The 120,264-nt window shown below is 38.6% G+C and overlaps 2 protein-coding genes across 2 annotated transcripts; both read left to right on the forward strand.

Moving 5' to 3' along the window:
- Positions 1 to 25,325: 25,325 nt before the first annotated feature.
- Positions 25,326 to 90,407, forward strand: LVRN (laeverin). Its single transcript, XM_030823444.1, has 20 exons — positions 25,326 to 26,198; positions 46,185 to 46,327; positions 47,468 to 47,607; positions 50,710 to 50,836; positions 54,998 to 55,152; positions 56,614 to 56,727; positions 62,681 to 62,821; positions 63,352 to 63,417; positions 63,512 to 63,577; positions 63,986 to 64,158; positions 65,756 to 65,832; positions 66,153 to 66,292; positions 68,814 to 68,869; positions 73,634 to 73,787; positions 75,228 to 75,322; positions 77,233 to 77,340; positions 78,053 to 78,220; positions 78,427 to 78,564; positions 85,194 to 85,269; positions 88,787 to 90,407. Exons 1-20 carry the CDS (start codon positions 25,504 to 25,506, stop codon positions 88,925 to 88,927), a joined length of 2,973 nt encoding a protein of 990 aa, XP_030679304.1. The 5' UTR covers positions 25,326 to 25,503; the 3' UTR covers positions 88,928 to 90,407.
- Positions 90,408 to 112,059: 21,652 nt separating this feature from the next.
- On the forward strand, positions 112,060 to 119,292 carry ARL14EPL (ADP ribosylation factor like GTPase 14 effector protein like). The gene is made up of 3 exons (XM_003259861.4): positions 112,060 to 112,155; positions 114,081 to 114,220; positions 118,815 to 119,292. The coding sequence occupies exons 1-3, from the start codon at positions 112,060 to 112,062 to the stop codon at positions 119,035 to 119,037; spliced, it is 459 nt and encodes a 152-aa protein (XP_003259909.2). The 3' UTR covers positions 119,038 to 119,292.
- Positions 119,293 to 120,264: the final 972 nt, after the last annotated feature.

Consider the following 120,264-nt stretch of genomic DNA (forward strand, 5'->3'; position numbering starts at 1 on the left):
CAGGGAGCTGTTCTAACTAAGAACCTATGAGGGTTGAAGAAAAATTTATTTTTCTTCTCCTACACCTCAAAGCAGCAAAGTTGGCCAGATCTCTCACCTTTCAAAATTTTATGTTAATTGGAGTTAGATTTTTAAACTGCGGAATTTTAGTACTGGTACAAATAATCAAGATCAATCCAAGAGTCTAAGCCCTTCATGTTGCAGATGAGTAACAAAGGATTTTCATAGTCACTTTTTGTTTTTGTTTTTTGAGACAGTCTGCCTCTGTCGCCCAGGCCGGAGTACAGTAGAGCAATCGTGGCTTATTGCAACTTCTGCCTCCCGGGTTCAAGGGATTCTTTTGCCTCAGCCACCTCAGTAGCTGGGATACAGTCGTGCACCACCACACCTGGCTAATTTTTGTATTTTCAGTAGAGACGTGGTTTCACCATGTTGGCCAGGCTGGTCTCTATCTCCTGGCCTCAAGAGATCCACCCACCTCAGACTCCCAAAATGCTAGGATTACAGGTGTGAGCCACTGCACGCATCCTTCAGCTCAGTTTTAAGGAAAACTGGTAAACCTAATTCTGCTGGCAAAATACATAAATTGAGGTAGATACTCATTTTACAAAATGATCCAATGCGGTATTCTTTTAAACATGCCCCCCCATATGTTCTAAAAGTATTATTCAACTTATAAAAATGGAATTCACACACAACTTTCAGGAATTCACCTACATTTAGCAAATACACATTTCTGTAATGTCTCCTGTGTACAAAGCTCTGTGTTAGGCACCACAGGGATTGCAGAACCCCAGCTCCACTATGAAGTAACATATGACCTTGAAGAAAACTTTGTTCGTCCCATAAACTGACAATGCTCTCAAAACAAGATGTAATGGTTTTCAGAAATCATCAGAGTCCAGGGACAAGCAACAAAACCATTTCCTGAGTCTCACTGCCATTTCCTGGTGGCTTCGTCCTCCTCCACATCTCCCTCTCTGTCAATGCTTTCCTTGTGCACCAGGCCAAAAGCCTGCAAACATCTGAGTAAGAGGTCACATATGCAAATTTCCAGGAAAAAAAAAAAACAACGAACCCAAATAGAAATGAACTAGAAAGGAGACAAATATAATATAAATCTTTTACTCTTCAACTGGCCTTCCTTTTGGATTTCTACTGTATGGTGGGAATGTGTCTTAACATTTTAATTAACTCACATGACTGGCTTGTAATTTTCAGGAAATCATACATTCTGGGATTCAATGTTATTCTGCTGTTGGTCTTCCTGAAAGGAGTGTTTTAAGATTTTACTAGCAGGGGGAATGTGAAAGCCAATGTAAGTATCAGGGCACTCTCTTGAAGGTTTCACCTTGTTAGAAGTTATTTGCCTGTAGATAATCATAGACTGTCAAAATTCTATGATTATAAATTTATAAAACGAATAGATCCAATCAAATTTGATAAAATGAATTATCTATGATTACATATTTATAAAACCAATAGATCAAATCTAGGACTAGGTATAAAGATGAAAATGAAACACAATTTAATTTTTAATTTACAGAAGCAAAGCAGCTGTGTGTAAGTCAAGGTGTGATTATTCATAAAGGATCAATAATTGGGGTAGAAATGATAAAATTAAAGTGTTACTGATCACACCATTGTTACCACTAAGGCACTTTTTTTTTCTTTTTGAGAGGGAGTCTCAATCTGTCATCCAGGCTGGAGTGGAGTGGTGTGATCTCTGCTCGCTGCAACCTCTACCTTTCAGGTTCAAGCGATTCTCCTGCCTTAGCCTCCAGAGTAGCTGGGACTATGGGTGCCCGCCACCACACCTGGCAATTTGTATTTTTAGTAGAGACAGGGTTTCACCGTATTAGCTAGGATGATCTCACTCTCCTGACCTCATGATCCACCCACCTCGACCTCCCAAAGTGCTGGGATTACAGGCGTGAGCCAATGCACCTGGCCCAACCACTAAGGCGCTTTTACCGTAGTGGAAAGATCCAGGCAGATCCTATAGGAGTTTCATGAGATGAAATTCAAGTGTATATAACACATCTAGATCCATTTCTAAATAATAGTAGAATGATCAGAATTTATCTGATCATTCTTGATTCTCTTCCCTGCTTCCCAAAGCTACCGTCTTCCAGGCTCACAAAATCTGTGGTGGCAGCATTTTTCTTTTTGAGGTGTGTCCAAGGTCAAGGTTTGAAGTAGTTAGGAAGAAAATCTGACAAGAAGAAAAACAAAACCCAACAATGAAAACAACATACGGAATAGGGAGAAAAGTCAAGGAGAATTTACATTTCTAAAGATGCTATGCTTCTGGCCAGGGGAAATAACATATTTTGCCAGTTGGCTTCATGATGTCCCAGTCTGAGCCCAGACAAAGATGGAACAGATGTTGGAGCTTCTTCCTGGAACTGTATGGCCTGACTCTTATCCCTTAGGATTCTCTAACTTAATCCTTGAAGAGATTGGAACTTCCTGGCCTCTGAATTCATGCACGTTCTTATCCAGAGGTAACAATGCTGAGGCTGTGCTCTGCTCCTATGGGACTAGCAAGTGCACCATGTTCTTGGCAGTCCCTCTTTCTTATTTTTTTTTTTTGAAACGGAGTCTCGCTGTGTCGCCTAGGGTGGAGTGCAGTGGCGCAGTCTCGGCTCACTGCAACCTCCGTCTCCTGGGTTCGAGCAATTCCCCTGCCTCAGCCTCCTGAGTAGCTGGGATTACAGGCGCCCGCCACCATGCCCAGCTAATTTTTGTATTTTTAGTAGAGACGGGGTTTCACAATTTTGGTCAGGCTGGTCTCTAACCCCTGACCTCGTGATCCACCCGCCTCAGCCTCCCAAACTGCTGGGATTACAGGCATGAGCCACCACGCCCGGCTGGCAGTCCCTCTTTCTTAATGCATTCCTTAGACACTGCTGCTCCTGGGAAGTTGCTTATGTTTCAGCTTCACCTTTCCCTCCCTCTTCCTGTCAGTAGGACGTGCCTTTCTCACCACACTGGGAATTCCCCTTGAATTTTGTTAGAAAGAGTCAGTGCACAGCCAACATTTGTGGGCCTGGCCATATCCACATGTCCTTAGCAAACTAAACATCTCCATAGGCTTGAGGGGAAGTTAATGAAACATGAACTGACCACATTAACATTTCACAACCAGGAAAGTCTTACAGGAATGAAATGGAAAATGAATTAAAATATCAAGATCGAGGCTTAAAAAAATGTGAGAAAAGCACTGACATCCCATGTGGAAAACATAGGGGACGGTTCTAGTTGTTTTAGGAAGAGTCAGCTCACAGCTGAGAGATGCTCACAGCTGAGCATTCTGAGCAACTTACACACTGGGGCAGGGGGAGGAAGGGCAGAAGGAGAAGATGTGAACTGACGGCCCGAGCGTTTCATGGACATTCCTCTCATAGCAGAGCTCCTGAGCTGCTAGGAATATTTACTTCAAGTTGAGTCATCTGAGCTCATACTTAAAATAATAATGATAATAATAATAGCAACCTATATGAATCATACTGTACTTAAGTTTCAATTTCTTTTTTTTTCTTTTTATTATACTTTAAGTTCTAGGGTACATGTGCACAACTTGCAGCTTTGATACATATGCATACATGTGCCATGTTGGTTTGCTGCACCCATCAATTTGTCATTTACATTAGGTATTTCTCCTAATGCTATCCCTCCCCCATCCCCCCACCCCACGACAATCCCCAGTGTGTGATGTTCCCTGCCCTGTGTCCACATGTTCTCATTGTTCAGTTCCCACCTATGAGTGAGAACATGCAGTGTTTGGTTTTCTGTCCTTGCAATAGTTTGCTGAGAATGATGGTTTCCAGCTTCATCCATGTCCCTAAAAAGGACATGAACTCATCCTTTTTTATGGCTACATAGTATTCCACGGTGGATATATGCCACATTTTTGTAATCTACTCTATCATTGATGGACATTTGGGTTGGTTCCAGGTCTTTGCTATTGTGAATAGTGCCGCAATAAACATACATATGCATGTGTCTTTATAGCAGCATGATTTATAATCTCTTGGGTACATACCTAGTAATGGGATGGCTGGGTCAATTGGTATTTCTAGTTCTAGATCCTTGAGGAATCACCACACTATGTTCCATAATGGTTGCACTAGTTTACAGTTCCACCAACAGTGTAAAAATGTTCCTATTTCTCCACATCCTCTCCAGCACCTGTTGTTTCCTGACTTATTAATGATCGCCATTCTAACTGGCCTGAGATGGTATCTCACTGAGGTTTTGATTTGCATTTCTCTGATGGCCAGTGATGATGAGCATTTTTTCATGTGTCTGTTGGCTGCATAAAGGTCTTCTTTTGAAGAGTGTCTGTTCATATCCTTTGCCCACTTTTTGATAGGGTTGTTTGATTTTTTCTTGTAAATTTGTTTAAGTTCTTTGTAGATTCTGGATATTAGCCCGTTGTCACTTGGGTAGATTGTAAAAATTTTCTCCCATTCTGTAGGTTCCCTGTTCACTCTGATGATAGTTTCTTTTGCTCTGCAGAAGCTCTTTAGTTTCATTAGATCCCATTTGTCTATTTTGGCTTTTGTTGCCATTGCTTTTGGTGTTTTAGTCATGAAGTCCTTGCCCATGCCTATGTCCTAAATGGTATTGCCTAGGTTTTCTTCTAGGGTTTTTATGGTTTTAGGTCTTACATTTAAGTCTTTAATCCATCTTGAATTAATTTTTGTATAAGGTGTAAGGAAGGGATCCAGTTTCAGCTTTCTACATATGGTTAGCCAGCTTTCCCAGAACCATTTATTAAATAGGGAATCCTTTCCCCATTTCTGGTTTTTGTCAGGTTTGTCAAAGATCAGATGGTTGTAGATGTGTGGTGTTATTTCTGAGGCCTCTGTTCTGTTCCATTGGTCTAAGTATCTGTATGGTACCAGTACCATGCTGTTTTGGTTACTGTAGCCTTGTAGTATAGTTTGAAGTCAGGTAGCATGATGTCTCCAGCTTTTTTCTTTTGGCTTAGGATTGTCTTGGCAATGCGGGCTCTTTTTTGGTTCCATATGAACTTTAAAGTAGTTTTTTCCAATTCTGTGAAGAAAGTCATTGGTAGCTTGATGGGGAAGTCATTGGTAGCTTGATGTCCACTTACGTTGGACAGTATGGCCATTTTCATGATATTGATTCTTCCTATCCATGAGCATGGACTGTTCTTCCATTTGTTTGTGTCCTCTTTTATTTCTCTGAGTAGTGGTTTATAGTTCTCCTTGAAGAGGTCCTTCACATCCCTTGTAAGTTGGATTCCTAGGTATTTTATTCTCTTTGTAGCAATTGTGAATAGGTGTTCACTCATGATTTAGATCTCCGTTTGTCTGTTATTGGTGTATAAGAATGCTTGTGATTTTTGCATATTGATTTTGTATCCTGAGACTTTGCTGAATTTGCTTACCTGCGTAAGGAGATTTTGGGCTGAGACAATGGGGTTTTCTAGATATACAATCATGTCATCTGCAAACAGGGACAATTTGACTTCCTCTTTTCCTAATTGAATACCCTTTATATCTTTCTCTTGCCTAATTGCCCTGGCCAGAACTTCCAACACTATGTTGAATAGGAGCGGTGAGAGAGGGCATCCCTGTCTTGTGCCAATTTTCAAAGCGAATGCTTCCAGTTTTTGCCTATTCAATATGATATTGGCTGTGGGTTTGCCATAAATAGCTCTTATTATTTTGAGATACATTCCATCAATACCTAGTTTATTTAGAGTTTTTAGCACGAAACGCAGTTGAATTTTGTCGAAGGCCTTTTGCATCTATTGAGATAATCATGTGGTTTTTGTCTTTGGTTCTGTTTATGTGATGGATTACAATTATTGATTTGCGTATGTTGAACCAGCCTTGCATTCCAGGGATGAAGCCAACTTGGTCGTGGTGGATAAACTTTTTGATGTGCTGCTGGATTCGGTTTGCCAGTATTTTCTTGAGGATTTTTGCATCGACATTCATCAGGGATATTGGTCTAAAATTATCTTTTTTTTGTTGTGTCTCTGTCAGACTTTGGTATCAGGATAATGCTGGCCTCATATGTTCGTTGCAGAAGATCCAGAGGATGAGAAAATATTTTAAGAAGAAAGTGAAACACAGGCTTAATTTCTATACTCCAGTGATAAGCAGATATTTTATATGTGTTGAATCTTTCCATTTTAACATATTTAAATGCTGCTTTTTAAAATAACATTTTATGGATATATACCACAGAAATAAATAGAGCTTATCATTATAATTTTAGTGGCTGTATATATTCTACTATATGGCTGCATGACCAGTTACTTAATCTTCCATTAATGGGTATGTGAGTTATTTTCAGTGTTTTGGTATTAAAACAATGATATGTGGTGTGCATGAACCTTCTCTCCAGGGCCCTGCCATTAATGCCTCTCTGCTTCGACACTCCCCATTCACAAGTGTTTCCACTACAATTTACACATTCCAGAGTAGGAAATTGGATTGCATCAGCTTGGGTTGAGTGTCAACACTGGATCAATTGGGTTTGATGAAAGGGTCCCACTGTGCATCAAAGCTATTCCCACATTAAAAGGAATCCATGTGACTGGGAAGCCCATCCGTGAGGTGTCTCCTCAGCTGGCTGTAGCCCTTGAGGTCAATCATTAATGTCTCAATCTCCAGCACTTAACACAGTGCCTGGCACAGAACAGATGCTCCATAAATGCTTACTTGCTGGATGGAAGGATAAATGTTAGTGGCAAGCTCAGGCTTGCTGCCTAACTTGTAAAGGCACTCGTGTCTGCAATTCTGACTTCCTTTTCAAGAGACGAGAAGATTAAAAGACTTGAATGGGATGAGGAATAAAGCAGCATACCTCCCTCCTTGGTTTGGACTAACCCATCAGTGTGGTAGACACAGGTATGAACCGTTGAGATCCCTCTTCAAGGAAGGATTTGCTGACAAGTGGTGGGTAGTACAATCAGTTAGTTTTGCCTCAGCTGCAGAGACTCACTTTGCCCAAAGTCATGCCCATCCTGGGCACTGTGCATCTGGTGACTGAACAAGGCCTGGCCATTTGTTTCAGGAATATAAAGCCCAGGATATTTGTTTTGGGACAACTCTGAAGGACAATACCCACTCTAGAGCTCCCTGCTGGGTTGACCTACATTGCTGTTGACTTCTCCCTCTACCTTATCCTGCTTTAACCCCCTCCCATCATAGGTATTGATGCCTAATAAACATCTTGCAACCCAAACTCCATCTCAGTATCTGTTTCTGGAGAACCAACCCTACAACATTTAGCTTACTGTACTGCATGCCCTGCATTTATCAAATATGTATAATAAATTGGAAACGTTGGGCCATTCAAGAATGTACAACTTCTGCAGCTAGCCCTGGCCCTCACTAGCCTCAAGGAGCCTATTCCAGAATCATTTTAGAAGGAATAGCGTTAGTGATGGCAGTAAATTTCTTTTTTCTTTTTTTTTGAAAGGGAGCCTCGCTCTGTCGCCCAGGCTGGAGTGCAGTGGAGCGATGTCAGCTCACTGCAAGCTCTGCCTGCCAGGTTCATGCCATTCTCCTGCCTCAGACCCCTGAGTAGCTGGGACTATAGGTGCCCACCACCACACCCCGCTAATTTTTTGTATTTTTTAGTAGAGACGGGGTTTCATCATGTTAGCCAGGACGGTCTCCATCTCCTGACCTCATGATCCGCCCATCTTGGCCTCCCAAAGTGCTGGGATTACAGGCGTGAGCCACCACGTCTGGCTCAGTAAATTTCTAATTCATGTTGACAACATCACTGGGAAGATATCTAAGGCCAGAGAACCCCTGGACAGTAAACACTGGAATTTCTGCTAGTACGTGCGTAAAGTGGTATCTTTGGGGCATTACCCATACATGTGACCTCATTCATGTACAAAACCTGGATATATTCAAAGGCCAGTACACATAGATAGCTTGAAGGTCAACATTTGGTGGTAGCAGAATTCCTGAGCCTTCAGACTTCCACTCTGGGTTACTTGCCACTGCTCTTGGCTTCCATGTTTTTTAGGCCAGATAGAAAGCACAGAGCCTCATTGTCCTTGCTTCTGGCCCACTCTCTGCTCTTTCAGGGTGGCCTCATCTGGCATTACAGTAGCAGTAGGGAGTTTTCGTGGTACAGGCTGAGGTGACAGGGAGTGATGGGATAATTTTCCTGCTGATCTTTAACTCTGTTTGCTCACAACGTTGGACAATGTGAGGTAGCATCATAGGGGTATACCCTGTGCAGCATTGCAGCCCAACTTCTTGCATGAATGAGGCATACAGAATATGTGGCACATGCTTACGTACTCTTGCATCCACACATTCCTGCACCCATCCTCAAGGGGCTCATTTTTCCTTCCATTAAGTTGCACCTGAAATCTCTTTGCCAGGCTTCTCTTCCAGTAAAAAGAATATATCCTTCTTTAAAGGAAAATGGAAAAGGTGATTGAGAATTGAGCATCTGTTGGAACCATTTTTCTCAATTTCCATGTTACCTGATCCAGAGATGGCATAAATGATGCAGACACTGACAGGAAGCTCTCTGTTTGCTCCACGTCATTACAGCTCTAGCCTGAGGTGGTGTGTATTGTGTGGTGGACTTCTAGTACTGCAATCCTTCCATGACCTCCCTCAGTTGTTGACTCATTTTGTGGAGTTGGGAACTGTTGAGACATACCAGACCTAATTCAATGAATAGCAGGAAATGACACCAAGGAGACCTAAAGAAAGTCAAAGTACAGGCACAGATAGGTAGGTGCTTATGGCAGAACCAGCCAGGGATCACCAATTGTCCATGAACTTGTCTACATTTCCCAGTCTCCTTTGCAGTTAAGATGGGACATGTGACTAGTTCTGGCCCATAGACTATGAGCAGAAGTCATGTATGGCACCTCTGGACTGAGGAACTTAAGAGCTGTGGGCTTCCTCCACAATCTCCCTTCTCCTATTCCAATGTACTTGAGGACAACGGGTTCAAAGTGATGAAGCAACAAAATGGATAAACACCATTCAAGCTGCATTAAATATCTTTTCTCTTCCTGCCTTCCTCGGTTCCTAGAGCCTCCTTGAGCTTTCTCTTCTTCGTGCACCCCAACTCCCTCTTCCTCAGAATACATCTTTCCTTGGTAAAGAGGCCAGGAGTAGCACTTTACAGAACAATATATGTGAGTAATATAAGACTCAGAGGCATACCGCCCCATGTAGAATTTGTCTACGCCACAATAATTTCATGTTCGCCTATGTTGCCTGTGTCTCTGTGAGGCTCATGACATCACAGCAGAACCCCATCATGCATGTTTTTATTGTTACTTCCACAACTAATGCTTTAACATGATTCTTTTAACAAGGACTCATCTAATTTTAACTTTTCTCCAGGAGAATGCCCACTTGGTCGGATTTCTTACATACTTAGTCTTTATTCTTTATTATTTGCAATTAATGATAGGATATATTTACATGTCAATGATTTTAAGAACAACTTATTTACTCTTGTTTTTTTCAAGCTAATGAAATTTTATTTCCATTTGATGATGTTTACTGTAACTGAGCAAATCCTCAGTCTTTTCTAAATCAGGATAAAAATAAACATATTAAGTTACTATGTTATATAGGTATCATCAAAAGAGTTACTGTTTAATCCACTGACTATGAAAAATCAGCTTTTCATACTCTTTTATCTATATTCCAGATTGAAATTCTGTCACAGGCTAGCAAAAGTAGAGAGCTTTATATATGACATCTGAAAAAGTAAGAGCCTCAGGGCCCAGCTGCAGATTTTCAGTGTTATATGAAATATGGATCTAAGTCTTAACTCTGTTTCCAACATGAATTCCCTCATGGCGCCTGGTGTGTTCTCCCGGCTGCTACTGCCCCTGCTGACTCCACAACAAGAACATCAGGACTCCAAGGACACCATGCCTCCTGGGTTCGACAAAGGACCCTGCACATCCTGGTTTCCCCGTGGTGTCCACATCAGTCATTGTGCTCTTCTCTCATTCCACCCCACCCCCTTTTCCAGCTGTCATGTATGAATACTTGCCAGCTCCTTGTTATTATTGCTTTCTGGAGTCTTTTCAGTTTAAGGATTGGGCAAGTTTGCAATTTAAACCTTATGGGTTTGAATTTTCAAGTTGTGAACTTCAGTGATTACTCTTGTCCAAATGCAGCTTCCTGCCCTCGTGGAAAAAAAAAAGTCTCCAGAGACATTTGGACATCTATTGCAAAAGATATTTGGACACCGACTGCAAAAGAACATATTGCTGATGATCTAAGTATAAAGGAACCAGAAGTATATGGATTATATTTCCTCTTAAAAGAGCATGATTTTCAAAATGAAGGAAGTGAGTAAATTATTTGTCAATATTGAGTTTGGACATGGTCAATATTCAAGTACTGGAAAAGTGAGACAGAAAAAACCAGGCCTGCTTTTAGGATTCTTCGTCCTTGGGTGGCAGGGAGTTACTATATTTGGTTCTGTTGTGGCCACTCCCCAGTTGTGAGAACTGTTGCACAGCCATCTCCTAGCATGGATTGGAGACTGCCGCCATTCAAGGGCATTATTAAGTGATGGCCCATCACTCAAATGCATTTAACACTTGTAAATAAGTGGTTCATAAATGTAGGATATAACACTAATGGGAGTATTAAGCAGTTGAAGCCATTGTAACAGATCAGCTACCAGCCTAGTCTTTATTTTTTTTTAAATAGATTTTATTTTTTGGAACAATTTTTGGTTCACAGCAAAATTCATTGGAAAGTGTGGAGATTTCTTATATACCCCCTACCTCCATACATTTGTAGCTTCTATCATTATGAACCTAACATTGACACACCACGATCATCCAAAGTTCATAGTTTATATCAGGGTTCACACATTGTATGATCTGTTCCATGGGTTTCGACAAATGTATAATGCTTTGCGTCCACCAATATAGTATCATACAGAGTTGTTTCACTGCCCTAAAAATTTTCTGTCCTCCACCTATTCATCTCTCCCTCCCCACATACCCTAGAAACCACTGATCTTTTTACTGTCTCCATGGTTTTGCCCTTTCCAGGATGTCATCAAATTGGAATGACAGTATGTAGCCTTTTCAGATTTAGTCACGTCTTTGTAAACAGGAAGGTCTGGTTTCAAATCCTGGCTAAGCGACCTTGGACAAGTTCTTTTGCTTTTCTGGGACTGTTTCCTCCTCTCTGAGAGTTAAATAAGACAATGTTTATCAAGTGCCAGGTTCAGACCTTGAAACATTCATCACTGTGCAGATTTACTTGATTCCTCAATAGAGAGAGAGGTGATTTTTTTGGTCAAGGAGCACAGCTATAGTAGGAACAATCATTATAGCACTCCTTATGTCAGACCCAATATGACATAGATGTGTTTCCAAAGTTTACACAATATGTAGAGATTTGTCAGTGCCCTGATTTAACAAGCATCTTCAGATCACCAAGTGGGGCTTCCCGCCTTTCTCTTTAGGCACCATTAGTTATTGGCTTCCCTTGGAATTTTGTCATAAAGAAGGAAAACCAGACAGAAGAAGGCCAGAAATGCCACAAACACACAGGATGAAGTCATCCAATATGTGTGATATTGTTCCACAAATATAAATATCTTATAATTAGCAAGAACAATTATACAGATCATGCAAAGTCACAAAAAAGCAAGCTAAATGTCTGTGCAGAGTTACAGGGTGAGGCTGATGGGGCTGGGCAGGCGTGAGCTGATGGTATAACTCTTTGTATTTCAAACATTTGGTAAAATAGTAAAAGTGAAAATCTACGCTTGAAATTACTATAAGAATTATTGAGCAGAACTTAAGTGCAACACAGGGAGTTAAGTCGGTGGGAATGCAGATATTGAGGTGAGCCAGCCAGGACCTGCATTCAACAGACAGAAGTCAAGAAAGTCCTGCAGCAAAAAAAAACATCATATTATAAATCAACTGCCATTTAGCCCTCTGAGGAAAGTGGAAACTTTCCTTCTACTTCTAAATTTCTGTGGAGTTGTAGCAGCCTCTGAAATCTAGTCCCTGATGTGTTCTGTCATTCTAAAACAAGCTCAGGTGCCCAAGAAGCAGGGACCCCACCTGGCCTTCTGTGGGAAGAGCAGTATCACAGCACTGTTTTCTGGTCACTTCACTAAACATGTGTCTCCTTCACTGTCACGAAAGAGAAAACACATTTAAAGCTGCCTTCTCCCATTGGCCCAAATAGATTGCCTTGGAAATATCTTGCAGTCATTCCTTTACTTCATTTCCCATTGCGCCAAGCTGCCACCCCTTGTTAACTTTTTTTTTCTTTTGAGACAGAGTCTTGCTCCCATCCATGTTGGAATGCAGTGGTGTGATTATAGCTCACTGTAATCACGTGATCACAGCTCAAGTGGTCCTCCCACCTCAGCCTCCCAAGAAGCTGAGATTACAGGCACATGCCACCATGCCCAGCTAATTTTTAAATGTTTTGCCGAGACAGCATCTCATTATGTTGCCCATGCTGGTCTCAAACTCCTGTGCTGAAGAGATTCTCCTGCCTTGCCCTCCCAAAATGCTCGGATTATAGATGTGAACCACTGCGCCCAGCCCTGTTGACTTAAAAAAAAAAAAAAAAAAACTTTATTGAGATATAATTTCTATATCCTACAACTCACCCATTTAAGGTATACAATTTAACAGTCTTTAGTATAATCACAGATATGTGCAATCATCACCATAGTTAATTTTACAACATTTTCATCACCTCAAAAAAAAAAACCTCTGTATTTTTAGCTCCATGCTCTCCCGTCCCCTATACCACAGCCCTAAGCAACAGCTAACCTATATGCTGTATCTATAATCTGCCTATTCTGAATTTTCACATGAATATAATTATGCAATGTGTGGTCTTTCATGACTTGGCTTCTTTCACTTGGCCTAATGTTTTTGAGGTTCGTCCATGTTATAGAACATATCAGTACTCATTTCTTTCTATGGCCAAATAATATTCCATTGTATGGATACACAACATTTTGTTTATCCATGCATCAGTTGATGGGCATTTGGGTTGTTTCCAACATTTGGCTATCATAAATAATGCTGCTATAAACACTAGTGTACAAATTTGTGCGTGGATATATGTTTTTATTTTTCTTGCGCATATACCTAGGGGTGGAATTGCTGGGTCATATAGTAACTCTAAGTTTAATCATTTGAGGAACTACCTGTTTTCCAAGGCAGCTGCACCATTTTACATTCCCATGAATAGTGTATGTGAGTTCCAATTTCTCCATATCTTCTTCAACTCTTGTTATTTTTTGATATTTTGATTCTATCTATGCTGTTGCCTTTTATAAAATTATTTTCCTCTGAAAAAAGGCAACATCTCTCTTACCTAGATAGTTTTCTCCTTTCCTAATGTCGTCACCTCAGTCTAGCTCTTCATCATCTCACACAGAATTCTGAAGTCAAATCTGCTTTTTATTTTTCCCCTTTCCAGGTCACCTTGCAGCCCTGCCAAACTCTACATGAGAAATATATTTTCATCACCATTTAGTCTTCCTCAGATCTCTTCAGTGGCTTCTAACTTGTTATCACTCCATCACTGAACAACTCTTGTTAGCTTTCCAGGTACCCCTGGAAAATTTGCCGCTACTCGTCCCACTCAGCGCAGATCCTCCTCCCTGACGAATCTTCCAGATGGCTCTCACCCTCCTCACTTTTTCCTGCTCACTTTTGCAGTGATGCTGCCTGTTTACTTTTGCCTCCTCAGCATTAGACTCCTCAACGATGAATGTCCCCTTTTCTGTATCCCTTGATCAGAAAACACCACAGCTTTCAAGATTTCTCTGAGTTTTTGCTCCTTCCTTTCCATGTCCAAGGGGTGGGTATAGCCAATCATGTGTTAAAGGTGTAGGCCAATCTTGTACTTTTTCCCTGGATTGTAAATCTGAGACAAGTGATACAGGATTGAAAAATGGTGACAGTGATCTCCCAAAGAGACTCCCCATTAATTTTATATATATCTACAAGGACATCTGCCCAGCAACTGCCTGTCCAACCTCAGACTGGCATCACCCTTGTTATTGATCTTCGTAGACAAGGATAATTATTTTAAAACAATTGTGTAATCCTTCTCATTTTTTCCTTTAAAAATCTTTGTCTTCCTTTACCTTCCTAAATATGCACATGGTTTCTTATGGCATGCATGTTCCCATTACAATGTTCTATTCCCAAATAAATATCTTTTCTATTGGAAAGCCCCTCTCTGTTATTTGGCTGACAGTACCAATTCCTTTTTATTTGTTTGTTTGCTTTTATTAGCCAAAGTCAGTCTCTATTGATTAAACCAGATAATTGTAACAGATGCATCGAACTCAATAATACTAGTAGAACTATTTCTTTAGCACTGCTATGGACAAGGCACCATCTAGATTATTTTAATTAGTCTTCATAAGCATCCTGTGAAGTAAGCAGCATTTTGTCTCCCTTTTATGCATGAGGCAATTATATCTTTGAGAAGGCAATAAACTTGTCACAGACAACACAACCGATTAATGGCAAAGACAGGTTGAATCCAGGTTCCCAAGTCTATGTGCTTAGCTATTATGCAGTTAGACCTCCCCTGGCATCTGTCTGACAGCCAGTGAAGGTTCCTTTCTAGAGAGTGCCTTGTACTTCTTGGTATTGTAATTCAATGCCAAGAGCTATATTCTCGGTATTGAATATATCTCACAGTCTTCTGATCACAATTGCATTTCATCAGGTATTATAATTATTTGTGTACATGTCTCGACTTCCCTAGCCCAGAATCTGGCATATATATAACAAATATTTCTGAATAGATAATTGTGTCTAAAGAAAACCAAATGAAATTCCAATTATAATTGAAGTAAATTGCTTTGATGGAGCAAGTAGAGGGAACTCACTGTGGCAAATACGGCAGCAGATACCCTTTTCCCATGAATGTATTTATTGTTTCTTTTTTTAAAAGCTTGTCATGGTTATTAGAAAATACGGATCTCATTTCCAGTGCTTTTCACACAAACATTTAATAGGGGATTGTGGTTTTGGTCAACAATGCTACTTTAATTAAATTCAGTAGTTAGCAAATACTTGTGGCAAAATTTTCCCCAAGCTACATCATTGGCCAGTGTAGCAAACTGCTTTTCACCAGCATCTCTCTGCTGGGAGGTTTTCCTCCTTTGTTTTGTCATTTAATTTTCTTTCTTTTCGTCTTGCTTCTCCTGGACTTTTATGATGACCTAGCTGAACTAGCTGCTTCTGTCTTCATAACTTTAATGTGGAACCCTGGAGGGGTTGAAGGAGAAACAGTTCCCCAAGTGACTATTGGTAAACATACTAATAAATGAAGGGGAGTGGCCCTGTCGGAATGAGTGATGCCAGGCTAGCTGGCTAGTCCTAGGTGGAATTAAGCAAGGTGGCACAGGCCAGCACAGATGATGTCAGCAATAACACTGTAATGTTTCCACAAAGTGCATGAGTTGTCTAATTGAGGTGATTTTTTAAAACTTCCATGGAAAACATGCAAAATCTAACTTTTGCTTTTACATATCCCCAGCTGCTACCATTTATTCTCCAGGCTTTGGTGGTTTAAGGATTTATGTCTCTCTTATTAGGGCCATGAAACACAACATTTGTGTTTCATAACCCCTTTGGTAATACAGAATGCTTTAAACTGCTCCATCAGATTAACTGTGTGATACGAAACCAACCTAGAATGCTGCCGTTATGAGAAAGTGGAACTGATAGTGTAACTGGAGATGGAGAATGGCTGAGGCAGAGCCTGGAATCAGGTAACTTCAAGGAAAAAGGAAGTCAGTCAAAGAAGGTCAATAAGAATAATGAAACTTGAAGATACCAAAAATTTTCCTTTATTTTTTAAAAAATATATTCTACACATTTTAAATGTTTCTTTTTGCTTCATTTAAATGCCATTTTCAAATATTAGTGAATAAACGGAAAGATTCTTAAGAGACACATGCTGAGTGATGGAAGTAGCGTGGACTTCAGGCAGGGCTCGGAGACCTGGGTTTAAATCCTGACTCTTCCTGTTACCAGCTCTGTATTTTTGAGCAAATTGCTGAAGCTCATTGAGCCCCAGTTTCCATTCTTGTTCAATGGAGATAAAAACAAAGACCTGTAGAACTGTTATAAGGAGTAAATGAAATGCATATACATTAAAGTGCTTGCTAGAGTGAGTAGCACATAAGAGCTCCACATGAGATAGCAATATATATGCCCTTCTGCTACATATATTGGTAGAACCAGCACATTGGTTACAATTTGTCAAGCTGATCACCAGCCTCTTTTTCCGTGATTAATGAAGTGGGCATGATAGATTTAGCATTTCTTTTTTTTTTTATACTTTAAGTTTTAGGGTACATGTGCACAATGTGCAGGTTTGTTACATATGTATCCATGTGCCATGTTGGTGCGCTGCACCCTTTAACTCGTCATTCAGCATTAGGTATATCTCCTAATGTATTTCTTATGCAAAGAAAGGAAGAAAGTTAAAAGATTAGGTAGAAACGCTTCTGTAACGAAGAACATTTTTAAAAACATATTTTTCTAGTTTATAATGTTCATGGCACTATAGAAGTGTCCAAACATCTCTTATGTAGCAATGATGCAATTGCACCTTTCGAGCAGAACTGCAGACTAAGTAGATCAAGTACAGTGGAGCTGCCTAGTTTGTAGGGACTTTATGACCTCAATATAGTTGTAACAATTTTAATTCTTGCTAATTCAAGCCTGTGTGTACACTTAGAAAAGCTAACCTGAATCCTAGGAAGAAAAAAATGTATGAAGCAACGGTGTTGTGCTGAAAATAAAAACAGTGGGGTAAAATTAGCCATATATACATGGGTATATATATATTAATATACATGCTTAGTAGCCCGTGATATAAATCAACAATCAGCCTTATGAGTTATAAAGCCATTGGATAATAATTGGAAAATGGGTTGCATAATCATAGCCAAAAAGCACAGGAAATCATAAACGTTTTGATTTTATCTTCAAAGATAGATTTAATTTGGATTTAAACATTTTAATTATATGTGATAATCTTATCTTCTCCAGTCCTCTAGTTTTTGAAAATGATTCTTGGCCTTAGTAATAACATTCTTGAAGCTGAATCTATGCTAGTAGATATAACTTCCATGGTAATAAATAGAGTTGGAGCAAAGAGGAGAAAGTGGACTGTCAAAACTTGTTCATTGAATTTGTAACTTTTTCCATTAAACAATAACTTGTAGTTTATCACGTATTCCTAGGAAAAATGAACTGCTCTACCTAAATAAATTTTGTAGGCAAGAACCCTACCCCCCCTCCAATTCTTTATATTAACTATTTCTGTGAGAAAATCTTACATTTTCAGTCTCCTAAAACAGGGTAGGCAGAATATAACCAAATACCTCTTTTGATTTTATCCTGGACAACTCAGGGTAATCTCATTACTACTCGGTGTGCTAGTTTCTACTCCGACTTCTACCTGTTTATAGCCTGCTGCTCCTGGTGAATGATAGTTATAACCTAGGCAGAATTCCAGGATTTTCAGGGGAAGCTAAATAAAGTTCTTAGGACAGTAAGATTAATTTTGTGTATATTGCTGCATTAATAGGTCCTACCTATGACAATGAGGGAAAAAGGGCCTGGAATGGAAGCCAGAAGCCTGGAGTTCTAGATACTACTCTTCCACCAACCAGCTGTGTGATAGGGGCAAGTAACATGATTTCCCCATCCATATCCCTCCTGTGCTCCAAGGTTCTGAAGACATCTTCATAGGACTGTAGTAATGCAAAGTACATAAATTTGTGACGTCTTGTGCTCTCATTATTGGGAAGATTTTTTTCTTGCTTTTGGATTTGGGGCTAAGTAAAAGATGTGTTTGCTTAAAGTGAAATCGTAGTTAATTGGAATTCAGGAATCTTATATTCTTTCCCAAATTTTATAAAAGATTTATTAGGCATATACTATGCCAAGCAGTGTAACAGGAATAGTAAATAAAGTGATGAATAGGACAGCTCTTATCTTTGCCTTCATGGAGTAAATGGTCCTGTGGATAAGATGGGCCTCGAAATTAGCAATCCTATATCAGGAGAAAAGTTAAGAGGCTTTTGCAGGGCATGAGGTCAGGGGTGATGTTAGCCTGGCAGGGGAGTGTGTTGAGGCACTGAGGAGAGAGAATATTAAAGAGATATCTTGGAGGTAAAACTGATAAACTTGGCAATTGATTCCATGTGACGAGTGAAGGAGAGGGAGGAAACGTGGCTAACTCCCAACTTTCTGGCTTGAGCAATTGGGGGTGGGAAGGGAGATACCATTTCCCAAGAGAGAAAACATTGGAGGAATTGGAAGAGCAGCAGATATTGTGGGGTGAGAGGTTGAGAGAAAGAACTGAGTCCAGTTCAGACCGAGGAGCCTGTGACACAGCCAGCACCAGTGCCAAGGAGTCAGTGGATACGGGGCTTGAGGCTGCAGACATAAATGAAGGGTTCATCACTCAGGGAAAGAGCACAGAGTCAGAAGAAAATATGACCCAAGACCAGGCCTTGAAGAACTCCGATATTTAATGTTTGGGTAGAACAAAAGGCAAACAAAGGTACCTGAAAGGATGGGCCAGAGAAGAGAGAATCAACCAAGGGGAGATGGTCCCAGAAGTCAAACAGAAGGGAGTGATTCGCTGTGATGAATGCTGCAGAGGCCAACTAAGGTGGGAACTTTGGCTTTAGCCATGTGGACATTATAGTGATCTTACAGTGAGAAGTTTCAAGAGATGATAGGGTTGGAATTTCATTGGGAATAATTTGAAGAGTAACAGGTGAGAAAATAGAGACAACAAAAGCGCATACTCTTTAAAGAAGTTTTGCTATACAGGAGATAGAATAATGGATGGACAGGCATAGGAGATCAAGGAAGCATCCTTTTAAAAACTACAGACGTCAGCATGTTTAAACGAGAAGAGAGAGTGTGACAGAGAGGGAGAGGAAAGAAAGTCGGAGTAAGAGTGAGAAAGAGTAAGATTAATAGATAGCAAAATATAGCTGGGCGAGGTGGCTCATGCCTGTAATCTCAGCACTTTGGGAGGCCAGAGGGGGGTGGTGTATCATGAGGTCAGGAGTTCGAGACCACCCTGGCCAACATGATGAAACCCCGTCTGTACTGAAAATACAAAAATTAGCTGGGTGTGGTGGCTTATGCCTGTAATGTCAGCCACTTGGGTGGCTGAGGCAGAAGAAGAATCCCTTGAACCTAGCAGGCAGAGGTTGTAGTGAGCCAAGATTGCACCACTGCACTCCAGCCTGGGTGACAGAGGGAGACTCCGTCTCAAAAAAAAAAAAAAAAAAAAAAAAAGGATAAGATTTCCAAGAAAATGTGAGAGAATAAGATTCAGAGCCTAAGTGAATGAACTGACCTTAGACCAGAAGCACAAGTTATTTGTTGTGTCCAGAGAGAAGAAAAGAAGGGTGTGGATGAAGATAGGTCTGGTATGGAAAGTTGAAGTGGTTCCCAATTACTGACTTCTGTGTTCTCTGTGAAGTAGGAGGCAAGGGGGAAAGAGGAGGAAATTATAAGTGAGGAAGGTGGTGAAGGTGTGAAAACAGTGGCAGATAGTGAAAAAGCAAGACATTAGAGAACAGTGATAGGACTGCAGGCACAGCAGGGGCTGTTCACTGGTCACTATGAATCCATAGCGTTACCAACCCGCCTTCTCCTGGAGCCCTGGGCAGGTGTGGAGACAGGTAGCCGTTGGATTCTCGGTGCGTTGTGGCCTTGCCCAGTGGTAGGAGGCATCCACAGGTGAAGAGTGTGGGGCAGTATGCAGAGGATGGTAAGCAACTGAGGAAACACTGAAATATTATGGCTGATTTTTGTTTCTTCATACTTCTCGATTTGAATTTTACAATAAAACACTTTGAATCCATCAGTAAACAAAATAGGGAAGGATCCCTGTACTCATGAAGCTTAGTGTCTAGCAAACTGGAGACATACAATAAGCAGTATATACAAGAAATAAGCAAATGAAATAGTGTTCTAGTGGGTCATAAATTTTATAGAAAAGGAAAAATAATAGTGCAGAATAAGGGACATTAGGAGTGTTACATGGTTGCAATTTTAAATAAGGTGGTCAGGATAGACCTTATTAAGAAACTAATTTTTGAACAAAAAGACTTGACAAAAGCAAGAGAGTTAGAGCAGTTGAGTCAGAGTAACAGGAATGGCAAGTGCAAAGGCCCTGAGGTGGAAGCAGATTTGTTATGTAGGAGGAAAAGCAAAAAAAAAAGATTGATATAATAGTTGGAGAGTAATTGAGGAGGAAAAAGGGAGAGGAAGATGGAGAAGTGAAAGGAAGACCTTGTAAGTGATGGGAAGGCTTTTACTGAAGGTAGCATGATGCTATTATATGCTTCAAAGTGGAAGCATGACAGGCTCTGACCTCAGATTTCAAAGAATCACTTGGCACCCATGTTGAGAATAGACTTTAGGGCGCAACATTAGAATCAGGGAGACCAACCAGTTAGGAGGCTGTTCTTGTAATCCAGGAGAAAACCAGAGAGTGGCTTGCACCAGGGTGGCTGAAATAGAGGTGGTGAGAAGTAGTCAGATTCTGGATTTATTTTATCAAGATTTCCTGATAAAATAGGTATGAAGTATAGGAGAAAGACAGGCGTCAAGGAGGACTCCCAGGTTTGTGGATTGTGCACCTGGAAGGAAGAAATTGCCATCTGCTAAAATGAGACGAGGGTCCAGAGTTCAGTTTGTGTATGTTGAGTCTTCCTATTTCCCTTCCCATGGCCTACCCTTGCCCTTTGCTGGGTGCAGTGTCTTGAGATCAGAGCCATTTCCGTTCAATTCTGCCAAAGAACAAATCTCTAGTTTATGTGTATGTGTGGAGGTGGGTGGGGCGGTAATGTGAAGTCTTTGGGCCATAAAAAATGAATAAAATGTTGAGTGGGGAGTCAAGCTGCTCCATTTGTGTTCAGGCAAGCCCCCTGTTTCTATTCCCACAGCATATTGCCACCTTCCATAGAAACAGATATGTCCAAATCCTAAGCCTTTCTAGGGTTCTCTGGAGTGGAGCCCCCTGCTTCTCATTGCTCTTCTCCTCAGTAGAGTTTTAACATCCTGAGCTTTTTGAAGTGTTCAAAAAATGTGTTGAAATTTCCTATGCACTCTTGGCTTTAATCGTCCTTGTGCAATTATCTTTTAAAATTCATTTTCTGTGTTTTGGGTTTGGAGAACAAGAGGTTATAATGTGTGGGGGCGGTCTGCATTGTTGAACTGGATTCTTGCATTAGGGGAAGAAAACTCGTTTTTTTAAAATTGTTATTATTTATTTATTTATTTATTTTTGAGATGGAGTCTCCTTCTGTTGCCCATACTGGAGTGCAGTGGCGCCATCTCGGCTCACTGCAACCTCCGCCTCCTGGATTCAAGCTATTCTCCTGCCTCAGCCTGCTGAGTAGCTGGGAATACAGGCGCCTGCCACCATGCCTGGCTAATTTTTGTATTTTTACTAGAGACAGGGTTTCACCATATTGGCCAGGCTGGTCTCGAACTCCTGACCTTGTGATCCACCCGCCTCGGCCTCCCAAAGTGCTGGGATTATAGGCATGAGCCATTGCACCCGGCCCAGAGAACTCCTTTTAAAAAGCCTATTTGATTTTTATACCATCTCACTTTTTTCCTTATTAAAGGATTTTTTAAATCCCACATTGAGATTTTAATTATTATTGTTGATAAATTACTTGCAAGATACCTCACAGCTCATTGAGATTTTGCAGTTCAGCTCCAGCTTTGAGCATAGAACAGAATATCATGAAACCACAATTTTAGGACTTCTCTCATTCCCAAGAAAACTCTCATTGAGAGGCTAAACTCTGGTTTGGAGTTCGAAAATGAAACGTGGTATTGTTAAGGAGGTGGTTATCATATTAAGTTCTGAGAATGCATTGTTCAGAGTGGATAACCTAAAATAACATATTCAAATGTATTCCATTCCAGCAAAAGGAAGCTGAGCTATATTCCTGTGGTTTGGAACATAAATAATGAAGTATTAAAAATTGAAAGTGTCTTCCGATTTTTGATATTTCAACTTTTGTTTTTCATGAATTAAATTATTATGAAAAGACATCTTTGCAGATGCTCGTAACTTTTCTGTTTTTCACCTTAGTATCTACTACTTGACCTCTCTAATCAATTGATACAAACATCTCTCAGTTCCGTCCACAAAATATTTATTCTGAGCACCTTTGAAGATTGCTTGTTTTACCCCAGTTTGCCAAAGTAAACACAATCTCTAGTTTTGCTAGAATAATTTAATCTTCCAAAAGGAACAGTTGTAACTTCATCTGACAACGAACTTCTATTTTGCAGGAAAAAGTGCAAAGTTTATTTTAATATTTTCTCAGTGGAAGAGAAGCTTATCACAGGACTTATATTCAAGTAAAAGCATTTTTGATCCACATAGAGTAAATGGATTATATTAATTTATTATAGTTAATTGATAAGTTGAAAAACATTTGGATTTAGGATGTTTTTAAAATTTTTGTTTATATTTTGAACGCATCTGATAGTGAGACACATTTGTTTATTAGGATTATGTTTGTATATTCTGTTTTAATACCAAGAAGTAAAAATTGATCTCTCTCCTTCATAGTAAAGATTTTTCTCAAATGTCTGGTGGCCGTTAGCCTATGCTTGGTGCTAGACGGTTTTCACTGTCCAGTGACACAAGGAGCTAAGCTGCCGTTTTTGAAGACAGGGTCTCCCAGAGTCGGTTTCTGGAGATGTGTTCTCTGTAGCTATTCAGTTTCTCCAGAGAAATATCCTTCAGTCTCCTTCTTGCTTAAGACGAATGTGCCTAAGTGACAGGATAGTATGAAAGGAAAAAAGAACCTTTGTTTCCTATCCACTCTTTTCAGTAAATTTGCAGCCTGAGATTGTATGGGTTGGGGGAATGGAGGTGGGACAAAGTGAGGGTAAGGCAAAACAAACAGAAGCGTTGTCAACTTCTCTTTGATGTGAATACCTACATGTTGGCCCATCAACGAATTCCACCATGTCAAACCTTCAGCTTTTCTCGTACTATGTTTATTCCAGAAAGAACCAATTTATTTAGCATTGCAAACTGAAGAATCACAAGGTTGATAAATTTGGAAAGGAGACGTCTATTTTTCATAAACGGTTTCAGGCTGGCCAGCCTGAAGGCTGGGAAGTGTAGCCTCTGGCAGAAGCCAAGAGCAAGCACTTTGAGGGAACGGTAGAAGGAATAGGAATTGTTGCTGAGCAAGGTGGCCAATTATACCTATTTAATAAGCTATAGGAAGAGTCATAAGTATTTATGAAAGGAGAAGCATGCACATGCACAATTGAGCTTCATGCCTCTTTGTGGGTTGCATGTTCAAAAAATAGCAGTCTTAGCATTATATGAGGGTAGAATTTTCATCCCTCTGGTGTCAGAGGGATGTATATGTGGATATACATATATATCCACCATATATGTACTTGAGGGGAGGAATACCTTTAATATGTTTGAAATAATCATGTTACTGACTTCCTTTCTTTTTTACCTTTCCTTGAGTGTCTGGAAATCCTTCGAAATCCTTCAAGAAATTGCCCATGGGTTAAGGCCAGTAATTAGTTAATTAGTGCCACAGCTGTCCCAATCCCAATCTGAACATGACCTAAACTGAGATGCCCCTGCTAGCGCAGTAGCTCAAATTCTGGCAGCTTGTGGTAGGTATATGGAAATAGACAGAGCTTCTCCCTCAGCTCTACCCATGATCTTCTGAAAGTGATGGATGTGGTCATAATTATTTTTAAATATAATCCTTAAGTTTCTGAAGAAAGCAAATCCAAAAAAATAAGTCATATAGTCTTAATGTGGACTGGTTCACAGATTATAGCACAACTATCTGCGCGAGCTTGACGTCAAATCTCCTTCCACTTTCCTGTCTTATTCCAGAGGGTGACGGTGGTGGTGTTCATGTGATTCACTTCAGTTCGAGGAAGAAGAAAGCACGCATTTCCCAGGAGAATCACCGTGGTCTACCCCATCTCTGAACCCAGGCGAACGGGTTTCCTCATTGGGAGTGAGATACAGTCGAAGTAGTAGTAAAGCAAACACCGTTTTATAGCTGCTATGGAAAAATTATTATATTTTCGCTGTAACACACACACACACACACAGACACACACACACGAGTCTCAAGACGGGATAGTTTAAAATCTTCAGCCTGCAGTGGGATCTAACTACCTTCCCTTCCGTCCCCAGTTCCTCCTGATGCTTTCAATCTCATTCCCAATTCCCCAGCGTGCGCGAATGCAGACTCCTGATCCAGCGCAGAGGCCAAGAATTCGCTCAGGGGCACCAGCCAAATAGCAAACAGATGCCATGTCAAACATGTGAAAGCCTCAGCGACTAGGGTACCGCCGGGAAAACCAGTTCCAGCCTAGGAATTTCTGGGTGGAAACACTGGCCGCCGAGTTGTTTTATTATCTTTGCTTGATAATATCTTTGAGTCGGTGCTGAAAGCAGGTGTCGCCTCTCCGCCGGCTTCAGGAAGGGAAACCCCGGCCCCCGGCAGTTGCAGAGCTAAGAAAAACCATCCCGCCAGGCTCCTTCCTGTGGTAACGCGGTCCTAACCCTGCTCTGCCCCAGAACCCCACTTCACCCGGGAGACGCAGACGCCAGGCTCCCTAGCACTTTTGTCGCTTCTTCCTCCAGCCTGGCTTCCTAAGCTCTGGGAAAGTTCTGGGCCTCCGGACGTTGTTTCCATCTTCGCCTTCGCTGCCTGGGCCGCATGCCTCCTGGGCTTATTTAGGAAGCGAAGTTAGAGCCACACATTTGGCTCCAGAAATTTGTTCTGACGGCGCGGCCGACGCCCTACAGGGTCGTTTCCGAACGCATTCCCAAATATCCTGGTCCTCAAGCCCTCACCACCCCCTAGCACAGGAAGCCCCAGCTGGCGGTGGAGCAGGTGTGTTGCTGGTAGCTTATCGCTGGCTTGGAGATAGAGGTGCTGCTGGTAGCTTATCGCTGGCTTGGAGATAGAGGTGCTAGGTACCTGTCCCCTTTCCGACAACACCTGAAACCGTGCCGGGGCACATCCCTCATCCAAATATCCACGTTTAAGGTGTCCGGATTCGTTTGGCTTGACCGCCCCCTCCCCGCGCCAACCCTGGAGGCGTCTTCCGTGGGGTCTTTCTCTTCGAACCCAAAGGGGTACGCGCCTGGGTGCGCCAGGTCCGCCTCTTCCCTGGCGCTGGCCGGGGGCGGGGGTGGGTAGGCTGGGACCTGTGTCTGATTAGCTGGGAGGGGGAAGCCATGGTCCAAACCGCTGTCTGCTGAGCTCCATTCCGTCCAGGCTCTTCCAGGAGGAAGAGGCACGATACAAGAGAGGAGGGGCAGGGGTCCCAGCACTGAATACCCTGGCCGGGGTTTTGACAGCTGCTACAGTCTCTGAGCTCCCGCCTCGCGCCCGAACCCGGTCCCTGCCATGGGGCCCCCTTCCAGCTCAGGCTTCTATGTGAGCCGCGCGGTGGCCCTGCTGCTGGCTGGGCTGGTAGCCGCCCTCCTGCTGGCGCTAGCCGTACTCGCCGCCTTGTACGGCCACTGCGAGCGCGTCCCACCGTCGGAGTTGCCTGGACTCGGAGACTCGGAAGCCGAGTCTTCCCCTCCCCTCAGGCAGAAACCGACGCCGACCCCGAAACCCAGCAGTGCACGCGAGCTAGCGGTGACGACCACCCCGAGCGACTGGCGACCCCCGGGGCCCTGGGACCAGCTACGCCTGCCGCCCTGGCTCATGCCGCTGCACTACGATCTGGAGCTGTGGCCGCGGCTGAGGCCCGACGAGCTTCCGGCCGGGTCTTTGCACTTCACTGGCCGCGTGAACATCACGGTGCGCTGCACGATGGCCACCTCTCGACTGCTGCTGCATAGCCTCTTCCAGGACTGCGAGCGCGCCGAGGTGAGGGGCCCCCTTTTCCCGGGCACTGGGAACGCCACAGTGGGCCGCGTGCCCGTGGACGACGTGTGGTTCGCGCTGGACACGGAATACATGGTGTTGGAGCTCAGTGAGCCCCTGAAACCTGGTAGCAGCTACGAGCTGCAGCTCAGCTTCTCCGGCCTCGTGAATGAAGACCTCAGGCAGGGACTCTTCCTCAACGTCTACACCGACCAGGGCGAGCGCAGGTAAGGGCTGTACAGCCCGGGGCCCCTCTCGGCCCCCGCCCCTGCGTCCGGGTGCAGGCTGCGGGTCCAACTGACTACCGTGTCCGGGTGCGCGTCTGCTGCCCTTTCCAAAGAATCCCCTTGCGACGTTTTCTTTTTTTCTTTTCATTTATTTATTTAATTATACTTTAAGTTCTAGGGTACATGTGCAGAACGTGCAGGTTTGTTACATATGTATACATGTGCCATGTTGGTGTGCTGCACCCATTAAGAGATATACCCATTAGGTGTATCTCCTAATGCAAACTATGGCAAGGACAAAAAACCAAACACCACATGTTCTCACTCAGGTGGGAATTGAACAATGAGAACACTTGGACACAGGAAGGGGAACATCACACACCGCGACGTTTTCTTTCAAAGCCAGACAGAGTGCGAGCGCCTCCTTTCTCCCTTTTGCTATGACCTTGCTCCGAATAAAGAGACGGCGGAGACCGCGGTCCTTCCCTTGGCCAGTTTTCAACCCTATATCTCCTCATCCCGTTTGTTTCTATTGCTGTGCCTTTTTAGGTCGCTGGTACCCCTGAAGTTTATCGTTTTCTTCAGAAAGCACCTTTCCTCTCTAGCCGGAAGTTTCTTCACCCCATTCAACAAACCCCTTGCCTCTCAAATGTTGGTCCTTGGACCAGCAGCAGCTGTAACCTAGGAGCTTGTTAGAAATGCAGACATGTGTTCTTTTTACACTCATTTGAGATAATATCTCCTACACGGAATGTTTCCTGCCCCTGCACAAGAAGAATTGTCTCTTTCCACCCTCTGAGATCACAATACTGTCCTCCGGCGAACGCCAGGGAAATAGCTTAAGTGGGAGATATCAAAATTTATTTTTTTTCCAACCGGCGATCTCTTTGTCCACTCACACTGGTGGAGCATTTGAGCCGTACACAACTGTATGTACTTTGCCCTTTATTATTAGAGAAAATGTTCTCAGATGTTCTCTGAGGGAAAGAATCCCACTAAATTACACCCTACACCATCTCCTGCACTACTTTCAAAATTTCAAAGGTTTTTAAATAAGTTTAAAGAGTTGCTCTAGTGGATGTATAATAACTTTTGTTTTTAAGGGCAGCATGCTTGGTTTTTCTTTAAAAAATACATCAATGCTTGAAAAAATAGTTTTGAAATTTTCTTGTTTAGATGGTGTGTTACTCAACTTGTGAAGGAATCTTTTGAAATTACTGTGTAGGTCAGGGTGCAAAATATTTCAGAGGAAAAAATAGAAACATTTTACCTACATATCTGACTTTTTTTTTTCTTCTTACTGTAGGTCAGTAAATCCTCCTCTGTTCACCTACCTCTTCCTTGATCCTGTTTCAGTGGGGCTGTGGCCCAGACAAGCTTGCAAAGATGGGAAAGGAAAGTCCCATTCAATTTTTCTGTTGTGTTGCTAACTCTAGTGTTAACTAGAAACCGTATTTTCAGAACATTAAAATTCAAGCAGAAAGAAATCTTAATAAAGTTCTGCAGATGTGCATAAACCAAGGTAGAGCTCCAAAATTGTGATGTTTTGGAAGAGTTGTTACTCTCTGGGTCTCTGCTTCTGAAACCACAAGGAAAAGACGCCTAAGGTTAAGCTTGAAGCCAGGGTCATGAGGAACTTGCAACAGAAGGATGGCTTGTGGTATGCCAGATTCTGGGAGCCCAGCAGGCCTGAGTTTGAACCTGAGCTGTGTGAATTGAGCTAGTCTCTTAACCTCTCTGAGTCTGTTTCCTGATTCACGGAATAGATATAATAACTGTCAACTATTAGAGTACTGTGAGAATTAAATGAAAAAGGGAGTACACAGTGACACATACAGCCTGGACAGTGGTAACTGCTATCCTTAGGTCGGATTATCATTATGATCAGCTTCCTTGTTATCTAAACGCAGAATCTGCCAAGTTCCTGGTATATATGAGTCTAAGAAGATTCTCAGAGGAGAAGAAGGCAGAAGCTGGGGAGTGGGGAGTTATTGCTTAATGGGTATAGATTTTAGTTTTGTAAGATGATAAGAGTTCTGGAGATAGGTTGACAACAATGTGAATGTTCTTAACACTACTGAACTATTATACACTTAAAAATGGTTGAAGTGGTAAACTTTATGTTATGTGTATTTTACTAGAATTAAAAATTTTTAACAAGCAAAAATAAATTATAGATCAGTGAGTTTAGAATGGAGTTTAGAAATTTATATGTTTTGATGATTGTCTCAGATAATTCTGATGCCTACTGTTGGCACCTCATATGGTTTTTTTGTGTCCCCACCCAAATCTCATCTTGAATTGTAGTTCCCATAACCCGGTGCGAGGTAATTGGAACATGGGCGTGGTTTCCGCCATGCTGTTCTCCTGATACTGAGTGAGTCTCATGAGATCTGATGGTTTTATCAGCATCTGGCATTTCTCCCGCTTGCACTCAGTCTGTCTTGCCGCCTTGTGAAGAAAGTACCTTTCTTCCCCTTCATCTCCTGCCATGAGTATAAGTTTCCTGAGGCCTTCTCAGCCATGCAGAACTGTGAGTCAATTAAACCCCTTTACTTTATAAATTACCCAGTCTTGGGTATTTCCTCATAGCAGCATGAGTACGGACTAATACGCTATCTCATACTTTTTTCTAACTTTTTTTTTTAATAATTATAGATTCACCAGAAGTTGCAAAGATAATGTAGAGAGGTCCTAGGTACCCTTCATCTAGTTTATCTTACATAATTATAGTACAATATCAAAAGCAACAATTTGACATTGGTACTATGCATATATATGTCTTTATGTCATTCATCATATGCATATATTTGTGCAAAAACTACCACAGTAAGGATACAGAACTGTTCCACCTTAAAGATCATTCCTGTACTTCTCCTTTATATGCACTCGTACCACTCCCTAATCATCTCTAACCCCTGACAACCACTAATCCGTTCTCCATCTTTGTAATTTTGTCATTTTGAGAGTGTTCTATAAATGGAATTATATAGCATGTGACCTTTAGACCTTTCTGACTCAGCAAAATGCCCTTGCGATTCATCCGAGTATACATCAATAGTTTGAGTCTTTTTATTGCTAAGTACTATTCCATGGAATGGATGTATGACAGTTTATTTAGTCATTCATCTATTGAGGGTTATTTTGGTTGTTTCCAGTTTTTGGTTTTACAAATAAATCTTCTATGAATAATTGTGTACAAGTTTTTCTCTTTAAGAGGTGGGGTCCCTCTCTGTTGCCCAGGCTAGCCTCAAACTTCTGGCCCCAAGGGATCCTCCTACCTTTGCCTCCCAAAGCACTTGTACAGGTTTTTGTGTGGACACAGTATTTATTTCGCTGCGACAAATGTTCACAAGCATTATTGCTGCATCATATGGTAGTTGCATGTTTAGTTTTAAGAAATTGCCAAATTGTTTTTCAAAGTGGCTATACCATTTTATACTCCTACCAGCAATATATGAGTGATAGATGTTCTCTGTATCACGGCCATCATTTGGTATTGTCACTATATTTTAGCTGTCCTGATAGGTGTATGGTAATATCTCATTGTGGTTTTAATTTGCATGTCTCCAATGACTAATGATGTTAAACATCTTTTTGTGTGCTTATTTGTCATCTGTATATCAGTCAGTGAAATGTCTCTTCATGTCTTTTCTTATTTTCTAGTAGATTTTATTTTTTACTGTTGAATTCTGGAAGGTCTTTCTATATTCTAGATCTAAGTCCTTTGTGAGATATATATGGTTTGCAAATATGTTCTCCCAGCCTATAGCTTGTCTTTTCGTCATCTTAATAAGGTCTTTCAGAGAATAAAAGTTTTAAATAAAAGTTTTAATTTAATTTTGATGAAGTCCAATTTGTCTATTTTTTAATGGATCATGCTGTTGGTGCCATGCCTGAGAACTCTTCACCAAGCCCTAGGTTCTGCAGATTTTCTATGTTGTCTTCCGAAAGTGTTTTATATTTAAATCTATAATCCACTTTGAGATAATTTTTTAAGATGTTATGTTTAGGTTGAGGTTAATTCTTTTGCCTATGGATATCCATTTTTCCAGCATCATTTGCCGAAAAGACTATCCTCCCACTATTGAATTGCTTTTGCACCTTTGTCAAAAATCAGTTGGCCCCACTATTACTGGATTCTCTATTCTTTTCTGTCAACATAGGTGTTGATTCCTCTGCCAGTACTACATAGTCTTGCTTACTGTAGCTATACAATAAGTCTTGACATTGTCTTCTTTTTTTAGAATTGTTTTAACTATTTTAGTTCCTTTGCCTTTCCTTATGTATTTTATCATATTCTTATATATAGCTACTAAAAATCTTATTAGGATTTTGATAGGACCTATGTTAAACCTTTATGTAAATTTAGGGAGAATTGATGGCTTTGCTATCCTTAAGATTCCATTCTATGAGCATGAAATGTCCATTTATTTAGATCTTTGATTTCATCAGAACTTTATCATTTTTAGCATACAAATCCTACATGTTTTGTTAGATTCACACTTAAATATTTGTTTATTTCAGAAATAGTAAATGGTATTATATGTTTAATTTTGGTTTTCTACATGTCTGTCGCTACTGTATAGAAATACTGCTTTGTATGTTGATCTTGTATCCTGTCTGCTTGCTGAATTCATGAGATCTAGAGCTTTGTGTGTTTTATTTTGTAGAGCCTTTGGAATTGTCTACATAGATCATCATGTTGTCGACAAATACAGACAGTTTTATTTCTTCAGTTTCAATCTATCTGCCATTTATTTTCTTTTCCTGCCTTATTGTGTTGGCTAAAACTTCCAGCACTATGTTAAACATGAGTGGTAAGAATGAACATTCTTGCTTTTTTCTCCTCATCTTAGGGGGAAAGTTTTTAGCATTTACAACTGAGGATAATATTAAATGTAGGTTTCTGTATATAGTTTTAATCAAGTTGAGAAAGTTGTCTTCTATTTATATTTTTTTCGAGAGTTTCTTTTGCATGAATGCATGTTGAATTTTTCTAACACTTTTTCTGCATAAATTGGTATAATCATGTGATGTTTTTTCTTCTTGAGCCTGTTAATATGGGTATTATATTGATTGATTTTTGAAAATATCGAGCCAGCCTTAGTTCCCCACCCTTCTTTTTTTTTTTTTTTTTTTTTTTCAGAGATGGGATCTCACTCTGTCACTGAGACTGGAATGCAGGGGCACAATTATAGCTCACTGCAGCCTCGAACTCTCAGGTCCAAGTGATCCTCTTGTCTCAGCCTCCTGACTAGCTAGAAGGACAGGTGCCCATCTGGTCCCCCACCCTTTTTGATAAGAGCCCTTGCTGTATAGTAGAGGAGAGTGGACAGCCCCTTCTAATGCAGGGAGGAAGGTGGGGGAAGACAGACAAAGGAACAAATGGAGAAAGTAAGAGTCTTTACTTTCTACCCTCCTCCTTCTGATGGTATAACCCTCAGACAAATTTTTCTATGAAAGTAATTTTTCAGTAAGTATTCCCAGGAAAAATGAGCTGGAGAATGGGCAAGTGTGACTGAGAAAGGAAGGAGGCCAAGCTGGGATATGCAATTAAACAAAGTCCCATGGAGGAAAGTTCTATAGAGTGTGAGTGGTTATCCAAGATGTGACTTCCAAAGGAATTGCAGCCAGGCTCAGAGGACTGGCCATTCAAGCAATAGCCCAGATGAGGGCCCCATCCCCAGTGGAAACCACTGAGCCTTGACTATTACGAAGGAATGGTTTACAAGTCATACCATCTGATGAATTCAAAAAGTCTTCTCCTTCTAAGAGGTCTCCTCTTTCTCTCCCCTTTCTCAATATGGCCTTTGTGTACAGGAGGAAGCGTCTTAGTTCTCATTCTTAAGGAAATAAAAGAGCCCTGGTTTATCCTGTTTTGGGATTCGCTGAGCTTGTATCTGTGGGTTTAAGGTTTTCTTCACATTTGGAAAAACTTTCAGCCATTATTAATTTTTTTTTCCTGTTTCGTACTTTTTTTCTCCTCTTATTCTGGGACCCCAATTACCTATTAGGCTGCCTGACATTACAGGCAGGTCCTGAGGTTCTTTTCATTGTTTTTTAGTATGTTTTCTCTGTGTGTTTGATTTTGGATAGTTCCCATTGTTTCATTTTCAATTTCATTAATTATTTTTATCTGCAGTGTTTAGTTTGCTTTTAGTGTCATCCAGTGAAATTGTTATTTAAGATATTGTAATTTTTGGCCTGGTATGGTGGCTCAGGCCTAAAATCCCAGCACTTTGGGAGGCCGAGGCAGGTGGATCACGAGGTTGGGAGATCGAGACCATCCTGGCTAACACAGTGAAACCCCGTCTCTACTAAAAATATGAAAAAAAATTAGCCAGGTGTGGTGGCATGCACCTGTAATCCCAGCTACTCATAAGGCTGAGGCAGAAGAATCGGTTGAACTTGGGAGGTGGAGGTTGCAGTGAGCTGAGATTGTGCCACTGCCCTCCAGCCTGGGCGACAGAGCAAGACTCCATCACAAAAAAAAAAAAAAAGATATTGTAATTTTTATCTTTAACATTTCTACATTCTTATATCTTTCATACCGTTCTTCGTAATGTTGATTTTTAATATCCTTGAGCATATTAGATATATTTATAATAGCTGTTTTAATGTTCTTGTCTGCTAAGTTTAGCATCTCTGTCATTTTTTGTTTTGTTTCTATTGACTTCTTTTTCCTGGGTTATCATGCACATTTTCTTGCTTCTTTATATTTCTAATGATTTTTAAAACAGCTTCATTAAACTATAACTGACATAAAATATACTGCACATATTTAAAGTATAAAACTTGATAAGTTTTGTCATCCATATACATATGTGGTGGTGAAACCACCCCTACAATCAACATTAATAAACGTATTCATCACGTCCAAAAGTTTCTTCTGCTCTTTATAATCTCTCCTTTCTACATCACTGTAACCTTCTTATCTTCAGGCAACTTTGGATTTGCTTTCTGTAGATTAATTTGCATTTTGTAGTGTTTTATATGAATAGAATCATACAATATATACCCTCATGTCTAACTTCTTTTGTTCGGTAGAATTACTTTGAAATACATTTTTTTTTTTTTTTTTTATTTGAGATGGAGTCTTGCTCTGTCACCAGGCTGGAGTACAGCGGCGCAATCTCATCTCACTGCAACCTCCGCCTCATGGGTTCAAGCAATTCCCCTGCCTCAGCCTCCCAAGTAGCTGGAATTACAGGCATGCGCCACCACGCCTGCCTAATTTTTTTTTTTTTTTTTTTGTATTTCAGTAGAGATGGGGTTTCACCACGTTGGCCAAGATGGCCTCGATCTTCTGACCTTGTGATCCACTCGCCTTGGCCTCCCAAAGTGCTGGGATTACAGGTGTGAGCTACCACGCCCATCTGAAATACATTCTTTTTGTGTGTAGCAGTTATTTTGTATTACTGATAGCATTTCATTGTATTGATATAACACAATTTGTTTATCCAACAAATTACCAAGACATTTGGGTTGTTTTCAGTTTTGAGCTGTTTACAAATAAAGCTTCCAGGAATACTCATATACAAGTCTTTTTATCAATTCATTTTTCTTGAGTAAATACCTAAGAGTGGAGTGGTTAGATCATATGAATATTTAGTTTTTAAGAAACTGCAAAACTGTTTTCCAAGGAGTTTGGTCATTTAAAATTTTTATCAATGTATGGGAGAATTCTAGTTGTTCCAAATCCTTACCAGCACTTGATATTGCCAGACTTTTTCATTTTATCCATTCTAATAGGTGTATAGTGTTCTTCATTACAGTTTTACTATATATTTTCCCAATGACTAAAAATGTTGTGTATCATTTTCTGTAACTATTTGTCATCCATCTATTTTAGCAAAGTGTCTGATAAAATCTTCAGTCCATTTTTCTCTTGGGCTGTTTTCTTATTGTTGAATTTAGAGAGGACCTTTTCTCAAATACATGATTTGCAAATAATTTTTCAGTTGTGGCTTGTCTTTGTATTCTTTTAATAGTGTCTTTCAAAGAGCAGAAGTTTTACATTTTAATGAAGTTCAGTTTATCAATGTTTCCTTATACATATCAAGCTTTTGTTGTATCTATGAAAACATTGTCTATCCCAAGCTCATACAAATTTTCTTCTATGCCTTCTTTCAGAAGTTTTATAGTTAGATGTACGATCCATTTTGAGTTAATTTTTTCATATGGTGTGAGGTATGGATTAAAGAGTTTTTTTGCCTATGGACATTGAATTGTACCACTGCCATTTGTTAAAAAGTCTGTGCTATCTGTACTGAATTGTGTCTGCACTTTTGTAGAAAAATCAGTTTTTCATATATATGTGGGTATATTTTTTGATTGTCTAGTCTGTTCTATTGATCCATTTGTGTATTTTTATGCCAATTCTGTATTGTCTTGATTACTGTAGCTCTATAGTAAATCTTGAAACTAGGTATTATTCATCTACCAACTTTTTTCCAGTTATTTAGGATATTCTAGGTCCTTTGCATTTCCATATTAATTTTAGAATTAGCTTGTTAATATCTATTAAATAAAGAAAAAAAAGCACCTGCTGGGATTTTGACTGAGATTATGTTGACTCTACAGAAAAATTTGAGGAGAATTCAAATGTTAAAAATATTGAATCTTCTAACCCATAAACGTGGTATATCTCTCTACTTATTTAGGTCTTCTTTACTCAGTTTTGAGCTGTTACAAATAAAGCTTCCAGGAATATTCATGTATAAGCCTTTTTATGAATTCAGTTGTAAATTCAAGTATTTTTACGAATTCAGCTGAAAGTTTGTATGAGCTTGGGATAGACAATGTTTTCATAGATACACCACCAAAAGTTTGATATCTATAAGGAAACATTGATAAACTGAGCTTCATTAAAATGTAAAACTTCTGCTGTTTGAAAGACACTGTTAAAAGAATACAAAGACAAGCCACAACTGAAAAATATGTTCATAACTGTTTTATGAATTCAGGTTTTATATTTTTCACTGTATATATCTTGCACATATTTTGTCAGATTCATTCCTAGGTATTTTATATTTTAAATATCTATTGTTAATGATATTTTTTTAAATTCCAATTTCCAATTGTTGCTAATTAATTTTTGCTTGTTGACCTTGTATGCTACAACTTTGCTAAATCACTTCTTCATTTAGCATCCTTTTATTTAAAAGAAAAGCTTTTAATTTTCCATTAAATTCTCTACATAGGTTGTCATACTGTCTTGAATAAAGACAGTTTTACTTCTATTTTAGTTTCAATGCCTTTTATTTATTTTTCTTGCCTTATTTCAATGACTAGAGCCTCTAATACAACATTGAATAGAAAAAGTAAGTAAAGATATTCTAGTCTCATTTCTTATTGTAGAGTGAAAGCATTCAGTCTTCCATCATTAATTATTAATTATGATTTTTCCTGTAAGGTTTTTTTGGTAGATTCTTTTCATTAGGTTGAGAATGTTTCCCTTTATTTATAATTTTCCAAGAGCTATGATCAGGAGTGGATGTCATATTTTATCAAATGTGTATTGTGCATCTTTTGAGATGATTATATCGTTTTTATTATTTAATTTGTTAATATGGTAAATTACATTGATTTTCTAATGATAAACTAGCCTTGCATTTTATTTTTCAAACAGGGTATCACTTCTGGTGCCCAGGCTGGAGTGCAGTGGTGCAATCACAGCTCACTACAGCCTTGACTTCCAGGGCTCAGGTGATTCTCCCACCTCAGCCTCCTGAGTAGCTGAGACTACAGGCACATACTGCCATGCCTAGCTAATTTGTTGGTATTTTCAGTAGGGATAGGGTTTTGCCATGTTGCCCAGGCTGGTCTTAAACTCCTGAGCTCAAGCAATCCATCTCCCCTGGCCTCCCAAACTGTTTGAATTACAGGTATGAGCCACTGCACCCAGTCTACCTTGAATTCTTGAAATAAATTCCAGTTGTTCTTGATGCATTAGCCTTTTAATATATTATTGGATTTGATTTGCTAAAATTTTGCTTAGAATTTTTGCTCTATGTTCGTGGGAGTTATTGACTTGTAGCTGTAGTTTTCTTGCAATGTATTTGTCCAGCTTCGATGTCAAAGTAACACTGGCTTCAAATAATGCATTCAGAAGTATTCCCTTTTCCTTGATTTTCAGAAAGAATTTATATAAAATTGGTAATAATTCTTCTTTAACCATCTGATTGAATTTCACCCATGAGGCTATCTGGGCCTGGAAATTCTTTGTGGAATGGTTTTTAACTATGACTTAAATTTATCTAATAGATACAGGGCTATTTAGGTTATCTATTTCTTTATGAGTAAACTGTGGTAGTTTGTGTCTTTCTAGGAACTTATCCATTTAATCAAAGTTGCTAAATGTATAAGTACAAAATTGTTCAAAATATTTCCTTATTATTTTAAACATCTATAAACTCTGTAGTGACATCACCTCTTTTATTCCTGATATTGGAAATTTTTGTCTTCTCTCTTTGGGAGCTGGAGCCCTTATCTAGTACCACTCTACCACTTACTAGTTGTCTAAACAGTTTCTTCAGCTTTCATAGGTTTCTTCTACTTCTAATATTCAATAAGTTTATTTGGTCTGCCTTGAGATTTATCTTTTTTTCAGGCTGGTAAATATGGACTTTTTGTTATGGAAAATTCTTTAAACATATACAGAATATAATAAGCCCCCGTTCATAACCCAGCTTTGGGAACACCTTTTTCAATAATATTTTATCTAGCATTACTGTTGAGCTGGAAGTAGGAGGTAAGGTTTCCTGTTTTAGCTCAGTCCACCATCATAGTAGAAAGTTCTTTGCCTTTAATACTTCATCTAGTCTCTTTCTAGACATTTCAGTTAGTCTTTTGATGCTACAAATATTGCAGACATAGTTGTAGAATGCATTCCTAGAAGAGAAATTGCCAGATCGAAAGGCCTATGTATTTATAATTTATACATTACCAAGTTGTTCGTAGGAGGTTATACCAATCTATACACCTACCAACTCTAAAGATACATTCACTAGACTTTAGGTAACAGTAAAAGAGTAACACCTAACAATTTATTATGTTAAAAACTCTTAGAGGTAATGCTGATTGCCATATAAGTACCAATAAAACCTAGTTTAAGAAAGCAGGCATTTGAAAGTATATGTGTTATTAAAGTTTTATGTCTGGTAAGCTAGTAACACTTTTCAACAAAAGATCTTAATAAAACTTCTTGGGCGTGCCTTGAAGTCTTCTCATTTCCTTTTTAGTTGTTGATGTGCCTCGTGTCTCTTAGCCATTGATGCAAACTCCTTTGGAACACTCTGGTTTGCTCTTTCCAAAATATTAATCAATTTGGAGGCAACCCTCCAATCATTTCTAGTCACACGTGTAATTGACACTCCAGTCCTTCCGGCTCTTCCTGTGCACCCTATTTAGTGTACATATTCTTCAGTGTTCCATGGAAAATTGTAATTATAGATAACTGTAATATCATGGACATCAAGACCTCAGGATGTTATGTCAGTAGCAATTGATATTCACTTGACCTATTTTAAAATTCTCTAATGCTCTCTCCCGACCAATCTCTCTGTTCTGTATCATCATGCAAAGACTCTACTGATATATTTCCAAGTATTAGGTCACTTGATAAATGATCTGCAACTGCCTTTTGGGAAACGAAGATAATCACTTTGTCTCTGGGTGAAATACTATCTAGAAAACTTTGGATATAAATTCATTTTTCTTCCTCTATGGTGATCATTATATTTGCTTCACTAAACTTAACAGCAACCAGATCCAGTGTACCAGCATAGACAAGCATGGGCTCTTTCAAATAAGATTGTATGAGTCAATGAACTGAATATGGCCAAGTTGCCTGGTCATAATATTCTGCCTATCTGGGCGCACATCTAACAAAATCTTCATTATCTTGGGTTCAAACCCCATGTCCAGCATCTTGTCTGCTTCATCTAAAACCAAGTAGGTTACACTTCTCAGGCTGACAAAGTTATTCATTTGCAGATCATCCACTCTTTGGGGAGTTGCAATTATGATATCAACATCTTTCCTAAGGTCTTCTATTTGTTTGTCTCCATCTCCACCACCATATACACCAATACTTCTAAACTTTTATTGTATCACTCAGCTTCCACTTAAAGAGTTAGCTCCTGAGTGGGCATAAGGACTAACATGCGGGTCTATTCCTTTTTCCTCTATGTGTTGGAAGTCCAGATGAATATATCCAGGCATTAAATAGCATAATGTATTTCCTGTACCAGTCTGGGCTACCCCTGTAAGATCTTTTCCTTGCAGAGCAATTGGCCGTGTCTGTGACTGAATAGGTGTTGGTTTTTGAAAACCTGCCTTTTTAATGTTTTCCACAACTTCAGAATAACATTGAAAGGCATCGTCAAATGTGCAACTAGGATTGGGGATAGGACGTTTCTTACCATTTTTCAAGTCATCACACATTATATTAAAATTTTCCTTCCTCCAGTTGTCTAATTGCCCTTGGAATATTGAACTTGTTGTTGACTCTTTGTAAAAGGTTTTTCCAATTGGTGATAAATCAGTTCTGCATTCTGGATTGTAATTTGTTTTTTAAAAAACACATTTATCTATTACTACTTTTGCTTTTGTTTGCATCGCCTTGCTGCCAAAAACGTTGACTAATGATTCCAGATGTCCTTTTCTTTATCTGGATTTTGATGTTTGTTGTGCTTTGGCTATCCTTTGTTTTTGACCCACCATGACTGATCACCACACCAACTAAGTTGTTCTTTAATCCGAAACAGAGCAGTGGCTCCCAGTGACTAGCGGCCACAGCCTCCAGGGGTTTAGATGGGTCTCTTCGGTCCCCACTTCTGCCACCCCTATATCCTTCACAACCTCTTTGATTCAGTTCCTCTGCCAACCTCCTCTCTGGTGCTCAGGATACTTTTGAGCTTCGCCAGATAGCAACCACCCAGATAACGGCATTGGCTCCTACTTTTTGTTAGATGAGAATAAGTGCATCTGACCAGCTCTGCACTACCTGATCATGCTGTTGTAGGACTGGTGTCAAGATTTATCTATTTTACTAATCTTCTTGTAGAACCAGTTTTTGGCTTCATTGATTTTCTCTATTGATTTTCTGTTTTTTATTTCAACGATTTGTATTTTGATCTTTATTATCCCCTTTCTTCTTACTTTGAGCTTTATTTTTGCTTTTTCTATACTATGGTTGACACAAACTCATTACTTTAAGACCCTTTTATTTCTCATATTGGCATTTAATATTATAAATTTCCCACTGACTATTGCTTTAATGCCATGCCACAAATGATGTTATGTTGTTTTTATCTTTTTTTTGAAAGTTCAGAATACTTTCTAATTTCCATTTTGATTTCATCTTTGACTCCTGTGTTATTTAGAACTGCATTATTTGCTTTCCAAATGTTTGGGTATTTTCTCATTTTTTATTGAATGCCTGACATTTAAATTTTTATGTTGTTGGATGCTGGATTTAGTTATATTGCTTAGAGAATGCTGGCCCTTTTGGATAGTAACTGAAGTTACTTGGTGATCCTGTTGATTCTTGTTTGATTCTCTTGAGCCATGTTTTTAAGCTCTTTGAGAGTGACTCTAAAGAAGCCTTTACTCTAGGGCTGCTTTAGCGCACTATTCAGGCATCACCCATCTGGTCTCCCTCTGGTTTCAATACTCTGGCTTGAGAAAATTCCAACAACTCCAAACAGTATGTGAACTCTGGGAAGTGTTCAGCTTACCCTTCCCTGGTACTTATTCTTTTCCCAACAGCTTCTCTTTGCCTGACCTCATGACGATTAATATTTGTCCAAAGACTTGAGGGGAATCCTATACAGATTTCTGGAAGTATTTCTTTGCATAGTTACCTCTTCTCTTATACTCTACTCTGCAAATTCTAGCTGTCTAGGTGTCCCTGAACTCTAACGTCTGTCTCTTCAACGCAGTGAGACCACTGAATTGTTTCAGTTTCCCCTTCCTGTGCTGCAGTTTAAAAACTGCTTCAAGGCAGAAAAACAGGGTAATTGTAGCGTTTGCATTGCTTGTTTCTCTTCTCTTGAGGATCACAGTCCTGTGCTTCTGGTTATCTTATGTCTAAAATAGTTATTTTATGTATTTTGTCAGGTTTTAAAACTGTTTTCAGCAGAAGGCTAATTTGAGCCTATGTTACTCCCTTGTGGTGGCAAACAGAAGTCTCATTATCTTTAGATTTGGGAATGCTATTAATTATAAAGTTAATCTCTAGTCGTCTTCATGATATCTTAGTTTAGTTTAGTTTTAGTATTTATTACGTTATGTACTTCAAAGCAGGCAGTGCATTGGAAAGGACCCCAGGCTTGGGACCTGGAGCCCTGATTCTGGTACCACTGTGCACTTGCTGGTCGTCTAATCAGTTGCATAAACTCCTGGGGAGTCAGTTTTCACAACTGTAAATTAAGATGGTGGGACTCTTTAAGGTCTCTTCACTTTTGTGATTTAATAAGAGAACTCATATAATCCCACTTTTGTTCAAAGATTCCCAGAATACTTCTTGCATTTTTGATTCTAGCATTCTCTTGATTAAAGAAAAGAAGGAACTGGAAGATATTTAAGGAAATGAAGATAGAAAGATCAAGATCAAATAAGGAAAGTGTGAAATAGTTGGTGAAAATTAGGATATTTTGGGGGGCCAAATAAAGGTGAAAGCAGCATGATTAAAATCCATGATTTTGTGCAGGTATAGACAGAGTGAACAGATAATAGAAACAGACTTCCTTGCAGTTGCTGTTTATGCTAGGAAATCTGGCATGGTGATTAGGGTATGACACATAAGAGAGAAATTTGAGCAGTATTAGGAAAAGAATTTGTAAGTCTCAAAACAAGGTTGGAGAACTCAAGTGCCAGACACATGATGCTGGTGTCACAGAGGAAAATGTCATTTCATTATCCTATAAAGGTGTCAAACCCACATATTTCATGTGGCTGAGCAGTTCTCTCTGGGAGATGGTTTTGCACAGCAAAGATTCAGATCCTGTGTCTTTTGAAAATGGGTACAGCTAGCATATTGAAAAAGCACAGCTTATAGATTAGTAAAAACACAACTTTGTTTTTCCATTGTCCTTTTACAGTGGGAAATTTAGTCTGTGGGGTAACTTTTCTGCTCTGCATGAGGACTCCAGGAGCGTATAAGTTCCTGCTTATTCTTAGGTGACAGGTGATCTACAGTAACTAAGTCACAAATAAGTTAGATGAGAAAATTAGAAAATCCAGTTCTGTGTAATATTCAAACCTTTGAACTTAATTTACTATTAAACCTCCTTCTCTCCCACCTCCATTTTCTCCTATCCTCCACTCCCTACTCTTGGGCTGGATTTTAGGATGGAAGCCTGCAGTAAGGTAGAGGGTGGTAGTCCTTCTTCTTTTCTTTACCTCACGTTTCTTCTCTTTTTTGCCTATCTTGATAGCTGCTATTTTGATTCCATGGGGGTCCATGGGGCTGGGGGTGACAGGCAGAGGTGATGCATAGGACTTCTTACTTGAGCTGGCACTGTTGTCATTTGGTCTCATTCTGGTCTTACAGATGCATTTTCCCCTTGAGGTGTCATTTTCCTGGATTCTTCAGTGTTTCCCCTCTTTTTCTACAATTTCCTTGACTCAGCAACTTCTATTTCTTTGTTCTGATAGTCACCATGACTTCTTCCTTAGCCCCTAGACACCAAGCAGCATGTCTCAAAGCTCCTCCAGCCTCCTCCAGGTGGCTCTACTGGAATAACCCAAGACAGTCCCCATATTGGCTCACTTTGTTTGGTAGGGCACACAGCTCTTGCGAGGAACACTCATGCCTCCATGGCCTGGGACTGGCATAAGTCCCAAGGCAGCAGCACTCCAAAGAAGTCAGCCATTCTCATGCCTTTTAGATCCCCACCTGGTAGGAGTTAGACCTTGGCCATACCATCAATTTCATCTTTCTCAAAAGTAAGTTGGGCTTCTAAGCCTTTCAGCCTCAGGAAACACTTTCACTGCTCTCTGAGGGATTCTCTCCTCCAAGCCCATAGTTAGAAGTTTGCCCCTCCTCCCAACTCCCTGAGAGCATGGAAAGCTTGGCAAAATAATGCTTCCCCCTCCCCTCCATCAAGAGGTATCTTCTCTGATCTCTTTGTCTCCATTCTCTGACCCTTCTTCTGGGGCCCTCATGTAGCCGAGAAGCCCAACAGGCATACCCAGGTTCTCAAGGCCATTTATTTTGAAAATCTTCATAACATGTTTTGGCACCTTTCTCTGGAATTTTACATCTATTATATTTTGTTGCCTGGTGAAAACTTCAGTTTTCAGATTCTATTACACAAGTAATAAACAAACATGATTCATAAGCCAACCCTTGAACCACAGTCCAGTAGTGTAACATCTGGCTCTACTAAACATTTTGATTTCTGAGTGTGTTATTGTGTTAAAAAAAAAACTGTGTGGGGGGACAACTTGCCTAAGAGTTTTATTTAATATTTGACCAGCTATGCTATTCAGCACTTGTTAACTAGAGCTGTAGACATACAAAGTTCATAAAATAATTTGGAATGAAATAGCTTACTGAGTGGATGTAGTAGTTTTTTTTTATGTTGTAGTAGGTTTATTCTCCAAGGGTGTCATGTGGTTCTTGACCGCAAAGAAAGCAGTGAGTCCATGATCCACTTCCAGCACAAGAAAACAGTGAGTCCATGATTCTCTTTCCAGACAAGAGGGCAGGAAAGTTGCTCTGCAGTACTGACCTACAAAGAGACAAATTCTCCCAAATTAACTCCCTCACCAGCTGACCATTCTAAACACAGACTTAATGGACACCATAATAGCATGTTTCAGTGAGATTTGAAGGGAGGAAAGGGTGGTGGATGGTTCTATTTTCTGAGGTCAAAATATCTTTACAGGGTTGCTTGAGTCCAAAGCACAGAGAAAAGGGAAGGAAACACCACTGTGAGGTTCTCAGAGGTGGCATAACTAGATCATATGTGCTACTGGTTAGACTTGACTTTTGCAGTTAAGGTTGAGAGCCAAAGGCTGTGTGTTGTAGGGATTTTCCGCTAACTTTTGGTTTGTTTGCATAAAACGAGGGAGGGAAATAGTTGAATTAAATTTGAGAGACTTTATTTTACTTATTTGGAGACCTGAATCATGGAATTGGAAGATGCTTGCTTGATGTTTGATTTGCTGAAGTGGTGACTCTTTAAGCTGGCGTCTCCACCTGCTTTTACGATCCAGGTTCACTTTTGGAACCTGTAAAATAAAAGTTTCCTGCTTCCTTAAAGAGTCTAATTTTCTCTCCACTCCCCACCTTGCAGCCTCTTTGAGATTCATAAGCTTTGTGAGGTTATGGCAGCTGAGAACTTATGATCAAGCTTTACTTCCTATAGTTTCTGTTACAAAGACAATAGGCATTTGTTGGCTTTTAAAAAATACATAAGCATGTATTTTTTAATATGCCACTGGTTGTACAAAATATCCTATAATTTCAGAGGGCTCAAAGACCTCCTGAACGCCATGCATGAACCTGGAAGGGGTTTCTCTCAACTTTAGATGACTCATGGGCTCTTTTTCCATCCTGCTGGATATCTTAATCTTTCTTAGAATCACCGTTTTAGAGTTCTGAGTGGACTTAGAGATCATCTATATTTTATAGAAAATTTAAGTGCCATATAAAGCAACTTTCCCAAAGTTACGCAACAGTCTTTACAGATTCCGAGCAAGAACTCAGGTGGCTAAATTTCCTGTTCACGCCTGTTCTTTCCGCTATATTGTCAATGGCTTGAATTTTCTCTACTTTGTCCCATCCCCTTAAAGACAGTAACCAAAACCATAAAACAAATGCCAGTATAACAAACTCTGCCAAGGTACTTTATATTCTTTTGCATATACTGATATCATGCTGCTTCTATTTTATATTAGTTCTTGACTAAACAAATACTTACACAATTGCTGTGAACCCAGATTTTTGCCAACTATTATAAATGATACAGAAGAAAAAGCTACATCACCTCTCATTTCTAGCAGTTTCAAATTTACTGGGGAGACAAATATGACTCATGTTTAATCTGTGGTCAGCTGTAGCCCCTAGAACATTTTTTTTCGATTTTTATTTTTTGTGGGTATAATAGTAGGTATATATATGTGTGGGGGTACATGAGATACTTTGATATAGGCATGAAATGCATAATAATCACATCATGGAGAATGGGGTATCCATCCCCTCAAGCATTTATCCTTTATGTGACAAACTAATTATACCCTAGTTATTTTTAAAAGTACAATTAAATTACTTTGACTATAGTCACCCTGTTGTGCTGTTAAATACTAGTTATTATTCATTCTTTCTAACTGTTTTTCTTTTGTACCCATTAACCCTCCCCACCTCCCCCAACCCTGGGACTTTTAAAGATGCATCTGTAACTAGTGATTTCCAAGCATCCGTTCCATCATATAACCTATCCCTCTTTGAGTTCTTCTATAGTTCATCTGGATCAAGAATGATTTGTGAGATCAGAAGGGATATAGGAGAATTCAAAGGTGATTTATTGGTAAATGTAATTACCAATAATTTAAAAGCTCAAAGAGTACAAGGTAAATAGTGTCATTATTTTCTAGGTGGGGAAACTGGGGCTTAACAAGATTGCATGACTGTCCAGGATTTCTCAGTTGGTAGTAGATGGAGTGGAGTAGGGTCTTGCAGTGAAAGTAGCTGGTGTCAGAGCCCACAGGGCTCCTTCCAGGCTATGTGAGTAAGCATATAATAATGTGGGCAAGAGCAAATAAGCCAAAACAGGCCTTACTATAAATTATTGTTTTTGTCAATACAGTGAGGTTATGACACCTCAAAATAGCTGACTGAGAGTTGTTTGCATATGCCAACTGTCCTGTGTGAACGTCCTAAAGCTGTGTGAATTTTTATGCGAGCAGCAGCCTTATGATGGTGAAGGAGGGATCACAAGGGTAAGTAATGGATGGCATAGACTCTTGAGATATCTTTGTTAATTCACCTCTTTTTATCCAAGAATTGGCCCTGATGCAAAAACAAATGTATCAGAGACTTTAAGTCTCAGGACCTTAGCTGAAAAAGGAATTTGTCATCCACAGTTGTCATCTAAAGACAGGTTCCCAGGTAAGCAAGTCTTGGCAAACGGGATAATGAGACTGCAGGGTTTTTTTTGTTTGTTTGTTTGTTTGTTTGTTTTGAGACGAAAGTTGTTTGCTGGGATCTATGCTGTCATCAGACTCAGGCAGTGTTTGCAGAGGGTAAACCTGACATCTTCTCGTCTGCTCAGGGTATTCTTGTCCCTACGCTTTTCCCTGTAAGTCACCAGTGTGTGGTGGGATAATGTTACTCTTTGTATTTTGTGTGGTGGGATAATGTCACTCTTTGTATTTTGCCATGGAGTTGGAGGAAGAATCAGTGGGGATTTGATACATTTACCCATATATAATTGACAGTTGTTTTGTTCAATCATCATGTACCCATATTGTTTACTCCCAAGGGTGTCCAAAATAAAACTTTTTGTAAGTTTTTAGCTAGGAAGAAGAGGAGGCATGTGAGAAAAAGAAAAATATATAGACATTCTTCCACCGACTTTTACTTTAGTGGAAGATGAAAGCAATGGACCATTCCCAAAGAAGTAATCCTGGCTTTATAAAGACCTGGTTCTCAAAAGACTGATGTTGCATATTTGCTATATTTGTTTCTATTCTGTTTGTAAAAGGTTTTAAATGTTTACGATGTAATAAAGCAAATATTATTTTGTGGTTTAAAAGTAAAGAGTGTGGTTGTATTTTAGGTCTTAAGAGAATTCCAAGGTGCCATGATAATTGGAGTGTGTTGGTGTGATGGGGTGGGCAGTGAGGAAGATGAGAGGAAATTTCCTCCAACACATCAGGCTAACTTACAAGCCATTATCTCTCAATACTTTTTTTATTCCACTGGGTTGAGATAAAAATAAATAAAAATTTCCCCAAAATGTATTTCAGGGCCCTGTTAGCATCCCAGCTGGAACCAACGTTCGCCAGATATGTTTTCCCTTGTTTTGATGAGCCAGCTCTGAAGGCAACTTTTAATATTACAATGATTCATCATCCAAGTTATGTGGCCCTTTCCAACATGCCAAAGCTAGGTAAGTAATGCTTTCTGTCTGTATCTAGCTGTCTATCTATATAAGCTTTGTAATCACATTTACACCAGCAGCTTTTCTAGGCAGTGTATTATGGTGTATTATAATTACAGTCTACTATAATTAGGTAGAGCAGTCACCTGGGGTATGTATCAGCATCCACATCTTGGAGATGGTAAATCCTGATTCCTTTCGTATTAGAAGCTGGGGATATTATACTCTTCTTATATATAGGCAGTTTGCCTGCCCCTTAGTTTGGGCTTCAACTGTTGATCATTAGTGATAACAAGCTGGCGGGCTTAGTCTGAATCTGATGCACAGCTGTGTTTCATTTGGCTCGTGTGCCTTTTTTTCTTTTGATTAAACCAGTTTCCAATTTAAAAATATCCAGAGATTTTACATAAAAATTTAAATGTGAAAACTTAGAAGTTCTAACAACACTGGACCTACAGCTCTTGCATGGCAGTGATCAGTTACATTTGAGAAGAGGCTTTAAGTCTCAGGACCTTAGTTGAAAAGGGAATTTAGCCTCCGCATTTGTCATCTAAAGGCAGGTTCCCAGGTCAACAAGTCTTGCTGTCTCCAGCAGGAGGTTGGCTGCGTCCTGCAGCCTCTTCTCAGGTGATCCTCACCACTCCCTATTAGCATACACCAACCCATTTCACATCAAGTGCCTGGCCCTTGTAGGCATTTGAGTTTGTGATTTCAGCTTTAAAGGCCCCAGGTTGCTTCCACTAAAGTCTTAGTTGAAACCTGAGAGTAGTAGAATTGCACCTTGTTGACCTACCATGGGGCCTGGGCAGCTCTAGATTAAGTGTTGTGAGAAATGGGCTGGACTAGAAAACAATAGAATTAGGTGGGAGAGAAAGGAGGTAGATTGGGGGCTAAGCTTATAGTGCTCGTGGATTTGGTCCTCAATCAAGCCCATATTATTAAAAATGCTGATTCAGGCCCAAGATCCTGTTCTGAGATTTTCCTAATGTAGTTTTGGATAGCTTAGGAGTAGGTGGAGAAATCTGAACTGCTAGACTATGAGGAATAGCTGGAAAGGAGTAGCTGGGTGACAATTGACTTGACAAATTATTTCAAAGACATGTTATTGCTTAGATTTGCTGTGATTTGAACTAAAATAAAATTCTCTAGGTCAGTCTGAAAAAGAAGATGTGAATGGAAGCAAATGGACTGTTACAACCTTTTCCACTACGCCCCACATGCCAACTTACTTAGTTGCATTTGTTATATGTGACTATGACCATGTCAACAGAATGGAAAGGGGCAAGGAGGTGAGTGAGGAAGATTCTGTAGGTAAGGGAGAGTGTACTGGCTGCAGATCATTCATCTATTCTTTCTGCATTCAGTGGTTATGCCTGCATATCCCCAAATCTCTTCCTACTTCTCTCTCCCAAGCCCTGTAAAAGTTCTTAGTGTGGCTTTGCAGAATGGGACATAACATTTCCTATTGCCATTCTTTGGATAGGTTTTCATGGAAAGAGTCCATGTTAAGCCCACTCCTCAAGGCAAGGTCTGTGCCTCCCCTTCCCAGTGTGTTTCTGCTTTTGCAGAAGACAGGAGAGAATGGGGAGCACTGCTGCCCTGGCACCTTGATGTTTGAGTTTAGTATGTGATGTGTACTTAGCCCGGGGTTAATGGTGTCTTGAAGCTTGGGTGATACTCAAAACAGTTAGCAACCAGCATGGCCAGGCATCAACGAGTCAAAACAGACACCAGCCAGGGACAACTGCTATGGCTGAAATGGTGCATGCAGGTTAAAATATTATCCCTATTGTTCTGTGAAAGGGCCATATAAACAAATGGACCCCCAAATGCAGAAGGAGCTGAGAAACTGAGGAAGGAGGCAGACAAATCTAGTTTGTTGGTTTGGAATGTTTTATTAGTGGAACTTAAAGACAGAAGCATGGTCTTGGGTGGCTGCAAGACAAGTAGATCTTTGCTCTGTAACTCTCCAGACCCAGGGCTTGTATCTTGGGGGAAAGCATGCATGCTCTGGAAGGAATGTGTAGTTGGCCACATCACAGCCTATGATTTCCAGAACAACAAGGGTGGTTTTGAAGGAAACTTACAATGAATAGGTGTTTCTACATAATGAGTTAACACATTAACTAGACATTTAGAGGCACTCTCAGACTCAAGGTTAGTCAGAAGTTACATAGTAGATTAGCATTTAAAATAAAGTCACTCTTGTCCCCATACCTATCCAGAAGCTGAACTGCCACGTTCTTCAGTTCTGGAGCATGCAACACTTTTTCTGAGTTGTGTAAAGTCAGCACTCTGTCCTGAAATAGCTGGTTTTCACCCAATTACCCCCTTTATCATAATCCTTTAGGAAAATATGGAGGTTATACTGGCAGTGCTTTATATACTCGTTCACTCCCTATCACAGCAGGCCTTAGGCCCAGTTCTTTCTAGACATGTAGACTTCATCAAGCTGAGAAAAATCAGGCCCTATAGCTCGCTAACATTCTCTCCGGGGCCCGAGATCTTCCAGGCTTGCACCACTGACATGTGGAGAAAAGGAAGCTGTGGGTGAGCCAAGCCTCTCATCAGGGGAGAATCACTCAAAGCTACTCCTCCTTCACAACTCCTAACCTAGTGATGAATTAATAATATTGTGTTGGCTGAGCGATTCTCAAAGCTCCTCCTAACTTAATGAATTAATAATACTGTGTTAGATGCAAATGACAGCTTGTTATCTTCCTGAGCTATTGGCTTCAGTCTGATTTTCCTATTGAATGATTACTAGTAGATCCTTGTCATCTACAAATATAACACTGGCCAAGTTAAATGTGCATGGCTTATATTGTTAAATCTGCTCAGGCATGATTTGTAAGCACGTGCTTTGAGCTTGGTAAGGAGGAATGGGCCCCATGGCTCCCATAGGTAATGACAGACTGAAGGTGATTCCTCAGCATCCATTATCTCAAGTGCCTTGTTGTGATCAGTGCATCTGCACAGTCAACAATTCTTGTAGAGGGATGATATCGATTTATCTGTGAAAGATCACCCTGAAAAGGATGCCAGCTGCCAAAGAAGCAACAAGGAAATGGAGCACACCTAAGAAAGTCATGTTCTTAGCCAGCACGCTGAAGTTTGGCATGAGTCTGTCAGTGGAATGTGAACATTTGGCTACAGCTCAGCTTTACAAAGTTAATGAGTCCATTATATACTCTGCAGAGGAACAAAAATGTACACTTGGAATAGAGTCCAGCCCATTTACAAATTTCTTATTAAGTAACAGATAAAGATTTCGTGAAATGGAAAGTGTGGTTAATGTGCGGCATGAGAATAAACATGAGAAACATGTAAGTAGTTCAGAATTTACATAATTCTAGAAATACTTTTAAGCAGAAATAAAAGCAAAGTAAGACGAATATGTTCTTGGAGGGCACAAATCTGTAAATACTGTGATTTTTCCATTTCCTTAGCATTTTCTCCAATGTTTTGCAGAGCGTTCTTTCTTAAATTAACTGCATTCACAACAGGACAAATATTTTAATTATCTCACTTGGTAACTTTCATTCCAAGATCTTTAAGTTTTATGCATGTTCTTTAACATTAATGCTGGCAATTCTATTAAAAATTGCTTACCTTTTTTTTTTTTAGAATTTACAATACTTTCAATTTACAGTAATAATTAATGTTAAAACAATAGGATATTACTCACCAAAATCACACAAATCAGCTCCAATTATCCAAACAATAGTGTGGTCACACAAAACGGACAAAACATGGCAGAGATTTCCTTTTACTTGCTAAAGTGGAAGTGTCATTTGGCAATAGAAGAACAAGAGAATTATAATTTACTTGCTTTGACAGTTTTAAAATTATGAGACATTTGATGAACTTTTTTAAATTGAGAATTAACCTTATTTCAAATTTTGAAAGTAAAGTAGAACTATTAATGTTCTAACTGCCAAACCATTTTAAATTTGCATGATTTAAATATGCTTGATATGTACCATACTATATAACCCCCACTCACAGTGCAATTCTGTTTTGGATCATTAGTAATACATCCTGAAATGGGAAGCAAGGGCCCAAAGTGCACAAAATGCCTATAGAATCTACACTTACTGTAGGGGTAGATGGTGGTACGACCCGTTCCAAGGGTTGTTTTATGATTCCAGATTGTACTTGCTATTGTCAAAGATTGAAATAACACACTTTCGGGGGAATCACTGTTCATAACTTAGTGAACAGCCTTCAGGGGTTTTCTCAGGACATGTAAGCGTGCAGGCATTTTATTATGTAGCTTCTTCTGAAAAGGTAAGACTTTGGTTCAGCAGCAGGGAATTGGAGCAAGCAGACTACCTCTTTCCAAAATCACTACTCGTTTTCCTAATCACTGCTTAACTGTTTTGATTTAGATACGCATCTGGGCCCGGAAAGATGCCATTGCAAATGGAAGTGCAGACTTTGCTTTGAACATCACAGGTCCCATCTTCTCTTTTCTGGAGGATTTGTTTAATATCAGTTACTCTCTTCCAAAAACAGGTGAGGTAATCTTTTCCTTTCAGTGCATTTGGTTTCCTGTTATTTGGGCCGTTGGTTGAGGCCTCAAGATACACAGACAAACCCGTAAGGATCCACCGTCATCATTTAGCTGCTGTTTTGGAGTTAGCCTCCTGACCTATGTCTTATACCTTCTGAAACACATAGAGGCCCGCCTGCTCTTTCTCTGTACAGAGCCATGTGCTCAGCAGCTGCTGAAGAGCTCTCAGACTTTTTAGGTCTCTCCTGGCTACTCAAGGGCAGCCTCCCATCCTCTAGACCCTACTTTCTCTTTTGTGTTCAGGCCTTTTCTCTCATACTGCAAGTCTGCAGTGCTGTGTCTGAATCACTTTAGCTAGTGGGCTTTCGGAAGTTACTTCAGTTCCCTTTAGTAAGTTTTTCTTTTTTAATATCCATTAGCTGTGAATCACTGAATTAGGACTTAGTGGTCCCAACTGTGAATTTTCATTATATGAAATTGGAATCATATGTGAATATAATATGATCCTTAAGGAAATACGTAAATATTTAACCTTTCACAGATCTGTGTGGTATGTTCTTAAAATTGTATGAGCCACTCAGCTCAGAAAGTTGTTCAATGTTTTTTCTCTAAATTGAAGGTATCATGTAAATGTATTTTGTTCTTCTGACATATTAGTTGAAGACTTGGAAAAAGTATGCTCTGCCTATACTGGCAGATAGTGGAAGAAGGTGGGGAGTAAATATTTGGGAGCTTGAGCCTTCTGAACCCCAAGAAGCCAGGGTCTCTGCAGCTTGAGCATTCTGGCTAAGGAGGAATGGGGAATGAAGGGATGGAAACCAGCCTCGGCCCATTCAGAAATCCTGGAGGTAACACATATCATTCAGGGAGCTGGAGGCAGCAGGAGCTCAGGCATGGAGAGCAAGCTCCTGGCATTTCTGGGGCTGGAGGCTCTCAAGACGCTGCTTGTCTTGGCAAGAAAAGTTCTATTTGTATTTATGTAGATGAGAAGTCCAGAGTCACCCTTGACACCCTGTCCCCTTGAAGAACACCCTCGATTTAATTAGTCACCTTATCATCCCCTACATCCATCCATCCACTCACTTCTTACTGTCCCCCTAGTTCTCCCTAGTTTTCATCATCATCACCACAGCTGTACTCTCATAGCTTCTCCACATTCCCTCCAAGCCATCCTTCATATGAAGCCAGAAGGATCTTTCCAGAGAAAATCTGATCACGTTACTGTTCTCTTTAAAACCACTGTGTGACCTCCCATTTCCCTGAGGGTTAAGTCCGAAGTCAATACCACGTCTTTATAAAGGTGCTTCTCTTACCAACCTCTCAGGCCTTTTGGCAGTTCCTGAGTGGGAAGGGTGCTCTAGCACTGTCTCTGCTCCACTCCTGTGCGTTCACCTTCCTCTGGTCTCCTCCAGGCTCTTACACATGCAGTTTGCACATCCTGAAATGGCTTCTATCCACTGGTTAATTCAATTCTGTTTCTCAGCTCAGTGCCTCCTCATCCAGGAAGCCTTCCCTGACTTCTTTTCTCACACTTCCACAGCATCCTGCATATTCCTCCATCTGAACTCTTGACCAATTGTATTTTAATTATCTCCCTCATTAGATCTTGGAGTTAGGATCTGAAGGGTCTTTTCCTTTGTGCCTCTAGAACCTATGGGAGTCAGGTGGTCAACAGTAAACTTTTTGGGGAATGGAGGAAATAAATATATGTGGTTAGTTCAGTAATTCCATTGAAATTCTGACCAGATTATTAACTCCTGGACATCAGGGATATATTTGATACTTTCTTTGTAACCTTCATATCATCTCAACTGATGTTACCCTATGAGCGCCCATAGGAGGTACTCAATCAAAACCTTATTTTTATTGATAGGTGATTAAAATAAAGAATTCCTCTATTATTGGGTTTTTAGGAGAAAGATAACTGTTTCTTAATTGCTTTAACTCTTTGCTGAGTCACAAACAACAAAACAAAACAAAACAAAACAAATGCCTCCCCTACCAGCATTTCCCACATATGCCATACCCTTACCCTCAGTGACTTGAGTGAAAAACGACTTGGTTTATTTCTCCTGTGTTGTTCTTTTAGCTTATTTTCTTGTAGCTTGCTCAATGAATTCTAAACTTTAGAATCTAAGATTATATGAACTGTGTTCCTGTATCCCTTATATAGAACAGTATTTTTACTCATGTTGCTATCATTTTAATTCACTCTCAAGTCAAAAGTTGGAGTGAAAGTCAAAATATTATAGTGACTGGTAGAGCTAGGTGTTTGGGTTATTATTGTGCCAGTTGACACTTGCCCTGTAGGCGATATGCCAGATTTCCTGTGCCTATACCAATGGAGTTAATTATTGGACTCCTATGTATTTTAAAGATATATCATTTTAATTTTTATTTTTGATAATTAATGATGAACATTTTAAGTAAGATTTTTGGCTGTTTGAAGTATTTCTTTGGTGCATTGTTCACATTTGGCTTTTTCTCTATTTTGTCAGAGTTCTTTAAATACTGAAAAGGTGTCTAATTGTTTGTGGTATATACTTTAAATATTTTTCCCTAGATTATTCTTTGCCTTTCAAATTTGTTTATAGTGTGTTTTGGTGAACTATTTATTTTTATTTATTCATTTTTTGAGACAGCATCTCACTCTATCACCCAGCCTGGAGTGCAGTGGTGCAATCCCCCCTCACTGACACCTCCGCCTCCTAAGTTCAAGTGATTCTCCTGCCTCGGCCTCCCCAGTAGCTGGGATTACAGGTGCGCACCACCACGCCCAGCTAATTTTTCTATTTTTAGTAGAGACAGGGTTTCACCATGTTGGCCAGGCTGGTCTTGAACTCCTGATCTCAAGTGATCCATCCGCCTAGTCCTCCCAAAGTGCTGAGATTATGCATATGAGCCACCATGCCTGGCTAAAGTATTTAATATAAATAGACTATTTTTAGAGCAGTTTTAGGTTTACAGGAAGGTTGTGCAAAAAATACAGAGTTCCCTTATATTCTCTCTTTCCTTCCTTCTCCTTCCTTTCTCCTGTTGTAAACATCTTGCATTAGTGTGGTACACTTGTTACAATATTGAAACATTATTATTAACTAACCTCCCTAGTTTATCTTAGGGTTCAGTTTTTGCATTCTACAGCAATATGGGTTTTGGCAACTGTATAATGACCAGTATTGACAATTACAGTATCCAGAATAGTTTCACTGCCATAAAAATCCTCTGTGCTCCATCTATGTATCCTCCTCTACTTCCCCTGAATCCCTGACAACCGCCAATCTTTTTATTATCTTTATAGTTTTGCCTGTTCCAGAATGTCATATAGTTGGAATTGCATAGTATGTAGCTTTCCCAGACCAGCTTCTTTCACTTAGCAACACGCACTTAAAATTTCCCATAACTTTTCCTAGCATGATACATCATTTCTCATCACTGAATAATACTCTGTTGTATTGATGTACTGCAGTTTGTTTATCTATTAGCCTATTTAAGGGCATCTTGGTTGCTTCCAACTTTTAGCAATTATGAATAAAGCTTCTATAAACATTTGTGTGCAGGTTTTTGGGTGGGCATAAGATTTCTGGTCATTTGGGTTAATTCCAAGGAATGTAATTGTCAGATCTTATGGTCAACCTATAGTGACTGTACCATTTTGCATCCCCACGAGCAATGAATGAGAGTTCTTGTTGCTCCACATCCTCATCTGCATTTGGTGTTGCCGGTGTTTTGGATTTTAGCCATTCTAGTAGGTGTGTGGTAGTATCTCATTGTTTTAATTTAACATTCTCTAATGACAATTGATGTTGAGCATCTTTTCATATGTGTATTTGCCATTTATATATCTTCTTTAGTGAGGTGTATGTTGAGATCTTTTGCCCATTTTGTAGTTGGGTTGTTTGTTTCCTTACTGCTGAGTTATAAGCATTCTTTGTGTGTTTGCATACAAGTCCTTTATCAAGAATATTTTATTTTAACATAGTCAAAATACTTTGTTTGCTGGCTTTTGTCTTTGGCGTTAGTCTTTAAAAAGCTTTCTCTCCCTTCAGGTTATAAATATACCCTTGTATTTTTTGGTAATTTTATGATTTCATTTTGAGATATTTAAAAAATCCCATTTTTTGGAAAAGATTATTTCATTTTCTCCTCCATTTAAATCCACTTAGATATAATTGCCTTGCCTAGTTTTGACAACCATGCAATGGAAAACTGGGGACTAATGATATTTGATGAATCAGGATTGTTGTTGGAACCAAAAGATCAACTGACAGAAAAAAAGACTCTGATCTCCTACGTTGTCTCCCACGAGATTGGACACCAGGCATGTGGTAAAATGTTCTTTTTATTTCACGTGAAGTTGTTCTCCAGGTGCGCTAACAAAATAGCATAAAAACCCCAATAAGACCCTGCCATATACCATATTTTAAAAAGAAAAACATCTCAAAGTATGACAGTGAGTAAAAATGGGGAAGACTCAGATTCAGGGTGGATTTGAGCTACTGGTGACAGATCATAGGGAGGAGACCGTACAGTTTGGCTGAGGGCTGGGTATTCACATCCAACCATTAACTTTGCTCCACAAAGTCGTCTTCAGGAAAAGTTAAGCCATGCAGACACAGGAGTATTTTATTTTCATTTCACCTAAAATAAGGGCTATTCAAAAGGATCACTGAAAGATACCCACATTTCATCAGCAGATTCTTATAAATTTCTAGTTGTTGTTGCTGTTGTTGGAGAGAGGTTAAATGGATACAGCTAATATATTAGCAAGGGGGCAATAATTAACCCTTGAGCTGCATTCCCAATAGTTTTGTCAATGACAATTCATTTAATCAGATCTGTTTGCTTTTGCACTGGGATTTTAGAAGTTTAGCTGTTTAATTTGATGAAGATTTTCATATCTGCATTTCAGTGTCTGCTCCATTAATACAAGTCTGTTAAGAAAGAAATAATCTCAACGATGTTATCTTAGTAATGTGGCTGCATAAGAAGTTTTGGAAAAGAGCAGTTTACTAGGATTGATTAATACCCTGGTGCACAGTAAAACACACACAGTCACAAGTTTTATTAAGTCACCCGAAGTGTCATTTTTTATTATAGCCTAAGTGACACATTGTTTTGCAATACAGGCTATTAGTAATTATAGCTGTTATAAGAATTTGGTTAAATACCAGGGCTTGGGTTTGTTAGTTTGGAAATCATCGTTTTTCTTTCCTAATCCTGTTCATCATCCATTTGACACTGCTTTTTTTTTCTGTTCAGTTCAAACAGAAAATAATTACAGCTGAACCATATTGCAGAACATATAATTATTTGAGTGATTTGTACATGGCACAGATCAAATTATTTTCTTAAAATGTAAATAACTGCTTAAAGTAAAATCCAGTGGCAGCCTACTTAGAGTATAAGGTGCTAGAATTAGTAGGTGGCAAGTCAGCATTCAGGGCTTCTGTTTTATGGAACTAAAAACAACTTTTGGGCCAAGTGGACAGTTTAAGAAATGCTGTTCTAACTGACCTTATGTTGAAACATCGCAGTTTGAAAACAAAAATTGCTTTTAATAATTGAACATGGAATATTTCTGAGAAATGCATGACTAATATCTCCTTATGTGAAAACAACAACTTGCTTTTTTGGTGTCCTGTCTTCAAGTTTTGTTATTGATGGCAAATAAATTTTAATTATGTCTTTTGACCTTACATTTACTTAACATGCAATTACAATGAATATAACTTAAAAATTAAATTTAAGAAAGCTCTTTTTTTCTTCTCATTTCCAAAAGTGGTTTGGAAACTTGGTTACCATGAATTGGTGGAACAATATCTGGCTCAACGAGGGTTTTGCATCTTATTTTGAGCTTGAAGTAATTAACTACTTTAATCCTAAACTCCCAAGAGTAAGTATGTTTACTAAGTTTATTTAACATTTTTCTCCTAATTATAAAAGTAATGCATATTCATTCTTGTAAATGTATAAAATACAGGAAAATACAAGAAATAATAAATTACCTATAATACCAAAAATAATTTGTGTTAGCTTTTTGATATTTTTTTTTAATTCCAGGCTTTTTATCTATTGTAAATGTTTTTGAAAGTGGGAATTACATAAAATTTTGTATGGCTTTTTTTACTTCATATTCTACTTCATATTTCTACATATTCATATTTCTACTTCATAATCCTGAGCATTTCTACAAATCATTGGATCTTTTTTAAAAAGATTTAAAATGACTGCCTAAGATTATTTTCACTTATTCCTACTAGATATATTTCTTAGTCCTGCTATATAGACTACCTATATATAGTCTAGGTCTTGCTCTGTCACCCAGGCCGGAGACAGGGTCCTGCTCTGTCACCCAAGCTGGAGTGTGGTGGCGCGATCTTGACTCAATGCAGTCTTGACCTCCTGGGCGCAAGCAGTCCTCTCACCTCAGCCTTCCAAATAGCTGGGACTACAGGCATGTGCCACCCTGCCCAGATAATTTTTGTATCGTTTGTAGAGATGGGATTTCGCCATGTTGCCCAGACTGGTCTCAAACTCCTGGACTCAAGGGATCCACCAGCCTCGGCCTCCCAAAGTGCTGGGATTACAGGCGTGAGCTACCGCACCCAACCTAGACTGTATTCTAAAGCAACTGTAACAGCAGTGTATGACTTTTATGATAAGTAATATGCTACTTCATATTTAATATTATTGCTGGTATTGTTTTGCTAATTTGAGTAAATAATAATATTGAAAAATAAATACATCCATGTGCAGATCTAATTCTTTCAACTGTAGGTTTTACTTCTGATATTTAATTTATTTATAGTAATTATGTAGTGCTTTTAGAACGCCATGTTAAAACCAAATTGATTTGATTTAGATATCTGAATGTTTAGACTTCATGTTATCTTTCGATAGAAACCTCACTTCTTTTATAAACCAGAGGTCCTTTCTTGGTTTGCATCTTCTTCCCCTCCTCTTCTGTCTCCCGTAACCTCTCTGGTCCTCAGGATTGTTCCTTCCTGCCTCTCTTTGCTGGTCCCCGTCTCATCTCAGCTGCCAGTTGTTCCAAGGCTGGATTACTGACCTCTTTTCTCCTCCCTACCTTCACTCATTCAAAGGATTTATTAATATTGAAATGCTATCTCTACTTGCTGGATCTTCTTTACAGGCTAAATCTATTCATTCTGAAGGAGATTCTAAGATGATATTCTTTCTATTATTTTGGAAGTAAGCTTTCCTTCTTTTATGAAAGTTGATAATCGACGGTAGGTAAATGGTGCTTGTTTTGGTCGATAGTTTGGCAGGAAAAAAAAATTTGACAAGCCTATCTTAGTGCCACAGAAACCTTTTAAAATATCTTGTTTTATCTGTTTTTGAAATCATAGCATCTGGCAAGCACTGATGTAGTGCAGGCTTTTAACACCCGAGTTCCATACCACCTCCCGGCACTTTACAGACATGCTATAAGAGGCCCCCAGCCCAGTCACTCTGCAGCGCCTCTCTTTTCCTCCCCAAGGACTATGCACAGGCCCTGCTTGTCCTGGAGGAAAGTTTGGACGTCATTATATAGATCAGGAGACTGAAGTACTGAAAGGTCAAATGACTTGCCCAAGGTCATTTGCCCAACTGGGACAGGCTTGATTTTATAACCAGCTGTCTGGGTCTAGTCTGATGACAAGGATGACGATAACAACAATAATACTGTATTTACCATTCAGTGAGTACTTAGAACTTAAGTGCCAGGCAGTGTGAGCGCTTATACATACATCGTCTTACTCAGTCCTCAAACCAACCATATGAGTGCTGTTGTTATTTCTATTTTACACGTGAGGAAACTGAGGTATAGAAGCATTAAGTAAGTTGCTCAAGCTCTCATAGTTATTCAACGTCAGAACTGAGAATCAATTCCAGGTCATGCCAACTGCGAAGCCCATGCTTTTAACCACTGTGCTCTATGGCAAAAACACACTGGAGTGTTCTTATCCTCAAGAAGCTAATCTTGTGTGTGTGTGTGTGTGTGTGTGTGTGTGTGTGTGTCTGTGTGTGTGTGTGTGTGTCTTTATCTACATATAGTATGTGTTTATTGTCTTAGCTGTCTCCAACAGTCCTTTCCACTTACTCTATGCCTACAAAATTGTTTGTATCTCTCTTTCATAACTTTTATTCACTCATGGTTAGTGCCATCTCTAACTTCTTTCAAAAGCAGTTGGGTATGTCCTAAATTAACTCTGTGGATAGAGTAAATAAGGCAAGAAATTTAATTCACATAAGACAATGAAATTTACTCTATTTTCTTGAGTAGATAGAATACATCATGAGCATCAATTTCAGTTACCTCTTATAACAACTAAAATGGTTGTTATTATCAGTATCTTGCAAAACTTGCCAAAAACATATTCCTCATATTTTTGAAGCTAACATTACAACGTTAGACTCTTTTTGTACCTTTTAATTATTTCTTTTTATCATTAGTTTCTTAACCACTCTTTTCTATATCTCTTAGTTGCCTGTGGAGCTGAGTGAAAGCAATCTTGGCGATTGAGGACATTGCCACGTTCTTTGTTTTTAAAAAGCTTAAGCTCTCCTTTCAATGATTTTTGGAGATCAAGAACTTTAACCTCCTTTTAATCTAGTAATGTGATTGAGATTGAGTAACAGCATCATAGACCCTTATGCAGAAACAGATTTTCAATTTTTTCTATTTCGAGGTCTAATTTCAGCTGATATGAATGGATTATGCTCAAGGGGTCAGAACATTAAGGACGAAGGCTTTCTGGAACTCTGAAGCTCTAGCCCTGACGTTGCCACTCACTGACTTTCCTCCACCTTCCTGCTGCCTGATCTAAGAAAGCAGCAGACTTGTTGAAGGGAAAAAGTACATATGGGCACTGCAGCCATCAGATGTTGCTCTGCCTTTACTACGATGGTAAGATGAGGCAGGCAGATGAACACCTCTGAGCTTTAGTTCCTCATTTGTAAAATGGGTTCATGCAGTCATTCAACAGATGATAATGGCATCTGGTAGGTACTGTTGAGACAACTACCACTAACTAGGCACTAGTTTTATGTACTTAAATAGAATTATTTATATTATCTCATTCAATCCTCAGGACAATTCTGAAGGATAATAATAAAAATAATGATAAGTAATCACCGCAGTGGTTAACCTTTATTGAGCACGTCCTATTTGCTATCCGTTGTGCTTGGAACATCATGAAAATTAGTTTAGTCCTCATAATAATCCATTGATTATTTTGTTGTTGTTGTTTTACCCATTTTCAGATGGCAACTGAGTTTCAGAGAGATAAAGTTGGTGGTCTTTGATGAGTCACATAACTCCTAAAGGGCTGAGGAAGGATTCATACACAGGCACTTTAACTCCAAATCCTGTGTTTTTAATCATCATGATATTCTATACAAATTTATTACAATAAATAATGTTATATTTGTTATATTTCTAAGGATAAGAGTAGATTTTATGCCGTGTGTGGTGGCTTATGCCTGTAATCCCAACACTTTGGGAGGCCAAAGTGGGAGAATCTCTTAAGCTCAGGAGTTTAAGACCAGCGTGGGCAACATAGCGAAATCTCGTCTCTATTAAAATTTTTTTAATTAGCTGGGCATGGTGCTGCACCCTTGTAGTCCCAGCTACTCAGGAGGCTGCAGTGAGAGGATTACTAGAGCCTAGGAAATTGAAGCTGCAGCAAGCTATAACCACACCAGTGCACTCCAGCCTGGGCAACTGAGTGAGACTGTCTCCAGAAAAAAAAAAAGGAAGAAATTTTAATAGGCCTTCTCTGACATATTGCAGCTTGTGGGACAAAGTATTGGTGAATATACAGATTCATATTATCTAATCACTATATGCAGTAGCTGGATAGTTTTTTTAAAGCTGACATCATGTTTTCTGTAGTGTTTCCCTCCAATAGAACTGAAACAGGCTATGCACAGCATCAGTTTATGGGAGGCCCAGAATAGAAAGACCTCTAGGGTGTTGAGGAAGAGGTGTTTGCCTCATTCATCAATTACCTTGTATGGTGATAGTGATATCAAGAAGATTACATAAAACCTTATACTAGGCAGGCAGAAGAAAGAGAGACTATCTGTTCTGACAGGGTTAGGGGAGACCCACAAAATGTGGAGAAGCAGTATGTGCAAAAACGTTCATTAAAACTGGTTAAAACAGCAAAAAGCTGAAAGTAACTTAAATGTCTAGCTAATAAAAGGGAAATGATCAAATCAATTATGGGCCATTGACCCGATGGGTTATTATGCACCTATGTATTTATATATTTTGAGGTTTTTCTTTTGCAAAAGTTTTATCTGCTCTACTTTGAAAAGAAGAAAATCATCTGTGATTTGATTACCCTGAGATAATCACTATTAAATTTTGGTTTATTTTCTTTCAATTTATGTTTCTGTTTTCTTTATAATGCAGCAGCCATTATAAGGGATAATTATAAAGATGAGGTAGCAAAATTGTAAAATGCTATAATAAGTAAATGAGCAAGATAAAAAGTTTTTACAACTATGGGAATAAATAGTACATAAGAAAAAAGATGAAAAAGAACTACACTAACATTTTAATAGTGGTGATCTTAGGGTGCGTTATTATGGGTCATTTTATTTTCTCTAGTTTCTACATTGTGCTTATAGGTCACCAGTGAGACACTCTCAAGAAGCCTTGAGTGTTGAGCTAATAAAATCCATGCTTACTGAGTAGGAGCAGACCTATGCAGATGACTCCTCCAAATCCTTGCTACTCAGTGTGATTCTCAAACTAGCAGCATCAGCATCATCAGGTAGTTTATTAGAAATACAAGCTCCAACCCAAACCAACTGAATCAGAGCATGATTTTGACAAAATCCCCTGGTGATCCTTATTCATGTTAAAATTTGAGATGTATTGCTCTAAATGATAGGCTTTCTCATTTCCAGAAAAGCAGAGTTTGATAATAGCCTAATCAATGGTATTACTAGCCTAAAAATAATGTGCTAATAGAAAGGGATTGATGAGAACATTGGCAAATGGAAGTGAAACAGGTTTTGAAAATCTGACGCTGTCGAAGGGTGAGAGAGTCAACCTGCAGATCCCAAAGATAGTCAGTAGGGACTTGAGGGTTCCTGTGGATCATGAGGTGTTCACCCGGCTCTCCAGGCTATGAACGTGTGTCGGTATGACTTCTCCACTGCTCTTTGCTCTAGCTCTGTCATCACAAGACTCTCTGGCTATAAACTGGTTTTTCTTCTACCTTTACTTCAGGGAGAAATTGTCCTTGTCATGTGTCTGAGAGAGAGCTAGTCTTTCGAAGAGTCCTGTGGTTTTCATTAAAATATAATAAATCGCCTTACTTAATGCATGAGCCATAAACGGTAGTATCCATTTTATGGATTTATTTTCAATTTTCAATTATTACATCAGCATCTTTGTGAATTTGTAGATCTGGCATGCTTTTGGTTTGTAAATATTCATGAAAGAGAGATGGATTAATTTTAAGGAGTTATTGATAAAATTACTGATAAAATTTTAGATAATTAAAACCACCTTAAGGAAGGCCCTCTCAGGATGGCCATGGACCTCCCTGTGGGAAATGTAGGTGGCTTTTGGAAACCACATTTACTTTGTAATTGACTTTTTAAAAACTGAAATGAAAAAGGGTACAAATGGGAAGGAAAGTATCTTATAGTTTTGTTATTCAAGGAATCCTGACTTATTTGGCATATTTCAACTCAAAGACGCTTCTCAATTACTTAATTTTCTCCCTCTTCAATATAAGTTTTTGAAAGTATTTTAGGACCATAGAATTTTGGTTTTCTGTGACACCTCAGGAGTTAATGTGCCTCCGTCTTTTCCTTTATAGAATGAGATCTTTTTTTCTAACATTTTACATAATATCCTCAGAGAAGATCACGCCCTGGTGACTAGAGCTGTGGCCATGAAGGTGGAAAATTTCAAAACAAGTGAAATACAGGAACTCTTTGACATATTTACTTACAGCAAGGTAAAAGCAGTTGGAAATTTCCTTTGGTTTTGTACTCTTGTAGAAAGTTGCATAAAATGGATTCTAAGGGTCCTATATCATCATACAACTTAAAACATTTTATGAAAATAACCTTCCTTTAATTCAATACATAGGTGTCAGAAAACATGATTAAATTAATCCTTGCCTTGCAAATATCCATCAAGCTGATATTAATGCTTCGATCCATCAACCATAGACTTTAACAACTTGCTACTTTTAAGGTGAACCCTTCTGCTTGGTGGAAATTTATTCTTGCTATGTAAAGATATCAATTTTTAAAAATTTTATGTACTCTGTGCTCTTTACATGTAGGACATCTGCTTACCTTTTACCTCTTAATTAGTGACAGCCTACTATTTTGTTAGCGCATTGCAAAATAATTCAAATATTCAACTAAAATGCAAAATGCAATCAGGGGCACAGCTCAGAATATTGCTTATAAATATGAAATGTGTCAGTATGTGGATATTGAATTTTGTCCAAATAATGGTCAGCTTCTTTTGTCCTAGGGAGCGTCTATGGCCCGGATGCTTTCTTGTTTCTTGAATGAGCATTTATTTGTCAGTGCACTCAAGGTGAGCTTGCAAAATAGTTGTTACCTGGATGGCAGTAAACATAAATTGCATTGGCATGCTGTTTATTTTAACCTTAACTTTTCTATTTTTACAGTCATATTTGAAGACATTTTCCTACTCAAACGCCGAGCAAGATGATCTATGGAGGCATTTTCAAATGGTAATTGTCCTACTTTCTGACACATTCTTGCTGAGTTGTTTTGTATGATACAGGAAAAGACTGGGAGGCCATGGGTGAATGGCAGTTCCACAGGAAAACAACTTTGTCTTGTTGTAGAACTCCCTTAGGTCATGGGTAGTGTCTTTAGTCTTCACTATATTCCCAGTGCCCAGAACAGAGCATGGAACATGTTAGATCAATAAATATGTGTTCATATTTATTGATTTAACGAATTAAAGAACCATTCATATATAAACAGAGTTCTAAATTTGCCCCAGAGGATCACCCACTGTGGGACTACTACATAAGTGAGGAAGAGAATAGCTACCGAGTTTCTTTTTGGAGATTGCTACTTCAAAATGTTTCACTGATAACCTTACCTGCTTTTGTGGTGATTTTTTAAAACAGGCCATAGATGACCAGAGTACAGTTATTTTGCCAGCAACAGTAAAAAACATAATGGACAGTTGGACACACCAGAGTGGTTTTCCAGTGATCACTTTAAATGTGTCTACTGGCATCATGAAACAGGAGCCATTTTATCCTGAAAACATTAAAAATCGGACTCTTCTAACCAGCAAGTAGGTAGCTTTGCTCCTCTTTGTCTTCACCTTCCTTGGGGTTGAGCTCTGACCCAATGGAATCCAGCCTGTGGGTGAAGAAGCCTTACCCTCGCTGGGCACACACACTTCTGCAATGTGACTGTGTACTAGGGTGAAGCAGAGCCCTTGTGTCTGGGCAAGGCCAGAGACCCGCAGTTAGGGATTCAACACACAGTGCCCCTACCCTGGGATTTAGGGTTGCATCAGCAACCCAAGCTGTGGGGTATTGTGTGTTCCTCTTCATCCCTCAGACAGAGGTAATGAATTACTTGGGATTCTGAGTGAAAAGCAATAAGATAGAGCCATAGATTGCCATATGTTAGTAAAGAGGAAAGGAAGTCTTATTGCAGAGTAGCCTTCTCTTCCTTAGAAATGAAACTGAATGGTAACTATTTCCTTGAGGAATAGTTCTGTGCAGGGGTGTGCACGTATGCGTGTGGATGCGTGCATTTGTGTATTTGTAGCCATACCCACAATATTAGAATTGTGGCCTTTAGATTCAGTTAGACCTGGGTTCAAATACTGACTTCTCAAAAATTCAAACCTTAGGTATTGTTTAAGCTCTGTGAGTTTCAGTTGCCTTATCTATAAAATACATGCAATAGCATGTATCCCAAAAGATTGTGTAAAAGTGAAATGAGTATAAAATAGCCTAGCCTTTATCCCTTTCTTCTTCTCTTCCCTTTCTTAATTTGTTAGCTGATTTTCAACTGTTTTTGATAGTTTTAATCTTTACATTTCATTGCAGTATCAGCACAAATGAGTAATTAATTTTCAAATACCATCACCAAAATTTTCAGATAGTTCTCCTCTTTCTTTAAAGCCTCAGGAGAGAGAAATGGGACACTCAAAGTTTCCTTCTCCCTGTACTACTCTGTGATTTTTGAGAAGACCTGTGTGTCTTAGCTATGCAGATAAACGCAGACCCACAGATGACAGTCTTCAAGACACCAGGCTTGTGAGAACTTAACAAGACTGGAAGTATTGCCCAAACTCTGAGTAGTGTGTCTCTTCCAATGATGAATGTGCTTCCTGTGGTCAGCTACTTCATCCAGGTCACGTCCAGCAATGTGGGAAGAATGAAGACATTCAATAAATATAAATGTCATGGCTGATTCCTGTTGAATACTTTTCAGATGGGGAGAATGCTTGAGCTGAAAGTATTTTGAAGTGATTGTCAAGCTTTTTCTTCTAAACTACTTTTCACCTCTCTGGGCATGGACGGATTTGGGTCTGTTTGCAGCGTTTGAACTACCCTTGAGTGAAGCCAGGTGTCTATAATTTAACATACACAGGCCTTGAAGGTTTCAGACGTGAGAGTTTTAGTAGCTACCTAAGTTATAAAAGGAAGTAAATCCATAAGACACAACAGGAGAGAGGAGTAAACAATAGCCAAAGTAAAACTGGCTTGTAAAAACAGTGGTGAGTAATCCTAAGAGCAAAGGCCTGCATATCCAGAGAGAATGACCAAAGAAACTGAATTCTGTGTGCTATTTCATCATCTCTTTAATAGTGGCTCAGAGTGTATGTTTTTGTGTGTGAAAAGTAACTAATTTTTTTATTTTCTTCCAATAAGTGACACATGGATTGTCCCTATTCTTTGGATAAAAAATGGAACTACACAACCTTTAGTCTGGCTAGATCAAAGCAGCAGTAAGTAACAAATTTTAAAAACATCTTTACATATATGCATATATAAAGGCAGGGAATAAAATATTGAAATGTCTAGCTTTTGAAAAGCTATCTCATTTCAAACTAAAATGTCATTCTTGTTGAACATAGAGTTGTAAAGAAAAGCGTCAAATCAAAAGCCATTATATGTGAAAAATATATAAGTACCTGGTAAGAACAATATATATTTTAGAATTCCTTTAATTTTTTGGTTTATTGTTTAGAATCGAGTGTGTATTAAAATAGGTATTAAAATCTTTTTTAAATGTACCATTTCAAATTATTCCCACATTCCTTTATAGAAGTATTCCCTGAAATGCAAGTTTCAGATTCTGACCATGACTGGGTGATTTTGAATTTGAATATGACTGGATATTATAGAGTTAATTATGATAAACTGGGTTGGAAGAAACTAAATCAACAACTTGAAAAGGATCCTAAGGTAAGGTTACTTTTGATACTTTTAATTAAATATAATTTATAATGCCTTATCTAGTGTTTTAGAGGTTGAACATTCTGGTGGGAAGAGATTCCACCTTCATTCCTGCCCCTCACCTCCAGGCATACAAAAGATTTTTTTTCTTATTCTTAGCAAGTGGAGATTTTGATTAAATATGTTGTACATTTTTTTGTTTTTTTTTTCTTTTTTGAGACGGAGTCTTGCTCTATCACCCAGGCTGGAGTGCAGTGGCACGATCTTGGCTCACTGCAAGCTGCACCTCCCGGGTTCACGCCATTCTCCTGCCTCAGCTTCCAGAGTAGCTGGGACTACAGGCGCCCGCCACCATGCCCGGTTAATTTTTTTGTATTTTTAGTGGAGACAGGGTTTCACCGGGTTAGCCAGGATGGTCTTGATCTCCTGACCTTGTGATCCACCCGCCTCAGCCTCCCAAAGTGCTGGGATTACAGGCGTGAGCCACCACACCTGGCCAAATGTCTTGTACTTTTGAACATTCATTTTGCTTTTCCAGAACAACCTTTCCAGGTAAGAATCCGGATGCATTTTCCTATTAATCATTAGTTTTGTGAGCTTCGGCAACTTACTTAAATGTCCTGGTTCCATTTCTTCATTTTAAAACAAGAATATTATTATATTTTATTCATCATGAGGATTAGAGATGATGTAGGTGAAAGTATACTTAAAATTTCTAAACCCATAATAGGTACTCAGTAAATGCTAGAAAATACTAATTTTACTTCTAAAAACGTATTTCCACTCCCCCTGAGAAGAGAGAAGTTAATTCACAAAACATCAATAATAGTCCAATATCACTTTATGTTGTAAAATAACTATAAGTAATTATGCAGTGTATAAACACTAAAATGTTGGCCAGCTCTAATCAATCAGAGTTTAACTGGATTAAACTAAATTTCCATGAGCGGAGCTGGACGCCACCTTAGGAGTCAGTACAGCCGGCTCTGCTGTGACTTGCTGTGAGCCTGTGGGTGGTTCATTTAGACTCCATTTACAAAACTGGAGTGTTGAACTAAAAGATGTCTCTGTGTTAAGTGTCTCTGTGTTTGAAAGTTCTCTGAGACACACAGCAGTCTCTCTAGCATGTTGGTTTGGAGCTTAGTTTCTGCGTCAGGGAGACTTGTGTTCCTCTTTTGTTCATTGTTTGCCAGATGTATGGCACATTCGAGCCAAATCTCCCCTTTCTAAGAATATGGGGGGAAAAAAACCAAAAAAACTCTCTTCAGTATTCATGGAGGTGAGGGATGGGAATGGAGGTGGAGTCTCTTCCTAACAGAAAGATCAACCATTAAAAGGCGAGAGAAGGCATCCTGGTTGTACCTCAGTTTCTTATATGTGTAATAATGGGTGTAATATACCAACCTTAAAGGGTTATCGTGAAGATTAAGTAAGTTGATACATGTATTATGTTTAACAGAGGCCTGACACAATTCAGGGATTCATAACATGTTCAGTAATTAAAACAAATTATTGGGATTTTGAATAAAGCTACAAAGGCCACTTACAGTAGTATTTTCTTTTCAAATATTTTCAGAGTGTCTAAATCCTTATTACATTTCTAAGGGCATTCTAAGCCATGAAAGCACGAGGTTATATCATTATAGTAATGATTTATTGAAACCATTGTAGATTTACTTCTTGAAAAACAGAGGCAAATTATTTCTACAGCATAATTGGTGAGCAAATAAAAGAGAATCTTTATGATTAATATTAATCTAGAAAATGTGTTAGTACTGCCAGAAAAGAAATTAGACTATACCAACTGAAAAATTAAACTTGACTTGCTCGGATCCTTAAAGAAATGCCGTGGAGATAAAGTTTTTGAACCAAATATATCACAGAGCTGAGAGGTGCTGAAGGTATGATGTAGGAGGCCTTGGGCCCCCTTAGGGACTGAGCTGACAGCAGAGTCCTGTGGCCTGGCAATGCCAGGGAGTTCAAACAGAAGTCTAAAGAATTACACTGGCAATTGGCCCCTGTCATTCCATGGATATAAAGGGATCTGTTGGTGGCATTCTGTCACAGTAGTAAAATCTTACGATAAATACCATGTGAAAAAATATGATACCTCAATGTTACCAAAATAGCGCTAAATAATATTTATTTAGGGGCTTCTATTCCAAAAACATCCCCGAAAATAATTTGGATGTTGTAATACAACTTAATGTATACTTGTTTTGGAGAGGCCTTTTAAATTTGGTTGCCTGTTTTATTTTTTAACATGGTATGTTTTCGGAGTATTTTGGCAAAACTCTCTGCCATATTTAAATCTTATGATTGATGTCCAGAGGGTTCATTTATTTAAAAAACAGATGTATGATAAATAAATTATGGGGACTATCCTCAGTAATTATTGTTTCTCTGCAGATGAGATAAGTCATGTGAAGGTGCCTTATAGGCAGCAGTAATCTTTAAATTGTTGTTATTTTGAAAACTACTGAAAAATGTTCTCATCTTCTTCTGGACATATTTCGGTCTAATTCTGCAGGCTATTCCTGTTATTCACAGACTGCAGTTGATTGATGATGCCTTTTCCTTGTCTAAGTGAGTATATTTTCTTCTCTCATGGTTTCAGAATATACCTTGAGACCTTTATAAAAATAATAGCTTCATCACTATGAATTTGATTATTTAGTATATATAGGCCATAACTGATTAAGATTAGGATGAAATTCTGTAGCTGCAATGGAATTTTATAATATAATGAGTTGCTGGAAATAAAAAGACTACCAACTAAGATTTGGCAGTGATTTCTGTTTTCCAAGGGAGATGGCTATAATTTTAATGCAATCTTGCCTGTATTTTAGTATATTGCAGAATTATTTATTTTATTTATATTAGATTTACTCAGTGTAAGATATGCTGCTAAGTGTTTAACCAGGTAAATTAATAAATGTTCAGAATTTAAATTTTCAGGCAATAAAATTAAGAAATATATGTAATAAATTAGTATTTTTTCTCTTTCTTTAGCCAGCCATATTGCTTGAATAAATGTCTACTTATTTTATCCTTCTTTCCTCCTTTTTCCCTCTGTGACTTGCGGTACATTTCCTTGTCTAATACTTGGCTGAAATTCCTCTCTCTGTCTCTAAGATCACCATGACTTCACTATTATTGACTACATCCTCCTGAAAATGTCATTTTGGCTTCCTGAGACTCTGGTATGCAAACCTGGTTCTCCTCATGTATCTGACTCCTCTTCTACTGCTGTGAGCTTCTTAGGACCAATCATGGTTATATTACTTTCTTCTATCTTTTCTTTGATAACTCATTCACTCTTGGGTTTTGGTGACCATTTTATTACGTATCTGTAGAGTGCCAGCAGATGTAAGGTCCTCAGTAAATGTTTGTGGAAGGACATGTTGATGACTTCCAAATCTACATTGCTACTTACCTTTCCTCCTGTCTTAGGTTTATCCTGTGGTCATACGAATTCAGTGCCTTAAACACTGAACTTCATTTTTGTCTCTACCTTGCTCTTGCTATTAATTTCTCCCTGCATGTCAAAGTTACTCTTCTTTTCATCACCGAAACTGAAACCTGAGAGATATCCTTGATTCCTCTCTTTGCTTCATCTTACATGCACAGTCACCAAGTCCTATCTCTTCATTCTTAGAAATGTCTTTTGGAGGTTCACTTTACCACTTTCACTGCTCCCACACTAAGCCAAGCTTTCATCATCCCTTGCCTGGCCTATTAAATTAGCCTCCACCCTTCAGTCCTTTTGAATTTCATTCTGTCTTCTTTAACACTATTGCAATAAAATTGTTAGACATCAATTTCGTTATGCTATTCCAATTGTTTAAATGCCTAGCGTACCATTCCACCTAATCTAAACTCTTCATCCTGACATTCAAGGATCTGCACAGGTTTGAGCCAACTTACCTATTAGGCCCCATTTCTCACTATACACAAAGGAAATCCCCTGCCTCAGTTAGCTTCATTGGCCCATCACACTAATTCCCACCTTATCTTATTTGTCCTGGGCTGCCTTCCTCTTTTTCTACCTATTTTAATCCTATGCATCCTTCACCGCTCTTCCCAAGTTTCTCCTCCATGAAGCCTTCTTTGACTTTTCTGTCTTATCCCTGACTTTTATACATGCATATTTTCCTTCTTTGCTACTTTGTAGTATTCACTGCCTTTTCTGGGACCTTTCATTATTGGTTTCTTAGGCATAAGTCTCAGCTCTTCATTGAAGCTCCTCAATGGTAGGCAAGTGCAGTGTCATATGTACTACAGGCATACCTCGTTTTATTGTGCTTTGCTTTAAGATTTCACAGATATTGCATTTGTTACAAATTGAAGATTTGTGGTAACTGAGTCAAGCAAGTCTATCAGCATCATTTTCCAGCAGCATGTGCTCATGTTATGTCTCTGGGTAACATTTGAGTAATTCTTACAATATTTCAAACTTTTTCATTATTGTTATATCTGTTACAGTAATCTGTGAACAGGAATTGTAGATGTTATGACTGTAATTGTTTTGGGGTGCAATGAATCATGCCTGTATAAGGCAGCAACCTTAATAATTGTGTGTGTTCTGACTGCTCCACTGGCCAGCCATTCCTCCATCTCTCTCCCTCTTCTTTGGCGCTTCCACTCCCTGAGAATCAGTAATATTGAAATTAGGGCCGGGCGCGGTGGCTCACGCCTGTAATCCCAGCACTTTGGGAGGCCGAGGCGGGCGGATCACAAGATCAGGAGATCAAGACCATCCTGGCTAACAGGGTGCAAACCCTATCTCTACTAAAAATACAAAAAAATTAGCCAGGCATGGTGGCGGGCGCCTGTAATCCCAGCTACTCAGGAGGTTGAGGCAGGACAATGGCATGAACCCAGGAGGCAGAGCTTGCAGTGAGCCGAGATCATGCCACTGCACTCCAGCCTGGGCGACAGAGCGAGACTCCGTCTAAAAAAATAATAGTAATAAAAAATAAAATCAGGCCAATTAATAACCCTACAATGGCCTTTAGGGGTTCAAGTGAAAGGGGGAGTCCTGCGTCTTTCACTTTAAATCAAAAGCTAGAAATGATTAAGTTTAGTGAGGAAGGCATGTTGAAATTGAGATAGGCTGAAATTAGGACTCTTGCACCAAATGGCCAAATTGTAGATGCAAAGGATGAGTTCTTGAAGGAACTTAAAAAATACTACTCCAGTGAAAACACGAATGATTAAAAAAAAAAGTGAAACCAACTTATTGCTGATATGCAGAAAGTTTCAGTGATTTGGATAAAAGATCAAGCCAGCCACAATATTCCCTTAAACCAAAGCCTAATCCAGAGCAAGGTCCTAACTCTCTTCAATTCTATTAAGGCAAGAGAGGTGAAGAAGGTGCAGGAAAAGGTGCTACTTTAAAGCTAGCAGAGGTTAGTTCTTGAAGATTAAGGAAAGAAGCCATCTCCATAACAAAGTACAAGGTGACACAGCAAATGTTGATATAGAAGTTATAGTAAGTTATACAGAAGATCTAGCTAAGATAATTGTTAAAATGGCTGCACCAAACAACAGGTTTTTCCGTATGAAACAGTCTTATATTGGAAGAAGATGCCCTCTAGGCCTTTTATAGCTAGAGAGGACAAGTCAATGCCTGGCTTCAAAGTTTCAAAGGACAGGCTGACTCTCTTGTTAGGGGCTAATGCAGCTGGTAGCTTTAAGTGGAAGCCAATGCTCACTTACCATTCTGTAAATACTAGGGTCCTTACACATTACGCTAAATCAACTCTGCTTGTGCTCTGTAAGTGGAAGAACAAAGCCTGGATGACAGCACGTTTGTTTACAGTATGGTTTGCTGAATATTTTAAGCCCACTGCTTAGATCTACTGCTCTGAAAAAAAAAAGATTCTTTCCAAAATATTACTGCTCATTCACGATGCGCTTGGTTACACAAGCACTATGATGGAGATGTACAAGGAGATTAATGTTGTTTTCATGCCCACTAACAAAACATCAATTCTTCAACCCATGGATTAAGGAGTAATTTCTGCTTTTACCTCTTATTATTTAAGAAATACATTTTATAAGGCTATAGCTTCCATAGATAATGATCCTTCTGATTAATCTGGCCAAAGTAAATTGAAAATCTTCTGGAAGGGATTTGTCATTCCAAATGCCATTACGAACGTTTGTGATGCATGAAAGGAGGTAAAACAATCACTATAAACAGTAATTTTGAAGAAGTCTCGTTGATGACTTTAAGGAGTTAAGATTTCGGTAGAGGAAGTCACTTCAGATACGGTGGGAATAGCAATAGAAGTAGAATTAGAAGTGGAGCCTGAAGATGCGACTGAATTGCTGCAGTCTCATGATCAAACCTGACTGGATGAGAAGTTGCTTCTTAGGGATGAACAAGGAAAGTGGTTTCTTGAGAAAGAATCTAATCCTGGTGAAGACGCTATGACCATTGTTGAAATGACAGCAAAGGATTGAGAATATTACATATACTTAGTTGTTAAAGCAGCAGCAGGATGTGTGAGAGGACTGACTCCAATTTTGAAAGATGTTTTGCTGTGGGTAAAATGCTATTAAACAGCATCGCATACTGCAGAGAAATCTTTTGTGAAAGGAAATTGAGCAATTTGGCAAACTTAATTGTTGCTTATTTTAAGAAATTGCCATAGCCACCTCAGCTTCAGCAACCACCACCCTGATCAGTTAGCAGCCAAGGTTATGACTTGCTGAAGGCTCAGATTGTTGACATTAACTACTCAGCATTTGTTGACAATAAACTACTTTTAAATTAAGGTATGCATACTGTTTTTCTTATACATAATGCCATTGCTACTTAATAGGCTATAGTATAGTATAAACATAACTTTTATATGCACTGGAAAATCAAAAAAGTTGTGTGACTTGCTTTATTATGATATTCGCTTTATTGTGGTCTGGAACAGAATCCACAATATCTCTGAGTATGCCTGTAGTTGGTGTGCACATCAGTAGCTGTCAGAGCATTAGATAGAGAATGACTTCTAATTAATATTTGTTGAATGCAAATTATACTGTCATAAGAATGCATACAGAATGCATAACTCTTCTATTTCCTAATAATCAGTCCAACATTTGGCCTGAATTTTCTCTAGCCTTCAAGACTTTGGACACTTGAAAGTACCAAATTGAAATGGAAGGCCTGTCAACTTTGCTTGGGTTTCATCCTTTCTATAAGATGGGACATTTACCTTCTCGTTTCTTGACTTATTCACATGCCTTATTGAAGTCATGCATTGAAACACGGAACAAATATCGAACGCATGCAAATTACTTAGCAAGTGAAGGTTTTTTGAGTGTGTGTGTTTTTAAATCAAACAGAAACAATTATATTGAGATTGAAACAGCACTTGAGTTAACCAAGTACCTTGCTGAAGAAGATGAAATTATAGTATGGCATACAGTCTTGGTAAACTTGGTAACCAGGGATCTTGTTTCTGAGGTGAACATCTATGATATATACTCATTATTAAAGGTAATTTCATTCTTTCTTATGTAGTTTTTAAATAAATCCTTTCTTCTTCTTTTCATATTTTAGCCAGCATCTGTGAGACAGGTCTTTTCCAAAGTAATAGTCTTAGTTCCATATATATATTCATTTCGTTAACAATGGCTGATTGATCTTAGAAGAAAAAACCTTAGTCATAGACCTGGTCTAGGAGATGAGTGAGGTTTGGAAGTATACTTCATTCTTGGTGAAGTGACAGTGTGTCCTAAGAAACCAGAAGTGGATGGAAATGGTATGCCTGTATTTTTTTAGGGAAAAGGATAGTATTTATTAGCAACTATTTTCCTAAGAGATTGTTAGGCAGCCAGAATAAATTGTAACAACTCTGTGTTTATAACTGCAATATTCTGACTCATAGGAACAGTACTTAAATCCAGAGAGATATATTCCAGAAAATGTAAAAATTTGAAGATGCTTTTGATATTAGGAAAAGAAAGAGAGAAATTAGAATTACTGAACAGAGAAATGACATGCCATCATAAATGAAAAAAAATTTTCCATTGTTAGATCTTAAACAGTAATTATAGGAAAAATAGCAAAGGCAAAATCAAAGCAAAAGTTAGGTAGCCATCTTTGGGCAGTTAGGGGTCACACAAACCAAAAAGTATGTTAGGTCATGATTTCAAGTGAATTTCGGAGGGTGAGAACACAAATACATCTAACGGCCCCAGACATTCTTTTTCCTAGTGGCCGAAGTACCAATGGGAATTTAGCTGAGCTTGGGATGGTGATTAAGAAAAGAAGGCACTAAAATTTTGGTGGGATTGAGGAGGCTCGTTGATAACATCTGATGACTTGTTCTGGGTAAAGAAGTAACACTAATATTTGTTTTTAAAGAATTTCGATGAACAGCAGCTAGTTAATTCTTAGGGATGTATTAGGAAACATCTAACTTTTATAATTTTATATTTACCAGCTGATAGCTTATATTTATTTCAAAATTAGGGCTTCAGTTTGTCCAGGACATAAACCAGTTCTTTTTTTTTGAGGAATGTATACTTAGCGTGGATGTTTTATGGTAGAAAGACTATTTTACATTTTTACATTTCTTCTCTATTTTGAACATAACTGGAAATGTATGGGATGATGTTAAATGATAATTATAGCTAATATTTTTTGAGTTCTTGCTTTGTGCCAGGCAACGTGCTTGCAATATATTATATTATTTAATCCTCATAATACACTGTAACGTTGGTATTATGGTAAACCATATTTTATGAAAAATGGAACTAAACCCAGAGGTTAAAAAATAAACCAGTTATATATTTAGTAACAGATAAAGGTAATTTCTGAAGAAATATCTGCCACTTGTCTATCAATGTCTTTTCAGATAAATAAATAGAAACACAGTGAAAATTCAGTGTTTGCAAGCCAGAACTAACAGTGTATTTTCTTTGTTGTTTATAGAGGTACCTATTAAAGAGACTTAATTTAATATGGAATATTTATTCAACTATAATTCGTGAAAATGTGTTGGCATTACAAGATGACTACTTAGCTCTGTAAGTATGTTTTCAGAAGTGATAATTGAATAAAATGCATTCATATTAATAGGCTTCCAGAAGTAATAAAATAAAATCTTCATATCTGTTATTCATTGAGAGATTTTATATGCTATTATTATTTGAGAACAATAGCTCAGAGGTTGCTGGGCTACATGTATTCTAACAGAAGTTAGTCGTTTGAGATCTTAATTTACCTGCAAAGCACGTGCATGTACACATAGGAGCTTATAGCTCTATATTCTCAAAGCCTAGACTACTGGTTGAAATTATAAATGTGTCCTACTATTGGTGAAGATGTACTAATCAAAGCTAGCCTATACCAGTGAGTTGAAGGGCATGGGAAAGCCACAGGGGAAAAGGTCCCCTCTGTATATTATTGTTAACAGAAATTCTGTCATTATGCAGATAAGATGAAGTAGGTTGACAGTGATATAGATCAGTCAGTGCTGTAGATCTGTGAGCACAAGTTAGTTTCACAAATGACTTTCATATTACTGGTTTGGTAAGGAGAGTAAGCACATTGTCACGTGGTCTAGGAAGGAGGCCAGAGGCAAAATGGGGTGGTAGTATTTCTGTCTTCCTTGTGCCCTAAGTTTTGTGTGTAGGATGGTCTGTAGATATAGGGAGGGACTCTGTAGCCAATAACAGTATAGGGATTATACCTACAACTTCTGGTCAACATGAAGTTCAAATCAATTAGACCAAGCAAGAAATACAAAATATACAAAGTATGATTATTCTGTCTCAATAGTACTCTTCTGGGAGGGCAGAAATTTTAGTGCTAAGGGATGTGATGAGAAGCACATAAAATGGGATTGAGAGTGGTTAGCAATTTGTATGAATGAGTGGGAAGGCAAAAGTGTGCTCAATCAGGCAGCACATTTGTTAACCAGACATTTCCTTGGCTCTCCTAAATTGGACTGAAGCAGCCTACTTTTTATAGCATCCCAGGGACAGTTCTCTTCAGAGCAGCTCTAGGGAGTTAGACTGCACTTCCACAGAATTCCAGCTTGTTGCCACCAGCTTGAGATTGGGATGGGTGAGGAGAGGGAGTGAGTAGAGTATGTAAATGAATGCCTAGAACTGTCTCTCAGAGGACCTCCACCCTTGCACATTCCTCTTCAGCTTATCACAAGGTCAGGCCAGGCTGGGTTGAAACTGGAGGATGGAGTAACAGAGATTTGGCCCTGCATTTTCTGGAAACTTAACGGCCAATTTGGGTTTCTTTACCCTGACCCCAAACCTGGAGGAGGGGCCACAAGGCATCACTTACCTGGATTTATTATTGGTCTTCACTGTATTCTTTTGAACTTATTTTGTTTTGAAGTACAGTATACAACCCTGCTCAGCTGTAAAAACAAACCAAACCAACCAAACACCTTTATTCTTTTTCTGAACACGTATATAACAGCCAGGAGGAGTAGAAGAAACACACTAAAGCAAAAGAAAACAAATTGTAGAAGGGGAGGAATGAACTATTCCCTTTCCCTTTCTTGTATAGAGAAAGAACTTTATTTTAAAGTCTATTAGATTAGATACTCTAAAATCATGTTGTATCCGTAAGGCAATTCTAATAAAAGACAGGAAAAATAAATTGACAACAGCTGTGGAGTGTGTGTACACCCATGTGTGTTTGAGGGAGATGAAGGATGGCAGTAATTTGTTTCTAACTTTCAAAAAATACTGGCCTTAGGAGCTCTTTTTGGTGCCCAAGAGCCTCTCAGTAAATATTTCTCTGAATCTTAAATACATCTGTCATCCACAAAAACAATTTTTAAAACAAACCTGATGTCATTGAAAGGATATTTTAAAATACCCATCTTTTTATGAAACACATATTCTTGGAGGCAGAGAAAATGAGGGTGGTAATGCAAAATAAACTGTTTTTCTTTGAATTTTTCTTCAAGAATATCACTGAAAAAACTTTTTGTGACTGCGTGTTGGTTGGGCCTTGAAGACTGCCTTCAGCTGTCAAAAGAACTTTTCGCAAAATGGGTGGACCATCCAGAAAATGAGTAAGAGTAATATTGTAATTCCTCTTGTTTTTGTCCTATTTTTGCACCAGCAATTTCCCTTTTTGATGTACTCCCTGTGGGAATGAGTGTTTTGCTTTCACTTGGTTAGGCACTCTCTCCTACTATTCTTTTCAAATACCTTTTTTAAAAAACCAGTGTTTAATGTGGGTCTGTGTATAACAATAGACTAGAATTTATACGATGAATTGTCACCTAGGACCTCTCATTGCCAAAGCATTCTTCCAATAAGCACTTACTTTGAGCTGTCTATGCTTGTTTTGAGCCTTAATAGGTTGTTCTTTATGATTGTTACATCTAAGAGTGCTGCAGAGCACCTCTCTCCATCTCTCTCTTAGTTTGTTGCCTCACTGAGCTCTGAGACTCTCATTTTGGTTTTATTACCTTTAATATACCACCTCGGATGGACTCTTAGGAAACGTGATAATGAGATACAAGACCAACTTGTATTATCAATATACTCTATACTATTCTAATTCACTTCTTTCTTAAAGCCCCTTAGTTTGGAATTTGATGATCTCTTCTCAGGGAATTCATGCTAATGACAGTTCTGACTATTGCCTCTCTAGATTCCTACTGTTGACCTTTATATCTGTGACTATAAATATTTTTACTAGATTCATGCTTCTAAAATATGATAACCTGGGTAAACATAACTACTATGAAAAATGTCATTTTATGTTATATTTTACAGAATACCTTATCCAATTAAAGATGTGGTTTTATGTTATGGCATTGCCTTAGGAAGTGATAAAGAGTGGGACATCTTGTTAAATACTTACACTAATACAACAAACGAAGAAGAAAAGATTCAACTTGCTTACGCAATGAGCTGCAGCAAAGACCCATGGATACTTAACAGGTGATTATGGTCAACTTACCTTGAAAGTTTCCGGTACAGGAATTAAATTAATGTAGGAAAAAATTGAAATGTGCTAATGTAAGTATTAAAACCATGCGTATTTGTGCTTCACTACCTTAGAACCATGGAATTTTGATTTTGTTAATTTAAGTTAACTCTTTATGTTGGATGTTTAAAATGTATTTTTTGAAAATGCACTTTTGCAGATATATGGAGTATGCCATCAGCACATCTCCATTCACTTCTAATGAAACAAATATAATTGAGGTTGTGGCAGCATCTGAAGTTGGCCGGTATGTCGCAAAAGACTTCTTAGTCAACAACTGGCAAGCTGTGAGTAAAAGGTAAGAAGGAAAGTGAGACCTTTCTTTCATTTAGGTCACTGGTTTGGCACTAGAAGCTCAGCTTTAGTCTAGCTAGGCCACAAACGTCCTGTGCATTGACTGGAAAAGTAATCATTTTTCCTTTGTTTAGTCTCACTACAAACTGCCTGTGTTATGGAAGAGCAATACATGAACTTTTAACTATGGCTTGAATATTTTTATCTTTTAGTTGATGACATGCCATACTCATAAAACAGATGCCTATTCTACTTCTGGTAAATTTGCCTTAGTTCACCTTTCTTGCACATTGTGCTACAAAAAGTGTTTCAGACTCAAATTAATTTGCTTTCTACATCTTATGCATTTATTTTTAGGGCATAGTTTATATTCAGCAGTTTTGCTCAATTTTGCTAATAGTTTTGTTTGAATAGACTGTTACATTATTTATGGATTGTAAGAAGGAAATAAAAGTTCAACTTCATAATTAAAATTTTATTTATAGTCAAAATGACACAGGAATATTTACTTAGTTCTTTGTACATCTGAGTATTTAATTATCACTAATTAAACAGACGTATTTGACATGATAATATGTATGTCACTAGTCCTCATGTAATGATGAAGGTAGTATAAAATTATAAGTAAAAAATGCTTCTGCCAAATTAAATTTTATATTAATGTTGTGGAAAGTGTTTATATTGAATTTTCTAAAATGTGACTGATCACTAACAAGTTTGCGCTTAGTTTTTCTCCTGCACATTCCACTGGATGCTACTTATGAAGATGGGGATGATAAGCCTTCTGAGACAGATGGAGACAATAGCTCAATCAGTTTTGAAATTGTTTTAACCCTCACTTTTGCAGACTCACAGTGCATTTTAGCGTTATAAAGTCTCCGAAGCCCTGCAGAAGGAAACCTAGAGTTTTCCATACAGTTTGACTACATAGCGTCTTCTAGGTGTAGTTCTTCCAAACTCCAGCTTGGGATATGCTGATGTAAACAAAACGTCATTTTGCCAGTAGACCAGTTGTTCCAGAAGAAAGACAGATGGGAGAAACAAAATTTTCCAACCCTTTCATTTGGTTCTGGAACTAAAAAAAAAACCTATTAGTTAACATTTAGGCCTTGTTTTCTTCTTCTAAAGAATAATAGATGTATGTGATAAATTCTAAGAATCTTTCTAGTAATAAAAAGTTTTAGTTCTTCTACGTCAAGGTGCAGTTCAAATTGTTATTGGAGATGTAAAAGGATTAGGACTTGGTATCTGATAAATGCTGTGGAGGAGAAATGGTAAGGACTTTTGGGGATTTAAGGGGCAGAAAGGGATGTGCGTGTGATTTGGACAAGCACAGTTGCAAATCTCCTCCTTCTGCCTGGAGGACAGAACACCAGGAAATGCCTGGAGGCAGAGTTGGGAGGCCAACTTGGGACTAGTCACAGTAACTGGCAGGAGCTTAGAGCACTGGAGAGGGAGCTAGGAGTGGGAAGGCAAGTTGAGGGTCAGAGAGAAGGACGGGTGATAACAGACCTTGAATACCATCTGAAGGAGTTTTATTTTGTGTGCTGTTCACTGGTGATGTCCTATTTCTAACTGGTGTCGTATGTGAAGCCCACACAGGCTGTCTTGATTATGACAGTGTGTTAACACTATTGGAGGTCAATTCTAGAATTGGGGGATGGGGATAGACTTAACTAGAGCAGTATAGCAAAGTGGTGGTTTCTTCCTCTAAGAACTATGGAGAGTGTCCCTTCATTATTGTCCTTTGTCCTTTTATTTATTGTGCTTTAGTTTTTCATGTATCCACTAGAGACATGGTATGTCAAAGAGTTAAGGCAATAGAATCTAGAATCAGATCAATCTTAGGATGAGGAGAGTGCTAAATATGTAACCTTAAACAAGATACTTAACCTAAGCTTCAGCTTTCTCATTCATAAAATGAGGATAATAATGAATAGGCTTTAAGATAATTTAATAATGTGCTATTTAAAGTGATGGGTACAAAATAAATGTTTAGTGTTCATTATTATTATCTTACTGAGATAATATGATGTATCTGCTGTATTACAAATCCCTATATCATTCACTTTATTTCTTTTTCTCAATATTGTCAATTTCTATTTTTATGAAATTGATAACATCCCTCAGCAGTATTAGAGTCTCATGTTTAGAATGAAAAACACACATTAATGTTATTCCTTAAAATAACATGTTTAGTCTAGGCATGGTGGCTCGTGCCTATAATCCTAGCACTTTGGGAGGCCACGGCAGGAGGATCACTTTAGCCCAGTAGTTTGAGACCAGCCTGGGCAACATAGAAAGACTCTATTTCTAACAAAAAATTAAAAAATAAAATAATATGTTTATATATACAATAATTACGGTTTTCACAGCCACCCATAAAATAATTACCAATTAATAACCAAGACTCAGAAGTTAAATGACTTAAAGTCAATACCTAGTAAATAAAAGAACTTGAATTCGAACCCGTGTCCCCTGGCTCTGATTCCCAGCTCTCTATTTACTTTCTCCTAAGTAAGAAAATGCATACTTCTTAATTATTTATTTTATGAGAGTACTACTGAAAATATTTAATCTTTTAATGTGTTCTTAACTAATGCCTCATCTACATTTTCAGTGGCTTATGCCTGTAATAATCCCAGCACTTTGGGAGGCTGAGGCAGGCAGATCACCTGAGGTCAGGAGTTCGTGACCAGCCTGACCAACATGGAGAAACCCCGCCTCTACTAAAAATACAAAAGTAGCCGGGCCTGGTGGCACATGCCTGTAATCCCAGCTACTCGGAAAGCTGAGGCAGGAGAATCGCTTGAACCCAGGAGGCGCAGGTTGTAGTGAGCCAAGATCACACCATTGCCCTCTAGCCTGGGTAGGCAACAAGAACAAAACACCATCTCAAAAAAAAAAAAAAAAAAAGATATGCTATATCTTTTAAACATTTTGAGATGCCAAGATTTGTTCAAATATTTTAAATTTGTTTTACCTAGAAAGCTCATCTTATGACGTCAATTCCAGAAAATGTTTAAATAAATGAGGTGGCTTTTCAGTTGATTTTTAAGAAATTAATAAACTTAGTTTTTTAGAGTAGTTTTAAGTTCACAGCAAAATTAAGCAGACAGAGTTCCCATATATCCCTGTCCCCACACAGGCACAACCTCCCCCTCTATCAACATCCTGCATCAGAGCCACACATTTACAGTCAAAAGTTGATTAACAACAGAAATACATTCTGAGAAATGCATCCTCAGGTGATTTAGTCATTGTGTGAACAGCACAGACTGTACTTACACAAACCTAGATGGTAGAGCCTACTACACACCTGGGCTCTATGGTATAGTCTATTGCTCCTGGGTTACAAACCTGTACAGCAGGTTACTGAATACTGGAAGCAGTAGTAACACAACGGCAAGTATTTGTGTATTTAAACATATCTAAACATAGAAAAGATAATGTGCTAAAAGGCGTTGTGCCACAATGTTACAATGACTATGACACTGCTAGGGGATAGGAATTTTTTAGCTCCTTTTTAATCTTATAGGACCTCCCTCATACATACTGTCCATTGTTGACTGAAACATTGTTATGTGGCTCATAGCTGTGCTGTAATTGATGAATATAAACAGGCACATCATTATCACCCAAAGTCCCTAGTTTACAATAGGGTTCACTCTTGGTGTTGCACATTCTAGGGGTGTTGATGTATTAATGTATAATGATGCATATTCACCATTGTAGTATCATACAGAATACTTTCACTACCCTAAAAACCCTCTGTGCCGTGCCTATTCATCCTTCCCTCTGCCCATAGTCAGTTGCTTTTTTATGAAAATGTTTGACTAATCTACTTCTTATTCCAGAAGATTTCATTTTATTTTTTGTTTTGCTTTTTAATGTGTTGAGTTTTTGGTTGCTGGTTTGGTCTTGGCTGTGGGAGCTAGAATCATCGTGAGTATGAGCAGAGGGGCTTTGCACCCCTCCCATAAGGTGGTATCTTGCTGGGATCTTGTGCTCCATTTCTACAGGGTGAGAGAAAGACTGGCAGAGGCAGCTTGCCTAAATGCAAAAACAAACAAATACCATCTCATATCCAGCTTGGCCCTGGGCATGAAGTGACCAATGCTGTGGTTTTGAGTATATCTCTCCCTTGTCTCAGAGCACTCATGGGCATGTGTCACACAGTGACATGCAGGCAAGCTCACAGATATCATCTCCACACCAAGGCACATGTTGGAGTTGAATACATTGCCAATAGCAGTGCAGGAACCACTGCTCCTTTCAGCCAGGCCCAGAATTCTTCCTAGGAAGCCTAATCAGGAAATACATTTTGGAATATTTGATTGAATAAATCAACTTTTGGCTTGGTCTTGCCCCTCACTCTCATGTATAGGGCATTGCACTGGTTGGTGTGGGAAAATTTAATTAATTATTGGGCCAAAGATGATCTCTTGAATACTCAGTCCAATGAGAAAGACTCCATTGGTCATAAAGCTATCTTTCAAGTTACAGAAAAGTCAGTAGGTACACATAGCTACGAATAGGTCCTATGAAAGCATGTGAATAGGGATGAAGCAATAGTATTTTTGTGACTTTTCACTGGATGTGGTAGAAGCATTATTTGTGCTGTTACCATCTCTGTTAAATGGGCTTCACGGCATACAGAAAAACCAGTTTTATTTGAATATAGAATACAGAGCATGATCAGTTTTAAACTCAACCTGTCCAAAATGAATCTTACCCTCTTCACTAAGCACTTGATTTTTTTTCTCCACATGTTATTACATTGCCTGAAGTCTTAAGCTTAAAAACGTGGAATCATTTTCACTTCTACTTGGTTGTATTTCATGATGGGGAACACAGCCAAAAAGGCTAAACAGGAGCACAAGCAAAATGAGAAGTTATCAGAGTGGAGGGTCCAAGCACTGGGGGGCCTGTTCCCATGGCATGGATCAGGCTGGATGCCTTGGTGTCCCCATGCTTGCCTCATAGCCATCCTTGCCAGAAGGAATCTGACACAGCAGAGGAGATGAAGGGAGGGGTAATGTGAGAAGAGGGAGAGGCGAAAGGTGAGCCAGACTGGAGTACCCAAATCACTGTTCGCACACTAACGTTAGATGTTATCAACTTTTTAAAAAGGATTACTATATTGACTCATATTGGCTTTTGACTTCATATTAATTAGAATGTATTTGAACACTGATGGGGGTAAACTATTTGTAATGCAGTTTTGTTGAGTAATATTTGAAAGAGATTGCTCTCTCAACAAGAATGATAAATCATCTCTGTTTCAACAATAGCCCCTCTTGAAGTTGCCAAGAGCAGGAAGGAATGAAGTGTGCCAGGTAATCTAATAGGTGCTTCCATATACATTTTCTCATTTATGCACCAGAACAATGCTTCTAAGTATCTGTTATTCTCCATTTTTACAATTTATAAATTGCCCAAGGTAATGTCACATCCAGCCCTGCCTCCTTGGGTAAACTTTCTGCTGTGTCTGGCAGAAATTCACACATTTAGCACCATAGGTAGGTTTCCTCTGTTTTCCATTTTTATTTTTAAGGTTGGAATTTGGGTTCTTTGGAACTCAAATTTCTTGAGTCATTTTATAGATTTTTTTCTGCCTAGCTGGCCAATTAAAATAGAGAACTAAGAAATGTTTCCTCTTTCTTCATAGAAACAGTTTCGCTTGCCTCAATTATACGCAGAGTTATATTGTCCTTCATGTTGCTCAGGTAGAGCCAGTGTAAGTTACAGCTAGGAAGTTAGAAAAACAGCAGCACTGTTTTCTCTCACCTTTATTAGTATATTATGCCAAAGTTAACTCTTATCATTTTTAATTTCAAGTACATATTTTTGAAGTAAATCAATTGTATATATTAACTATTCAACTATCTCTTGGTCGGTCCATTATAATAACCCTATTTTAATTTTTCTTTCTTTTTTAATGCACCCAAAAGTCTTTTATTTACTTTTTTAACTACAGCCACACTTTGAGCAGGTAAGTATGTGCTGTTTTTTCGTAGCAATACTTCACAGCTATTTTAAGATTTTTTTTTTTCTCGATATTCAGGGACACTAAACTAGAGGGAAAGTTTCCATGACCACGCCTATTGGAACAAGCACAGGGAGAGCCATGGTGCTCAGCCTTCAGAGTCACCAACATTTAGAGAACATCAGAAGATATTAATCTTCTCTCCAAAAAAGCACGCATAAATACAACATTTTAAATACACGTTCAGGGGGCTTTAGTCAGTAGTTCTGAAATGGATCCTCTATGAACTACTGTTTTTTAAGGGGCATAATTTATATATTTATTTATTCCCTTAGAAATTGTATTGATTTGAGACATGTGACATGTATTCCAACTACCTCATTTTAAAAGATAATTGTTTTTAAGAAGAGCTTTTTAGATTTAGATAATAGATTTGTGTAACACATATAAGTATTTAAGTTCCTTAGTGTTAATAGGATTCTCTATTAAAAGATGAAGCTAAACTAGTTCATACATGTTTTTACTTAGATTTGGGACATAGGAATTAATAGGGGCCATACACTTGACATTCATCTGCTATAAAAAATACAGCTTTATTTTGCAAAATGCTTTCCACCCTTGATTAACATCTTATTGCCTTGTAGGTATGGAACACAATCATTGATTAATCTAATATATACAATAGGGAGAACCATAACTACAGATTTACAGATTGTGGAGGTAAGTACTTTAAATATTATGAAATACAATGATAATTTGGAAACCACTTTTTATGCAATTTGGACTTGCTAAAATTAAAAAAATATGCTTATCTGAATTATTACATTCTATGCTTCTGCTCATGCTGTATCACTGTGAAAGACATGTTTTTAATTGTATCCTCCTCTGAAACAGAGATCACCTGTTCATGGAGGGTGGCACTTCATCCTTTTTCACCTGAATGCAGGGGACTCTGGCCCAGGGTTCCCGTCCCAGACCGGGCTTCCCTCCGTCCCACCTTTGCCATCACTGCTGCCGGTCATTGCCCTGTTCCAGAGCTTCTGTAGCTTTTCATAGTTTTTCAAAGCAATTTTGAAATCTTGTGATTAGCACATGAGGCCCTTCATGATCTGGCCCCTGCCTTACAGTTTAGCTTCATTTTTGCTCACCTCACCACTAAGTGTCAGAGAGCAAGAGAGACGGACAGACACCCCTAAACAAGTTTCCTCTAGCTATACTGTACCACTTACAAATTTTCTTGAATTATTACATGGCTTCACATTTTCTGGATTTCGGAAACTTTCTACCTTCTGTCTGGAGAACACTCCTCATCCCTCTTCCTGGCTGAATAATTCCTAATCATCCTTTAAGATCCTGCTCCTATTACCTATTCTAGGAACTTTTTAATGAACTGATTTATAGCCTCTCCTCGCCTATGCTTTCAAGTCATCCGATGAATATATTCTTACCACAGGGCTTACTACATTATAGTGTAATCACTGGTAAATATGTCTACCCCATGAGGCTATAATGAGCTCCCTGAGGACTGAGATACTATCGTAGTTTTGTCTATTCTAGGTTCTTACCTTTTCCTGGCTTTGCTTTCCTCTAGGCTGAATTTTTATTAGGCAGACTTTTTCCTTGTGGAGAGAAGCATAGCTCCCCACTTATATAATCCTCAGCACTCTCAGTTGCAGAAGGAAGGATACTTTCTCACAGCTTCAAGAGTTCCTGCCCTGAAAAAAAAGCACTTTGGTTGGTCCTACTTGGGTCAAATGCAGCAATCACTGTGTCCATGGGAGATGGAATACTCTGATTGGTCTAGCCAGGGTCATGTGGCCACACTAGGAGACAGACCCACCCAAGTCACCAGCACTGGGAAGGGGAAGGGGTAGTTCTGGAAGGAAAAAGGGCTGTAACCAGAAAGTAGACAAAGTGGGCAAAAGCAAATGTCTACAAAAAGATGCATTCACACAAAGTAAAACAAGAATACGATATAAATACAACCTCTACACACCCAGTAACATAGGTAAAATTAGAAAGATTTATGGTACCAAATGGTGCCAAAGATACGGAGCAACTGGAACTCTTTTACCCTGCTGGGAGGAATGTAACACGGCACAACCACTTCAGAAAACAGGCAGTTTTTGAAATGTTAACTGGAAGCCATCTAAATGCCCATCCATAGGTAAATGAATAAGGAAAAGTAATATATCCACATAATGGAATACTATACTGAAATTTTTAAAATTTGTGTAGCAACATGGATGAATATCAAGGTGATTATGTTTAGTAAAAGAAACCAGTCACATTCTGGGTAATGCAAATGGATCTATAGTGACAAAGGGCAGATCAGTGGTTGCCTGGGACAGAGGGAGATGGACTGCAAGGACCCTTTTTTGGGGTAGAGGAAATGTACTTGATTGTGTCTATGGTTTCAAAGGGGTACACAGTGGTCAAAATTCATTGACTTTTACAGTTTAAGTAGATCTAGTTTATTGTACATAAATTAAATTCCAATGAAATTGATTAAAATTAAATACCAGGGCCTGAAACTATGTTAATAAGAACAAGATGAGCCTTTGTAAATAAAGGTAAATCAACTCTCCCTAAGCAAATAAATACATGTGTGGGTCATAAAGGCCTGAAATATGATCCTAAGCAAAAAAAAAAGGACAAGTAGACAGTCATATCATTGTTATCATGAGAGAAGGAGAACTGCTAATTCCCAAAGAAATTATCTTTTTCTGAGTTTTGGCCTGCCTAAGGCTGAGCAGTCAGGACCTGATTTATCGGGTATTCCCTGGACAAGGGAAAGAAAATCACACTACACCCAGAACATGCTGGTACAAAAGCGCCGCGAATCAAGACTCAGTATGTGTTTCTATCTTCTAAAATTCGTTAGTTCAATCTTTGCTTCTAGAGAATCTAGTGAAGTTTTGTTGTTAATGAATGAATAAATGAGGTTGGTATAAATTTAGCAATCTTCAAAGTTTCAAAACTCTAGTCGCTCACAGCTTTTCAAAATTGCGAAAATGGATTTAGCAGTAGTTAAATTATTGCAATTTAAAAAAATAAATGAATTAGCTAAGATGAATATCCTTGTCAACAACATCTTAATGTCCAGCAGTCCTGCTATGCCACATCAGTTCACAGGATAGTATCTAAAATAAGTAACAAAAAGGAAAGTGAAAATGAAGTCATTTGCCTCTCTCGTCCCTCTCCAAAGGCACAATTTTCAAACACCTTCTGCATCTCTGGCTCTGATTTTTATGTTCCCCCTGCTAGACATACTCTCAAGCATACGTGAAGCCCACCTACAATCCCAAACACCACCGCCACTCCCCTCCCACCACTACAGGAGCCCAATCCTGGGCACACTATCCGCGATGTGGAGTTGTGAGCTGTTGGTTACCACCTCCTGTCAGGTGTGAGCAGGGAAGGAAAGAGTGGGGGAGGATTGTTCCTGGCTCTTTAACTTACTTTTCCCTAAAACATTTCTTTTACATTGTAATTAGGCTTGATAGCACTATTCCTATGCAATTTTGAGTATATTAGGGTTGAAGTGAGCTGTTGTGAGCTGGAATGGGCATTTTCATCTTATGGCTATAAGTGTTCGGAGTTCTAATCCACTGATACAAAAAGAGACTCGGTAAAATGAAAATTGAAAAAACTTATAACTTATTTATATTTTGGGATATAACTTATTATTCACTTGGAGTCTGACTTATACATAATATTGCAACAAATGTTCTGATAACTGAATGCTTGACCTGACCCAGTGAGGTAGTTCAGCCGATGTACAAATTCATTATCTAAGTATTCTCAAGTAAAGAATGACATTTGTAAAGATGCAAATATTATGTACCAATTTTGAGCTTCGGAAGTTGCAGTTTCTTTTGAGATTTTAAAAAAGTGGGGCGGGTTCACTGTATCTCTGTCTGCAAATCTTAGAGAACACTCTATATGCATTCAGTAAATATTCATTGAGACTTAATATGTGCTTTGGGAATAAGGCATAGTTTCTGCTTCATGGACCTTCCTGTCTACATCTGCTTCTTTGGGGTAGCAGTGGTGTTCATCACATTGTCTCAGTCACAGTCTCCCCAGGGACACACAACCTAGGAGTATACATTTCTACTCATTGCCACCATCATCACCAATTTATAAAATCATGTTGCTACTTAGCATTTAGACATTTATTTTGTCCAAATGGGAAGTTAGATTGCACTGATCATCTGTCTCTCTGTCCTTCCAGCTGCAGCAGTTTTTCAGTAACATGTTGGAGGAACACCAGAGGATCAGAGTTCATGCCAACTTACAGACAATAAAGAATGAAAATCTGAAAAACAAGAAGCTAAGTGCCAGGATGGCCGCGTGGCTAAGGAGAAACACATAGCTTGTGGCTATCTTTCAGCACTCCTCTTGCATATTATAATGTAGTTTGTTCACAGTTTTGTCTTCCAATACTTTGTGAGTCTGGAAAACCACACATTTTCTTTGTATTTCAGTCACATTTATTACTCAGAGTGCCATTCTTCTCACATTGTCATGTTTGGCCCTGAGGTTGGGTGATTGCTGACAATTTTGCCAATGCTGCTGTATTTCTGGGAAAGATGTCACTTCATGTTGGGTTATAATCCCACAGAATTTACTTTAAATGTCGTGTAAAAACAAATTCACCTAAGAAAGTCTTGCTTATTTTGTTGTGAAGGCCAGTGGAATATAAAATCAATGGCATTAATGAGGAGCACATTCTTTGCTGAGGGAAATAACAGTTTTTCCAGGCCCTAGGGTTTATTTAGTTCAACACTGAAGATTGAAAAGACTAATGAGAAGATAACATGACAATATAAAAAGACAGAAACTCAAAAAGTGTATTGACTAGAAGACAGAAGAGCCAAAGACAAGCAAGTTGAAAAAGAAAGAGGAGACAATTTAATGAGCCCTAAAGGCAAGAAGTGTGTCTTCTCCTGCCCATTTCTCTCTCCCACAGTACATCCTGCTTTGAACCACGCGTTGCTGGTTACTAAACTTTATGGTGTCACAAAAAGACAAATGATTGTAGGATCCGTGGAAGTGCACTTAGGCTTGCTGTGGTGGAGGCCATAGTGGAGATGAAGGCTCTGCTCTGAAGCTCTTGATTGTGTATTCACCAGAGGGATGGACAGCCTTTCAGCCTAAGCGTACAAGTGAAAACAATGTTGTCAAAAGACAATAGCAAGTATGGGCTACTATTTAGGACAAAAGGAATCTTGAAATGAAAGAAACAGAACTAAAAGGCTAACTGGAGCATAATCCTTACAGTTTTGCACTCAGGGGATTAAGTTTGAAACATAGTGTCTTTTGGCCAAATTGAACCTACTTGTAATTTACTTTACACATTTTCGTCAGTCCCAATGTGTGGAATTAGCTTAGTTTTCTCATGCTTGATTAAAACAAGACAACTAAGGCTAATCATTCCTCTTCTAGACTTTGTGTATATGATTTAATCCTTTATTTTATTTTTGTTTTTGTAGAATGGGGGCATAACTACAAATCTCCACCTCAGGGTGATATTTTTAAAGATTAAGGAGTATGACATCAATTAGTCTTTAAAGATGTTACATAAGCTCAAAGCAATGTGATCTAAGACTTTTTTCCTATTTCTTGTATAAGTTAAGGCAGCCATAAATGAAAATACGAAACAAACATTTGCTTTTATATTTGCTTCACAAGAGGATTCTCCCTGAGTGTCAGGGGAGGCTGTGGGACTTCACCATGTGGACAAACGAAAGCACAGGCTACTCAGACTTGGCCACAGGTCATAGGTCAGAGAATTTTTTCTTCAAATGTAGAAATGTAAATTTTCAGCAATAAAATATCTGCATGCCTTCAAAGTGTTGTAGGTGAGATACTTTCCTGTTTTTTTTTTTCTTAAACACTCATTCTATATTTCCCATATTTCCTCTGATAATGTTGGAAGGTGGCCTAGTATGAGGTATACTCTGTCCTTCCCCATGTGGATTCCCAGAGCCTGGGGAGGGTAAGAAGGGAATCCACATGGGGAAGTACAGAGGCAGATATAGGAGGGGGGTTACCACAGGGTTACGGGTCAAACAAGAAAATATATCCATGATAATAGGATCCAGGCTTCTCACTGTTGGAGAAGGGAATTACAGATATTCAAATGAAGGGAACAAGAATGAACTGTTCTGGTATGGAATTGGAAGTATTTGTGTGGACTCACGGTTTTCAATATATAGATAGATTTATAAGTATCTGTAAAGTATGTAATAAATAGCTGTAACATGTATAGACATATTTTGCTCTTTATCTGTATATACATAGATATAGATATAGTTTTTTGCCATTACTTTTAGTGGCAAAAACCAGAATTACTTTTGCACCAACCTAGTACATCTATATCTACATCCTCTCTATCTCTATATGGAGATAGAGAGAGAGTAAAAGTAATGGCAAAACCTGCGATTACTTTTGCACCAACCTAATGGATTTAGGCCCTAGCTTCCCTCCTGAGAGAGAGTAGCAGCAGCAACACCTCGTTATGGACTAGGTGTTGGACTTCATATGTTGAAGCTCTAACTCCCAAGGGAATGGTGTTTGGAGGTGAGGACTTTGGGAGGTATTTAGGTTTAGATGAGGTCTTAAGGTTGGAGCCCACATGATGTGATAAGTGCCCTTACAAGAAGAGGAAGAGACACCAGAGCATTCTCTCTCCCTCCGTGTGCATGCACCAAAAATGGCATGTGAACACAGAGAGAGGAGGCAGCTGCCTACAAGCCAGGAGGAGCGCTCTCACCAGGAACCAAAGCTATCGGCACCTTGATACTGGACCTTCCAGCCTCCAGAACTGTGAGAAATAAATGTCTATTGCTTAAACTACCCAGTCTATGGTATGTTATTATGGCAGCTCAAACTTAGACAACCCTAATAATGAGCACAGCTATTGCCCATATCTTGGCTTCTAGATGCCATTCTCCACTAAAGAACCCAAAGTTCCTTGAAGAAATGGCTGATTTCAGGGCCAGGACAGGAAACGGGCAATTAAAAGTGGAACATCTTTTGAAGCAAAAACAAAGAAGTACTAAAAAAAAATGGGGACATACCAAATGGGCACAAAAGCCAGCTTGAAGGGGACCCCACTGGCCAAATCTGGGAAAATTTGAGAATCATAAGAATAAAGGCAATAAGGGAATAAAATAAGAAATCATGAGCTAAATAACAATAAAAATTTTGATGAGGAAGGGTATTTACATAATTTCAAAGTACTTTCCCACAAAGTACAGTTGAATAATGAAGGAAAAATGAGTAATTTACAGTGGAAAAGCCTGGCAGATGTCATCTTAATCAAGTGATGAATTCCAGTGATATTCCATCACAGTGGAATAAATAGAAATTTTATTCCATTTAATAAGATGAAATGACAAAACTACATCATTACTCTTGTTATACTTCTAACAAAGCTGCATAACATGAATCTAATAATGAAGAAAAAACAAATTGAGGGACATGCCACAAAAATAATATCCAAGTCTCAAGGTCATGAAAGTCAAGGAAAGGCAGAGGATCCGTTCTAGACTGAAGGAGCTTAGAGACATGACAACTGAATGCAGTGTGTGGTCCTGAACTGGTTCCTTTTGCCATAAAAGACTAACGTTACGGGGACAATTGGCAAAACTTGCATGGAGTCTGAAGATTAGATGCTATCATTGTTAATTTCTCAACTTTGATGGTTTGTTGTATTTATTTAGAAAATATTTTGGTTGTAAGAAATATACATCAAGGAGTGAAGCAATAACCTACTGATTCGGGAAAAAAATATTTTTATAGTAACTCCAGCTTTCCTTAAGTTTCTGAATAAATTAAACTTAAGATAAATATAAGAGTTAGTTGTTACTGGAACCGCAATGCACTTTCATTTCAAGTCACTTTTTTCTTTCAAATTTGGTAATGGCCACAGTCACAATCCTGAAGTTATCTACTAAGCATTTTAATAATTAAGCCCAAGTTGGAAATTCAAGTTGTCCGAAAAGACTTAATCTCTTGTTTCAGTCAACATTTCCCATCTTCAACCAGAGGGACTAAAAACTAAAAATTTTAAAATGCATTACTCTAAATTAACAAAGCTATATAAACGAAAAATAAATATAAGCCATTACACTTTTAAATAAAGCTTGTTTGAAACTTTTATATAAAAATCTGTAGCGTTTATACTTCCAAAGGTATTAAATCTTACAATTTCACTAAGACTTTTGTGACGACCTTTACATATACGTGGGTGAATCATGTAACTTGAAATTATTATGCCAACAACTTGACTTAGTCCATGTGACAGTTATAGCTAATAATATTTTACCATTTTATATAATCAGCGATGAACAGTACACGTCTAGAAGTATAGTAAAGTAGTCTTCCCTTAGCTGCAGTTTCATTTTCCACAGTTTCAGTTACTCAGGGTCAACTATAGTTCAAAAATATTACATCACTACCCTGTGTTCGGGGGCCACTATTAAGTACAATAAGGGTCACTTGAACACAAGCACTGCAATACTGCAACAGTTGCTGTAATCGCCAAGGTGACTACGTGGTGACTCATTGCCATCCAGTGGGCCGAAGCAGGAGGGCAAGAGATTTCATCGCACCACTCAGAACAGTGCACGATTTGAAACTTAAGAGTTGTTTATTTCTGGAATTTTCCACCTACATCACAATACCCGTGTTATTGCCCTCACTTCATCTCATCAAGTAGCCATTGTGCCATTTTACATCATCATAAGAAGGGTGAGTACAGTACAATAAAATATTTTGAAAGAGAAAGATACCATATTTGCGTATTTTTAATTACAATATATTGTTATAATTGTTCTATTTTATTGTTAGTTACTGTTCTTAATTTCTTACTGTGCCTAATTTACAAATTAACTTTATCGTAAGTACATATGTACAGGAAAAACTGTAGTGTATATAGAGTAGGATACTATCCATGGTTTCAGATATCCACCAGGGACCTTGGAAGGTAGCATATAATTCCTGATCCATAGCTATGTATTCTGAGTTTTTTGTTGTGGTGGTTTTTGTTTTTGTTTTTTTGAAACAGGATTTCACTCTGTCACCCAGGCTGGAGTGCAGTGCTGCCATCTCCACTCACCGCAGCTTCGACTTCCTGGGCTCAGGTGATTCTCCCACCTCTGTCTCCTGAGTAGCTGGGACTACAGGTGTGCACCACCATGCCCGGACAATTTTTTGTATTTTTAGTTGAGACGGGGTTTCACCATGTTGCCCAGGCTGGTGTTGATCTCCTGGGCTCAACTGATCCACCTGCCTCGGCCTGCCAAAGTGCTGGGATTACAGGTGTGAGCCCCCACACCTGGCCTGTAGCTATGTATTCTTAATTGTTACAATCTAGTAGAAGTGAAATAACAACTCTCTACTAGGTACATATTACCACTTGTTTTACTACAGGAAATCCCGACTTACCATGGTTTGAGTTACTATTTTTTTACTTTACAGTGGTGCAAAAGTGATACAAATTCAATAGTAACCATACTTTTGAGTACCCACAGAGCTATTCTGTTTTTTTCACTTTAAGTGTAGTATTCCATTAATTACATGAGATTTTCAACATTTTATTATAAAATAGGCTTTGTGTTAGATCATGTTGCCCAACTGGAGGCTAATGTAAGTGTTCTCAGAACATTTGAGGTAGACTATGCTAAGCTATGATGTTTGATGCATTAAATGCATTTTCAACTTACTATAGGCTTATGGGGACATTAACTTCATCATAAATTAAGATCACCTGTAATTTTTTCATTGAAAATCTAACTAGATGAATAAAATTATCTTGATTTGGGTGGTACAACATGACTTCAAAATTCTAAATGGAATTTAGAGGCACAGAATGAAAAATACAGGTAGATATTATCTACTCTATTTTAAAAATGTAGATCCTTGGATCAAGATTTTCAAAATAATAAGTTGCAGGGTTTTTAATAGAAACTCTTTCTACCCAAGCTATATTCTTAAAAGTATATTATAACTTATTTTGTTTGCTCAAAAGTTTGTCTCGTGAAAAAAAGGCTGTGTGTGTGTATTTAAAATAGAGTATATATTTGTGGGAATAGTGTGTATGTGAATACTTGCCTGTCCTCAGCTGAACTGCGCTTTAATTATTTTGATTGCCATGGAAAAGAAATAGCAGGATATAAAGGCTTCCTCACTTTCTTTACTTTCTCTCACAAACAATGCCAAGCAATGAGATGAGGCTGTCACCTTCTCTGCTCTCAGGCCTCTACTGAAAGTGGACTATTTTGATGAGGCGATGAGTCCTAGACTCTCAGGATTCACAGATACGCATCAGAGGATTAAAGGGGCTCTAAGCATGGGGTTTGCGAGAGTTTTGGGTTTTCTATCCTCTGTGAAATGATCACCTTGTGTTTGAAAATAGTTCTTTAGTGTTAGCATGTCTTACTTGAGATCAACACAGGCAGTTAGTCCCATCATTTCCTTTGGGCAGGGACAATCCTTAGTGATGCCAGGGCTCTCAGGTTTCATTCAGGAGATTGTCCTGAGAATGCCCGGTAACAGAGAATAGCTATGGTTTCTTCCAGAAAGTATTCCTTTGACTTGTCGATAGTGAGCAGGAGGCCTGTCTGATCACTTAGCACTAGAGGGTGGCCTCAGTATTTATGAACTCCTGTGAGAGGGAGGCAGGATGAAAGTACTAGCAGTAGCACTAGAAATGAAGTATTATTTATTTTTTCACAGGGTTGATGTTTTCCTTCATTTCCCCTAACACATACCCCCATTTTTAGAGAAATGTTACCTCCTTTTATCAATAAGTTCAGAGAGAAGTTTTGACCTGCTCAACTAGAAGTAGCACAACGAAGTAGGGAAGAGATGTGGTCAGCAGGAAAATTCTACTAGCTGCTGAGTGTCTTCTGTGGGTGATATAGCATACTGAGCTATGTGCTATGTATGCCTTGTCTCAGCCTCAAAATACCCCTATGAGGCAGTGTGTCCAGTAGGCTTCAGTTAGAAAAACAGAAACCAGACTAATTTTGTTTGTTTGTTTTAGCAAAGAGAATTTAATGTTAAGGATTTTTTAAACAAGTATTAGAGAAGTGAAAAAACAAAAGAAGAACCCCAAGTTATAGCTCAGGAACTAGTTCTCAGCCTCAAAACTGGGGAATAATGGGCAAAGGTTAAAGTTACTAGAATGTAGAAGTTTGGATGAAGGAGTATACGATTTTCTGTTTTGTTTGATTTCACCCAGATGTCCTTATTCCAAATCTCAGGATCTCTCTGCTTTCCAGCCAATGTTCTAATGCTCGCACTTGAGCCTTGGCAAGCTGTGAATTCAACTTGCATTGTAATGATGTATCCCACAGAGCAGCTACAAAACTTAAGAGACTCTTTTACAACTGCCTTAGAAGTTTTCTGGTTCTCTGCCCATGTCTGAAGCTGGTGATTTTCATCTCGTAAGCACTCCAGTGCACACAGAAATAGCTGTCTCACCATATGATCCTCATAGTGGTTAAATAAAGCAGCCACTTGGTCCCAGAAGGCACTTGCTTCAGTAGGTACTTCATTTGTAATCAACCACAGGTGATTGCTAATTAATCGTGGGGGTACTAGGAGTCAGCACTGTATTCAAGGCCAAAGCCATGATCTAGCGTAAGCTCAGAATCTTATCTTGAGAATCTGTTTCCTAGAATTCTCTATAGTTGGTCAGGAAATCGGAAACCAAATTGGCTTTTTTGACTGAGAACTGATTACAAGGAATTGGTATTGGAGAACCAAAATGACAAAAGAGTAAGGCTGAGAAAACATCGAGACAGGAACTACAAGAAACAGCTAGCACTCCTAGGGTGGGGGTAACAAGGGAGGAGGTGTAATTATTAGAACCTAGAAGCTGGTGTGGCTACTTCAGAATCTCAGAGACAGGGCTCAGCCCAGCCAGGATCCAGACCTTAAGGAGACGGTCAACTTGACTGGGGCTGATGCCTCAAAAACTCGAGGGAAGCCCTTTGGAGCTGGACTCAGACCTCTGAGGAGGAGGCTCTGGCCAACTGCTGCTGGTATCTCTGTGGGGAACACACTAAGCTGGTCTGGGAGACTGAGGGAAGAATCCTGAGAACTGGAATCCAACAGCCACGGTGGGAAGGAAAAACCATTGCTGGGGCGATACCGACAGAAACTGGAAGCAAACAGGAAGGAGCAAGCAAGCCCCTTCTTACTCTTCCAACCTTCCATGTCCCTCAACATCCCTCTTTGCAGAGCTGGCAAAGCTAAAATGTGGTTTACATAGTTCGAGTCCTAACATCACAAAGCAGAGCATTAAAAGGTGGTTTTGGAACTGAGAGACAATGGCTTACTCACCAACTCAGGTCAGTATAATTGTTCTGATCGCAACACGTGGGGAAATAAGGGCTTAAGGTCACAGCACTAGCAGAAGCAGAAGCTGGAATTTAAGACCCATGCTCTCTACTGCTAAACCCCATTCACCTTTGGGTTTTCCTTTTCTTTATTAATTTAGGACATGGTTAAGATACTATTACACTCTGAGAAGCCTCTCTGAAAGCTTTTAAAACACATACATCTTCCGTAGACCAGAAATAATACAGTGTCAAGTGGGAAGCTCCTGGAAATAACAGGCAGTGCTTCATACAGAAATGGATGTCCAAAACAAAGGAAAATTGCTAAGGTAATTATTATAAGAATAGTTACATTTTGACTCGTTTGCTGACAAGAAACTTTAGGTAAATACATTTAAATAGATTGTTGCATCTACTTTGCAAACATTATTTAGACATATTTTTAGGGGCTTATAGAAGCTCTAAAATGACTAGCTTCATGCTGTCAAGTCACTATTTGTTTGGGTTTATAGTTGCATTGAAAAATTATAGACTGTGCAGGAATTACAACCTAAGGATATTTTATTGATATTAATAAACTTTATTTGTAAAAATATAACCTAGAAATATGCTTACATTTCTCCTGAAACCTCACATTAGCTGAAATGCTGTTTCCTGTAGTTTCCATAAACCATTATAACTATAAAACAGATTTAAGTGAATCCAAAGTTTAAAATATCAGAAATTTAATATATCATAAATTCCAGTTTCAGATGTCAAATTTGTGAAAACATCAGTACTAAATTTATTGATGCATTTTGAATATTCTTTTTGATGTTTTCCTGTAAAGGCAATTAAGGCTTTTTTCTTTTTTTTGCTTTTTATACGTTTTTCCATTTTTAATTTGCAACTCTCCTCCTCTGAGCAGCCCTTTTCTCAGCAGTAAAACGAAACCACTGCATTAGCGGTTTTCTCTAGGGACCTCTTGGGAGTATTTTATGGTTTCCATAATTGTTGATTAAGTATAGCCAGTTCTTGTCTATGTCAGATACAAGGGGTGGAGCTACTCTGGGACAAAGAGAAGGTCCAGCATGGCTCTTGCCTCCCATCCCATCCCCTGCTTTAAATAGGAGAGATTCACTTTTGTTGGTTTCATACATTGAAGTTTATTTAGAAAAAAAACTGTAATAACAATGTTTGAACACACATGGACTATATGGTCTCCAAAGCCCTCTCCAGATGTGACACTGCATTGACACACAGCTTGTCCACTTTTCAAGAATGTTCTGCGTAGTCCATCTTGCCCTGCAGCCTCTGCAGGTCCCACACATCCTGCATATCACAGAGGCCCCCTCCTTACCTCTGAAACGACTCACCTTTGACTATAACAGAGATAAACAAATCATACCTAGTGGAGACGAAGATTCTGGAAGCAGTGTCCATTTTGGCTGATTCCTGGTCACTAAGATACATGCCCTTCACATGGCATTCCTCAAGTAGCAAGAGATTTTTTTTTTTAAAACTGTTTTAATTCTGGATTAGGGGTTTTGTGCCATCTGCTGGACATAGTTATTTCACACATACAAGAGAGTTCTACATTATTCTTAGAAGTATTTTTAAAATATTAATACCTTTAAAAATTGTGAAATATATGCTTATTATAGCAAATGGGTAAATATAGGAAATTATAAAGTATAAAAAATCCAGAGATACCTACGATTAATATCTGTTTTCTTACCTTCACACAAGAATGTGCTTTGTTTGGTTTTAGTTTGTGGTTTTTATTTTAACACCAATTTGAGATAAACACTGCATTGATGTTGGTTACAGCAATAGCAGGAAGAGGGGATGCATTGCAAATGTAAGGTTCATGGAGAGGAAATGCTCTCAGTCCCTGTTGTGTTTGTGAACCTTAAGGCTTGCATTGCCTATCATGCACAGCAGGAATCTTGTGCTCCAATTTAACAGGGCAAAGTAGGAGCAGAGGTAGGGATGGCGGAGTGGGTTAGAACCTGAAAAAAAAAAAGTGCCTTATATTGCTCAGACTCCTGGGAAACAGATCACTAAGTTACTATTCACAGTGAAAATTGTGCCATTGATCCTTTCTATTAGTGGGTATGCGTGAGTACCAGTGTCCTAGTTGCTGTGGCAGATGATGCCATAGAAATGAAGAAGTCATATAGATCCTGCCTTGAAGTGGGAGAGGTCTGATAGGGGAGACACGTGTGTAAATAACTATGAACAAGCTTGCAAACATAGAAACAGAGGGGCTTATTCTAACTGGGCAGTGGGGATGATTACACAGTGGTGATTTTAGACATATACTGGGGAAAGCGTAAGTGGGTCCTGGAAGTGGGAACATTCTAGCACTCTAGCTAGAATTTAGTGCCAGGCTAATGGAAGGAAGCGGTGACAATGAGGCTGGGAAGGTAGAATTAGGTCATGTCATGCAGGCCTAAAATATCATGCTGAGGACCACAAAGGACCACAAAGGTTTTGGAGGAGGAAAGTGACACAATGCAGACAAGAATATTAAGGAGAATAACTTCAGCAACGAGTGTGGAGGTTTAAAGGACTTAAGGCAGGGAAATTAGGTTAGGTTAGAAGTTGGCCTGGGAAACATAGGGTTGGGAGGGCGGGTGTGAAAAAGATGAAAATTCAATGCACTGAGGAAATAGAGCACATTCTGAAAAACACGTTCTATGACTAACTACTTCTAAAAAACAAAATTTGGACCCAGTTGTAAAAGAAATCTGAGAGCAAATACATGTTTCTCTGGATCTTTAATGGGAAGCAGAATCTTCCAAAATTAAGTGGCTCACCCTGAAAGGCCAAACCTGTAACACCTTGTTTGTAATTACAAGCCCCAGGCAGCCTTTCAGGGAGTCCCTGGGGCCCAGGGGTGGCAGAGGAAATGAAGCAGAATGAGGAAATGCACAGACAAACCGCCCTTGCTGTCTGGTGGCAGGGTGGGGGAAGAAGGTGGGTGGCAGTCAGCTCTGCAGTTACTGGTCTTGATCCACAAGAGGACAGGAAACATTTTAGACTCAGTTGTATCCCAGGAGGGAGTGTAAGCCTGGGGCAGAGGGCCAGGTCCTGAACAGGGTTTGGTGGGAAGGCTCCCAAGTCAACACACCTAACCACTTGCTCTCTTAAACTCATCCACTCCTGACCCCAGGCCGTCCTCCTATCATCCTTCAACAAATAGGTGTCTTGGAAAGGATGGCCTTCATGCAAAGATCACAGATTAAACAGAAAGAACGAGAATGGGATCTCTACAAAGGTACCAGGAAAATCAAATAGCTGGTAAGGGACACACAGAAGAGCAAATATACTGTAAAGCAGAACAAAAGACCAAAAAAACTTCTCCATGGAACGAAAACATTAAGAAAACATTTCTTCTTTGAAACAAGTGATCAAATCAAAGATAGAGATATGATAAAAGGAGAGATGATACAAAGCTTGGCAGGCAGGGAAGAACCTAATGAGATTTATATCCTGAAATGCTTACATGAAGGGGAAAAAAAGAATGAAAACTAATGAGCTAAACATACCTCTTAAAACAACAGAACATCAAAATATACCCAAAGTTCTTAGAAGAATATGACATAGAAAAAAAACAGAAAGCTAAAACTTAGTTCTTTGAGAAGATGAGAAATCTCTGAGAGAAAAGGTACAAATAAACAGTATTATGAATACATTAGATAATTACAGATGCTGCAGACATCAATGATAACATGATGATATTATGAACAAATTTATGCCAATAAGGTTGAAAACTTAGAAGAAATGCTTACGTTCCTAGAAAAATATGATTTAGTAAACTGTCTCACAAATTTTAAAACTCTCTACATTCTCAGATCTGCTTTTGTAATAATGTGTATCGATCTTCCTTCTTAACACATGTTTCCACAACATTATTTTAATGACTACTTCGTATCACATTATTTTGTTCTGACTATTAAGTTGCTGCCAAACTTTTTACTCTCCCAACTTAGCAACTCAACGCCTAGGAATTAATACAAGATTTTACTCTTGTAGCTAAATTTTTGTGAAGATCTTTATCTTTCCTTAGAATAAATTTCCCAGAGAGGAATTTCTGGGTCAAAGATAATGTCTATTTTAAAGTTTTTGACATATACCAAATGGCTATATATAATTTCTATTATAGCCATTTGGTTTAATCACTTCTTTAATGCCTTCCCTTCACTCCTGTTATATAGCAAATGGCTAGATAGAAATTATAGAATTTATATGGAATAATAGAAATTATAGCCATTTGGCTATAATCAAAATTAATAGAAATTATAGCCATTTGGTATATAACAGGAGTGAAGGGAAGGCATTAAAGGAGTGATTAAAGAGTGACGGGAAGGCATTTCTGGAAAAGAGAATAAAGGCACATTTAGGTACAGCAAGAACAAAATATGTCCTAAGACTTGGATGTAGTGCACGGTATTAGTAAGTCAAAGTAGTAACACAATATTAGCATAATAGTTATGTTAAAAGTAATAGTAAATAGTAATAATAGTAAAATAAGGAAAATAATTTAATTCTTTTAATATAAAATAATTAAACTGAACATTATTTTCACTTATACCACTCTCTGTTTCAAATCAGAAATTGTGTAAAATGTTTTTATGCCATTTGGGAGGCCAAGACGGTAGGATCACGAGGTCAGATCAAGACCATCCTGGCTAACACAGTGAAACCCCGTCTCTACTAAAAATACAAAAAAAAAAAAAAAAAAAAAAAAATGATTAGCCGGGCTTGGTGGCAGGTGCCTGTAGTCCCAGCTACTCGGGAGGCTGAGGCAGGAGAATCGCATGAACCAGGAGGTGGAGCTTGCAGTGAGCCGAAATAGCGCCACTGCACTCCAGCCTGGGTGACAGAACGAGACTCCATCTCAAAAAAAAAAAAAAAAGTTTTTATACTGTGCATCAAAAAACACAATAGAATATTTTTTAGAGAGGTTTTAGTTTTATAGAAAAATTGAACAGAAAGCACAGAGAGTTCTCATGTATTCTCTTGTTATCCCCCAACAGTTTCCCTGATTATTAACGTCACGCATTAGTATGGTACTTTCGTTATAATTCATGAGCTAATATTGACAAAGTTCACAGTTTATATTAAGGTTCGTTCTTTGTGTATTACATCTATTCTATGGCTTTTGGCAAATGTATAATGACATATATCCACTACTGAAGTATCATACAGAATACTTTCACTGCTTTATTATTATTTTTCAATATATAAAAATATATGTATTTATTTACTGGCATATAAGGCATGCCAGTTCTACAAAGAAGTTTTGTGGGAAAACACTGAAGTAGTTTTTATCCTATTTTTTTGTTTTGTTTCTGTTTCTTTGTTTTTTTACATTGTTTTAATGATTTTCCAAAATGGAGCTGCTGGAGGTCCTGAAATTGCATAACTCTGCTTACTCTCCTCTCTGTTGACTTTATTTCACTTGCCTGCTAGCCACTCCATTTTTGTCACTGAAATGATACTCATTAGAGTCTATATACACACACAGAAGCTACTGGAGTGCACTTTGCAGTTTAGCCGTGTCAGAGCCTAGACGACCCCCACTAGAGGCCTCTGAAATCTGTAGACTTCTCCTACATGAAACTCTTGCTCACAGCAGCTCCAGTCACTTAGAATGTGCTTCTCCCTCCCTCTTTACCTGAGTTTTTCCCTGTGCATTTTTCAAGATTCACCATTTGGTACCTTTTCTAGTGAGTCTTTTTTAAAACAAATTTTTTTTGAGACAGGGTCTCACTCTGTCACCCAAGCTGGAATGCACTGACTCAATCACGGCTCACTGCAGCCTCAACTTCCCAGGCTCAAGAGATCCTCCTGCCTTGGCCTCCTGAGTAGCTGGGATTACAGGCATAAGCCACCATGCTCGGCTAATGTTTTTATTTTTTTGTAAAGTTAGGGTGTCTCACCATGTTGTCTGGGCTGGTCTCGAATGTCTGGGTGCAGGCGATCCTCACAACTTGGCCTCCCAATGTGCTGAGATTACAGGTGTGAGCCACAATGCCCGACCAGGAGTCTTTCTTGACACCTTTATTCCCAGGGACAGCACACTGGTCCCTCCGCCCCCTCTGCCCCTCTCAGCTTCGCAGTGCCTTGAGTACTTGTGATGCACATCTTGTACTTACTTGATTACGTATCTTCTTCTTTTAGACCTTTGAGCACTTTGAAAAAAGGAACTGTGTCTTATTTGCCCTTTTATCACTGGCACATTGTCTGGCTCATTAAGAAGTATTTATTTGAAGGGCAGTGTGGATAGATAGCCTTGAGTACATTCAGTGATGGAACCACTGGTATTGGCTCAGGTCTGTAGTATTCTATATCAGTACCATCCACTTCTGGACCCCCATGATGACTCCCACTAGAAAGTGTACCTTTTCAAAAATACAACTCATAACACCTTCACAGTAGAACAGCAGCTTGATAAAACAGTAACCACAGCAAACCAGAGGTAATAGTACCCAGACAATAAGGGCTTTTCTTCTTGGAGTCTTTCAATTAAGGGATTGGAGCAGCCCAGTGAGAGCTTGTTCAGTAAGCGCTAAGAAAGATGCTAACAGCTTCAGGAAGATAAAGCTAGAGAGTTTCCCACTGTAGCCCCTCCCTGGATACTTATAACTCCCAAAGCCAGTGACTTTTTAATTATTTCATAAGCCACACCCTATATCATATATAATTTATTAAAATTACTTGGCTACAGTAAGAATTTTCTTATAATCCTTCTTCCTTACATGAACGATAGTATCCTATAAATATTCTTTCTATTCTGCTTTTTAAATTTAACAATATATTTTGGAAATTGTCTTATATAACTCCATAGAGATCTCCCTTACTCTTTTTTCTTTTTTTACAGCTGTGTAGTACTGCATGTACTATGTACTATGGTACATGTGGATGTACCATAATTTTTTCAACCACTGTCCTGTCTATGGCCATTCGAATATTTCACAGCTATAAACATGCTGCAATGGATAAGCTTATGAGTTGTGTCACTTTTAAGTACAGAGTATATTCCAAATTTATATACAGATAGCTAAAAACTGGTAAAATAAATTTAGTTTGGTGCAAAAGTAATTGCGATTTTGCCGTTGAAAGTAATGGCAAAAACTGCAATTACTTTTGCCCCAACCTGATAATACCAGTCATAACTCATAAGCATGAAGGTTTTACTTTCTGAGAACTAAAGGGTAAACTAAGGAATGTTTTAGTATGTGAATCCTTCATTTGAAAAAGGAACCAATTTTACATTACATTCAACTTATTCTCTAAGAAACCTGAGACTATCTGAAGATGAAAAAATATAATTTTATAGCAAAAATCATGTCAGAAGTTCAATAATTTCTGACTTATTTTCTTACTTAAATTAGAAAAATAAAAGGAAGTAATGTTCAGTGCCATGGTGCACTGTTATTTCTTGGCACTTTAATTTTAAAAAAAATCTTTATTTTGGGACTTTTCTTGGTTGGTTACAAAACTTATCTTTCAGAAAATTTTCCTCCATCTAGTTTTAAGAGCATTACTACCTTTGCCCTCGTCCCTTGATGTGTTTGTTGTATTTCAGTGTTACTGTAGTACATTAGCAAAACTCCCTTCTCCTGCTAATTGTCTAAAAGCAAAGTCAAACATTGGCCAAAGAATTCATTTTGTAGGAAGTGATTGACTGTGGAAAAGTCTGGTAGGATTTTTACAAGCTTTGAATTTTATCTATCTGGAACTGGCAAGATGGAACACATTTTTAATCATGCAAAATTTGCTGTGTAATCTCAAAAAGATAGCAGTGGCTTAATACACAAAAGTTCAGGTCAAATATATTTATTCTGGAACCATCTTAGGATTTTTGCATCATTGCCAGATGGGTTGCAAGCTGTTATAATTGAAGATTTTGTTTCCTTTCCTTGTTCTTTGCAGTAAAAGTAATTAGTAATGAAATGGCAGTTTTTACCCTATAATTCACAAGTGAACAGAGCAAGTATTAACCTGCCAGTGAAGTGGGTTTTAATGACTCACAACATAATATCCAAACCCTGGTGGCAGAGGACAATGTTTAGAGGGTGGTAATTTAGAGATTAGTATATGTCTTACACACTGTTTATAAACATGGTTTAGTTTTCTCTTGGGAAAACAGCTTTTTCTTAAATGGTCTTAACATTTAAGAAAAACATTTTACATATATATGTGTGTGTGTATATATGTGTGTGTATATATATATATATGTAGTGCTATTAGTGCTATTTACACTGAAGTACAAAATAGCAAAGGGGAGAATTTCATATTAATATTAAACTTTTGAAGTTGAGGTATGAGACTAAACAGTAGAGTAGAAACTTAACTCTAGATTAACTGATTATTGTGAATAGAAGATGGGAGAGAAGGTGAACTCTCATAATCCGATTTCATATGATTTTAGAATAGAGTCATGGTGGAAGAGTGAGTTAACATTTACATCCATCCCCTCCTTCATTTTCTACCGCCTCTAGTCCCAGCCATTATTTTACAGCATTAAGCTGTAGAAGCACCTTTGAGGCCTTCTCATTTTCCCTTGAGGGTTCTATGGTTTCTCAGCAAAACAAAGGAAAGAAGGCAGTACAGTTGTCCTTTCTTTCCAGTATTCTTTCCTTCTTTTTCATCCAACTTAAAGGTATGTGTTCTTTCTCTTTACCACCCTACTAGTTCGTCTTCACGAGGCAACTCACATTAAGAAGCAGGGAGTAATAGAACTGTGAAACTTCATCATTTGAAAGGCCCACTTTTACAAACGATGCATTCTAAACCCGATGCGCTCTGAGGCTAGTAGAGAAGGAAGAGGCAAAACAAGCCACATCACGTAGATTCTGAATATATATTGCTATATTCATGTGTTATACTTAAGAGTGAAAGACAATTGGAGTTCCTTTAATTCAGTGTAAATGAAAATAAAAATAAAAACTAAGAAATGAGGATAATAGGGCCATTGGGATTTGGAAGAAAGAAACTCCACACTTAAATATTTGAGATGAGTGCTTTTGAAGGATGTTTATCAGGAAAATGCTGAATATATTTACCAAGAGAATGCTGAAAATGGCACAGTATTCTGGTCTCATAAAAGAGTTTTCATCCTTTTCCACTCTCCATTGGTGGAGGAGGGTAAACAGACAGGGTTGGTTTTTTACAAACCTTAAAATTGCAAGAAATAATTTGAATGTATAATTCAAGAGATCCATGGTACAAATAAGGTGTAGTAGGGAGGCCCTTTTAGATGCTGATCTGTCAGTAACCCAGACAGGCCCTTTAAGGCAGTTGGTTTTAAAGCAATGCCAGATGATAGCATTCGTGGCATTAGCAATAGCAACTATGTGTTGGCATTGTGTTCCACAGATGATGAAATTCTCTGCTGAGTGCACTTTCAAATTATTTTAAATATACTGTATGTATTTTCACATTGTTTCATATTGAGCCACAGAAGTGTGTGTGTGTGTGTGTGTGTGTGTGTGTGTGTATGTGTAGGAAAATACAACTACAAAAGTATCGCTAGGAATCTGTGGATATTGTAGATAAAGTTGCTTCTAGCGCATTAACATTGATTATCTAACAACGCTCTCAAAGGCTTAAATCAAAGTTGCTTTTAATTCTAAAGGACAAATGGCAGTGAAGATTTTTTAGAGGTTATTGTCTTGTGGTTTTGAAAATAGCTGAAACAGCTTGGAGAGGGCAGCAAGGGAATGACTTAATTGACCACCTGCACAGGCATCCTTTCTCTCTACCAGATATGCCCCTGGATTGACTCACCTGTCAATTATCTCAGCGACCCATAAATTTAGCAAGTATAGGAACTCAGACTAGAGACAGAATGAGATTAAAATAGCTTGACTCTCTTGTCTTGTATATATGTGCGTGTATCTTTCACTTCCAAATATATTCGAAGAGATATCTTACAGATAGTGTCCCTGAATAAGTGGCATTATCTGCTATGAGTAAAAACAGAGACCAACTTTTATGCTAGAATTTAAATGGAACGTTTCTTGCTTTGATAATTTGCTAGTGTCCATAGGGGTAATGATGGAAAAATACTCATTCTATCCCATGCAAGACACAATTGACTGATGTAAATTCAATTCTACCTGCCACAGCATCCTAAATATAAATGGAAGTGATAAACGTATGAGTCATTTTGTCTGGAGTGCCCCTCAATGACCTGTGCCTCAGAGTGAGTGTGAAAATAGAGGTATGGACCTGGTGCCATTCCCTCAAGGGATGTGGTTCCTGAGGCCTCCACACCTTGCCAGGGTGTGGTATTCTGAGGCTTAAAAATAAACATCATATAGCCATCATGGATAATTCAGCCATCATGGCTCCTATGTGTAAGACAGCTGCTTCATCTGGTGCTGACCCTAAGGAATAATCTGGTCTAGTGCGAAAGAAATGCCTGGCTGTGTTGGGTTATTTCAATGTAGCATTTTCTGAAGGGATTTTCAAGGGTAATTTCATCTGTATATGGCTGCTATTGACTTAACTGTGTCCTCTCCAAATTCATAATTGAAGTCCGAATTCCAGCATAACTATATTTAGAGATAGGGCCTTTGGGAGGTAATTAAGTTTAAATGAGGTCCTAGGGCGTGGGCCTAATCTGATAGAATTGCTGGTCTTGTAAGAGGAAAACAGCCTCTCTTTCTCTGTGAGCATACGAAGAAAAGGCCCTGTGAGGACTTAGCAAGAAGCAGGCAGCCTGCAAGCCAGAAAGAACCTGACCAAAAGCTGACTCAGCTGGCACCTTGATCTTGGACATCCCAGCCTCTAGAGCTATGAGAAATAAATGTCTGTTGTTTAAGCCACTCAGTCTGTGATATTTTGTTATAGCAGCTGGAGAAGACTAATATAGTGACTTTCTTCAGAATCCAATCCTGAAGTCAGACGTGGCTCATGTGCCCTAAACAGGAGGCTTTTCTTTCCTAGTATACCCTTTGAGAGTTGTGTTACTGAAGAAAAGCTGAAGGAGGAAAACTTGAGATTATTTAAAGTGCATCCTTTCCTATTCCTTCCCCAGGCTTCTGTGTAGAGATGGTAATAACCAATAAAATAAATCTTGGAGCAGTGTTTTATCCTTAAAGGGCATAGTATTGGGGGTCACCTAAATCTGAGATCCAAACCCATGCAGCCTATTAGTATCTTTGTGACTCAAATGATCTTCTGAGCCTTGGTTTCCTCAGCTGCAAAGTACAGAAAATTGTACTGCTTAGGTTCAACAAGGTGTGGACAGCTGTATGAAACTATGATTTGCCAAAGAATTTATGATCTAATGCTAATAGACCAAGTGGGGAAACCCAGCAAGTCCTGTGTCTCTACATTCTCCCTGGACTCTCTGAGCATGTGTTCTTTCCTTCTGGGTATAAGGCAGGACCCTCTCTGGAATGGGTCTTATGACCCACAGTCAAACAAGGTAGGTCAGATATTGATGATTTCTTTATGGTCAGTTTTTACACAGATAGGGTGGAGGAAAAGTTAGAGTAATATTTTAAGGTTTTATGGCTGGCCTTGGAGAAAAGGGGTGCTGGTTTCTCTAACCCACCTTGGGGAAGAGGAATTCTAGTTTCTATGGCCAGCCTCAGAAGAGAATGGCACTGAGAGATAAGAGGGCAGAAGACAGAGAGAAAGTTTTGCTTCTGAGGCCATTTCTGAAGGCTTCATTTTGAGATATTGCTTTTAAAACCCCAACACTACCCTACATGCTTAATGAAGCGGTTGATTTCTATTCTGACCCAAGCCTGTTTTCTTTCCCCATACTGATACTAAACAGTTGCTCCATCTTCTGATCACACTTTGACTAGCTCTGCTCTAGGAGTCTGATGCTTGGGGGAGCCTCTTCTCTTTGTGTTAGAACACTTTATGGCGCTTTCATAGGCAATATGACACAATGTCAGGACAAATCAGTTTATTAACCTGATTTCACACTTTTTGTATCCCTGTCAAATGCAATAGCTTAGCATGCATATGGCTTCCAGCCTGCTTGAAGATGAGCATCTTGTATAGTTTAAATGATCCTGAGCTGGGAACTGTTGTTTCTCATCACCATCATCAGTGGAGATGGTGGCAGTATGTTCTCTCTGCCTTTTGGCATTTCTTAATCTTATTTTTGTGTCACGGATCCCTTTGGCAGACAGTGATATCTGCGGACCATTTCTCAGAATGTTATTTTTAATTGTATAAAATAAAACCTGTAAGTTAAGAAAGAAAACCAATTATACTGAAATACACTTATCAAAATATTATGACAGTAATATATATGCCCAATTATTAACACATCAAACAAGATATGGTAGCATGTCTAAGAGCTACTGTTAACTTGAAGAAGTGATGAACATAAGTAAAACTTTGACATCTATGGCAACTCAAGTGGGATCCCTCGACCAAAGTTACTGGGATCAGGTAACTTTGGTCCAAGTGTGGGTGTGACAGAAGATGAGCCTATAAAGGTTAGAGACGGCTGTGATGAACCTTCACTGATATACCAGAGGGATGGGATATTATTGGCAGAGAGGAGTCGTTGAAGTATTTTAATAGGAATGAAATAAACAGATTCCTGATTTCAGAATATTAACAGGGCTGGAATGTATTAAATGAATTATGATGTCAGGGAGGGGGAGATAACACAATGTTTCTCATTTATGATCAGGTTACGTACTGATAAACCCAAAATATTTTTAAGTAGAAAGTGTGTTTTTGGCATATGATATTTTCAATTTACAATGGGTTTATTTGGACATAGCCCATGGCAAATCAAGGAGCATGCTTTCACACCGTCATGAAGTCAAAAAGTTCTAAGTCAAACCATCTTCAGGCAGGGACCATCTATATGGACAATAGTTTTACCATCAGATGGAAAGACTGCATGGAGAAAATTATACCTACTTTTCCTACCCTAGTATTTCCTTTAATAGCCTAATGATCAGGTTCATCAGAGAGCTTATTAATTACGCAGAATACCAGATTCTTTCCTGCAAATGACAACCTCAGTAGGTCTGAGATTCAGAAGAAAATTCGTGATTTTTGAAACAGCTCCGTATGATTTTTATCTTCTACAAGTTGAAAAACTCTTCATAGGAAGGTTTGGCTGATCAGGTCTGACATTGCATGTGAGGGTATCAAAGCAAAAACTGATGTAGACTAAGTGTAATTAATTAAATTAAATTAATTAATTGTTCTTTCCTTTTCAACTTTTATTTTAGAATCAGGAAGTACCTGTGCAGGTTTGTTACAGAAGTGTATTGCATGATACTGAGGTTTGGATTATGATGGAACTCATTATCTTGGTAAAGAGCTAATTAACCAATAGGTAGTTTTTCAGCCCTTGCCCTCCTTGCCCTTGCCATCTTTTAAATGTGTCCTTTCTTTCATTCATAATATGCTAAGCCAACAAATAGTTTGAAGGACCATAAAAGAGATATAAGTTGGCTATGAGAGGGCAGTAAGAAACTCCAGCAGTGCTATAAAACATCACATGTAAGTCGTTACGGCAGTGTCACTGTATTTTCCAATTAGAAATAATAGTTATTATAAATTACAGTTTTTCACAGCCCTAAGTATTTACTTAACATGCACAAAAAAGTAAATTAAAATTCTCCAAAATAATGGCAGTAGAAATTATGGCAGCAAATGCAAAGACTGAAAAGTCAAGATAAACAAAATTAAATTCACCATTGAGGCTTTAATGTGTTTATTTTGTATATATATGTATCTGCTTATGAATATATGCATTTTAAAGTAGCTGTTATTTACTTTTCCTGAGAACCATTGTTTGAATTTTATAAGGAGAAATAAATAGGTGATTTTTTTAAAAATGTGAATATTTTATTTCTTTCAAGTTGTATTTTAGACACAGGGAGTACATATGCAGGTTTGTTAAGGGGGATAATGCACTTAGGTAATGAGCATCATACCCAACAGGTAGTTTTTCAACCCATTTCCCCTCACCCTAGTAGCTCCCAGTGTCTATTGTTGCCATCTTTCTGTCCATGTGTAGCCAGCGTTTAGTTCCCACATAAGTAAGAACATGCAGTATTTGGTTTTCTTTTTCTGTGTTAGTTCACTTCAGATAATGGCTTCCAGCTGTATCCATGTTGCTGCAAAAGAGATGATTTAGTTCTTTTTATGACTGCATAGTATTCCATCGTGCATACTTATACACTATTGGTGAGAATGTAAATTAATCCAGCCACTGTCGAGAGCAGTTTGGAGATTTCCCACTGACAGAATTGGAATTTCCAGTTGGTCAGCAGAGAAGTGATGCTAAATGAGTCAAGCCAACATGATAATGCCTAACTCTTAAGTTCCTTTGGTAGAAATGGCACCCTGTAGTCAGCAATGTTAGTTGATGATAGTCCGGGAAAACAGCAGGGCCTATGGAAGCCTCCTCTGGAGACTGGTCCTTTCTGATAGAACATTGCAGACCAGCCCCGGACTGTCACTCATGATTACCATCTTGTATGGGCTCCATCTCTCTCTCTCTCTCTCTCTCTCTCTCTCTCTCTCTCTCACACACACACACACACACACACACACGCACCCTGTATATATACTACTGAAGTAATTTAGAAGAAGTAAGTTACAGGCATTTTAGCAGTGGGGTTTTATAAAAACCTGATTACCATTTAGCACAAGCTGCATTAGAAATTTATCAGAAAAGTTGAATGAGGAGGTCAAGGCTTTGGGGAGTCACTGTGGGAATGATATGTGAAGACGTGTCAGCTGAAACCCTGGGAGTGGATGGGCTTTTCACAAAATTACTGTGTATGTATGGCATTAACATATCATACTTTTTCTTTCAAGAGTGTGCATAAAGAAGGAAGAACAGAGTTCTAAAAACTCAGAGTCTCCTTAATCCTGCTTAAGAGAGGTTTGTGATGCTAAGGACTGTCAAAGGTACTACTGGTTTTCTCCTGGAACCCCTGGCAGAGGAGAGCCTCAGTAGAGTGGTCTGGGGGAGTCAGATGCAAGGTTTAACAGTGAGTGGGAGAAAAGGTGCTGGGAGTACAGATACAGTATGGCTTTGAAAAAAGTGAGATGTGGAGGGAGAGTAGAAAAGAATCACCAGATAAAGTTACTGGAGATAGATGATATTAATTTGTTTTACTTTTTCCAATTACTTTTTTAGTGATCAGAGATGAATGAACAATCAGAGAAGAACAATTCCATTCAAGAGAGACACACAGATCATAGTTTTCCTGAGAAGAACTGTCAAATTGGACAGAAACAACTGGTATGGCACACAGATTTTATGATTCCATGCTACTGGGGAGTGCCCCCTCGAGGATCTCTGAGATGCCCATGGATGTGGGTGGGAAGGTGGGCCCAGGCAGGACCTCACAGGGAGGAGCTCTGCCGCCCAGGCTGATAGAGCTTTCCCTCCGCCCCACTGCTCACTGCAGTCTGCTCTCGCCTCACCTTTCTCCTCTCCACCTCCTGTGTACCCTGATTTTTAGCCCGGTGTTCTGTACAATAAAATTCTGCTTTTTGTGGAGAATATATACAAATGTTATTATTTAATGAAACTTTGTTATTATTATGTCATGTTATGGCTCTAAAACTGTATGTATTAACTCATCTAATCCTTATCACATCATACTATTGTTAACTCCATTTTACAAAGAGAGAAACTGGGGCCTAGAGACGTAGGAATTTGCTCAAGGCCCACCACTAGCACGTGGCAGAGCCAAGGCTTGAGCACAGGCAGGTGACCCTGGGTCTCTGTTGTTAACCTCTTGCTGTGCTACTTAGAATAGTAATCGATGGTACTAAGTTGTATATATATGTCATAACCATACCTAATGCAGAACAGTTTAAGATTAAGTTTATGAAACAAACCCATATACACCAAGATGAAATTTAAAAGAAACATTATATTATTTTAGACTTACTAGACTCTTATTAAACTAAATACACTGCAGAAAAGCCCATGATATTCTGTTACTAATTTGTTACATTGAAATTCCTACATTGAAAGGTTCCCTTTTGTTTCCACGTGGAGTATTTCATGTATATGTCAGCCTATATGTTTTTGTGCTTCTAGATTATTTTCTTCTACAATCCTTCAAAAGATCATTTTCTTCCCTCATGACATGTGCTACATGTTCACAATAAGTTATTAGTACAATATTCAATTGAAGCATTTTGTTGTTTGTCTTCCAGCTCAGGCTCCATTTAATTTCTAATTGTCTTTCAGCTCAGGCCCCATCTAATTTCTAATTACAGTGGCTCACACCTGTAATCCCAGCACTTTGGGAGCCCAAGGCAGATGGTGGATCTCTTGAGCCCAGGAATTCAAGGCCAGCCTGGGCAACACGGTGAAACCCCATCTCTGCTGTATATGTACATAACAATTAGCCGAGCATGGTGGTGCGTGCCTGTAGTCCCACCTACATGGGAGGCTGAGGTGGGAGGATCACTTGAGCCCTGGGGATTGGGCTGCAGTGAGCCATGATAACGCCGTAGCACTCCAGCCTGGGTGACAGAGTGAGACCCTATCTCAAAAAAAATAAAAAAAGAAAGGAAAATAAAACCTACAGAGACTTTTGAAAATGTCCCCCTATGCCCTAGAAAGTTATCCTAGCAATATTTCTCTTGTTCCAATCTGGCTTTGACTGAAAGTCAATGCTTCAGGTGGCTGAGTTCTGACCTGGAGCCCCCTGTAGAGGCCAGTCCCGGGTAGGGAGTAGCTCCGAAATGCATCCCAGGGCACTGAAGGGGAGTGCTGGATCTCCTTTGGGTTCTCACTGCGGTTTGAGACACTACATGGGCTTCTTTAGCTAACAGCTGAGGAAGGGCCTCTACTCCTTTGTCCTTACCCACATCAAATGCTAATTCTGATGTGCATCCCCATCAAATTTGGAAAGCTGAGTGGCATTTTGCAGTTTTAAAAAGATTTCTTCTATTCCCCTTGATTGTTTTTTACATTTTTATTTTATGAGTGTTATACTATTTCTTTATTCAGAAAGAATGGCCCAACTTGAGAAAATTTACACCATCTTTTGAAACTTAATTAGATTAAACCATTTACTTCTTTGTGTAAAACATATATACTTTCATGCCACTGTGGTGAAAGTTACCGAAAGTTCATTTTGGGGAAATGTAAAACAGATAAAACTATCTGGTTCTTACAACTAATACATTTTATTTGTTTAATAGCAACAAATAGAGCGGCAGTTAAAATGCTTGGCATTTCAAAACCCTGGACCACAGGTAGCAGACTTTAATCCTGAAACAAGGCAGCAGAAAAAGAAAGCCCGGGTGTCAAAGATGAATGAATATTTTTCTACAAAATACAAGTAAGATTCTGACGTATTATATTTGATCTATGGGATTATGAAATGCATGAATTCTCCTTGACAAAGCAATTAAAGATTCCCTCTTTTTATTATTTATTATTTTAAAATATCTCTTCTAAAATATAATAGTACCCATGTGTCTGGACGTTAGCAAACTTAAGAAACAGAAAAATATTCTATAATCCCGAATTAGGAATCGATTTTTTTAAAAGGCTTCAATAGCCCTGTAATAGAGTAATGGCTTTAGTAGGAAAGATGATTTAAAAGTAACAAAAATGTATCATTAGAAGGATAAATAATATAACCATGGGAATGAACTCAGGATATTAAATGGGCACAGGACTATCATCAAGCACAATGATTGTTAGTGCCTCGTAAGTATAAACTAAGTAAACTGGCTGGGCGCGGTGGCTCACACCTGTAATTCCAGCACTTTGGGAGGCCAAAGTGGGTGGATCACTAGGTCAGGAGATCGAGACCATCCTGGCTAACACGGTGAAACCCCGTCTCTACTAAAAATACAAAAAATTAGCTGGGCATGGTGGCACACGCCTCTAGTCCCAGCTACTTGGGAGGGTGAGGCAGGTGAATCGCTTGAACCCAGGAGGCAGAGCTTGCAGTGAGTCGAAACCGTGCCACTGCACTCCAGCCTGGGCAACAGAGCAAGACTCCATCTCAAAATATATATAAATAAATAAATAAATAAATAAATAAATAAATAAATTAAATAAAGTAAGCAAACTATAAAGGAAAATGATAAATTTGACTATATTAAAATTAATATGCCCATTAAAAACTCCGTAAAAACAGTGAAAGACACACCATAAAGTAGAAGTTATTAATAATTTAAAAAGTCAGCATCCATAATATATGAAGAATCTTACAAGTCGATAAGAAAAGTATAAATATCCTAACAGAAAAATTAATAAAATGATAAACAGACATTTCGTAGAGGAAACAACAAATAAACATTCAGAATACCAAACCTCATCAGCACATACAGAGAAGTGCCATACTCCCCAGGGATTCAAAATTTAGTCTGTTGACATCAGAGCTGATGAAGCTTTGAGATATGAATTAAGTGTAAAAAGGTACAACCACTATTTAAAAACAGCTCGGTGTTACCTATGTGCCTTATGACCTAACATCTTCACTCCTGAGTATATATTAATATCTTGGAAAAAGTCTAATACATGTATAGGGAGATATGTTTAAGAAGTTTCATGGCATCACTGAAATAGCAAAGGAAATAAACTGTTAATAATCCAAATGTCCATCAACAGTGGAAAAGACAAATAACTTTTGGTATATTTATACAGTGGAATACATATAGAAGTGAAAATATTTGAACAGCTACATGTACCATCATGGAAGAATCTCAACTCATGATCAGACTAACAAAGCAAATTACAAAAGGAAAATCACACTATGTTTAGGGATACCTACATGTGTGTTATAACTAAGAGCAAAACAAGGAAGTGACTTTATATATATATATATATATATATATATATATAATTTTTTTATTATACTTTAAGTTCTAGGATACATGTGCACAACATGCAGGTTTGCTGCATATGTATACAAGTGCCATGTTGGTGTGCTGCACTCATTAACTCGTCATTTACATTAGGTATATCTCCTAATGCTATCCCTCCCCACTCCCCCAGCTCCACAACAGGCCCCGGTGTGTGATGTTCCCCTTCCTGTGTCCAAGTGTTCTCATTGTTCAATTCCCATCTATGAGTGAGAATATGCGGTGTTTGGTTTTTTGTCCTTGCGATAGTTTGCTGAGAATGATGGTTTCTAGCTTCATCCATGTCCCTACAAAGGACATGAACTCATTATTTTTTATGGCTGCATAGTATTCCATGGTGTATATGTGCCACATTTTCTTAATCCAGTCTATCATTGTTGGACATTTGGGTTGGTTCCAAGTCTTTCCTATTGTGAGTAGTGCCACAATAAACATATGTGTGCTTGTGTCTTTATAGCAGCATGATTTATATTCCTTTGGGTATATACCCAGTAATGAGATGGCTGGGTCAAATGGTATTTCTAGTTCTAGATCCCTGAGGAATCACTACACTGTCTTCCACAATGGTTGAACTAGTTTACACTCCCACCAACAGTGTAAAAGTGTTCCTGTTTCTCCACATCCTCCCCAGCACCTGTTGTTTCCTGGCTTTTTAATGATGGCCATTCTAACTGGTGTGAGATGATATCTCATTGTGGTTTTGATTTGCATTTCTCTGATGGCCAGTGATAATGAGCATTTTTTCATGTGTCTGTTGGCTGCATAAATGTCTTCTTTTGAGAAGTGTCAGTTCCTATCCTTTGCCCACTTTTTGATGGGGTTGTTTGTTTTTTTCTTGTAAATTTGTTTGAGTTCTTTGTAGATTCTGGATATTAGCCCTTTGTCAGATGAGTAGATTGCAAAAATTTTCTCCCATTCTGTAGGTTGCGTGTTCACTCTGATGGTAGTTTCTTTTGCTGTGCAGAAGCTCTTTAGTTTAATGAGATCCCGTTTGTCAATTTTGGCTTTTGTTGCCATTGCTTTTGGTGTTTTAGACATGAAGTTCTTGCCCATGCCTATGTCCTGAATGGTATTGCCTAGGTTTTCTTCTAGGGTTTTTATGGTTTTAGGTCTCACATTTAAGTCTTTAATCCATCTTGAATTAATTTTTGTATAAGGTGTAAGGAAGGGATCCAGTTTCAGCTTTCTACATATGGCTAGCCAGTTTTCCCAGCACCATTTGTTAAATAGGGAATCCTCCCTGACTCATTTTATGAGGCCAGTATCATCCTGATATCAAAGCCTGGCTGAGACACAACCAAAAAAGAGAATTTTAGACCAATATCCCTGATGAACATCGATGCAAAAATCCTCAATAAAATACTGGCAAACCGAATCCAGCAGCATATCAAAAAGTTTATCCACCATGATCAAGTGGGCTTCATCCCTGGGATGCAAGGCTGGTTCAACATACGCAAATCAATAAACGTAATCCGGCATATAAACAGAACCAAAGACAAAAACCACATGATTATCTCCATTGATGCAGAAAAGGCCTTTGGAAGTGACTTTTATAACATCAAGGTACAGTTCCTTTTTGAGGGGAGGGTAGAGGTATGCAATGGGTGGGGATTGAAGAGGACTTCACAGCTTTAACACTCTTGTTAAGCTGGACAGTGGGCACACAGAAGTTTGTTTTATTCTTCTTTATCTATGCGTATAGTGTATATATTTTTCATGCCTTGATGTGTATAAGTCAGGATTTTACCAAAAAAAAAAAAAAAAAGCGTCAAATGGGCAGGAAACCATAAAACCTTACCAACACAGGAGAATATTTGAGTTAAGGCAAAGGGAGGACAGAATCTGACCTGTGCTATAGGTTGATTTCGGGACCATCTACTCCATCATTCTTATAATAGATTTAAAATATCCTTTTCTGCTAAATTTCCTGGGGGTGCTTAGGAAGAGTTTCATTCTACAGATAAAGCACTTCAAATGCGAATTTTCATTAGAAGGCATTCTTGCTAAAGCATGATCATCAGGCAGCAAGTACACATAATGACTAATCCTTTCCCTTCCCTGCATTCTTAGGAAAAGGAACAGTATGGAACGATATTACTTAGCTGAACAGAAGGAGAGGAGATATTGTGCCTGCTTAGGGACAAAGCGTGCAGGAGTATTATACGTAATTTTGCCATACTAGCTTAGGACCAGCAGCCTTTTGGACTTCAGTGGTAACAACGGCTATAAGCTGTACAGAGGTATTTTTTGTTATTCTCAGGTTTTGAAGCAACTCAGTTTTGAAGGATTTGTTTCAAAATGGTTGGGTTTGAGAAGGTGGTAGGATTCCTGTGAAAGTCCTTTGTCCCTGGCCATGTTATAGAGGCTGACAGAGACAGTCTGGACTCTGAGCTATCCTCTGGGACAGAGCATGTCACCTTCACTCCGAGCTTACAATGTATGATCCTCCATTCTTGGTCACCTCCTTTCTCCCTCCACACTGGGTAAAAAGCAGAATTGGAAAGGAACAGAAGAAATGGCACTTGGAGACTGTTAGCAAAGGTGCTTTTCTTTCTTCAAATGATTATGGTGTAATAACTGACAGTTCTAATTTTAGGTAACAAAAATGTGGTAGTTGCATTTGGCATAGTGCTTTTAAGAAAAAAAATTTGTTAGGGAAAAAGCCATCAAGAATGATAATATTTTAAAGAAAACTTCAGGGCATTTGTAGGAGGAAGCTTTAGTTAGCTATTCCTCATAATTTTCTTAGGTAGATTGCTGCATTTCCCAGCAATGGTGGAAAAATGAAGTGTTACTCTAGATGACAAGCCTGGCTGCACTGGAAGTTGTTTGATCTCATATTGACTGAATTTCCCATGACGTCACTGCCATGCAATATTCTGGAGTGTTTCTGGTAATCCCTGGAGTTCTGGTCCAGAGTACCAATGTTTCTGGTAATCTCTGGAGTTCTGGCTCAGGGTAAAATGGTCATGTGTATGATGTTGATTGTACACTAATTTATTCTCAATGTTGAGAATGATTGCACTGTCATGTTAATGTCGTGGTTTTCCTTTGTAGAGTAATAAGGAAGTACGATAAAAGTGGCAGGCTCATCTGTAATGACGCTGACCTGTGTGATTGTCTAGAGAAGAACTGCCTAGGCTGCTTCTATCCATGCCCCAAGTGTAACTCTAACAAATGTGGGCCCGAGTGTCGCTGCAACCGACGGTGGGTTTACGATGCCATCGTCACCGAGTCTGGAGAGGTCATCAGCACGTTGCCATTTAATGTTCCTGACTAGGTGCTCTTGCATATGGCCTGATTTGTTTCTTCTTCTTACACATTTAAGTCGACTTGTTTCTCTTGGGTGAATTTTAGGGCTTGGGGGAAATATTGAGAAAACATACTGAAGACTCATGTTCTGTCAAGCCCCAGAACAATGTAGAATCGGCAATAATTCTGTAACCTTCTTAACTGTGTCAACAATTTTCAAGTTCCTTAACATGCAACCAAAGAATGTAACAATGGAGGGATCAGCATTTTTCATCAGCACCCTCATCTCTATTCTGCCTTCAAATTAAAACTCTCTTCCCTCTTTGCTGATATCTGAGAAAATGTAGCTTTAAGATTTTCAAAACTCTGTAGCTGAGAGCTTTTCTTGCATAGAACATAGAATCTTAAATTTATAACATCTAGTTATCCTTAGAATCTTATACATCACTAGCTGTGAATCAGAATTGCCATTTGGATTAAAAAAAAACTGTGACTTTGCACTGTGTACCCGTAGCCTCATTTTTTTATTGTTCATGTTTTAATAACATTGAAATGAAATTTGGTAATACTTGGTAGTGTTTTTAATCATTAAAATTTGTATTGCACTTGTAAAATTGAGAAGTTAGGAATTTAATATCCTAAAAGCCAGGAGTTTGCATAATTTTGATTTCAGAGGCGGTATTTCAGGATTTTTTTTCATAGAGAGGAAACAAGTTATACAAAAATGATTTTCTGCATGTTTGCTAATTGAGTGTGTTGATAAGCAATTGACTAGATAAATGATGTGGTCTTTTCAATTTTGATACATTATCAGAGCTATAAAAAATTGAATTCAGCTTTCTTTGAATTCATTTTTTTATGACACTCTCTTTTTAACCCTAAGTCAGTGGTTCTCATTAATGAGAATTGCCTGGAGGACTTGTCAAAACATAGATTTTTGTGGCCCCACACTCAGAATCTGGGACAGGGCTCAACCATCTGTTCCACTTTCCCAGGTGATGTTGATGCTGCTGATGTGGGGACCACACTTTGAGAACCACTTCTCTAAATTATTTTGGATACATAATGTAAGAAAGTATTTAAACCTCATTGACTATGATACTGCCACTGCACGAAGCTGGAAGTATTTAAATAAAGTAATGTAATAAAAATTTAAAAGTAAATAGGAGCATTTAAGTTTTAAAACAAATTTGAAATAGTATAAATAGAGGGTTTTTTGTTGCTGTTGTTCTTTTTCTTTTTTTTTAGACGGAGT

Source organism: Nomascus leucogenys, chromosome 2, assembly GCF_006542625.1.
Source record: "Nomascus leucogenys isolate Asia chromosome 2, Asia_NLE_v1, whole genome shotgun sequence".
Classification (NCBI taxonomy): Eukaryota; Metazoa; Chordata; class Mammalia; order Primates; family Hylobatidae; genus Nomascus; species Nomascus leucogenys.

Excerpts from the sequence above, each read along its gene's own strand:
- LVRN (XM_030823444.1), top strand. The coding sequence starts at position 25,504 with ATGGGGCCCCCTTCCAGCTCAGGCTTCTATGTGAGCCGCGCGGTGGCC. Across the intron at positions 47,608-50,709 it reads GAATGGAAAGGGGCAAGGAG|ATACGCATCTGGGCCCGGAA; the intron begins GTGAGTGAGGAA and ends GTTTTGATTTAG. Across the intron at positions 75,323-77,232 it reads CAAGATGACTACTTAGCTCT|AATATCACTGAAAAAACTTT; the intron begins GTAAGTATGTTT and ends TTTTTCTTCAAG.
- ARL14EPL (XM_003259861.4), top strand. The coding sequence starts at position 112,060 with ATGAATGAACAATCAGAGAAGAACAATTCCATTCAAGAGAGACACACA. Across the intron at positions 112,156-114,080 it reads AAATTGGACAGAAACAACTG|CAACAAATAGAGCGGCAGTT; the intron begins GTATGGCACACA and ends TTTGTTTAATAG. Across the intron at positions 114,221-118,814 it reads TATTTTTCTACAAAATACAA|AGTAATAAGGAAGTACGATA; the intron begins GTAAGATTCTGA and ends TTTCCTTTGTAG.